The 144,179-nt window shown below is 34.1% G+C and overlaps 4 protein-coding genes, 2 long non-coding RNA genes and 4 pseudogenes across 10 annotated transcripts; 5 read left to right on the top strand and 5 right to left on the bottom strand.

Annotated features, from left to right (window-relative positions):
* Nucleotides 1-16,169: 16,169 nt before the first annotated feature.
* Nucleotides 16,170-21,815, top strand: LOC105803646 (autophagy protein 5). Its single transcript, XM_012635950.2, has 8 exons — nt 16,170-16,413; nt 16,496-16,620; nt 16,724-16,790; nt 17,226-17,315; nt 17,984-18,071; nt 20,026-20,160; nt 20,988-21,116; nt 21,339-21,815. Exons 1-8 carry the CDS (start codon nt 16,315-16,317, stop codon nt 21,674-21,676), a joined length of 1,071 nt encoding a protein of 356 aa, XP_012491404.1. The 5' UTR covers nt 16,170-16,314; the 3' UTR covers nt 21,677-21,815.
* A 17,110-nt stretch (nt 21,816-38,925) lies between these two features.
* On the top strand, nt 38,926-45,393 carry LOC105803647 (lariat debranching enzyme). The gene is made up of 13 exons (XM_052623365.1): nt 38,926-39,081; nt 39,411-39,507; nt 40,576-40,625; nt 40,961-41,044; nt 42,360-42,505; nt 42,625-42,785; nt 42,885-43,006; nt 43,174-43,367; nt 43,489-43,671; nt 43,768-43,886; nt 44,055-44,194; nt 44,528-44,638; nt 44,994-45,393. The coding sequence occupies exons 5-13, from the start codon at nt 42,383-42,385 to the stop codon at nt 45,074-45,076; spliced, it is 1,236 nt and encodes a 411-aa protein (XP_052479325.1). The 5' UTR covers nt 38,926-39,081; nt 39,411-39,507; nt 40,576-40,625; nt 40,961-41,044; nt 42,360-42,382; the 3' UTR covers nt 45,077-45,393.
* Nucleotides 44,527-50,808, bottom strand: LOC128034643 (uncharacterized). The gene is made up of 2 exons (XR_008190768.1): nt 50,668-50,808; nt 44,527-44,769 (listed from the first exon to the last, which is right to left on the bottom strand). It is a non-coding gene; the product is annotated as an uncharacterized LOC128034643 (long non-coding RNA).
* A 170-nt stretch (nt 50,809-50,978) lies between these two features.
* LOC128034642 (uncharacterized) lies at nt 50,979-53,705 on the top strand (annotated as a pseudogene).
* Nucleotides 53,644-55,452, top strand: LOC105803649 (uncharacterized; annotated as a pseudogene).
* A 7,262-nt stretch (nt 55,453-62,714) lies between these two features.
* On the top strand, nt 62,715-64,890 carry LOC128034817 (lariat debranching enzyme-like; annotated as a pseudogene).
* An 8,228-nt stretch (nt 64,891-73,118) lies between these two features.
* Nucleotides 73,119-75,297, bottom strand: LOC105801023 (lariat debranching enzyme-like; annotated as a pseudogene).
* A 22,313-nt stretch (nt 75,298-97,610) lies between these two features.
* Nucleotides 97,611-101,663, bottom strand: LOC105803653 (uncharacterized). 4 transcript variants are annotated; one of them, XR_008191202.1, is made up of 5 exons: nt 101,517-101,663; nt 101,312-101,417; nt 99,826-100,960; nt 98,314-98,640; nt 97,611-98,231 (listed from the first exon to the last, which is right to left on the bottom strand). It is a non-coding gene; the product is annotated as an uncharacterized LOC105803653 (long non-coding RNA). The 4 variants fall into 4 exon arrangements; XR_008191201.1 differs by having other exon boundaries at nt 97,611-98,640; nt 99,826-99,876; nt 100,014-100,960; XR_008191200.1 differs by having other exon boundaries at nt 97,611-98,640; nt 99,826-100,023; nt 100,833-100,960.
* A 5,585-nt stretch (nt 101,664-107,248) lies between these two features.
* Nucleotides 107,249-110,739, bottom strand: LOC105803652 (NAC domain-containing protein 54). Its single transcript, XM_012635991.2, has 7 exons — nt 110,671-110,739; nt 110,402-110,586; nt 109,342-109,622; nt 108,902-109,246; nt 108,408-108,824; nt 108,238-108,310; nt 107,249-108,162 (listed from the first exon to the last, which is right to left on the bottom strand). Exons 2-7 carry the CDS (start codon nt 110,556-110,558, stop codon nt 107,459-107,461), a joined length of 1,977 nt encoding a protein of 658 aa, XP_012491445.1. The 5' UTR covers nt 110,559-110,586; nt 110,671-110,739; the 3' UTR covers nt 107,249-107,458.
* A 15,892-nt stretch (nt 110,740-126,631) lies between these two features.
* Nucleotides 126,632-131,990, bottom strand: LOC105803654 (PH, RCC1 and FYVE domains-containing protein 1). Of its 2 annotated transcripts, none has more exons than XM_012635994.2 (9): nt 131,706-131,990; nt 131,503-131,589; nt 130,689-130,778; nt 130,495-130,584; nt 130,202-130,399; nt 128,033-130,111; nt 127,784-127,930; nt 127,235-127,707; nt 126,632-127,002 (listed from the first exon to the last, which is right to left on the bottom strand). In XM_012635994.2, the coding sequence occupies exons 1-9, from the start codon at nt 131,760-131,762 to the stop codon at nt 126,891-126,893; spliced, it is 3,333 nt and encodes a 1,110-aa protein (XP_012491448.1). In that variant the 5' UTR covers nt 131,763-131,990; the 3' UTR covers nt 126,632-126,890. The 2 variants fall into 2 exon arrangements, with proteins under 2 accessions (XP_012491448.1, XP_052480498.1); XM_052624538.1 differs by having other exon boundaries at nt 127,235-127,704; nt 131,706-131,987.
* Nucleotides 131,991-144,179: the final 12,189 nt, after the last annotated feature.

The following is a 144,179-nucleotide window of genomic DNA, read 5'->3' as shown; positions in this document are numbered from 1 at the left end:
TTAGGGTTTTGATGAAAAATTATATTTTAGGGATTCAATTGATTATTACTTTTCGATTAATAATTTAATTAATTGCACGACAAAAATTCAATTGATGTTTTAATTATTTTCAATTCTTTTTATATAAGCCTAGATTTAAACAAAACATTAGAATTAAACCTATATAACTTTTTATTTTATTGAAGAATGCCCACAAAAGTTGGATCTATGGTTCATTTAGAATTAGCTTAGCCTATTTGATTTTACTATCAATAAATATTGATGTTACTTTAAAAATAAATTGTAATATAGACAAATGGCACCAACTCATCAATTATTATTTGATTTTTTGATCAAAGCAAAAGGCAATCAAGCAGCAATAGTAAAAAAAAAAAAAAGCAGAAGAATTTAAGAAACATTGAATTTTCATACATCCAATCAAAGATAAGTTGTAATCAAATCCAATAATTGCTGTAGTAGTTCGTGTAACTGGATGTGGGATGAACCAAATCTTTGTAGCAAAGACCATAAAAAGAATGTCTAGGATCTTACATAAAGACATTAGCCACTAGTGTAGTCGATGAATAGGGGTGATCTTTCGATTGAATCGAATCGAATCGAATAAAATTTTTTTGAGTTAATCAAATTTTCGAATATCATTTTATTATCCTAACTTTATTTGAAGTTTTATTGAATCGAGTGAGATAAAATTCGAATCGAATCGAATATATTTGTTCGAGTTAAAGTTTAATAAAAAATTAGTGTTGTTTATTTTTATGTAATTTTCTAAAAAATAATTTTATTTAAAGTTTTTAAACATGATCATACAACAAAAATTGAAGTAAATAAGTGAATAAATAAAAGCAACACAACATCATCAACCCAAATAAACAATATGATTCCAAATAAACAACAAAAATAATACAAAAGATTATAATAAAAAACATAAGTAAAAGTCCAAGTAAATAGCATAAGTTGAAATAAACAACAACATTATAATAATAAATAAAAACATAAGCAAAAGTCCAAAATACAATAGAAACCTACACCAAAAGAACACAACAAAAGTCCAATTAACCAATAACAAACCAAACCAAACTAATAACAATAACACGTCAGTTCAAGAACTATTATATAAACGTTTAACCTTTTTCTTCTGCTTCAAACACCGTTGATAATCTTGAAACATCTAGTAAAAGTATTGAATGAGTTAGTTAAATAATAAAAAATTTTGCAAAAATAAATTAAATAAACATTTAACTTTATAAACTAATGCTAAGTATGTTACCTTCTTGATTTTCGGGTATTTTGGATAAGTCTAGCAAATTTAAAAACAAAAGTGTTAGTTAAATTATGGGAATGCTTACTAATATAAAGAATACAAAAGCTTATTTTATAAATTAAAATTTATATATTACCATATTCCATTGTTTGAAGTTCATCAAAATAATCTTCAAGATTGATGACACCATTAGATTTCCGAAGCCAATCTTGTGTGCAAACCAAAGCTTCGACCATGACAGGAGTTAGAGAACTTCTAACACTATCGAGAACACGTCCACCCGTGCTAAATGCACTTTCCGAGGCAACTGTTGAGATGGGAATAACAAGAATATCTCGAGCCATTTGTGCAAGAATAGGGAATCTAGGACTGTTCATTTTCCACCACAATAGTAAATCAAATGAACTTGAATCATTTACTTCTTCATCCTCATCCAAATATCTATCCAACTCAGATTTGCTTTCTAATCCAACTTGTTTCTTCTTCTTAAGGTATTTTTGTTTGGCCAAGCCCGTTTTCATTTCTGACTGATCTATTTCCATTGAATTGCAATGATTTGTCGAATAACTAGATCTAGCTTCAAACAATTCAATTCTTTCGGCATTAGAAGAATACTCATTGAACAAGCAATGCAAATCTTTATCAATCATTTTCATAATGTCATTAGCAACATTAGGAAAAAGCAAGTTGACCCCAAAGTCCAAAAAACTGATTTTACATCGCGGATCAAAGATGACCGCTAAGTAAACTAGCATGTTGATATTGTTTCCTTCACCCCAATACTTATTATATTTCTCTCTCATTTTGCAAGTCATAGAAATTATGTCTAGATCTCCACACTCTTGCCACCCATCAAAAAGACAATGCACATCCGTCAATACTTCAAAAAGTGAATGAGAGGTAACATGCAAAGATCCAGACACCTTCAATGTAAGATGATAAAAAGGCTCTAATACTTTTATAATTCTTCGAACAATTTCTCAATCATCAAATGTAGGAACTCTATCTCCAGCAGTAAGGTCAAGAAAAAAATTATGGTCATCACGTATGTATGATTCAAATGCATGCTCATATTTTTCGCCCACCTTTAACATCATATATGTTGAGTTCCATCTAATAGGCACATCTAAACACAATTGAGCCTTACTATCTATCATTTCTTCTTTTACCCATTGGTTGAATTTTTTCCAACCTCGATGGTGATGCTCTTATATACCTCATAGCACCTCTAACTCGATCCACAGACACAGAAGCATCCTTAATACCGTATTTCACAATGAGATTAAGAATGTGTGCAACACATCTCATATGAATAAATTTTTCATTTACAACAGAAGCATTTCGATGATTCAATTTCTTTCTCAAATATTCAATGGCAACACTATTGGCAGATGCATTATCAACTGTAATAGTGAAGACCCTCTCAATCCCCCAATCTCGAAGACATTTTTCAATGGTTTGACCTATGCTTTCACCTCTATGAGCGGATATTGGGCAAAAATTTATAATTTTTTTTTGCAACCTCCACTCATCATCCACCCAATGTGCTGTTAAAACCATATAAGATATCATTTGCAATGAAGTCCAAGTGTCTGTCGTCAAACAAACTCTACTTATATCTTTTTCAAAACAATTCTTCATCACGCTCTTCATGGAGTTAAATAAATCAAGACAATCCCTTCTAATTGTCCAATGAGATGGAAGACTAAACCGTGGGCATGCAATAGAAAGAAAGTATTTGAAACCCTCTCCCTCTACAATTTTAAAAGGTAGTTCATCCATAATTATCATACGAACCAATGCTTTTCTAACAGCATCTTTATCAAACACCCAAGTTGATAAATTTGTTGTTTCTTGGCTAACCTTCACAAATGTTAATTCTGATTGCTTCAGATTAGAAGTATTGCCTCGAGGTCTTTTCGGGCATGCTTTCAAATGGTTATTCAAATTCGTTGTAGAACCCGAACTTGATTCCATTGTGTAAGTAACATCACATGTATTGTACATTGCTCTCTTCTCCCCCTCTTCAGTCACAAATTTGGTAAAACGGTTCCAACAAGCTGCCCTTGGAATAATATTTTTTTGAACATTTTCCTTGATTGTTGTTTGATCATTTCTACTTGGGGAAGAATTTTGTGAACTTTGAGTTGAACCATCTCGCTTTGGATCACTCATCTACAAGTAAACATTTGTTGCAATCAGTAACCATGACCAAAAATTGGTTTAAAATCGAACTTAATAAATCAAACTTAAATTTTTTTAAGAGCATAATAATACAACAAAAGTATGGTAAGATAGGATGAGCATAAAAAACAACTTTATGGCATTGAAGGAGTTAAGGTACAGCAGCAACAACCAACAGATTAAAAAAAGTTGTAAAAAAATCACTTATTTTTAATAGAAAATCATTTATTAGTTTATATATAAATTAAAAAATCATAATGCCCAAGTGATTTAGATCCATAAAATATGGTGGTAAGCCATGTAACTTGACTTTAACGAATAGTAAAACTTTAAAAACAATTTAAATATTTTTATTAGTTATATCGATCCATAAAATAGGGATGGTCACTGGTCAATCATGTATGTAACTTAATTTGAAAGGAGAGTAGATTTTCTCTCTCTAAATTAGTTTAAGATATTCATAAATTTTAATGAAAATATTTTATTAATTCGGTTTACAAAATACGAAAATAAAAAAATATTTTATTAATTATGATACTATACCAGCAATAAATTGTGGACATTTATGTTGCATTTATATTATTTTATAAAATTAATTAGTATAATAGAACCCCAACCCCTTATTGAATTTTACAGCTATTATTTTGAAGAAAGATCAAGAAGTACAACCAAGCACCAGTGATTTTGAAGAATTAATACTATTGAAAAAGGGAAGTTTGAATGTTACCTGTACGGCTCAAATCAGTTGCTTTAGAAAGATACGCAGAGCTCAAATCAAGGTACTGCAACTGCAAGGAAGAAAGTCTAGAAAGGCAGAAACCCATTGAAGACCTTGACCGTAAATAAATACAGTGTAAGGAAAAGAATAAAAGTTAACATACCTTTGAAATTCCAAGGTAGAAGACGATGTAGAACAGTAGAAGCACCGCTCTAAGCCTCTAACATCTAATTCTGGAATTGGGTGAAGCCTTCAGCCGTAGAGGACCGGAGGTGGATTGGTAGTGGTGGTCCGGTGGAGGTGAAGATTTTCGAATTGGGATAAAAAGGGGGGAGGGAGGGCACGGGCTTAGTTAGGGATTTTGGAAGTGGTTTTATTTTAAATGTACTGTGTTTTAACTTTTAACTTTTAAAAATAAAAAATATATGTATTGTATTTTAAAAATAAAGAATATAGTTTATATTCGGTTTATTCGAATTATTCAAATTCGAAAATTCAACTCGAAATTCAAAAAAAAATTGAATTGATTCGATTAACTCGATTCGAATAATTCGAAATTCGAAATTTTTTTCAATTTTTTTGAATCGAATCGAATTTTGCTCACCCCTATCGATGAATAAAAATTATAGATCTCTCATTAATTGTATTATAAATTTCACCAGAGTTAAATTCAATTGATAATTATATATATCATAAGTTTATTGGGAGTAAAGTTTTATTTTTGGTTTTATATGTCCATGGCATAATTCTTATAAGTAATAAATTAACTCTTGATCAATGTCTCAAGAATGACTTTAAGATTAAAAATGCAAAAGATTTCCTATGTTTAGAATCTAATGTATGCTCAAGTTTATACATATATGAATATTGCGTGCATTGTTGGATGTTGTGCAGATATTTGAACAATTCATGTATGGATAATTAAAAAGTAGCAAAATAATTCATACGCTATTTTTAGAAAAATAAAATATTATATGCTCATATATCAAAAGTCTGATAGGTAAGAGATCATCAAGTATACATATTCTAGTTTTGATGGAATATTGATGCAAAATGTTGTTAATAAGGTGCAAATTATGACAATAAATGACAATCATTTATTTCAATAACAATAAGAGCACAGCAAAGTCAAAACACATATTTTAAATTCATGGTTGTTAAAGTAAGAGTTTAGAGTAGTCAGGTGTCTATAAAGCATATTAAAACAAACTCCATGAGTGTGGACTTGCTTACTAAAGGGCTATCACCCAATGGTTTTTTATGTGCACATTGCTTATATGAGTGTAATGTCATTTTAGGATATTCAATTTTTGTGGGAGTTTGTAATTTTAAATGTTTTTCTATTATAGACACTTTTTTAGTTATTTTAGTTCGAGGTTATTTTCTACAAAAATAAGATTTATTTGGTTTATTCACACTTTGACTTTGGTAAAATTTGATCTTACTAAGGATTAAAGAGGATCAATTGGAAGTAGACATGTTTAGATCACATTGTATGTAATTTTCACGCTACACATCCATACTTGATCTATGTTATTTGGTTATGTTAATACATCGATAAAAAGGATTTATTTATGACATATGTAACTAAATTAGCGTTGATTCTATGCCAATATAATTAATGGATGAGATTGTTTGAAATATATTTTAGTTATGATGGTAAAGTTTTGAGCTCATAAGCTTATATAATGGCATATAATTATAAAGTAATTAGTATTATATGAGTGGTCCAAGTGGTAGATTGTTGGATAATATGGGCATCGCATATATATAATAAGAAAATTACATGTTTTATTTACCATATTAAAATATTAGCCCAAATTAAAAGTGATCTAATAAGATTAAGGCTTGTTAGGCTTCAGTTATTGAATAAAGTATGAAACAAATATGTGTAGATACTCTATTAACTAATTTTTAATTGATGTAGATTGATTAGAAATTAAAGTTAATGTGCACAAATTATATATTAAGGTTATGGTCCTTGAATTATACATATGTAACTTTTCTAACATATCACATTCAAAAAAGAGAGAGCCATATTCTCTAAAACACTTGTGTGTTAATTTGGAAGATCAAAACCACAATATTTGAAGATTTCAAGATATCAAAAGATTCATATATGCTTTCACATTTTGTTCTTAATGATCTGACAAGAGAAATCTTGATTTATGGTTTTAAGTTTTATACTAAAGGTTTATGGTTCTAAAATCCTATACCTCCACAATAACCAATTCCAAAAATAGTATTCCATTGCACACCATGTAACACTCCTATACTTGACCCTAGTGCCAAGTCGAATATAGGAATGTCACATTTGGGTGCCAGAGTAATCCTAGCTAAATTCAATTATCTAAACCTTTTTTCAATCATATTTTAATCCTACGAACATGTTTTTAACATAATTTAAGTGTACAACTTAAAACTGAGTGAAAATTTTTAGTAAAAATTCATTTTGAATCATTTATATGTAAAACATGGCCCAAAGTGTTGATACTAGCACTCATGTATTGATACACGGGCTTAGGTATCAATATCTTTATGTTGTACTGATACTGTTTTGAGCTTCGAAGTTGAAAAATTCAAGAAAAAATACCCAATATATCGATACCCTGTCCAATGTATCGATACTTCCGTCAAAATGTCATTCGATGATTTATTTTATGCTAGGGTTAATTTACCACCTTAGTCATTCATATTTTACCCCTTTTTAGCCCCTGTTTACTTGTCGACTTTAACCATATTAATCAATATACCAAATTACCTCCAAACATCCTTTAATCCTAATTCCATGTACCATTTCATAAGCATATAGTTATCTCATATAATTTTAAGCAAATATCAAGTTTTACAATCAAGTCCCTTTTCCATTTCAACCTTAAAACATATCAACTTTATTATAAAAATTCATTACCCAACCACTTATTTCTTAAACATATGATGTTTTGTAATGAAACTTATGAACATGCTATTAATTTCAAATCTATAAATTTAACACAATTATCAACATTTAACAAATAAGTCCTTTAGAGAACTTACTCTGAAAATAGTTTATCCTCTCTACATGACATTATTATTAACATTCACCAATCAATTTGTCAATCGGTCTCCTTAATTCATTTTATATCGCTACTTATTTAGTATTTCAATAAAACATTTGCACTTCCTTTATGTATTAGCAAAAATCCTTTGTAGTAATTTCTTAATATTATAACTCTTCAATTATTTTCCTCCTCTCTAATCTACATCCTTAATGTTTTTCATATACATAAATCTTTGGCTCTTAACATATCATGCCTATGTGTAACATTAATTAATGATTCTTTAATCATACAAACATACTCTTATTGTTGGGGATAAACCCAATTAAACAACGAACAAATAAAATATCAAAGAAAATTGAAAAGATTGAACACAAATATTTACGTGGAAAAACCTTTCAGAATGGGATAAAAAATCACGGGCAAAGATAAATTTACTATAACAGAAAAAACAAAGAGTACAAAGATGGAGATAGAAAAACTAAACCTCGAAACTTGAAAATAAGAACCCACAAAACATAAATACAAAATTCTTTGAAAGCTTGTAAAAACTAATACCTAATATGTTATGGGTTATCTTTCTAGGGTTGTAAAAGGCCTATTTATAGGCTAATTTTATAGGTTAAATAATATTAAAATAATCTACACAAATTAGAGTTTGATTAAAACAAATAATCAGAGTTTAATTGGGAAAAGAAAATCGAGGAAATTTCATGACACGTTGCCACGTTGTGACATGGAATTTGTGTCGTCGGGATGAGGTGGCGTCACATTGTTGGGATAATGGTCTTCTTTTCGTCGTGATGTCGGCAACTCGTTGGGACGATGAGGTCTTCCTGGTTACGACATCACTCTCTAGTTGTGTCTTAATTTGACCAAAATGTGAGGCATACTCTACAAATTTCCACATTGACTCGTATTTTTACAATGCTTTCTTTTCCAAAGCCCGCTACGGGTTTATCTTGAATTTTGCAAGATATTAATTTATTTGAAATTGTGTTTTGAAGTTGGAAGACTTCTAGCCTTGAACTTTTGCACTGCCAAATAAAAACTAACCCAATTTTTATTTTCACGAATGTAGTGCATTATCTTTTCAAAACATGCACCCAAAATAGAATCTCTCTTATATGAAACGATCATACATTTTTCTATCTTATGACCAAGTTGCCTCCGCTTTAAACGAGTTAACTTCGACTCTTTAATAGACGAGGGACGTTCGATTTCACTGATCACCGTTGATCAATCTAGAACATAAATACTATCAATCTTTTTACATTTCTCATCAAAAGGAGATCCCTACAGGATACCTTAATGTTGTTTGACTCGATGTTAATTCTATAACCCTTCGAGCCCAAATTTCCCAAGGAGATAATATTTCTTTTTAAATTTAGTGCATACCTGACGTCTGACAGTGTCCTAATTGTCTCGTTCCGCATCCTGATCTGAACAATATCAATATCGATTACCTTACTGGGTGAACCATCCCCTATACACGTAATTCCACCTTCAATTGAATTGTATGTGGAGAACCAGTCTCTGTTGAGACATATACGGAAAGAACACCCGAAATTCAAGATCCACTCGGATGTAAGCTCAGAACTTTCAGTTATTGACACCAAGAAGAAATCATCACCCTTGTCACCGACCAAATTAGTACCAATTAAATCTTTCTCGTTGCTTTCAATAGCCCTTTTTATTTCACAGTTTGTAACAATCTATCTGGACGTGACCTAACTTCTTATAATAGCGACATCTCTTGTCTTACTTCCTTGATGCTACCAAAACTGATGCTTTCTTATATGAGTTGCTATCTGAACCAAGCTCATTGTTGAGTTTGTCTTTACTCAACAGATGTCCATTTATTTCCTCGAATGAGAGCCTATCTTTACCATAAATTAGGGTCTCTTTTAAAGACTTGTATGAAGAGGATAAAGAGCATAATAATAGCATAGTCTGATCTTCATCGTCAATCTAAACCTCAACATTCTTTAAATCATTCAAAAGAGTAATAAATTGAATGATGTGACCTCTAAGGTACTCACATTCGTTCATCCAAAACGTGTACAACCATTGTTTTAATACTAATCGGTTAGCTAGAGACTTTGTAGCATAAAGGGTTTCTAACCTTTTCCACTAAGTGTGTGTCGGTTTCTTCATTAACACCACCTGCAACACATTATTTGTTAGACATAATTGAATTAAGGATAGAGTCTTTTTATCTAACCTATCCCATTCTGATTTTCCCATGTCATAAGGTTTTTCTCTGCAAGGATTTTATCAAGGTTACTCTGGATCAAAATTACTGACATGCAAACTTGCCACAAATTAAGATTTGTGATGCCATTGAACTTTTCAAAGTCAAATCTTGTTTCTGCCATTTCTGAATAGGTTGAATGAAGAAATCAATCAAGCTCTGATACCATTTTGTTGGGTATAAACTCGATTAAGTAACGAATAAGTAAAATATTGAAGAAAATTAAAAAGATCAAACACAAATATTTATATGAAAAAAACCTTCTAAAGAGGATAAAGAACCACGAGCAAATATAACTTCACTATAACGAAAAAAACGAAGAGTAAAAATATAGAAATAAAAACTAAGTCCTAAAACCCAAAAATAAGAACCCTTAAAATGTAAACACAAAATTCTCTAAAAGCTTGTAAAAGCTAATACCTAAATGTGTTATAGGTTACCTTTCTAGGGCTGTAAAAGTCCTATTTATAAGTTAATTTCGTAGGTAAAATAATATTAAAACAATCTACACTAATTAGAGTTCGATTGAAACAAATAATAAGAGTTTAATTGGGAGAAGAAAATTGTGAAAACTGTATGATACGTGGCCACGTTATGATGTGGAATTCACATCATGGGGACGAGGTTGTGTAGCATCGTCGAGACGATGATCTTATTTTTGTCGTGATGTCAGCAACTCGTCGAGATGAGGAGCTCCTCTTTGTTGCGACGTCACTTTTTGATTGTATCTTAATTTGATCAAAATGCGAGGCATACTCCACACTTATCAAGGTTGTCCATTTGAGTGGCAATCACTAAAATATTTATATCTCGGCCTACAAGATTCAAAATTAAGATCAGCCTTTTGTTCTTGAAACTAGGCTCAATTAAATTTTTACCATAAAAATTTTGGAATTTTTACTTAAGCCAATTATTACAATTTATTCTTCAAATCTTCACTTATTTTGCTGCTGCCTCTGACCCTTCTTCACTAAAAATCTATCATCTTTCAGTAAAGTCTCGTATTAAGTTACCATTTATTTCCCTTGAAAATAGACTCATTAAGCTTTCGTCTATATAAATTTCATTTCCTAAACATTCTTTTAGAATTTACAATGAATTTTCAAAATTAGAACAGGGGAACTTGAAATCATTCTAACATTTTCTCACAAAAATTCATATATCTAATAATCTAATACTCCTTTACTTACACCGTTTCTTTTATGATAAACTAGACTCAACAAGCCTGTAATTTGATTTCTACAATTTTTGGTGAACTTTCAACTTAAGCTACTGTTATTGTCCAAAACTACTTTAGTAAATACACTTATTTTTCTCATGGAAACTTGATACTTTGTATAAATTTACTTACTTCCTGTAACACCTTAACTCGTATCTATCGCTGGAATAGGGTTACAGAGCATGACTAGAGTTTATAGATCAAATACACAAACATTTCAAACATTTCATATCATACAATATTCATGTTAGAAACCAGTCAATATTAGAGGTGATCATGGGCCGGGCTGGGCCGGGTTCGGACAAATTTTTTGGGTCGTTTTCTAGGTCCGGGCCAAGCTCGGCCTGAAATATGGGCCTAAAAAATTTGTCCAAGCCCGGCCCGAAAGAAAATTGTTAAGCAAAAACCCGGCTAGGCCCAGCCCATATTAAATTTTTTTAGCTTATTTCATTAAATAAAAAATTTTAAAACAAAAAACAAATAAAAAAATGAGATTAAAACAATTCTTAAAACAATACACAAATTGAAAATATAATAAAAAGTGGTTATATTAAAATTGAAACAAATTATAACTAAAATAATAACCAAATTAATAATAAAACAAAAATATATTTGATTAAAAATAAAAAAAATATTTAATATATAATTTGGGTCGGGCCAGGCTTGGGCCAAAAAGTTTTACCACAGGCCTGGCCCATTTTCTAAACGGGTCTCATTTTTTGCCCAAACCCATATTTCAGGCGGGCCGTCGGGCCAGGCCGGGTAGCCCAACCCATGATCACCTTTAGTCGAGATCAAACATATAGTCCCTTATACTAGCCCTCGAGGCCCAAAATATGCATTAGAAATAAGTCGGGACTAAATCGAATACTCAAAGAATTTTTTAAAAATGTTGAAATTTTTCAAAGCTTCAGGGGTCACACGGTCGTGTGGACATTCGAAATAGGGACATACGACCATGTTCCAGCTCGTGTCCGTGCCCATGTAACTCTCTGACTTGGGTCACACGGTCAAGTCATATGCCCGTGTGCTAAGCCGTGTGAGCATACTGACTTGCATTCTTAAGAAGATACAGGGAACACGTGGCCATGGCACACGCCCTTGTCTCAGCCCATGTGGAAGAAAATAAGCCAATTTCCAAGCCACATTTCTCACCCAATTTGACACCAACCTAACTTAACATTTTTGCACATCAACAAGCCATAACAAGGCATTCGAAACAAGCAAAAATCAAGTCTTAAACATGAAATATCACCACATACAACCAATATGCCCTTAGGCACATCAAATGACAACTTAAAAACATGTCAACCAAGTATCTCAAGTTACCTAAATGACCAAATACATATATGCATATTCAAACCATATTTTACTTCTATTCATTCTACCATATCAATCACACATCAAACATGATAAGGCCACATATATACACATTAAAATATACCAAAGACAAGCTATATAAATGGTTAATATCAACAAAACACTTATATGCCAACATTGACCAAATTAACCTATACATGCCATTATAATCGAATTGAAATATCCAAAAGTACCAAAAAAGTTGATGGATAGTGAGATATAGCTCCAACAAGCTTTCAAACTGAACAAGCTTCCGAATAACTATAAAACATAGAAAAATAACACAGAGTAAGCATTTAAGCTTAGTAAGTTCATATAACACGGAATTTAACTTACTATATATCCATAAAATAGGTAAGTAAATATAGCATATCTCAACCAATTTGGCCAAAAGTCTAAACACATGATCACCAACATTAGCCATGACAATCACATATAAGATCCAACACACATGGTTGAATTCATCAAATAATCACATTTAATGTATTTCATGTAAATACCAGTAATAGTTCATATCGAACTCATATAATCTTGTAATAGAACTGTGTCTGTTGAACTATTTAGAATAATGTTGGATACTCGGGTAGTACACACGAGGTGTACTGAACTGTAATACGTCAATTCATGTACATTTATGCTTATATGAGCTGTAAACGTTAAGCTCTTTCGAGCTGAATAACAATAAGCTCCTCCAATCTGAGTAACGGTAAGCTCATACGAGCTGAGTATCGGTAAGCTCATTAGAGCTGAAATTGGTAACCCTAATGATATGTCATTTGTATCCTACGGATTCCTAAGGTTCAAACAGGGCTCGGTAATTATCAAATATACAGTCAGTATTCATTTATGGCAATTATACAATTCACAAACAAATATTTAATGTAAAACATATAAATGTACAATTTAATTACATAAACTTACCTCGATAAGTGTACGTAGATACGAAGGCGATTAATCCTATATTTTCTCTTTACCTCGATCTAACTCTATACGAGGTCTGGCAAGATCTATACGAATAAATTTAACTCATTTAATTATAATTTTCATTCAATTTAATCCAACATAGAATTTTGGCAAAATTACTATTTTCCCTATACTTTTAATTCCTTTGCAATTTAGTCATTAGGCTCGAAAAATGAAATTCATACAATTTAATCATTACTCAAGCCTAGCCAATTTTTATATATATTAATAGCAGCCCATATATTTCACAAAATTCACAAAATTTACCATAAATTTATCACTTTTTCAATTTAACCCTATTTGATAATTTCATCAAAATTCTCTTTACAAAAGTTGTATATCTAACAACAACCATTCATTTTATATTATCAAACTTTAAAATCAAGCATATTCATCAATGAAAAAACCCTAATACTTTAACAGTTTTGCAAATTAATCCCCAAGCTATCTAAATTAAGTTACTACGATCTCGAAAACATATAAATCATAGAAAAACAGGACAAAATTTCATACTTAGTTGAGCAAAATAAGCTTGCCTAAATTTCCAGCTTCCATGGTTAGGTTTTCTCTTCTTCTTTTTTTGAACTTCGATGAAATATGATGAGAATGGATGATAGTAGTTTATTTAATTTAATTTATTATAACTTTAATCACTAATTTCCAAAATTAACCACTATTCATGCTTATCCACTAAAAACTTTAATGGATAATTACTATATAAGGACCTCCAAGTTAAAATTCTATAGCTATTTAATACCTTTAGCTATTAGAACTCAACTTTTGCACTTTACTTAATTTAGTCCCTTTTATCAAATTAAGTATGTAAATGGTAAAATTTCTTAACAAAATTTTTATACGGTATTTCTATCATACTGTATACCATAAAATAATAATAAAATATTTTTTTTTACTTCGGATTTGTGGTCCCAAAATCACTGTTCTGATTTTACTGAAAATAGGCTGTTACACTTGCTTTAGTATTTTATTTAAATTCATATAGTATGCACTCTGATCATAACACATTCAACTCAATTCTTTGAAGATAACATGAAAACTTACCTCTTTTACCAATGATTTTTTCACTTTCTGCTTTTTTTTCCATTCATTCTTTAATTCATGACCATCATTCTCTTTCTTTAAAAAATTTCTCCACTTCCATCAACTAATCCCTTGCTCTAAATTTATGTACATACTCTCTAGGATTTCTTCTTTATTTTTCTTCTTTGGTGCCTAGGACAATTTTTAAGAAGTTTGAGAGAAATGGTAAAATTTCATGACAAAAAACTAAGTTGCATAAAAAGCGAAACTTCCCCCTATTTATATTAGTGATGGACAGTGTTGATGAAGCATGAAGAATTTTCTTCATGTTTCCATAAAAAAACTCTTAATTTATTAATATTAAAATATTATAAAAAATCTATTAGTCATGATTTCAATCCAATTATCACAATTCTTCTTACTTTTCAATTTAATCTAGCAGTCCAAATTTGTCCATAACCAAAGATATTTTCCCATAATTATCTTATTTAAGAAATGACTATTTTACCCTTGTACTTTCTCTACAATTCCATCCTTTTATGACATCTTTTGGTAAAATTTACAATTTAATCCTTCTCATTTCTTCATTTATTCAATTTGGTCTTTCTAGACCCTTCCACCCTTAAGATATTTGCACTATTAGCCCTTCAAAATTTTTATTTTTGTACTTTAACTCCTCACATTTTAAATATTTATACTTGGATCACAAAATTTTTCATATTTCTACGATTTAGTCCCTAACTCAAATTAATATTTCACAACATACTTCTTTTTTTCTTTTTTCTCTAACATCCCTTATCCTTTACTTTCTTTATATATTATTTCACTAAAAATCTCTCATTATTTTTGACCAAGGGAGTTTTGGGAATGTTACACACCATTAATCAAGAGATGAGAAGCTTTAAGATTTAAGGTGTGTTTGGTTGGGTGGAAAAGTGGAAGGATGAGAAAAGGGAGTGGAAAAGTGGATTTTTTTTTGTATGTGCTTGGTTGGGAAGCAAGTGAAAGGAAAAAAAAATAGAGATAATCGTTTTCCGAATCGTTGCAATTGATGTTCGGTTTCGAAGAGTGGGAAGGGATCTTCAAAAAGTGAGTTTTTGTGATCCGATAAATAATCAAACCTATTTAAATGTCCCCGCCATTCTCTATTTCCTTGAAAAAAGAGCTCAACTCAGAGGAATTGTTCATCCCTTCCAAATTGGACAGATGAAAGGAGAGAAAATGAGAAAGATGCATGTTTGTTCAAAATGATATATTTTTAAATGCTTTATTTTTCAACTCTACCAAACAATGGATAATAAGCAAATTACTTTTTCTTTCCATTTTCCATCTATCTTACTAATTGTACCTATGAATTTTTTTTATACTTTTATATTTTTCATCCTTGTTGAAAATAAAACTTTACAAAAAATACAACTATGAAAATTGATATTAAACTCTAAAAAGAGGTGTGGTATGGATTCAAAAGAATAACTAAAAATGCACCTTACTATTGTTTATCCCTTCCCTAGTACAGAAAAAAAATAGTCAGTCTCTATATTTTGTGAAAGATTTAATTTATTCACTTAAAATGTTAAAAATATTTATTATTATTTTTCAAATTAAAAGTTTACTCATACCTTGATATCGTTAATAAATTTGATAGATATATAATGATGGCTTAATTGTACTTAATGAGTGTATAATTACTTGTTTTTGAGTTATCAATGACAACTTTTGATGAAAAATAATATGAGTAACGGTTCTTTTAATATAATATCTAAAACTAGTTATATTTATTTTTCAGCCCATAAATAGGAGAACACACGTTTCAACACACTTAAGTCCATATTTTTTTGCATTAACAATAATATTTATGACAATTAAACTAAAACTTAATCATCTTAAATATAACAAATTTAATTTTAAAAGGTTTTATGTATAAAGGTTGAAGGTAACCAAAAGCGACAATATATTTTATTTTAATTTATTTTAATAAATACAAATTTTTATATTATCAAATAAAACAGTGATGGTATAATTTGTATATTATTTAATAATAAAATATTATTTTATCCAATCATAATTATAAAAATATTTTACTGCTAATATAATATTATTATTTAATTGCAATAGAAAAACCAAAGGTTAGCATGTTTTTCACTCATCATATCATCATAGTATGGTTTCTTTCTTTCTCTGCCAAAACAGAGCCAATCTACTCTCAACCCTTCCCTAACGCTGACGCCGGCGTCGGTGGCGTTGCCGCTGCCATCCTCAAATCCGGTTTCAACAGCGGCAATGGAAGCGCCAAAGTTTGTATGGGAAGGGGCAATTCCTCTTCAAATCCATCTCCACGAATCCCAAGTCACCACTCTTCCTCCTCCTCCTCCTGCTCTGGTCAACTCTTATCTTTTGCCTTTCTCTCTCTCTTTCTTTTTTTTTTTTCTATATTTGCTTTGCTAATTCTAAACCATTTCAGATCTTAGCTCCACGGATCGGGTATCTGCCGCTGTTAGCGCCTTTGATTAAGCCCTATTTTAGCAGCACACTTCCTCCTGGTGTTGATACCATTTGGTTCGATTACAATGGCCTCCCTCTCAAATGGTCCTTCTTTCTCAAAGCTTACTTGCTTTTGAATTTTGCTTTTTATTGTTTAATTATTCAGATATATTTGAAACCTGAAATCCAAAAGCTGTTCTTGTTGCAGGTACATACCAACTGGAGTTCTTTTCGATCTTCTGTGCCCTGAGCCTGAAAGGCCTTGGAACATCACTGTAAGTTCCGTTTAACTATTGTTATTACTATCATACTGTAAGTTCCGTTTAACTATTGTTATTACTATCATTATTAAAATTAGTGACTGCTTTTGCATTCTAGGTTGCCTGTGAACATTTTGTCCTACTAGATCAATGCCGAATCATAGTTTCTGTACCTGATAAAATACAAGGATTATTGAACTACCCGTGTTTTTTGAACTTTGTTACATGATTTAAATCTACCCTAAAACTATCAACGCTAAGTAAGCGGGGGTTTTTTTTTTTTTTTTGGGGGGGGGGGCGGCGATTGAAGAGACGGAACCATTTTTATCTGTGGGTAATTTTTAGGAACAGAATGCTTTGCAAGATAGAGGTTCTTATGTGTAATTTATTTCTTTCATTCATCCCATTAACTAGTTATCAGGTTGAAGGTTTTAATCTGCCTGCTTACAGGTCCATTTTAGAGGATATCCCGGAAGTGTATTGATACCTTGTGAAGGTGAAGATTCTGTGAAGTGGAGCTTTATAAACTCATTGAAAGAGGTTAGCACTGGTGTCCTAGAAATTGATAGCACTGCTTTCATGGGAAATTCACTTCTACTTATGGTCAAAATGTTAACAATTCTTCAATATATTATACTGGTGTATGTGCACAATTTTTGTTTTCATTCATTGCTTTATATAGTTGAAAAATGAAACAAAAGAAAATTAAAATTATATTATTTTTTCATTATATCCTTTGTAAGCTGAGGTAAGAAAAATAAAATCTAAAAGATGGATTATTTTTTCTATAAGCTCCCTACCAAACAAAGCCTTGATGTTGTGAATGTTTTGCTAGCTGCCTACCTGATAGGATTATAGAAAAGGTCATTTTGGCATATTTTGAGATTTAGGAGTTTGACACTTTTTGTTATTTTTTAAGGTGCCTTTTTTGTTATTTTAAAGATACTTATTTGATTTTTTAATGTTAAAAACTACAGAACAAAGTAATTGAAAATCCCTTAAATGCTGGATGTTGATGCCTCTCACTATGCTTTCTTACATTTTCTTTTAATTTGGAACATTTTGATCATGTATTTGTATAGCTACATGGTTGTTTTTGTTTAATCCTCTCAGATTTGTCTCTATTCGAAACAATTTTTCATTTGAATTGGATAATTAAAAGATGTTTCATCACTGTTATCTGTAACAGTGTTCTGTTATGCCAACAGGCAGCATATATAATGAATGGAAATTGCAAGAATGTTATGAACATGTCTCAGTCTGATCAGCTGGAGCTTTGGCATTCTGTCATGAATGGTATGTATGTTCATTGATAAGGACTCAAGACTAGCTTTTGTTTGTTTTGGTCTTTTATTATTTTTAATAGGAAATTTCAGTTATATTAGTTGTAATATAAGGCAGTCCAGGGTTAAGGTGGCGTTAGTTATAAATATTTACCTACAGAAGGGATTTGTTTCTAAAGCAATCTTTAACCATTTTTGAGCCTTGATTTGGTGTGTCTTATATTAGTCTATGAGCTAGCATGGGTCAACTTAGTTTTATCATGAGTTAATATTTTCTTTTAGGATGCAAAAGAGCAGTTTGATGCTTTAGTTTAAGTAGCTTCATTGGGGCATGTTGAGGAATGCACTCAACTAAATTCTCTGCAGCTGGGTGACTTTGATTACTTTTAAGTAGCTTGTGCTGGCCTGTTGAGTCATGCTTAATCTACTTACGTTGGTCATTGCTCAATTATGATTAATGTAAGTGAAGTCCTGGGAGAATTGGATTTAAAACGATCATACTTCTAGTATTTTTCACAAATTATGGCTTTCAACACTCGAATGCATGTGTTCTTCTGTCAGCTTATGCCTTTTTTTTTTTGAATTGGCCTATTTCATTTTTCTTATAGCTCACAAATGCACCTACCCTTCCTATTTTATTCTTAGGCATAGTGTCAATTTTGTCAAAGGTTACACTTTAATGGTTAATATAAACTTATGCTTTGTTGAAGGCATATATATTATACATTTTAAGTATAATTTTCATTTTGCTTTTCCCGGTCATGGAGCTGGAAAACTTGTCTTTTTCCTGCCCCCTGGTTTATTACTTTTCTTTTGTTCCTCTGTTTTGTTGTTTGAATGAAGACACCTTATTGTCTCGACTTTCGTGAATGTCTACTTGGTCCCCTTCTCTATCCGGATCTGTTTTTTCTTTTGCATTGCTTCAGTCTTTGTTGATGTGGGAGAAAGAAATGAATGAATGTTTAGAGTACATTCAATTGTGTAAATAATGATTTGTTGAATAAATAAATAATCAAGGATTTCAGGTTTATGTTTCCCACATAAGCTATTCATTTCTTATGGGTTTCTGTAAAAGAAAGTTTTAAATAAGATTTAGGATCATTTTCTCCATGCAGGGAGCTAGAGAAAGGGATTTCAAAAGAAAAATGTATGGGGAGCTGATACTATAATTTGTAGGTCTTTTATGATTCAAGTATTATGAATTTATGATAGCTTGAACCAGAACAGTATCAAATATGGAATTAAAGTGTCCAGATTGAGAGCAGCATTCGAGAATAAGAAAGCTCATCCTGGTGGTCGGTCATCTGGTTTCTAAGGGAATACAATGGAATTTTTCTTAAAAATTATTGCCAAGGGCTGAACTGACTCATAAATAGGAGTTCTTGATGTAGCATATTGTGCCTAATAGGCATGACTATACAAATCTTATATTTGCTTGACATTCTGGCAAACATATTGGCAATTTCTTTCAGCCTTATTTTGCTGCTTACTGAGATTTCTCAACTCTTCTTGATTTGGATTGTTTTCCACTCATCTCTAGAGAAGTGAGTTTTTACTTCATGTCAAATGAAAATGGTATCTAGAGTTGGAAAATCATTCCAACTTATCTATAGAAATTAAAATTTTTTTTATACCATCACCATTCATATTCTTTAATGTGTGTCTGGCAAGCATTCTATTTGTTCAAATAAATAGAAATGGCATTGTTTTGGGATATCTGGCAAAAGAAATTTGGATGCTGAATTTGTAATGGAGGGAGTTAGATGTTTGATTAGTAATTGATATAAGATATGCCGTATTTTCCTCTGCCCTGCAAAACCTGGTAGAACCGATCATTCAGCAAGAATACAAATGTACATATCTAGCTTTTTCACTTGTCAGTTCTTTCTTCCTCCCTCTCCATTTCAACTACTTTTGAACAATTTCTTTATGATCGAAGCTTCAATTTTAAAATTGGGTTATGACAGGTAATTTGGAAGCCTACCAGCGGGTCTCATCTAAGCTTAAACTTGCAACGGTTGATGATGAGTATGCAAGTTTGTGCTTGCAAAAATCTCAACAATCCGTCATAGAAACAGATTTGCCTGCACAAGCAAAGACAGGTTTGCATATTTCTTATTATGCTTGAAGATCCGTGAATTGCATAAATTCAAGTTATGCGGTCCTCATATGTTTCATAACAATGTGGAATATTTTAATGCTTTGGGTTGTGTAATTCTAGAAAATCTGAGAATTACCAGAGTAATCTTAACAATTTAGGTAGTAGGAAAAGAGAAAATAAACGATATAAACTCTAACCTGAAGAATCTTATATCGAACTAATGACATCTAATTTAAAATCAGTTTTATATTTCTGAAAGTTCCATTATCTGCATAATTTATCTGCCTATTTCCTGTATCTATTCCACCTCTTATTGAATGTGGCCCGTTCTTGATGTATAATGATCATAAATCTTTGAATGGATCTACATTGACAGTCTGCTATCCTTACTAGTAAGAAGTCATAATTAGCAAAGTAGAAATCTCCTATCAAAACTATTAGAAAGGAGGTATGAATCAGATTTGATCATCTGTTAAGTTTGACTACAACTTATCATTCAGTTGTTGAACCGCACTGGGTGCTATTAAAATATTTTGAAGCAACTTCTTTTTATATAGTCCATCTGAAATAGATAATTGTTGTCAGTACCAATTATGTTTCATGATAATGCATATTGTGTACCTAGTTAAGTATGCATTAATGAATATAAGCACGTGCATCTCAACCAGTTGATATACATGGCTGCAATTTCTTTCTATATGCTTAAAGAAAAACAATTCAGGTTGCATTTACATATGGTTGGGATATTACTTCTAATATTTTAATATAAATCTTTTGTCATCCTTAAATTTATTTATTTTTATTTAATTGTTGCTGAACTCGTGTTAGGAAGAGTTCCAGTTAGATTATATGTTCTAAGCGTAAGCAAGGATTTTGATGATTTGGACGAGATTCCTCGAGTTGATAGTTGGGAGAAGATCTCTTACATAAATCGACCTGTTGAGATCCGCAAAGAAGGTAAGCAATGCTTCTTATGTAAGCAACAAACCTGTAACTGGCAGCTGTGCATGTGGAGAAATGAATTGGATGCTGACAGTCAACTTCTTTATTTCCCATGTAGTATACTTTGTAGTTCAAAACTGGACACTCTTAATTTGATTCTTTTTTTATTGCATCCCATTTTGAATTTTATAATTTTTATCTGCCTTTTGTGCTACATGCATTGCTCTTTCTTTGCAGATAAATGCTTCACTTTACATGATGCTTTGAAAATCCTTCTGCCGGAATTGTTTTTAGATGAATCCTTAATGAATGTAAAATTAGGCGGAGTAGATCTTGAGGATGCAGTTAGAAATTCGAATGAAGATGTGACCAGTGATAAGGTAGTGGAAGACCAGGGACAAAATGCATGTAAACGACCAGAGGCTTGCCGCATTTCCAGTAGTGCCGAAATCAAGCTTATCCGAATTCAGGGTATCGAACCGAAGTTAGAGATACCCTTTTCTTGGGTAGCAAACAATTTATTAAACCCGGACTATTTTCTTCACGTCTGTGTTTGTGTCAAAGTTGCACAATAAAATCCCACATGAAGGGGATGGATATGTGTGGATATGTTTCTCCTGTTGCGACAGGGAAGTTAGGGTCTCTTCTTTTTATTCATTTTACACTGTGAATATGTTGATTGCATCAATGTCTTACAAAAATTGAAAAGAAAAAGCCACTGTGATACTTAGAGGTAACAATGAACTGAGATAGGATAGGCTTGGCATGGGTTTATTCAGCCCAGTTTGGTCACTTGGTTATTTTTTTTAATAAATATGAACACTTTGATATTTTAAAATAAAGAAAAAAAAATAGATGATTTGTTCAGAAAATATGTTTTTATTGGGATGCTTTTTAGAGAAATTGAGTTCATTCGGTGTCAAACTTAACCCCCTATTTTAAATTTACATAAATTCTCAATAACTCGCTCTATGATCAACTTAGCATTTTCCGGGCTGTACCTGCATAAGCAATGGGTGCGAGTTCCTACAGTACTTCACGGTTTAATTAGGCAGAGAGCTTTCTTTATTAACCACACTCCAAGCTTGCTTAGCAAACAAGGCTTGATGGAAAGTTCTACACTTTTAGACACCCAGGCCACGCTTATTATTTGGCAACTGGTAAAGTTTACTCTCCTTTCCACCGGAAATTCCTGATTGCCTTGTCAATAGAGTTGCAGACATTTCAAGGAGTGTTGAAAAAGGAAAGATAGAAAATAGGGAGATTTGAGAGAGTGGAGTTTATTAAGGTCAATCTACCCCAGGTTCCAGTTCTGAAGTTTCCACCGAATTTTATCAAGAACAGGCTGGAGAATTTTCTACTTCCCTACCTTCTTCCCTCTCTTGACCCCCAAAATCTGCCTGAACATGTGCATGAAATTTGGAGGGCAACAAGGGCTAGCAGTGAGCTCTGATTTTCCAAATGGATACACTGGCCTGAGTACTTGCAGTATGAGTTGATGATTTCTTTCATGACCCTACACTTTTCAAGGTTTTCTCTAAAGAAAAAGCAGTTGTCCTCCGCAAAGAACCATGTACTTCCTTTGCTAAGCTTGATACTATGAATTTGATTCAAGTCCAGCCTTTTTCAAGGCCATAGAGAGAACATTGTGACAAAATAAAAAGATATGACAGATGGGATCTCCTTGTCGTAACCCACTAGAAAGAGTGAAACCCTCGGTAGTAGCACTTACAGTCACTTAGAAACTAAGAGTAAATAAGCATGTAATTATTCTCTCCACCCAAAAGGAGCCTATACAAAGGAAAAGGAGAACGCATGAACCTTTGATCATTTTAATAATATCAGCACCCACGTATCCTCAAATTTGTCGGAAAAAATAAGAGCACTATGATCAGAGTGGATGGTGGGAATCCTGAGTAAGGAAAAAAACAGAACCAGGCTGAATGATGGGAAGGCTTAGACAGTGCTGCATTCTATCAAAGCCCAACAGTGAAGACCAACCTCGTTAACCTTTTTGTTTGGGTTGGTTAATCAACTTCATATTGTTTACAAGAGTCAAATTTACAGAGTATATGGACTAATTAATTTTGGGTAAACTACATTCAAGGTCACTAAATTATTAGTAAGTTTACGTTTTGATCACTCAACTTCAAAATGTTATAAAATGGTAATTGAATTATTCGAAAGTTTTCATTTAAGTCACTGGACTATTAAAATAACCACTATATGGCCTTCTTCGTTTGCACTACTTGCACTAATCGAAAGTTCTCATTCATTCTCTTCTATAATTAAGTTTTTTTTTTCATGAAACACCTTTGAATATCAAGAATACGCAAACCAAAATTCGAATAGCTTTATTCTTTGATCTTCGATACTAACTGTTAGATTGACTTGCATCTAATATATGTTCTTTTACTCGAGGATAGGTATTAACCCACTATATCAATCATCTATTTGTCGCTTACAGCTTCCCAGTCATATTTTTTAAAAAAAAACTTAACAGTCTAATGACTTAAATAAAAACTTTTGAATGGTTAAATGATTATTTTGTAACTTTTTAAAGTTAGTAATCAAAATATAAACTTACTAATAATTTAGTGATTTTAGGTGTAATTCACACTTAATTTTTAATGTTAATTTTAAAATATTAAATTTCATTTCAGATTAAATTTGTGATTATTCTTAATTAATTTTCTTTCAACTTTAAGCCTCACAATATATGGTTTCATCTACATTTATTTTGATATAAGTCTAAATATATTCTGATTTTAATTTGATTGAACTTTATAATGATTGATTATTGTTTCTTTTTACAAAAAGAAAGAAACAAGGAAACTAAATTTGAATTACCCCCTCTCCACAAGCGTCGTTATGGAGTAAGGGTTTAATGCTCATTGGCGAAGTCTCAAGACAAACCAGACCTCTCTCAATGTTCTGAGCTAAATTCGCCAAGTGGCCCACGCAACTATTTCCTTCACAATGAATGTGTCTAACCTCGACCACCCATCATTCATTTATCAAGTTAAGGCAATCTTTAATCAAAGTACTTAAAGGATGATTATTCTCAAAAGGTTGTCGAAGGAACTGTACCACTAGTAGCACATCTAACTCCACCATGAGTAGACGAATCCCTAAGGATTTAACGAGACAAAGATCGACTTAAACCCCTCATAAATTTGCCTTTAGGTTGTCTGTTATCCCGATATTCACCATAAATCCTTTAATCCAATGAGCCTCACTAATTCAGATAAGACCCTCGATTGAAGCTAAACATCAACGAGATTTTATAGCCCTATATGTGTTGATTATGTAGCTTTCTTGAGACAGTTTTGTCTATTTAATCCAGCATGGTCCTCAAACTAACCTTGGCATAATAACACTCATGATAGCAAAGATGTTCGCAGCAAACTTCTAAGCATATTGCAACACTCGCAAACCTGTTGGATTTTTCCCTAGAAGACAAATTTATTTTTAGTTTTTCAAAGTCCCCATATAATGGGAATAAATAGAACGCCCCAAGGCAAATTAAACTTTACTTGGCACTTAATATGTTGTTTCGTTGCAACTAAACATAAAATGGAACAAAGAAGAAATCGGGCTACCAGGTAGTGACCTGAAGATCCATCCAAAGTTCTATTGTTGGTAAACATTCATGAACAATATGATCAAAAGATTCAGTATCATGCTCACATAGCAAACAAGTTGTTGCAACAACCATATTTTTAAACACACGAATTTAATTAGTATTAAGGTGATTCAAACAAGCTAACCAAATAAAGAAACGAAGTCGTTGTGGACATTGTAACCTCCAAATCCATGCAAAATTAGCATAAACAACAAAAGTAGAAGATGTCGAAACTAGTGTCACCTAGCTACATTTTTTGTCTCGCGATCCGTGCGACCTTAGGCGATCCGTTCGTCCAAACTCGCCTAAGGCAGCCTTTACTCAAGTGAGGATTCTTTAAAAACTTCTCCAAGGCACCAATTTGTAGAGCGAAAGCAAACTTATGCCAAAAGAAGCCTACAAAGAACAACAGAAAGAACGCACACAAGGTATTTGAGTAAATGCTGTTAATATTCTCTTATTCACAAATAATAATGAAACAATGAATGGAGTGACTACAAATGAGGAGGAGGCTCTCTATTTATAGTTGAGCTCCTCCAAAACCGACGGTCAAGATACGTTTACATCGACAGACGAGATTAACTATATCCCTTGATTTTAGGGATTTACAAGATATGCCATATCAAATGTAATCTAATCTTTACAAGATATGATTCTATCAATCTTTTAAGATTAGTTACCAAAATAGTCTAAGTTGTCAAATCTCTGTTATCGGGCCAACTAGGCTTCAATCTAACAAGCTTCTCCAACAGCTTACCGAATCGGACATGTTTTTACGGGCCAGATGATCCCCATTTACATAATAGACCTCCATCAAATGCATTTGGTGTGATGTTCACGGGTTTTGAATTGTGACCTATGACATTCTGCCCCACCCATTCTCGCAACGCCCTTATTGCGACTTCCAAATGGCATTGACTTGATTCGCCTTGGTCTCGTCTCGATGCATTAGCTTTTCCCTTCTTTCGAAACTTTTACCTCGACTTACGTTACTTCTTAACTTGAACTATCCTACCCGTTGCATTTAGTCTAGTCAATTTTCCCACTTGTATCACTTCTTTTCCCTTGAAGTCTGATGCATCACCCACCTCTTGCATAGGTGAAAGCCTTGTTGATGACTCTGCAAACTCCGACGCTTCATTCGAATTGAGCCTCGTTTGTCCCAGCTTTACTATTTTCATTGCAACTTTTTTCCTTAAGTTCGATGACAAATTCACCTCTTCCTAGGGTGGAAGCCTCTCCGATGACTCACCAAGCTTAGACATTTCCTTTCTTTTAACTACGGCTTACTTTGGACAGTTTCGCAACTTATGCGGACCACGGCGCAAGAAGCACTCTATTCGCTTCTTTGCTCCTCTTTGCCCTCTTGGCTTTGAATTTTCCTTTGCTCGAACTAAGCTTCTTAGGCTCCTTGTCTGCTCCATCGTCCCCTTCAATGACAGACTTCTTCGGACTCTTTCGTAACCTATACGGACCATGACATAAGAAGCACTCCACTAGCTTCTTCTCGCTTTCGACCTCTTTGGCTTCGACATCCCTTGCGCTCAAACCAAGTCCCAAGACCTTACTCATCGGCTTCTCTTTCTTAGAAAGCACAGATTTCTTCGGACATTTCTTCAATAAATGTGGAACGTCCCAGAGAAAGTATTTCAAATTGTCCCTTCTCTTGTTGGATTTCTTCTTTCCAACTCGTGGTTTCCCATTACCACCATTGTCGCCGTTGCCATTGCTATCAACAACATCTTCCTTGTGATTCTTTTCACATACGCCCCTTTCCTTGGACTTCAAATACTGAAGCTTGTCTTTCCCTAGACCAAGCTTGACCACGGATTCTGCTAGCGTCATGGCTTCCGATAGCTTTTGGACACCTCTTTGTTTTACCTCTTGTTTGACCCACAACTTTAATTCATTTTGAAAAGCAAGCAATGCTTATTTCTCGGTCATATTCGAAACTTGGAGCATGAGTTCCTTGAACTCTCGAATATACTCCCCCACTGTGCCTCATTGTGTTAACCCTTGCAACTTTACATGAGCTTCTTCCTTAATAAATTCTGGGTAAAACTGTCATTTCAACTCACATTGGAACTATTGCCATGTCCCAATCTCACATTGCCTTTTATCTGTGTTCCTGTCTCGCCACCATAAAAGCGCAATATCAATAAGAAACATTGAAGCAGTGTTTACTTTAACCGCATCATCCACGATGCCTTTGGCACGAAAATAATTTTCCATCCTCTACAAGAAATTGTCGACATCGCATGCAGACCTTATCCCCACAAACTCTTTTAGCTTCGGGACATCATAATAACTAAGTGTTGCACTTGACACTCCTTTCCCTACGACTGCTCTGTAACACCCCTATACCCGGTTCGACCAAAGGAACCTGATATAGGAATATTATATTTGGTGCCAAAGTAATGTTGGCTAATCACTAATATATTTGAACATTAAAAAAATAAATTATTATAACTTATATTTTAGTCCCTACTACTTGGAACATACTTGATCTTTCTAAACACATACCATTTTATTCAAAATTTTGAAACATACCCTATTGACATTTGTAGACGTGATGAGATGGATGCTCACAACCTCAATTACAACTCTTCAAAATCGCTGTACCTAATCTGTGCACGGAAAACAAAACTGTATGCTGAGTAAAAATTTAGTGGTATTTCTATAATCCGAACATTTAAAGACAAGAGACTAGAATAGACACAATTAAATTGTAAGGACATATTAATGTCTAGTATCATAACTATCATTTTTCATTTATTAACTAATATCCTAATTCACACAATTGCTATATAAATGGTTATTCACATATCAAACTATATTTATTCGTACAATGGCATCAGTTATGCAATACTCAATTCATGAATACATCATTCCATACCATACTCAATTCATGAGTATATAGCTCATATATTTCATGTATTGCCAACATATTTCACATTCTATTTTCAATTCACTACATTACTTCCTTTTCTCATACCATGCCATTTCAATATCAATTATAGAACTTTATTATTTATTTACGCCTATTAACACAACTCGAACTTGGACGGATACACGGATCCAACCAATACACCAATTTGGCACCTAGTGCCTTATCAGATATTTCGAAGTAATAATTTGACACCCAGTGTCTCATCGGCTAAATCGAAGTAAATTGGCACCCAATGCCTCATCGAATATATCCGAAGTAATAATTTGACACCCAGTGTCTCATCGACTTGAAGTCGAGGAAATCCTTGAACTCTTCCAATCTTATGGCATGTCATCTATATCCGGCTTAGCCCGATATAGTTAATGGGGTTCCAATTCACTTTTCAAATACAACCAATATTCATTTCAATTCAAATAATCAATATATTCAATATATATACCAATTCAATCAATATAAATTTAATAAATTCATCACATACTAAATCAATACATTTCAATTGCAAAACACAATCATTCTCACCTCAACACCTACCATATACATTAAATAAAAATTACAGCAATTAATAACTAGCTTCGGATTATAGAAATATAAACCGAAAATTCTGAGCTATTCCTCGTCGACTTTATCTTTTCCCTTTTTAGTCGAGGGTTTCGGTACGACTTTAGCTACAAAATTAAAACAATTAAAAACCATCAATATAATACAATTCAATTTCATATTGAACATTTCAATTTTTACTAAAATATTGCCTAAATTTTAATTTAGTCCCTAAATCGAGACTAATTTTATTTCTTTAAAGTTAATCTTATATTTTCATACAAATTCTACTTTAAACTAAATTTAACTCCCTATTTTCACTTAAATTCCTAAATTTCAAAAATTTCACAATTTAGTCCTTATTACTCAAAATTTACAATTTATTCTACAATTCAATCCTTTTTCATTTCTAACTTAAAAATCTATCAATTTAATCCCTAATACTAAAATTATTCAACATAGACAACACTTAAAAATTCAATAATTTCTAAAATTTTGATATGGGTTGGGTAGTATTTAATACTGGGATTTCGAAAAGATAAAAATTACGAGAAAGTGAACTAAATTGACTAACCAATTGAACTTGGAACTTTGAAACCCTAACATTTCTTTCTCTTTCTTTCCTTTCCTTTCTGTTTCTTTCTTTCTCGTTTGTTCTTTCTATTTCTTTTTATTTCTTTATTTGTTTTTATTATATAATATATAATATATATAATATATATACTTAATCATTAAGAATATATATTAATAATATATATAATAAACTTATAAATATCTATCTTATGTCGCCTCATATAAAAGCAATAGCATAATTGCTTCTTTGGTCCCTTTAATTTTTAATCTTTAATTTAACTTTTACCTATATACAATTTAGTCATTTTACCTAATTACTCTTAATTCAAGCAAATTCTCTTAACCAAGACCTAATTAACTACACAACTATCTTTGTAAATATTTATTAGTCTGATTTACGGGAATGAAGTCTAGGGAATACACTTTTCGATACCTCTGACTATCGGGTTGTTACATGCTCGGCACAAGGCCAGCTCTGCCTCGAGCTCCTCTATTCTTGTGCTCAAAGCTATCGTCGTGACCATTGTTTCCTCATTCAAAGCCATCACCATGGCTTCGAGAGCATAGTTCCTCTCTGACAGCTTATCCCTGTGTGAATTAAACAACTCATTTACCTTATCCATGGTGGAATCAAGAGACATATTTAAATAGTCTCTGGACTGCTTTTTCCAGTTGTCTATGCGATCCTCGACCCCATCGAGTGCCTCATTTACGTCCTCCATGGATCCCTTGAGTTTACCCACACGTTCCTCCACTGCCAACAACATCTCCCTCAAAGACTTTCTTGCCCACCTTTGTTCGAACTCTTCTTTTGACATCTCAACGGTGCATTCGAACCAATAGCTCGGATACCACTTGTCATGAGGCTAGATCTTTTGTCTCGCGATCCGTGCGGCCTTAGGTGATCCGCTCGTCCAAACTCGCCTAAGTCAGCCTTTCCTCAAGTGAAGATTCCTTAAGAACTCCTCCAAGGCACCAATTTGTAGAGCGGAAGTAAACTTATGCATAAAGAAGCCTACAAAGAACAACAGAAAGAACGCACACAAGATGTTTGAGTAAATACTCTCAATATTCTCTTATTCACAAAGAATAATGAAACAATAAATGGAGTGAGTACAAATGAGGAAGAGACTCTCTATTTATAGTTGAGCTCCCCCAAAATCGACGGTCAAGATACATTTACATCGACATACGAGTTTAACTATATCCTTTGATTTTACGGATTTACAAGATATGCCATATCAAATGTAATCTAATCCTTACAAGATATGATTCTATCAATATTTTAAGATTAGTTACCAAAATAGCCTAAGTTGCCAAATCTTTGTTCTCGGGCCAACCAGGCTTCAATCTGATAGGCTTGTCCAACAGCTTACTGAATTGGGCCAGTTCTTGCGGACCAAATGATCCCCATCTACACAAAAGACCTCTATCTGATACATTTGGTGTGATGGTCACAGGCTTTGAACTGCAGCCTGTGACACTAGCATGTTATAGGCAGAACCTACCTAGAATTGACCATTACTTTGAATGACCATCGATAAAGGAACAACAAAAATCTTTAATAAAGATGTTGAACCAATGCCACTTTCAACCGTAGATAAATCCCATTGTCTATTACTAACAATATACTCCAAGACCTTGTTTGTTTGATGTTCCCATTTATTATTTTAATATTGTCGCTACAAAGTAGCTTCGCTCACCCGCCAATCACTCAAAAAATAAACATGTTGACCATCTCCTATTTTCTATTTGTAACCAGATTTGATAACGGGTTACATTTTCCAAATCCCAAGCCAAGTAGAAGAAGCATTCAACTTTTGTTCCACCTTCATAAATGAACACCATGAAAATATTTCTTCTTGAAAACATCACACCACAAGGAATTCTACTTATTAAAGAGACTCCAACCAACCTTTGGTAACATGGTTAGATTATTTTGCCGTACTTGTCATAACCCTAAACACATTTCTCCTTTAAGCAACAAACTTGTGACCAATTCACCATATGATTCTTTGAAGTTTCAGTAGACTCTCTTAATAGCAAATTACTATTAATACGATCTAATTAATTACACATCGAGATAGGTAGGATAACCGATTACATTGTATAGAAGGGAATAACACTTATTGTAGATTGTATAAGTATTCCTCTTCCAGCAAACGAAAGAATTTTACCTTTCCAATCATCGAGTTTTTTCATACCCAATCAATAATGTAACAATACATCTCATTAGAAGCTCTTTTATGAATAAGGGGCACCCTTAGATATTTGTCCAAGTCATTAGTTAGAGGAATGCCACATACTTGACTTAAATGAAAATAGACTATTGAATGGATATTAGGTGAGATAAATATCTTAGACTTTTCCAAATTAACAATCAGACCCGATGCTAAGCTAAACTCTTGAAGACAATCTTTTACCACTCGCACTTGTTTTACCTTTGCAAAAAGTAGCAAGTCATTGATAAAGAATAGATGAGACACAGCCGGTCATTAACTAGAAATTTTGAAAGGTTGCCAAGAAAAACTGACTTTCTGTTTCACTATCATATGTGACAACTTTTCCATCTCAAGGATAAATAAATATGTCAAAAGGGGGTCTCACTGATACAAACCCCTCACATGTTGAAACTCATCTGGTCATTGACCATTCCAAATGGGTGTTATTTTGCTCGAGTAGACACAAAACACTATGAATTTTACAATAACCCTAGACACTTTGAAATCCAACAAAGTCTCTTGTACAAAATTCCAACTCACACTATCATATGCTTTGTGTAAATCAATTTTGAATATCATAGACCCTTGTTATCCTACAAACGCATCATCGAATGAACCTCTTCTTAAGTAATCAATATATTATCTAGAGTATTTTGTGCTGCCAAAAAACTATTATAAAAGGATCCAATAACACGTTGCAAAATAGGACGTAATCTGTTAACCAATACATTAGAAAACACATTATAAGAATTGTTAAACAGACTGATAGGGCGGAATAGAGTCATGTTATTAGCATTAATAGCCTTAGGGATAAAGATAAGAAATACGTTCAAAATGTTTTCATCGAACTTGCATATAGAAAAGGCCTCTCGTACAAATTGAAGGAGAGTATCTTTAACTGTATGCCCTTGTCACTGCAAAAAGATTGTATGGATGCCATTCAATTTTGGGGCTTTAAGGGCTTCCATGAAAAATAACACCGATTTAACTTCGTTCATACCAACTTCTGTAGTCAAATTCTCACACTTTTCGTGTAACACCCCTAACCTGTATTCGTCGCCGAATTAGGGTTACGAGGCATTACCAGACATATCACAATTCATACAGATAATCATTTCTTTTCACAACTCAAAATTCAACCACATCGATGCTCGTAACTTAATCAAATATCGAGTCTTAAAATCATAACAATCATAACATTTCATAATTAAAAAATATTCTAGAATATATCAAAACATATCATATATAGAACATATAGCAAAAAAACTATTCCATTAGTTGAATATCAACCTATTATTATAAAGCTTTTGCACATGTACAAATTAAACATCAAACAAACCATATTTCACTACTAAATTTTTCATTCATTTATGCGGCACTGGTGATATAAAAACATGACCAAACATGCTTTAAGTACCAATAATAAAACAAGTCATGCCTAGAAATTACTCTTTCAATCATCCAAAGAGCCATATAAAACCGAACCTATATGACCAAACGTTCAAGCGTAATATATGTGTATACTTGTCACTACAAACCGAATCAAAATCGCCAAACCACAAATGATCATATCATAAGTATAGCAAATTCACATGATCTATAACCAACCAAATAACATATGCTCAACCGATTCATTATTCATATATTCGGTCCACAAGATAAATCTCTTATGACCAAACCAAGCCATTAAAAAAAACATATGCATAACTTGCCATCACCAATTGCATCTAAATAGCCAATAAAAAATAACGACATAACCATCACTTAATTTATATTCAGTCATCTAAGATAACTTCAATACATAACATAAACCATATCACATACTCATTAATATGAGTCTAATACTTTAGCCGAATATACTTATACACATTATTCACCATTTCTAAACCATTTCACCAATGCAAGCATACCATTTCAAATTGACTCAAAGTAACCATATCAAGTTGTCAAATATCCATAGTATAGCATAGTCCACACATAACGAATACAACCAATTTCAATATTAACATATAACTAAACAATTAACTACATGATTAAATCACCATTACCGAGCCACAAATTAGATTAAAACTATCATCATATTTACAAATTAAGCTAATACATGACCGTAATTCACTATCATTAGCATCATTAACAATCCACAACCAAAACACATCCATCAATCATATATCAAACTTACCAAAGTTAACTAATCATAAACCATATATATATATTATTACTTAATACCGAAATCAAATACCAAACACACCACACACATATACCATGACTGAAAATGCATAAACATAAGCATCATCTTTAGCCATTTTCGCATGGCTTTATAAACAAATTCAAAATCAACCAAAACAAATACTAGCCTATACATGCCATAGGTTCATAATTCAAGCTTTTAAAAAACTGAAATAGCGATCGATAGTGTGACGAAATTCCTTGACGATCCCCGAGCTTGTAACTAGCTTCCAAAATCTATAAAACAACGAACGTACAAACACACAGTAAGCTTAAATCGCTTAGGAAGTCATAAGCAAATAGTTTATCAAAGAACATAGATGATTCATACAAGTATGCCGAATACTCCCAATCTTGAACACATATATATAATCACATTTAAACAATTAGTTCACATTATCATATCATACTACAATACTTACATTTACTTCCAAACTTCATATAACTCAAACATACCTGAATCATTTAATTCGAACTCACATTCGGTTTTGTCGTACCATTTCCTGTTGACCCATTCGGAATAAAAAAAGGATACTCAGATAACTCGAAAAGCTCGTACAATGCCAACGTCCCAGACGTGGTCTTACATGTAAACAAATAACGATGCCATTGTCCTAGACAATGTCTTACACAAAATCATATACGATGCCAATGTCCCAGGTATGGTCTTACACGTAAATCTCAAATCGATGCCAATGTCCCAGACGTAGTCTTACACGATATCACATATCAGAATCCTATGTAATGACATATGTATCCTAACTATTCCTATGGTTTGTACGGGCTTTCGGATGTCGTAATTCAATCGAATCAAGCTCGTAAACAAGTCTCTCATGCTTAAAACAATTCAAAATTTACACATATATTCATTAAAATTCAATTCAACATTTATAATACATATACATTCAAATTTGATGACATTTATTTACTTATGAACTTACCTCGTACGAAGACGAACGGACCAGAACTACTATTCGACAACTTTTGATTTCCCTCGATCCAAATATGTTTTCCTCTTTTCTTGATCTAAATTAATACAAATTTAACTCTTTTATTCACCAAAACATTCAATTAATCCAAATACTCATATTTAGGGCATTTTACAAATTAGCCCTTACATTTTCACATTTTGACATTTAAGTCTCTAATTCACAAAATTACAAAATACACATAATTTCATTTTACACATGCTAGGCCGAATGTTTATACACTTCATATATGTCCATATATTTAATTTATTTCATATTTTAACCCTTCTATTTCTCATTTTCGTATTTTAGCCCAAAATACTCAAATTTATCAAAATCCAAACACAAAATATATTAATCTCATACCAAGCTTTCATAATTCATTAATTAACATCATTAAACTCATAAAATCATCAATGACACAACTCAAAATTATTATCAAATTCTGAAATTGAGACATGGGCTTAAGAAAACACATTGCAACAATCACAAAAACGTAGAAATTATCAAAAATTGAAACAAAAACATACCTTGATTAAGCTTGAATAAGGCCGAATAGAAGAAAACTTTAAAACCCTTATTTTATTTCTAATTTTTGGTGGAAGAACACTTGAAAATGATGAACATTTTGGCCTTATTCACTTAATTCATTTTAATTGAATGAATTACTAATTTAACCTTAATGAAATATTAATATAAAACACTTGAATGATGGACATAAATGTCCACTAGCCTTATAATGACATATTAACCTTTTAAAGACTTCCCATGAATCAAATCATAACAAATTAACATATTAAAAATGAGAATGTCACTTTTACTTTTTATGTGATTTAGCCCTTTTTGCAAATTAAGCACACAAACGAATAAATTAAATCACGAAAATTTTCCACATGTCAATTTACATACTATAAGCACAAAAAATAATATTAAAATATTTTTTGACTCAGATTTGTGGTCCTGAAACCACTGTCTGACTAGGGTCTAAACCGGGTTGTTACAACTCTCCCCTCTTAGGGATTTTTGTCCCCAAAAATATTACCGGCAAAAAGGTTTGGGTAATGTTCTCTCATAGCATCCTCGAGCTCCCACATAGTTTTTTTTACCCCATTTCGATGCCATAAGATTTTCACTAAAGAAATTTTCTTATTCCTTAATTCTTTAACCTCGAGATCTAAAATTCGGATTGGTTCTTCTTCATATGTCATATTAGGCTTAATTTCAATCTCAGACGGTGAGATCACATGCGATGGATGAGATCGATATCGTCAAAGCATCGATACGTGAAACACGCTAAGAATCTTTTCTAACTCAGATGGCAACAACAATCTGTAAGCAACCAGCCGGATACGCTTAATAACTCATACGGCCCAGTTAGTCTCGGACTAAATTTGCCTTGACGACTGAATCAGAGTATTTTGTTTCATGGAGATACTTTCAAAAACACTTTATCCCCAATCTGAAACTCAATATCTTTTCATTTCAAGTCTGCATATAATTTTTGACGATCTGACGCTGTTTTCAGACTATCGCGAATCACTTTCACTTTCTGTTGACTTTTAGTGAATTTTAATGCATACGATGTCATGTAATGCAAAAGCATAAAATGAAGGCCTAAAGAGATGTTAATTTTGATTCAATTACGTTTAAAAAACTTTACTAGAAGACAAATTTCTTTACATACAGCGGATATATATATACGGCTTTGCCCTCATACTCCAGGCGAAGACATCTTCTCTTTCTTCATCCGGATGCTAAGATAAACCTTGCGAATTCTTCAAAAGAGACGTTTCTTCTATCTCCTTTTTGATTGATCCTGGTTGATCCATTGTTTGCCCATCCATGTAATGCTCCTCAGCTTCTTTAAGGAAGTTGGATTGTTAAAAACTCTTGAATAACCAGCTTGAATCCTCGAGCCATGAAGTAAAGTCATGAACTCTTCCATCACCCTTCTCGTGTTTCTCAGAATATATTCGGGCAATTGTGTTATCTTCCATTTTATCAAGAAATTCGTATTCCATGACGAGCTTTCTAATTTAGTAATCGAACTTGAATCAACATCTCTTTTCTAAGATGCAAATGCAATGCAATCATAATTAAAACAAAACAAAACGGGTTAGTACAAAACAAAAGCAAACAAAAGAATAAATAGAGTACCTACTCGGGTGACCTCTAGGGGTTTGGCATAGTTTTACCTAGGGTAAGTTCCTAAGGTTCACTATATGTGGTTTGGTTTCTAGGGAAAGGGTACCCGAACCAGTAGATTCCTTGATCCTCACCCATTATAGGCTCATATAGACCAAGTTCGATTCAGGGGAATACATTTCCCTATGACTATACGGAGATGAAAATCTCACGAAGGAATAGGTACGGATGTATCCTGAAAACGATCCACTATCCTATACGGAGGTGAAAACCTCACGAAGGACTAGTTTCTCGCTCCCACTTAGAGGGGTAAAATTGACCATGAAATGCAAAATGCAAATAAACTAACAGACTTAGACCAATTAAGCAAACATATCATGATGAAAACCAATGAATGCAAAATAGGAAATCGTGATTTAAAACAAATTTTAAATCTTTCTGACAAAAGGACAAAAACTAATCAATTTATGGCTTGACTCTCTAACCAGTCCCCAGCGGAGTCGCCATGCTGTCGAAACTATTTTTTTGAAAACAAAAATTTGTTGTCGACTTTAAAAACAAAAATTAGAGTCGCCATCGACCCTTTATTGAGGTGTGATCGGCTCACCTTAAAAATAATTTTTTTGGTCTACAAAATCCAGAAAACGGGTTCGGGAGTCGGTTACGTACGAGGAAGGAATAACACCCTCGTAACGCCCAAAATTAGTACCTGGTTGATTAATTAATGTCTTAAAGTCGAAAGTCAAAAATCCGTAAAGAATTTAAAAAATAATGCGATCCTCCCTTTTATTGATGTTAAATTTATAAACGATGCTTGGATAAATCGAGGTGAATGCTAAAGACCTTCTTGTCTCAGAGTAATAAAATGTCACATCCAGTACGTTAGGACACAACATTTTAAACCCTCGAGAACAAGCTTATCTTTTGATTTTCTAAACTCGTACATTTTAATTTCAAAAGGATATTCAATTATTTGGGTTAAAGAAGAAAAATCGAAACCCAAGAAGTCAGGGCACGATCACTCGAATTTCCCAAATACAGAATATTGCCTTTATTATTTTAAAAAAAATCCTCATTTTGAGGAAACAATGCATCATATCCAATGCGTTAGGATACAACGTATTGAATTCCTGATAATGAGCTTTTTATGTTTTTTGATTAAAGAGCATTCTCGATTATTTAGATTCAATGAAGAAAATTGAAACCCAATACATTAGGGCTCAATCCTCTCGAAGATCCCAAATATCGAGTATTGCCTTCGTTTAAAAAATTTCTCTTTTTTACGAATTTGGGTAAAAACTTATATATGACAGAATAACAATTATAATAATGTAAGTAAAAATAATACGAGCAACAAAAATAAAAATGAATGAATAAAAGGACAAATTAATAACATGCGAAATAACAAATACGTGAACAAATTAGATTAAAATATTCTTTTTAAATAAAAATAATAATAAAGACGTGAATAAATAATTAAAATGAATCATGAACAAAATTATAAAAATATAAATATGTATATATATGTACGTGGAATTTATAAAATTTAAAAAGCAAAACAATAAAGATATTCGTAAATATACCAATAAACATCAAGTAAAATAAAATAAATAAATAAATAAATAAATAAAACTATATATAAAAAATATGTGTATATATATATATTTCAAAATTATAAAATATAACAAAATATATGTATATATGAATTATAAAATATATGTACATATATATATTATAAAATGTATAGATGTATGCGTATATTTTAAGACTATAAAATATATAGAAAGAATATATGTATATATATATAGTTTTAAGTTATAAAAAATATGTAAAAATGCATGTACGTATGAATTATAAAGTATATATATGTGTATTATATTACATAGAAAACACGTAAGATGATTTATGAAGAAACTAAATATTAATATATGAAGAAACTTAATATAATAATACATAATAAATTTATAATGCTGATAATAATATATTATAATTTTAAAACAAAATAATAATAATAAGGTTAAAAGATATTTAAACTTTGATAAATAAATAAAATAGAAATATAATGACAATAATAATACACAAATTAATAGCATATTATAACAATATAATAGTAAGGAACAAATAAATAAACCGAATTAATCATTAAAATAACAAAATAACACAAAAACGGACTAATTTGGATACTAAGACAAAGATTTGGGGCGAAATTAAAATAAAATGAAAGGAAGGGACCAATATGAACACGCGCATAACATGGGGGACTGGAAGGGAATTTTACCTTCGCCTCAAAACAACATTGTTTCAGTGTGGGCCAAACTGAACTCGTAGAGAAATCTTGGGTAAAAATAAAAAATAAAAATCCTTGATTGGAAACATTAAAAAACGTAAGGGCTAAAAGTGAAATTATCCCATTCATTGAAAACACGCGGATTCTCCCCTGGAGCGGGTCGGGTCGCACGCGGGTTAGCCTTAAACGGCGCCGTTTTGGCCACTATAATCAAGGCTCAAAACGGCGCCGTTTTGATCCTTTATAAAACCATTTTTTTTTTGAAATTTTCATTTTCTGTTACTCTTTAAAAGCAAATCAACCCTAAGTCACTTTTTTTTTTTTTTTTCTGAAAACACAACAGCAGACTCAGCCCCTGCTCTACCCTGTCCGCCGCCTCGAAGGATTCAAAGCCCCTTCAACTCCGATCTGATCGGAGCAAATAAGGCTCCGTCTTCCTTCTCGCAGGTAAGTGTGTTTTCCTTTTATTATTTCTTTGATTTGTGAAGAGATGAACAAAAGAAAAATCAAAAAGGAGGCAAGAAATCAGAAAAATCACCTTCAAGATCCGCTGCTGTATTTTTATTTTTGCCTTTTTGTATTTCGTTTTACACTAATTTTTTCCCCTTTCTTGTTTTTTTTTTAAATTTAATTTTCGTAACCCCCCCCTTTACAAAAATCTCAATCGCTTTTTATAATCGAATCCTAGAGAAGAAAATCCAAATCAAAATCCCCTTTATTTTTGCTATATTTCCTGCTATCTCTACTTCTCACTTGCTGTTCGTGGTCCATTGTAGGTGCGACGTGCGCGAATGTGCGGGGAGAGTGACAACCACTGGCACACACGCACGGTGAGGGCCCGATGGTTGCGGCGCCGCTGAAACTGCTACTAGGGTTAGGTTTTTTCTGAAACTGTTCAAAATTTTGGGCTAGTGGGTTGGGGTTTGTAATGGGCTGTTAATTATTTGGTTTTTTAGCAAGGCCAAAATTGGCCTATTACAGTATTAGTTTGCATGAATTTGATTCTTTGAATAACCTTCTTGTGGTGTCTTGGGTTTAATTCAAAATTTTCCGAATTATTAATGGTTGATGTGGAAATTTGATTAGGACAATGTGAAAAAGTTATCCTCTAATTTTCTGAACTGTCAAGATATAGGTATGTTAGGGGAAGCCTACTGGTAAGTTTAATCTTGAGTGTTATATGAGGTGGATATCTTTAATCTACAGTTTATATACATTTAAGGTCAGGGAATAGCTGTTTCCAATTACTTGAACACTTGGCTGTTTTCATTTAATCTACAGTTAATATATATTTAAGGCCACTTTCCTTATACAAGTGTTGTTTGATTTTCGTTTTTAAAGGAAAAATACAGTTTGTATGCCGTTGTTGTGTGTTTTCAAATAGAATACAAAGTAAGAGACTTTGGGATCAATTAACATCAATTTTAACTAGAAGAACATGGTCATATTTGGAGTGAAAATTCTTGCATTTTATCTGGTGCTAAGGTGGTGCATATTAGTCTTTGGTTTTCTTTTCACACTGCTAGGTGCTTTCACTCATCAGTAAGGATCGGGGTAGGTTTCCTTTAAAATAGTTGAGTGGAGGTCATTGATGAACTTAGTTGGAACTGTTTGTGTGCTGGTGCTTATATGATTTGGAATTGGATTTTGATTGAAATATTCGGGTAATATCTAAATGCATGGCCTGGATGGAATTAGGGATGCAATTTAACTGAAAATGTTGTTTTATATTACAAAGTAGTTACAAGTGTTTATTGTGTTGCATTAGAAGATGTTAACTAGGTGTTGTTTTCTTTCTTATGAAGAACGCAGTATATTTGCCTTTTTTGATCTTACGATGAGAGTTTTCTTTCAAAGTTTCATATTTGAATCGTATTACTGATTTATTTTTCAAAAAATCCAAATTACTCATCTTTCGCTTTGGTATTGTTAATTATGTAGAAAACGAAGGTTTCTCTTTTGTGGACGTCGGCCATTCATATCAACCCAAGGTATCTCTCTACAATCTCATGGTTTTGTTTGCAGTAACATTGATGCGTTTGTTTTATTTGATTGTTGTTTTCTAAATTGTCAAAATTAAAGTAAATTTTCTTTGGATCGAATTTAATTTTCATTGGGCCTATGTGGCCATTGGTTTTTTGCGACTTGTGATAGTTGTCCTGTTTTTTTGGGCTGTTATAATGGTCATGGTTTTCGGGTTTCTGTTTAGTTCTTGTGGCTTGTGATACTGAGCATGTTTTCATAGTTTATTCTCTCCTCATTTTCCCTTTTATTCTGTCATTTATTATGTCTGTCTCATTTCAAATTTTACCTCTTATATTTTTAGGCCCGAAAGAATTCAAAGACACTATATTGTGATTCTCTCTACCGTTTCTGTTTTTGGGATTTTTGGACTCCCTTGCTTAATCAGGTATGAATCTTTTCTCCAACATTGTCTTTTCCGTTCTCCCTTTTAAGAACTATGCTTTTGTACTTGTATTTTTTGGTTTATTTTATGGCTTTTGGTATTCAGTTTTAGAAATCAACAATAAAAAAAAGTTTCTCAATTACTTAATGGGAAGCAAAAAATCTGAAATTGTATTGGAATTTTCTCTTTTCATTTTTTTCATAAATATTACAATAAATTAAACTAACCAGTTGGCAATAAATGACCAGCTTATTCCCATTTTCTGTCCTATTTTTCCTTTATTTCTAACGTTCCTTTCTCCTTTTTTAGCTACTCTTTTTCCCTTCTTTACAAATATTTTCCTTCTCTCTTGTTTTTTCTTCTCTCAGCCCATTTTCCTGTGTTTTTTTCAATCTATAGCTCTCCCATTTATTCGCCGTCTCTCTCTCTCTCTCTCAATATCCTTTCAATTTTTCCTCAAATTTTTTAACTTCAGGTAACCAAATTTCAGTTTTTTTTTTCTGTTTCTATTTTTTGTAATTTTTGAAACTCCCTACATCATCCGAAATTGATTTCAGGTATGAGCATAATTAAACTGTCTCTTTCCTCATTATCTCTGATTTTAGTTTCAGATATATGCTTATATTTACTAATATTTTCAATTTGTTTTTTTAGGGATTTCGGTATTTTAACAATAATAGTTTTTAACAATGTTAGTAAGTTTAGGTTTTATTATCTATTAAATATATATAAAACTAATTGACCCAACGTACATAAAACAAATCAATGTAGTCCGGTGTTCTGCCTTCCAAATAATGTAAAATTACTATGGGTGAATTTAAAATGATTTGGATTAATTTTTTGCAAATATGAATTAAGTAAAATTTTAAGATGAAATATATTAATATAATTGATGCATCAACATCTCTATTGCGCTTAAAGTCTATAAACCTAAAGAAAATTGGGAAAATTACGCAAAAGGAAAAATACTTTTTAACCTTTTTATAGAACACTGTATTAACCTGAAAAGATTGTGGGAAGAGCCACATGTAGCAAAAGGACCATTGCTCGCGAGCGCAGCGAACTGTATCCTCGTTTCCTGCCGCCATTGTTACCCATCTTCTTCAAGCTTATGGTATTGGAATTTTTGAAAACATTGGCTCATTCCATCTCATTGTTGTTAATCCTGCTGTCGCCCTTTTCATTCCTGTTTTAATTATATATGCTTCTTTTTACTTCTATTTTCAGTGTGTTTTTGTCATGGTTTTTTGTTTTCACCTTTAGAGAATAAAGTCATTAAGAAAAAACCTAAGGTTTTAAGTTTTTCTCAAACCCTCAGAGTATTGTGTCCAATTCAAAAGGATGAAGATAGCAGTGGAAGGGTGCATGCATGGAGATCTCGACAAGGTCTACGACACCATTAAATACATCGAAAACACTCGCAACATCAAAATCGACCTCCTCCTTTGTTGTGGTGATTTCCAGGTTCTTTCTCTTACACTCTCACTCTCTCCCTTCAATTTGTTGTTTTTATACGAAAATTTGTCACTTTCCAAATACCCATTTTTTATATTAACTTAATTTTTTTTTCTTTTGCAACTTAGGCAGTCAGGAATGAAAAAGATATGGATAGCCTTAATGTGCCCCCAAAATATAGGGAGATGAAATCATTCTGGAAATACTATTCGGGTCAGGAGGTTGCCCCAGTTCCCACCATTTTTATCGGTGGAAATCATGAAGCTTCCAATTATTTATGGAATTGTAAGTCACCCCTTTCCTTCATATGTTCTGGCTTGGGGATTTTGATTCTTTTATGAAAAGGCCTTGAATTTTACCTTCTGCAATTGAAATGTGTGAACTTTAGGTATTATGGGGGATGGGCAGCACCTAATATATACTTCTTGGGGTTTGCTGGCGTTGTGAAGTTTGGCAATATCCGTATCGGTGGACTTTCTGGAATTTACAATGCGCGTAATTATTGTTTAGGTTGGGTTTGAAGTTCTTTTACTTGTCTATTTTGTGTTTATTCTGGAGTTCTTTTAATGGTGATTGTTTATTTACTGCAAGCGTGTGTCAAATATGTTATATTGATTCTTATTTAGGGTGAGAGTCGAAGCTTTGAAACTGAAATGAATTAGCTTTTCCTTGAGCAGGACACCACGAAAGGCCACCTTATAATGACAATACAATCAGATCTGTGTATCATGTCCGGGAGTACGATGTTCACAAGCTCATGCACCTAGAGGAACCGATTGATATTTTCCTTTCACACGATTGGCCGCTCGGCATCACTGATTATGGGAACTGGCAACAACTTGTTCGCTACAAAAAACATTTCAAAGATGAGGTAATTATATTCGATTGGTGGAAATGCATATATGTTACAGAATGAAAATCTTCATATCAAGCGTATTCAGTTTTCTTGTTGACCATTCCTGCTTGCTTGTTGGTTGAAACATATTTCCTAGATCCAGCAAGGAACTCTTGGAAGCAAGCCTGCTGCACAGCTGCTCGAAAAACTCAAACCAGCGTATTGGTTTTCAGCTCACTTGCACTGCAAATTCACTGCTCTTGTTGAACATGAAGAGGGTGGTCGAGTGACAAAATTTCTTGCACTCGATAAATGCCTTCCAGGGCGCAAGTTCTTGCAGGTATCTATCATATGTTCTGACCATTTCATTTAGGTTCTTTCTTTTGGTCTTTGCTGGAAGCTAATAAATGAATTCTGGCTTTCTTTGATCTTTTAGATTGTTGATATTGAATCTGATCCAGGACCTTATGAGGTTCAGTACGATGAAGAATGGCTGGCAATAACACGGAAATTGAATTGTGTCTTTCCTTTGACCCTCCGACGTGGAGACTTTGGGTGTGTGTATATATGACATTTTTGTTTTGACCATGCCACTCATCGCTCTCTCTCTCTTTTGGGTGGGGTGGACTAATGTTTTATTTGAAAATGTGCAATTTTCTATTTTTGCAAGTACTATTTCTTTACAAGAACTAGTGAGCCGACAACTGCTGTTCTAATATGTAGGAGAACACAGCTCGACATGCAAGATTGTCGTCAATGGGTTAAGAGCAGGATGGAAGACAGAGGAGCCAAACCTTGTGAATTTTCTCAAACAGCTCCACCTCACAAACCCTCTGATTCAGTTTCAAACACTACTTTTTCTGGTAAATAATATGGTGATATTTTGATGCTTTTCCTTCTTTGAGGTGCTAAAAGTATCTCCATTAATGGTTCTATCTTTTGGATTGAAGAAACTCACCATATATGCTTGCATATTTATGCCACTTATCACTATCATGATTAGGCATCTCGATATTACTGTCACAATCATTACAAAACACTATCCTTCATTTTTTGTCTTCTTTTAGCTCAATTAATTGTTGGTTAGCGAATGCATTCTTTTTTATTTAGATTTGCAACTAGAATAATCATGACTTTTGCAATTTGTTTTTGCTCGATTTCCTTTTTAATTATTAAAATTTTCTCACCTTGTGTAGGTTCTTCCCGTAATTCTCAGACTCTATCTTTTTTGGAATTGCTAGATCTTCCTTATGTTCTTGATAATGCATTGGACTCCAGGGATACTCCTGTTTCATTGCCTCAAAAGGGTAAAGGGTTTTCTATTTACCTTGTCCCACTCAGTTTTGATGCATTGTCCCTTTATACGGTACTTAACGGCTTCTAGTTAATCTTCATTGTGATGCAGTCAAACCTAGAGTATACATGATTCTAGGAATACCTTTTGCTTCTCGTGTTTAATATGGTGCTGATGCTCTCTCGCATAGTTTAATGGGATAGATAATTGATCATTTGCTTTCAATCAAGGTAGAACATTGAATGTGCCTAATGTTTTGAGCTTTGTGCATATCATACATAATGCTATAACTTTGCCTCGTACACGTTTATTGAACTAAATCCATTAAATTTCTTAAGGTGACATCGTTTTTCCTGTTGGTTCATTAGATGATTACAGCGAAGACATTCCCATTGAAGACGAGGATGATCTAGAAGATGCAGAACCGAATAATGAAAACTGGTCCTCATGAATGTGAATAATGTTTTCTATCAACCAAGAGGTTTATTAGTGCAGAAAGATTGATGGCAATATCTTGCAATTCTGGTTCACAGATTTTAGTGCTCGGTTCGATAGTTTTATTGTCCAGTTTAGCTTTTTTACTTGTTTGAACCGGGCTACCTGCTGTACGTATTCCAGGCAGGGATATCCCATTCTACGGATACCCCGGCTGGGATATCCTGCATTACGGGTACACCGATTTGTGGCTGTTTTGCTTCGGATCTATCCCGATTTGGGTCTTTTAAAAAAAAATATTTATAAAAAATAATATAAAAAATTAATACGGAAGGCCGATGTTTTTTAGAATTTTAGGTCCATTTCTCCAAAAAAAAAGAAAGGACACCTTTTAAGGCCTCCTCATTTCCAAAAAAAGGACCCCACGATCATTAATGGATTAAATTTTATTTTCTATTCCTTCAAACTAGGCTAGCTATTTGATTTTCTTATTTGTCTTAATTCGTGAGGGATAGTGCTTTTTCAAACAAAATTTTAAGTAAGTTAAGTGTGAAAACAATTTATTTTAAAGGAAAACAAATTAATACAAGAGCATTTAAGTCTTTTAATAGTTTACATAAAAGCTTAAAAATACTTTAAAAATCAATAACAGAATTTAAAATCTAATTATTAAGGTGCCTCAATCAATATTAATCTGTCAATCCTTTTACTTGTATTATTCATGTAACATTAACTTCGAAAACGTTTAATGGTTTTTAATTTCTCAAAGTTAAAAGTAAATCTGAAGTTGAATCCCAAAATTGAAATTGAAGGCCTTTTAAAACTTTCTTGTTAGATGATTTCTATGATATAAAATGTAATCTTTTCATTAGTATGTTTTGCATGCGAAAATATGTTCCATGTCAAAAGAACTAAGCTCTGAATGTAACAAGAAATTTTGAATAAGTAACGGCAATTTTTAATGTTTTAGGCCTCGAATCATAGGTTTTAAAATTATATTTCAACTTTAAATTATTATTATTATTAAAATCACTAAATTTTTAAGAGTATAGAGTTTTGATAACTTAAAGTAAACCAAAATGTCATGAAAATTTTGAAATATAAAATACAATTTTTTTATTTTATTTTAATATTATTATTAGTCAAATTATGTTTATTATGGTAAACATAATATTAAATTAATTTTGAAAAGTTTTTGTTGAATTTTTATATTTATATATTATAAAAATTAAGCCATAGCCTCCGCTGCAAAAGGAGAAGGTATGTTGCCATGCATGGTTGTTTTCTAACATAACACAGAACCAAAACAATTTCTAATAAGGATAGCCGAGCAAGATTTGCTATTGTGTTTGCAATTGTTGGACAAAAACACATTAGCGAATATGTAATTAATTATAAATAAACACATAAAAAATAAAATATAAATAGAATGATATATAATTAATTTTTCAAAAACAAAAATCAAACAAAATTGTAATAAAAATTGAAATAAGAATAATAGAGATTTTACGAAACATTAAGACCTATGAAACACAATATCCTTAAGATAGATTCCGCGGCTCCTACGATACTTGGAGAAACATTGATAGAATGTCTCCCAAGATACAACAATAACAGTAATTTTGATATTTTCTTTACTAGTTTTTTAATTGATTGGTAATACATAACCTCTGGACTAGCAGTGTCTATAATGGTTGTGGTGTACCTTGAAATATTAAATATTATAATTTTTTAAAATATTATGATGATATTTTTTTATATATAAAATTAATAAAAAAACAAATAATAAGATTTTTAAAAGAATGACAAATCTCAGACTTTTTGTTTTCTTCTTTATAAATCTTTTATCTTTACTTGTTCATCTCTGTTTTTTATTTCAGATATATTTATTCATCACTTGAAGTAAAGCAAAAGGGAAAGTAGGAGGGTTTTGATGAGAGTGAAGTCATTTTGGAAATACTATTCGGGTCAGGAGATTGCCCCAGTTCTCACCATTTTTATCGGTGGAAATCATGAAGCTTCCAATTATTTATGGGAATTGTAAGTCAGCCCCCTTTTCTTCATATGTTCTAGCTTGGGGATTTTGATTCTTTTATGAAAAGGCCTTGAATTTTACCTTCTGCAATTGAAATGTGTGAACTTTAGGTATTATGGGGGATGGACAGCACCTAATATATACTTCTTGGGGTTTGCTGGGGTTGTGAAGTTTGGCAATATCCGTATCGGTGGACTTTCTGGAATTTAAAATGCACCTAATTATTGTTTAGGTTGGGGTTGAAGTTCTTTTACTTGTCTATTTTGTGTTTATTCTGGAGTTTTTTTGATGGTGATTGTTTATTTACTGCAAGCGAGTGCCAAATATGTTATATTGATTCTTATTTAGGGTGGAGAGTCGAAGCTTTGAAACTTAAATGAATTAGCTTTTCCTTGAGCAGGGCACCATGAAAGGTCATCTTATAATGACAATACTATGAGAACTGGCAAATTGACAGAAACCGATTGATATTCACAATACTATAAGGATATCATGTTCGGGAGTATGATGTTCACAAGCTCATGCACTTAGAGGAACCGATTGATATTTTCCTTTCACACGACTGGCCGCTCGGTATCACTGGGAACTTGCAACAACTTGTTTGCTACAAAAAAAAACAATTCAAAGATGAGGTAATTATATTCGATTGGTGAAAATGCATATATGTGACAGAATGAAAATCTTCATATCAAGCGTATTCAGTTTTCTTGTTGACCATTCCTGGTTGCTTGTTGGTTGAAGCATATTTCCTAGATCCAGCAAGGAACTCTTGGAAGCAAGCCTGCTGATGGGTGTCGAATCCACCAATATAAACCTACACCTAATTTTGCAAATTTAAGCAGTATAGGGAGTAGGGTTGATCCCTCAGAGACTGGGTTTACTGCAAATTGTTGCTCTCTTAACCAGATTTATGTCGGGGCAGTTGTCGTGCCCAAGATATTAGGAGGAGGATAAAATCAAAAACCTGGAACCTGAAATAAATAAATAAAATGCGTAAAAAGTAGAAGTTGAAAATGAAATAATAAAAAGTAGTTAAATAAATTTGAAGAAAAATTAGTTAGATTAAGCTGAGCTTTAGGCACGTGTTTTTCCTCGTCTTTGAACCGATCCTCAAAATTAGATGAACACCTCTTTTCCAATAAGCTAGTTATAGCTACCAAGGACGCATTGGACACCAACTCTCCATTGTGTAAATTAGTTATGGAACGTCCAATAACTAACCCTTACCGATCGAACAACCACGAAACGTTCGTGATTTAGATTTCCGGCAGCTTTGCGTTCTAGAAGAGCCTAGCTCGAACCAATGCCCTCAACCGCGTGGGACATTTAAATCCGGTTACTACTTCCCTTGACGGAACCAAACAACAATCTCCACTTGGCACGCCAATGTGTTCACAGAAAATCAATTAGAAACGTTCTTTTCGGAATTCCAACTGTACGTCTAACCACACTAAATCAAACGACGTCTTTTTTGACTTAATGTTGGTCTGACTTTGTGAGCTGACAAAATCATACTCTTAATCCGGAGAAATAATAAATACTGGAATTTAGAAGTTAATTTGCTCGGGTTCGTAACTCACTGGTTTTGACGAGGCTAATTTCGACCTAAAGCTGAAAATGGATTTAGTTGGCTAAGGTTTGGGACATGTTGGTATTGGATAAATTAAATAAGGTAAAATGGGTGAAAGGATGGGTGACGTGATTGAGTATGAGGGCTGGAAAAATATATTAAAGTGGGGTGGTTGACTATTGGAAATGAAAAGGGAATTTGAAAATGAAGTTGTAAATGGTAAGTGGTAACAAGCTGGAAATTTAGGAATTGAAAGTAAAAGAAACTAAAGACAATAAATAAATTCATGAATAGTTGAAAGTAAAGGTAAATGGGTGGTTGGCTACTGGAAATTAATAGATTGAAGGAAAAGAAACTAAAGACAACAAAATGCTACGTGAGAATTAAAGAAAAGATTGCTTTCAAAGATGAGAGCTTGATTTATAACTTGATGATTAAAATGAACAATGTAGCCTCTAATTATACTAGTGGCCTTGCTAAATTAAGAGCCAACTAGTATAGAAAATCAATGAAAAATATTCCATGATATAAAAAATATCCCAAAATAATCTCCCACTAAGTCAACAATTTCAGCTAATTATTCTTGGAAAAATTCTGCTTTGGCCCTCCTTCTTTGCTTCTTTCTTCAATCTAGCCCAATTGTTTCCTTTTTCTTCTATTTAGCCCTAAATTGCATTCCTGCACAAAATTCAATAAATATGGCAAAATTAGTGGTGCATTCTCATAAATTAACCAATTTAATCACCTGCTGCACAGTTGCTCGAAAAACTCAAACCATCGTATTGGTTTTCAGCTCACTTGCACTGCAAATTCACTGCTCTTGTTGAACATGAAGAGGGTGGTCGAGTGACAAAATTTCTTGCACTCGATAAATGCCTTCCGTATGCAAGTTCTTGCAGGTATCTATCATATGTTCGACCATTTCATTTAGGTTCTTTCTTTTGGTCTTTCTTTGGAAGCTAATAAATGAATTCGCTTTCTTTGATCTTTTAGATTGTTGATATTGAATCGATCCAGACCTTATGAGGTTCAAGACGATGAAGAATGGTCGGCAATAACACGGAAATTGAACAGTGTCTTTCCTTTGACCCTCCGACGTGGAGATTTTGGGTGTGTGTATATATGACATTTTTGTTTTGACCATGCCACTCATCGCTCTCTCTCTCTCTCTTTCTCTTGGGTGGGGTGGACTAATGTTTTATTTGAAAATGTGCAATTTTCTATTTTTGCAAGTACTATTTCTTTACAAGAACTAGTGAGCCAACAACTGTTGTTCTAATATGTAGGAGAACACAGCTCGACATGCAAGATTGTTGTCAATGGGTTAAGAGCAAGATGGAAGACAGAGGAGCCAAACCTTGTGAATTTTCTCAAACAGCTCCACCTCACAAACCCTTTGATTCAGTTTCAAACACTACTTTTTTCTGGTAAATAATATGGTGATATTTTGATGCTTTTCCTTCTTTGAGTTGCAAAAAGTATCTCCATTAATGGTTCTATCTTTTGGATTTAAGAAAATCACCATATATGTTTGCATGTTTATGCCACTTATCACTATCATGATTAGGCATCTCGATATTACTGTCACAGTCATTACAAAACACTATCCTTCATTTTTTGTCTTCTTTTAGCTCAATTAATTGTTGGTTAGCGAATGCATTCTTTTTTATTTAGATTTGCAACTAGATTAATCATGACTTTTGCAATTTGTTTTTGATCGATTTCCTTTTTAATTATTAAAATTTTCTCACCTTGTGTAGGTTCTCCCCGTAATCCTCAGACTGTATCTTTCTTGGAATTGCTAGATCTTCCTTATGTTCTTGATAATGCATCGGACTCCAGGGACACTCCTGCTTCATTGCCTCAAATGGGTAAAGAGTTTTCTATTTACCTTGTCCCACTCAGTTTTGATGCATTGTCCCTGTATACGGTACTTAGCGGCTTTTAGTTAATCTTCATTGTGATGCAGTCAAACCTAAAGAATACATGATTCCAGGAATACCTTTTGCTTCTCGTGTTTAATATGGTGCTGATGCTCTCTCATATAGTTTAATGGGATAGATAATTGATCATTTGCTTTCAACCAAGGTAGAACATTGAATGCGTCTAATGTTTTGAGCTTTGTGCATATCATACGTAATGCTATAACGTTGCCTCGTACATGTTGATTGAACTAAATCCATTAAATTTCTTAAGGTGGCATCGTTTTTCCTGTTGGTTCATTAGATGATTACAGCGAAGACATTCCCATTGAAGACGAGGATGATCTAGAAGATGATGCAGAACTGGATAATGAATACCAGTCCCCATGAATGTGAATGATGTTTTCTATCAACCAAGAGGCTTATTAGTGCAAAAAGATTGATGGCAATATCTTGCTATTCTATGAGGCTTTACTTATTTGTGAAGTTGGCAACTTGGTTGAATGGCCCACACTTTTCCAAGCTTTGTTGTGGTTTCATTCATTCTTTCTAAAATAATGTATAAACATCAAATATTATATCAATAGCTATTATCACAGTCAATCATTATAATAAATCAAAAGCCCTCGGGCCTTAGTACAGCCAAACTCTGTTAATAGCCTGCTTCCCCTAAATATTTAAACCGTGGAACAACAGAGAGAATTCATTAGCTTAATCAAATTGGGTATCTCTTACAACAACCTAAAATGAAGGTAAAAGTTGTGTGCAGGAAGCTGTATGACTATGTCCAATACGATCTCAAAGAAATAGCTTTCCCTTCTTCATTGCCTGATCCTCCCCACATCAAAAAGCGCCGCAAATTGACTTGGCACGAGCACTTCTTGGTATTTCTCTTTTCCTATTTCTCTTCCGCAGTAAGAGTTTTGTTTGCTTATTGATTTCTGGGTTTTAATGATGAATGCTGTTAGATTCTGGGTTCCCCCTTCCTTTATATAATTGTATTTTTTTTTTATGGTTTAAGTGATGGAGAAGCTATATTAGTACTGGATTGTAGTTTAGATATTATTGCCAGTTTAAAGAGCATGGCTCTTTCATTTCTCCATCATAGTAAAATAGTGAGCCTGGTTTGTAAATTGACCTCTCTCTTTCTTTTCTTTTTTTGTGTCGTTGCTATTGCTGTAAGCAAAACATTTTAGAATTCTGAAGCCTTTTTTTGGAAGAAAAAAATGCACGGTTTTTTACTTTAAATTAAGAACGTATGTTTGGAAGTACTTTACGTTTTAATTATTAGCAATTTCAACTCAAATATGATGATTTTGCTAGGTCCTTTATATATATATATATATATATATATATATATATATATTGCTTTTGTTCCATTTAACAAATTTTAAAGAAGCATAATGGAAATTTGAAATTTCACAGATGCTAGCTGGTGATCAGGGTGGAAATTAGATCATTGGGATATTGAAATGATTAAATGACTTTTATGTACCGTTCTGCTTACTTGATGGTTAAATTAACCACTTGAATGTCAAATAATGCTCAAGAACCTATTATTTGCCTATGCATTAGGGAATAAGAGGCATTTATTTTTAGTATGTAAGTAGTAAAAACCTGTCATCCTCCTTTAGGTCTTGAAGGAGGCCTCTAGGCTTTATGCTGCAAGTTGGGTAAGGGATATTGGTCCTGATCTTAGACCAAATGATTATAAGAAGGATGATGGAACTGAAGATAAAATGGAGATAAGAGTAGGAGTACAGAGACAGAACCTTTGACCTTGGAGGATATTGGTGAGGAACTTTACTTTGTGGTTTCTTATCTTGAAATGTTCTGATGTATAAGTTGTCTATAATGAATCAAGAAGTATATAGCATGACTTGCAAAATTTGCGGCATATTATATGTGCAATAAACCATTAGATTCGTGCTTGAGACATCTTATGGAGGTCAAGGAACAAAGTCCCGTAATGCTTGAGTTCAGTTAGGTTTTCATTTCAATTTCCCTTTTTAGTAGAACTTGTCTGGAGGTAGCATGGAATTTATTCTTTGATTTCTTTTTCCCCTTGCTGCTCAGAGTCATTCGTGACTGCATTTTGTCTTTTTATGTTGTTGGCACCTGTGTTCAAGTCTTATATTTTACGCTTCCATTGGCATATTTTTGGTGAATCCCTTCTTCACCAGGCTAAGGTTCAGTTTTTAAGGAAGATATTAAATTACAGTGACGATCATACCGTTAACTTATGCTACCTAGGTACCTTTTTTCTTCTTCTTTTTGGTATCACCCTGAAGAATGATAGCATGACGTGCCCTCTGCCAACATTCTATTTTCTGAACATCTTAATATATATTTCTTTAATTGATTTTAGAAAGAAAATTTTTAACTCATGATAATTTCCTACTTATTCTGTCATCATTTACCTTGTTGGTACACCTTCTCTTTTTCAACTAAAATTTTTTAGGCCAAATTTCTCTCGTCTCACCCTTTTTTCTCTTATTTTCCTGGTATTATAGTTTATCTTGTTGAATTTTACATTGCTTTGATGTTTTCTATGGAAATTATTTAATAGCGATTGCTGCAAGAGGAGGGATGGAGACTTTGAGGCCTGCTTTACAGAGGTTATACATGACAAGGGCTTCTGCATATAGAGATGCTCTTAAGAGTTTCATAGAAGGATATCAAGAAAGTATCTGGCGGGTCATGGAGGAAAAGGAAGATTCTACTAAAGTACAGCTAGAAGGCAGTACTGATAAAAATTCAACTTGATGGCTGATAAGTGCATAATCGGAGATGCATGTGAGTACTTCTCCAGCATACCTATTGTAGATACAAGTTTAGAGATTTGGTGGAGCTGGGTTGGCATGAAATCACAAGAATGATACATGTCCTGAGAATTTTCCTGTATTGAGAAAGTGACCTTTAGAAACTACAAATATAATGGGTATCTCCATTGACAATGGTGATGCTCTTTTCCTATTTATATATATATATATATTAATGAATTTTGGTCTTCCTGGTATTCTAGGTGATATTTTATTCTTAATAGAACTTTGGATATGTGGTAAATATTTTCGTTTTGTGGAGTAAATTTTGGTACAGAAATTGCATATTAGTCCAACATCATCTGTGTATTCAATTGAATGTGTTTTTCGTATTTTAAGGATATTTCTTATGGATTCCTCAATGAAGATATCTTTCAACCGCTGCATTAGAGATGGAGATTTGATTATTGTAAATGAGAGGCATGATACTATGAAAGCTGTTAAAGTGTGTGAGAATTCGGTTCTTCAAAATTGTGTCGGTGTATTTAAACATTCAGATTGGATCGGGAAGCCATTTGGTTCCATAATTTTTAGCAACAAAGGTGGATTCGTTTACCTATTGGCTCTGACACCGGAGTTATGAACTTTGGTTCTAAGTCATGGGACTCAGGTTCTTTATATTGCGGATATTAGCTTTGTGATTATGTACTTGGAAGTAGTTCCTCGTTGTTTGGTTCTTGAATCCGGGACCAGTAGTGGCTCCAACGGGACATGTGTATACCTTTGATTTCCATGGATAGAGGGCTGCCTCAGCTAGGTAAGCCTTAATGTTTATCGTTTGCAAAAGTGCATTGTGATTAAATATGATATAGTAACTGCTTAGGTTGAACTTTGAATTCTGGGTTATCTTGAGTTGATGTCTTCATAGATCTACATTTTGTTGCCGTGATACTTCATTGTCTCTAATTGTCTCGGTTTACAGATCTTTATTAGTTTCATTAGTGAGTGTATTGTTATGAAATTTTGGTTTCAAAGATAGTTATGAAATATGATTTTAGAAACTGCTTAGGTTGAGCTTGAATTCTAGGTAGATTTCAGAAGTCTGTTCAGGTAGATGTATTCTTCGATCGACATTCTGTTGCTGTCATGCTTCATGGTCTCCAAATTATCTCGGTTTTGTGGAACCTTGCGTAGGACTCATTTATGGTGCATATTTTACCCCATTATATGGTTTCTGTTTGTCTAATTGATAATAGACAGATCCAAGGATGGTTGTTTTTTTTTCTTTGATTCTTCTGTGTTGGTTCGCGAAAGAAGGAATGTTTTACGATTTTGCACTCCTTCAACAGAGAGGACTGGAATAAGCACTTTAGTCACCGTGGGAGTCCGAGATATTCAGGGTGAGGGATTTCCGATCAGTTTTCTGGGTTGGCTGACTCCGTATTTCTGGACCTACCGCAACCTTGGCTAGCCATTCCTTCAGCCTGAAACATGTTGAAACAAGATGGAACTCTGTGTTCCTTCTCACCGTGCATCAAACAAGTGCAACGTTCATGTGAAACTCTTAGATCTGACTTTACAGGTAACATATTAGAAACAAGTTATTCTATCTTGTTCAAGCAGTTTTTCTTTTAAAAGTATCATGAGCTTTGCTTGTAATATGCACAGATATATGGACCTTTGAAATGCTGCTCAACATGTATGAAATCCGTGAATGGAAAATGGATCACTCGAAGGTCAATGATGGGAATTCTACTACATGCCCTCCACGCAAGAGGAGGCAGAGCAAGTGTGGGGGACAATGCAAGTTCTCCGACAGTCATGGCTTGGCCATCTGCCGAAACTTGAGGGCATACCAGATATTTGACATTCGCAAGGAAGTGTTTCTTGAAAAAAAAAAAATCTTAACAAGTTGCAATCAGTTCAAACACTGAGTTTTCATCCTACTATTATGATTGATTCTTAGCTCACTCACTGACACATTCCCGAGTATTCACTTTACAAGTTTTCATCCTATTTTTGGCTTGGTTTTAATTCACTGTTGTGAGTTTATATATTGTTTTTTTCATAAAGATTACAATGAATGAAACTCTCTTAATGATATGTTTCTTTCTCTTTTATTCTCTCTTTTGAAAAAGAATAAATAATGACCGATCTGAAAAAATGTAAATATTAAAAAATGAAATTTATTATTACTAATATATTTTGATAGTTAATTTTATATTTTAACTATTCTTTACATTAAATGTTAAATCACGTCTGATCCAACTTAATATATATCATAATATTTTTATAAACATTGATTTCTAGTTGACATTTTAGATAAATTTTAAAGCTCTTGTAATACTAAATTAGCTTTTCCATATCTCGTATTCTCAAAACCACATACATTGATCATGTCATCTCCTCCAAGACTCCACAATTGTAGTTGAAAAGTTAAATGTGTAAATATATACACATTTAAGTAATAATTAAAATACTTTCTTTTACAAAGTAAATTATTTTATTATGATGACATTTTTATATATAAAATCAATAAAAAAAATAAATAATAAGATTTTTAAAAGAATGACAAATCTCAGACCTTTAATTTTCTTCTTTATAAATCCTTTGTCTTTACCTGTTCATCTCTGTTTTTTTGTTTCAGATATATTTATTCATCACTCGAAGCAAAGCAAAAGGGAAAGTAGGAGGGTTTTGAGGAGAGTGAAGTCATTTTGGAAATACTATTAGGGTCAGGAGGTTGCCGCAGTTCTTACCATTTTTATCGGTGGAAATCATGAAGCTTCCAATTATTTATGGGAATTGTAAGTCAGCCCCTTTTCTTCATATGTTCTAGCTTGGGGATTTTGATTCTTTTATGAAACGGCCTTGAATTTTACCTTCTGCAATTGAAATGTGTGAACTTTAGGTATTATGGGGGATGGGCAGCACCTAATATATACTTAGTGGGGTTTGCTGGGGTTGTGAAGTTTAGCAATATCGTATCGGTGGACTTTTCAGAATTTACAATACGCGTAATTATTGTTGAGGTTGGGGTTGAAGTTCTTTTACTTGTCTATTTTGTGTTTATTCTGGAGTTCTTTTAATGGTGATTGTTTATTTACTGTAAGCGTGTGTCAAATATGTTATATTGATTCTTACTTAGGGTGGAGAGTCAAAGCTTTGAAACTGAAATGAATTAGCTTTTCCTTGAGCAGGACACCATGAAAGGCCACCTTATAATGACAATACTATGGGAACTGGTAAATTGACAGAAACTGATTGATATTCACAATATTATAAAGACATCATGTCTGGAGTATGATGTTCACAAGCTCATGCACCTAGAGGAACCGATTGATATTTTCCTTTCACACGATCGGCCACTCGGTATCACTGGTTATGGGAACTGGCAACAACTTGTTCGATACAAAAAAATATTTCAAATATGAGGTAATTATATTCGATTGGTGGAAATGCATATATGTGACAGAATGAAAATCTTCATATCAAGCGTATTCAGTTTTCTTGTTGACCATTCCTAGTTGCTTGTTGGTTGAAACATATTTCCTAGATCCAGCAAGGAATTCTTGGAAGCAAGTCAGCTGCTCGAAAAACTCAAACCATCAAATTGGTTTTCAGCTCACTTGCACTGCAAATTCACTGCTCTTGTTGAACATGAAGAAGGTGGTCGAGTGACAAAATTTCTTGCACTCGATAATTGCCTTCCAGGGCGCAAGTTCTTGTAGGTATCTATCATATGTTCTGACCATTTCATTTAGGTTCTTTCTTTTGGTTTTTCCTGGAAGCTAATAAATGAATTCTGGTTTTCTTTAATCTTTTAGATTGTTGATATTGAATCTAATTCAGGACCTTATGAGGCTCAGTACGAAGAAGAATGGCTAGCAATAACACGGAAATTAAACTGTCTTTCCTTTGACCTTCAGACATGGAGACTTTGGGTGTGTGTATATATGACATTTTTGTTTTGATCATGCCACTCATCTCGCTCTCTCTCTTTTGGGTGGGGTGGACTAATGTTTTATTTAAAAATGTTCAATTTTCTATTTTTGCAAGTACTATTACTCTACAAGAACTAGTGAGCCGACAACTACTTTTCTAATATGTAGGAGAACACAGCTCGACATGCAAGTTTGTTGTCAATGGTTTAAGAGCAGGATGTAAGACAGAAGAGCCAAACCATGTACTTTTTCTGGTAGATAATATGGTGATGTTTTGATGCTTTTCCTTCTTTGAGGTGCTAAAAGTATCTCCACTAATGGTTCTATCTTTTTGATTTAAGAAACTCATCATATATGTTTGCATATTTATGCCACTTATCACTATCATGATTAGGCATCTTGGTATTACTATCACAGTCGTTACAAAACACTATCCTTCATTTTTTCTTCTTCTTTTAGCCTAATCAATTGTTGGTTAGCGAATGCATTCTTTTTTATTTAGATTTGCTACTAGAATAATCATAACTTTTGCAATTTGTTTTTGCTCGATTTCCTTTTTAATTATTAAAATTTTCTCACCTTGTGTAGGTTCTCCCCATAATCTTCAGACTGTATCTTTCTTGGAACTGCTAGATCTTCCTTATGTTCTTGATACTCCAGGGATACTCCTGCTTCATTGCCTCAAAAGGGTAAAGAGTTTTCTGTTTACCTTGTCCCTCTCAATTTTGATGATGTTACAGCGTTCGGCATGTGATAGGCCAGTTTAGGATTATTCCAGTTCAGGAAATGACCTTTTTAATCCGTTAAACTAATGAATGGAGAGCTTTAAAAAAAGCCAACAATTGTTTCGGGTTTACCTATTTATTTTAAATATATAATACAGAACACACTCAGATAAATATAATATATTATAAAGCTGATTTTGTCTTTTGCCTTTATGTGTTTATTTTCATTGAGTTTTTGTCAGATCTTTCTTTTTATTTCTTGCTCGGCAGAATATTGTTGGGGTGGGGGTTATTGGGCTTAGCTTGAAATCGTTACAAAAATTTTTTAATAGTCCTGTTGTATTTGGTTTTCCTTCTTATTCCGCTTGACGAATACCCTATCATGTCCCGGCTCGGTATAAGCTATTCTGGGGATATCCCCTTCAAATTCCGTCTCGGTTTAGGATTTTTACTGCCCGATTCAATTTATTATCGTCTGGTTTAGATTTTTCATGCGTCTGGACCGAGCTACCTGTCACACTTATTCCAAGTGGGAATATCCCATTCTTAGATATCCCAAATAGGGATATCCCATTCTAAGGATATTCCGCGTTGGTTTAGGGTTTTTTGTATGAAATAAAGTATTAGGATGTTATTAAAATGCAAAAACACATAAAACCATCAAGACTAAAAGACAGACCCAAAAACCAAATAGGCCAAAAGGAAAACAAAAGCCTAGAAAAACAGGCTCAATTTTATTTGGGTCTAAGCATATCATGATAGTAATATTTAAGAAATGATTGTATCTTCAATCCATAAAGATTGTATGCAACTTTTTCAAAGGCCAAACCTTGTTTTGCTCTTTCCAAGAAAGAAAAATGGCAGAGGGTTTCCTTAACAATTTTTTTGAACATATTCATTAACAAATAATAATAATAGTGTGCCCACTCTACTTTGAATTTCCAATTTATTGTTTTTATTTATGCAAAAGAATTAATCATTAACTATTTTCATTTTAATAGTTAAGAGTCTTAGCTTTTGCAAGAAAAATTTATTGAATTAGCTCCAATTTTATTTAATTAATATATATATAAATAGATTTCAAAGCTCGAGGTTAGGTCCAAGAAAATATCATCTATTTATCAAGTCGATTCAATTTAATATGTAGATAACTCTAATAATCAATCAAATAATACAATATAATTTAAAATTATAAATAATAAATTTAATTCACTTGTTTTAAATAGACAATTGTATCCACTTCTCTTTATAGTTCAAAACCATAAAATAAATATAATTGCTCCTATTCTGGATGTGTTGATATCAAAACAACCAAGCTTGAATCTAACTTTCACATCATCATCCATGAATTGTAACAAAATTGGAGCTTTTCCAGAAAAATGCTAGACCATAACACATTTGACGTAGAAATAAAAAATAATGTATGCACTTCGAAAGATACAAGTACCCAAAAAAACCTCTTTCTGATAAATAATTTCCATGCACTTCCATAAGTTTTTGCAAAGAGAAACCATGAAAATCAGCTCTCAAATTGAAGCATTTGCCAAACATGTGCGCTTGTATAGTGGAAAACAAGAGGAACAAAATCAAGAGGAAATAAGCAACTTGAACTTCATCCCCATTCTGAGATGATATGATTAATTTTATTATCTTATAATGTAATTTATATAGTATGAATACATTAACTATTAAATATAAATTAAATTAAAATATTCAATAGAAACCTGTGAAGTTTTTTCTTCAAAAAAGAAAAAAAACAGTAAAGTTAACATTTTAATTAATTGTTTTGCAGTCACTTTAAATTAGTTGTTATATTACATGATAAATCTGGTCTAACATTTAATTATCTGACCAAATAGGCTTTTTAATGAACAACACAAATCATTAAACTTAAATCAACCAAAAAATATGTGGCTCTCAAGTCGATTCATTTTTTGCCAGAAAATATGTGGCTCTAACTCGTACGCTGCATACGTATTAACGAAAAATAAGTTCTAGTAAGTCGATAACATCAAACATTACAACTTAGATTGAAAAGATAAGGTTATCATTTACCCATTGCCACGACTTATCTCTTCCAGTCTGCATTCTTGTAATCTTTATGGAAGTTTGACGCAATGTGACGAATGCAGTAAACAGATCTCCATGGCACACCGGAACGCCTAATAGCTGCAATTAAACCCTTCCCTCTATCGGAGATGATGCAAATGTTATCGTTCCTAATAACATACCTCAGCAGATTTGTGAGAAAGAATTCCCAAGACTCCATGTTCTCTTTATCTACGATAGCAAATGCTATCGGGAGCACGTTTCTGTTACCGTCTTGAGCAACTGCAAGAAGCAGTATCTGTGTATATTTCCCATCCACCTGCACAAGTGGCTTGCAGTGGGGAAATGCCCGCACACATGGATCGAACGTCCAGAACATCCGAAGGAAAATCCTTTTTGTCGGCTGTAACTGCTCATCCGGGCCGTAATATGGACTTGTCTGCAACTCAATCATAGTCCTCGGTACGTACTCCCGCATAGCAGCTATCCAACCTTGAAGCTCGTTATACGACGAATCATAATCCCCATACAGTTGCTCCATCACCATCTGTTTAGCTACCCATACCTTCCGATATGAGACTCGATACTGGAATCGTGCTTGCATTTTCGCAATGAGTACCGAAACTCTAATGGTCGGCATATCCTTCACCATTGGCATGATACACGTACAAATAGTTTTCGAATCAAGTTTTCCATGATCTTCTGTCATACGTGTTGATGTGCATATATGAGGACCAACAAATTTTCGTATCTCCCACATCTGAGAACTTCTAATGAATGCAGCTCGTACCCGCCAATTGCAGCCTTCCGCTGCCTTCCAACACTCCCTAACATATATTGTCGGAGTAGAGACGGAGACTTTATAATCCACCGATATCTTCATGTTGTACCGTTTAATGGCATATACGCACTCTTCTTTACAGCTGAATCTCTGGCCTATGAATAACTCATCATCATCAGATGTTACGGCCAGCCCGTGAGAATGAACTATTTCAGGGTACTCCGAAAACTCAGATACATACGCTGCGTCGGGTCTATGAGCGACATGTATGGCCCAGGATTATTGTGAATCACAATACGCTGCATCTGCTCCCCGACCGAAGAAACGTTAATGCCTTCATCGTTGTTGACATCTTCAGCATCAATATCATCAGGTACATCGTCCACATCGGGATCAGCGTCACTATCGACCTCTTCATCCCAATTATCACCACCACCTTCTTCTTTGCCGGCACCTTTTTCTTCACCACCAACCATGTCAACATCGGCTGTAATATTCAGGTTGATACCGATCCCACCCATAGTTGATTCACTATCAACGTATGATATTGGAGCCACCATCCGAGGTTCTTCAGCCCCGTCTTCTTCATTAGATGCATTTTGCTCCATACCGACTAACTCAGGAAATAAGTGAATCGGTGCATTCTTCTCACTCCCATTCCCACAGTAGAGATCGACCATTGTCTCCACGTCTTCGTCGTCTACAAGTTCCATTTCGACGAATTTGACCGGATTTGTCGAAACTGGAAACTTGTAGAAAATTTTTGATATCCTTCTCCCACAACGTCTATGGATTTTCGCATTAATCCTTGCCTTCATTTCATCGAACGATACATTTCTATTAAATCTCATTGCTATTTGTTGCCGACATTCAAATACACATCCAACACTTGTTGTCAATATGACTCCATCGAAATAAACGCATACAAGAAACTTAACATCCATCTTCAATATTTAATCTGTCAAATAAAAAAAAACAAAATCTCATAAAAAATCTCGAATAGTAACTGAATTACTTAAAAAAAATTATACTCAAAATAATACACAAAATAATACACACTAAAATTATTAATTTTATACTCAAAATAATATTAATAATTTTATACTCAAAATAATACACACTAAAATTATTAATTTTACTAAAATAATAACTAACTAACTAACTATAATAATAATACTAGTTTTTTACTAACTAGTTTATTTTAAGTAAATAAAAATAGTAAGTAACCATAATAATAATACTAGTTTTACGCTAACAATAATATTACTAAGTTACATCTTAATACATTAATAACATCTTAATACTAACAACAACAACAACAACAACAACAATAATAATAATAATACTAACTAATACTATTATTTTGAGTTTTATTAATCTTAATAACTAAACTAAAACAAAAATATTACAAAATATACAAAATAATAACAACAATATAATCAATTATTTTTAAAACAAAATATACAAAATAATAACAACAATATAATCAATTATTTTTAAAAAAATATCTCATTTTTCTCCTCTTTTTCTCTCTTTTTCTCTTCTTTTCCGCGCCAACTCTTCTTCTTCTTTTTTTCTTTTGATTTTTCTCTCTTCAGCTGGACAGAGGTCGTATTTATAATACGAGTGGTGCCGCCAATGACATTGGCACCATTGGTGCCGCCAATGGTTTTGGCACCTTTGGTGCCGCCAATTACATTGGCGTGACCAGTTAATTGTCACATCGATCTGATTTTTTTGCAGTTTTTTGCAGTTTTTTTGATATATTTTGGTAAATAAATTTTTTTATATATTTTGGTAAATAAAAAAGTTATAATATTTTGGTAAATTTTTATTTTTTATAATATTCTTGTAAAAACCCGTTAAATGTGTAAATATATACAAATTTAAGTAATGATTAAAATATTTTCTTCTACAAAGTAAATTATTTTATTATGATGATATTTTTATATATAAAATCAATAAAAAAACAAATAATAAGATTTTTAAAAGAATTACAAATCTCAGACTTTTAGTTTTCTTTTTTATAAATCATTTGTGTTTGCCTGTTCATCTCTGTTTTTTTTTTGTTTCAGATATATTTATTCATCACACGAAGCAAAGCAAAAGGGAAAGTAGAAGGGTTTTGAGGACAGTGAAGTCATTTTGGAAATACTATTCGGGTTACGAGGTTGCCGCAGTTCTTACCATTTTTATCGGTGGAAATCATGAAGCTTCCAATTATTTATGGGAATTGTAAGTCAGCCCCTTTTCTTCATATGTTCTAGCTTGGGGATTTTGATTCTTTTATGAAATGGCCTTGAATTTTACCCTCTGCAATTGAAATGTGTGAACTTTAGGTATTATGGGGGATGGGCAGCACCTAATATATACTTAGTGGGGTTTGCTGGGGTTGTGAAGTTTGGCAATATTTGTATCGATGGACTTTTCGAATTTACAATGCGTAATTATTGTTAAGGTTGGGGTTGAAGTTTTTTACTTGTCTATTTTGTGTTCTTTTAATGGTGATTGTTTATTTCATCGCAAGCGAGTGTCAAATATGTTATACTGATTCTTACTTAGGGTGAAGAGCCAAAGCTTTGAAACTGAAATGAATTAGCTTTTCCTTGAGCAAGACACCATGAAAGGCCACCTTATAATGACAATACTATGGGAACTGGTAAATTGACAGAAACCGATTGATATTCACAATACTATAAGGACATCATGTCTGGAGTATGATGTTCACAAGCTCATGTACCTAGAAGAACCGATTGATATTTTCCTTTCACACGATTGGCCGCTCGGTATCACTGGTTATAGGAACTAGCAACAACTTGTTCGCTACAAAAAAACCTTTCAAAGATGAGGTAATTATATTCGATTGGTAGAAATGCATATATGTGACAGAATGAAAATCTTCATATCAAGCGTATTCAGTTTTCTTGTTGACCATTCCTAGTTGCTTGTTGGTTGAAACATATTTCCTAGATCCAGCAAGGAATTCATGGAAGCAAGCCAGCTGCTCGAAAAACTCAAACCATCAAATCGATTTTCATCTCACTTGCACAGCAAATTCACCACTCTTGTTGAACATGAAGAGGGTGGTCGAGTGACAAAATTTCTTGCACTCGATAATTGCCTTCCAAGGCGCAAGTTCTTGTAGGTATCTATCATATGTTCTGACATTTCATTTAGGTTCTTTCTTTTGGTTTTTGCTGGAAGCTAATAAATGAATTCTGGCTTTCTCTGATCTTTTAGATTGTTGATATTGAATCTAATCCAGGACCTTATGAGGCTCAGTACGAAGAAGAATGGCTAGCAATAACACGTAAATTGAACTCTCTTTCCTTTGACCTTCAGACATGGAGACTTTGGGTGTATGTATATATGACATTTTTGTTTTGACCATGCCACTCATCTCGCTCTCTCTCTTTTGGGTGGGGTAGACTAATGTTTTATTTGAAAATGTTCAATTTTCTATTTTTTCAAGTACTATTACTCTACAAGAATTAGTGAGCCGACAACTAGTTTTCTAATATGTAGGAGAACACAGCTCGACATGCAAGTTTGTTGTCAATGGTTTAAGAGCAGGATGGAAGACTGAAGAGCCAAACCATGTACCTTTTTTTATTTAAGAAACTCACTATATATGTTTTCATATTCATGCCACTTATCACAATCATGATTAGGCATCTCGATATTACTATCACAGTCGTTACAAAACACTATCCTTCATTTTTTTTCTTCTTTTAGCCCAATCAATTGTTGGTTAGCGAATGCATTCTTTTTTATTTAGATTTGCTACTAGAATAATCATAACTTTTACAAATTTTTTTTGCTCAATTTCCTTTTTAATTATTAAAATTTCTCACCTTGTGTAGGTTCTCCTCATAATCTTCAGACTGTATCTTTCTTGGAACTGCTAGATCGTCCTTATGTTCTTGATACTCTTGGGATACTCCTGATTCATTGCCTCAAAAGGGTAAAGAGTTTTCTATTTACCTTGTCCCACTCAGTTTTGATGATGTTACAGCGTCTGGCATGTGATAGACATATTTAGGATTATTCCAGTTCAGGAAAAGCCCTTTTTAATCCGTTAAACTAATGAATGGGGGGCTTTAAACAAAGCCAACAATTGTTTTGGGTTTACCTATTTATTTTAAATATATAACACAGAACACACTCAGATAAATATAATATATTACAAAGCTGATTTTGTCTTTTGCCTTTATGCGTTTATTTTCAGTGAGTTTGTAACACCCCTTCCCCGTATTCGACACCAGGATAAGGTACGATGCATTACCAGAATACATACACTTGTAAACGATTTAACCGAAGTTATAAAATTTCATCTAAATTAAAACTTTCAAAATTATTAACATGCTTCTAAAACTTTTCACAATACATTCTCAAAATATTATAATCATAATAATTAGGGCCTACGAGACCCGATGCATACTCATACAATTCAATGCTTCATTTTCATTTCATTCAATGCGCAATTTCTCATGCTCTCAATTTAAATCATATCACTAGCACTTTCCATTTAATTCAAGTACAATTCAATGTCATTAAGTTCAACACTAATACGTATTTATCATTTAACTCAACGTTTATCGATTATACCATTCATTAACACATTACTAAGTTCTCCTGTCAACCACAATCATTGGTGGGTCCCCTTGTACAAACTCACTACCACTTATCCATTTACTATAATTCTTTTGGGCCAATTTGTCACTTACCATCCTTAATCAAATTAGGGAACGGTTACGAAAAATTGAGTACTTCACTTCCACTTTGCCATAGTATAACTATGGTCTTGCGTACGATCACTTATCACTTGTCCCTGATCAGATAAGTATAGCTAAGCTACCACTTATCACTTGCCATTTGTCACTGATCAGATAAGTGTAGCTGAAGCTATCACTTATCACTTGCCACTTGTCACTAATCAGATAAGTGTAGCTAGGCTACCACTTATCACTTGTCACTTGTCACTGATCAGATAAGTGTAGCTAAAGCTACCACTTATCACTTGTCACTTGTCACTGATCAGAAGTACTCAAATCCGGCGTTCCGCTCAATTTGATCATTTATTCGATTTTCGCATTTTTATTTTATTCTCATTTCAACAATAAATATATCTCAACATACATTATATAATTCATGAAATTAACATTTAATCATTAGATTTCAGCCATATGAACTTACTATTTCATTACCTTTCCACACCCGTTTCCTATGCATATTACAAACATATTTTCATTCAGGCACTTATTATTTCAATGCATAACTTTTAGGTTTAACGTGGCATAATCCAGCCACAACTTAGCCAAAGTCTAAGCATGTATACCCAATATCTTAGCCAAATAAACATATAGCATAAGCATTATAAGCATGGATGAACACAATATTTATTTTAAACTTAATAACATGTGTTAATTCAATACCCATTCATGACATTACTTCATGTCAAATTATATGCTAAATATACCATACACACGTACTATGAAACTTTATTTTCCCACATGAGCTCAAACCATGACCAATACTGCACAAAATATATGCATCATTTCTATTTCATCGTCTATCAATTATAATCGAGCGTATTACCAATTATACACAAATCATTCATATATTTTCCAATTTTTCCTCCTCCTCCTCTCCATTCCTCATCCTTAATGTGTATAACACACTTAAACAGCATTAACTATAATGTCACTATTCACTCACTTGTATATTCAAAGCTGTTTATTTGAGTCAGAGTCACTAAATTATTTTTATTCAGAGCTACAGAGCTCCAAATTAAGATCCGTTAATTTTTCCTGAAACTAGACTCATATATATTCTTGCCATAACATTTTTAGAATTTTTGGTTCAGCCAAATGGTACAGTTTATTCTTTAAAGTTTCCTCTGTTTCGTTGTCTGACAGTTCCGACCACTCTTCACTAAAAATGAATTATCTAATTGTACAGAATTCGGACGATATTTCCATTTGTTTCATTTGAAAATAGACTCATCAAGGATTCTAAGCATATAAATTCTAACTCATAATTATTTTTTTTACAATTTTTAATGATTTTCTAAATTCAGAACAGGGGAACTCGAAACTTAATTATATCTCATGATTTTCAATTCCATTACTTACACCATTTCTTCTATGAGAAACTAGACTCAATAAGCTTTAATTTTATATTTTATTCATCTTCTAATTCAAATCCCACAATTTTTGGTGATTTTTTAAAATTAGACCACTGCTGCTACCCAAAACTGTTTTTGTGTAAAATATTGATTACCAATTTGACCCTAAACTTTTAATAGATGACAATTTCATCCCTAGGCTTGGAAAATGAAATTCTTGTAATATAATCCTTGATTCAAGCCTAATAATTCTCATGCATATCAATAACAACCCATGGATTCCATGAAATTTCAGAAGTTTTCCACAATTTCAATACTTTTCAATTTAATCCCTAAAACATGAAATTTCAGGCTTTTTTTTCTTTCGTTGGGCCTGTTTTGTTTTTGAGTCTGTCTTTTAGTCAAGTTGATTTTATGTGTTTTTACATTTTAATAATAGCCTGGTACTTCTCTTCAAAAAAATCCTAAACCAACGTCAAGATATGTTAAGAATGGGATATACTCAATTTGGGATATCCATGGAATGGGATATCCCTATTAGAAATAATTGTGACAGGTAGCCCTGCCCAAACACATAAAAAATTGAACCGAGTAGTGATGATTTTGAACCAGCACGAGATATAAAAAGGATATCCGAGACAGGATATAACCAAGATATTTCGGGAGCAGAATAAGAACGAAAATCAAAAGGGGAAAACCCGGAATCTAACAACATTCATCATTAAAACCAAAAATCAATAGGCAAACAAAACTATTACTGCGAAAGAGAAATTGGAAAGAAACGTACCAAGCGCTCGTGCCAAGTCAATTTGCGGCGCTTTTTGATGTGGGGAGGAGCAGGCAATGAAGAGGGGAAAGCTATTTATCAAAAGATGATCATAAAATAAATAGCTAAAGATTTTGATTCATCACAGCCAGAAAACCTTGAGTTACTAAACTAAACTTAAGGAACGAAGTAAATGAAAAACTAAGTTAAAGAACTAAGAATTTATTGAGAAATCTCGGGAAACAAGCAAATCGGGAAAATCGAGAAGGATCAGAGGAAGATAGAAAAAGGAACCTTGATGATTCTTCGAGGGAGATTACTATTGGCAATTGGCAAGCTTCGATTGATGAATCAAAAAGGGAAATAAAAAATATATAATTAGGGTTTTGAGAATAGGGAGAGAGAGAAAATCCAGAATACAAAAAACAGAGGAAAGAAGAAATGACCCTTTCCCTTAACTTTGAGCCGATAATTTTTTTGGTTGATTTAAGTTTAATGATTTGTGTTGTTCATTAAAAAGCCTATTTGGTCAGATGATTAAATGTTAGACCAGATTTATCATGTAATATAACAACTAATTTAAAGTGACTGCAAAACAATTAATTAAAATGTTAACTTTACTGTTTTTTTTCTTTTTTGAAGAAAAAACTTCACAGGTTTCTATTGAATATTTTAATTTAATTTATATTTAATAGTTAATGTATTCATACTATATAAATTACATTATAAGATAATAAAATTAATCATATCATCTCAGAATGGGGATGAAGTTCAAGTTGCTTATTTCCTCTTGATTTTGTTCCTCTTGTTTTCCACTATACAAGCGCACATGTTTGGCAAATGCTTCAATTTGAGAGCTGATTTTCATGGTTTCTCTTTGCAAAAACTTATGGAAGTGCATGGAAATTATTTATCAGAAAGAGGTTTTTTTGGGTACTTGTATCTTTCGAAGTGCATACATTATTTTTTATTTCTACGTCAAATGTGTTATGGTCTAGCATTTTTCTGGAAAAGCTCCAATTTTGTTACAATTCATGGATGATGATGTGAAAGTTAGATTCAAGCTTGGTTGTTTTGATATCAACACATCCAGAATAGGAGCAATTATATTTATTTTTATGGTTTTGAACTATAAAGAGAAGTGGATACAATTGTCTATTTAAAAACAAGTGAATTAAATTTATTATTTATAATTTTTAAATTATATTGTATTATTTGATTGATTATTAGAGTTATCTACATATTAAATTGAATCAGACTTGATAAATAGATGATATTTTGTTGGACCTAACCTCGAGCTTTGAAATCTATTTATATATATATTAATTAAATAAAATTGGAGCTAATTCAATAAATTTTTCTTGCAAAAAGCTAAGACTCTTAACTATTAAAATGAAAATAGTTAACAGATTAATTCTTTTTGCATAAATAAAAACAATAAATTGGAAATTCAAAGTAGAGTGGGCACACTATTATTATTATTTGTTAATGAATATGTTCAAAAAAAATTGTTAAGGAAACCCCTCTGCCATTTTTCTTTCTTGGAAAGAGCAAAACAAGGTTTGGCCTTTGAAAAAGTTGCATACAATCTTTATGGATTGAAGATACAATCATTTCTTAAATATTACTATCATGATATGCTTAGACCCAAATAAAATTGAGCCTGTTTTTCTAGGCTTTTGTTTTCCTTTTGGCCTATTTGGTTTTTGGGTCTGTCTTTTAGTCTTGATGGTTTTATGTGTTTTTGCATTTTAATAACATCCTAATACTTTATTTCATACAAAAAACCCTAAACCAACGCGGAATATCCTTAGAATGGGATATCCCCAAACTGAGATATCCCTATTTGGGATATCTAAAATTGGGATATCCCTGAAATGGGATATTCCCACTTAGAATAAGTGTAACAGGTAGCCCGGTCCAGACGCATGAAAAATCTGAACCTGACAATAATAAACTGAATCGGGCAGTAAAAATGTTGAATCGGGACGAGATTTGAAGGGGATATCCCCAGAATAGCTTATACCGAGCCGGGACATGATAGGGATATTCGTCGAGCAGAATAAGAAGGAAAATAAAATAAAATAGGACAATTAAAAAAATCTGTAACGATTTCAAGCTAAGCCCAATAACCCCTTGCCCCAACAATATTCTGCCGAGCAAGAAATAAAAAGAAAGATCTGACAAAAACTCTGTAATAGCCCGATTTTCAGAAATGTCGAAAATAGTGGTACAAGATCACCAAATTCAGAAAATAAGCTCGTAAATTTTATTATTAATAATTACGAGCCAAATATGATTTTTAAGAGATTTTTGAATTAGTAATTTGTGTTTTATAAAAATTTATTAAGTCATGAAAATGAGGAAAAGAGGTATCGAGATCTCGATGTTATAAACTGAGCTGTAAATATTTTTATAAATATTTACGGAGTGTCAATATGGTAGTGTTAAATTCTCGTTAGAAAATTTTAATGTTTCGACAATTAATTAATTAAAAAGGACTAAACTGAAAAGATGCAAAACTTGCTAAAGTGATTAAATAGCTTAACAATTAAATAAGGAAGGACTAAAAGAGTAAATATACCAATTTATAAAAATCAAAGATTTTTATGTATTTAAGGACAAAATTGGAATTACAATAAAGTTTATGTGGCCAAATTTTATTTTAAGGATTTCAAGACCATTTCTTTTTGAAATTTCGGTGGGAAATAGCCATGGAGGAGGGTTTAGAGCTGGTCTTTCATATTTTAGCTTCAAGTAAGTTTAATTCTTGGTTTTTCCTTGAAATTTTTATATTTTTAGACTTTTACAATTAGGTCCAACTTAGTATTCTACTAGTTTCTCATTTTTTTGAAAGTTTTAGAAGATACCAATGACAAGGTCATATTATTTATGTTATTTTATAATGAAATTGAGATGTTAATGGATGTTTAAAGGAGTTTTATAAAGAATTTTGGATGAAAACATGTTTTAGGGATTAAATTGAAAAGTATTGAAATTGTGGAAAACTTCTGAAATTTCATGGAATCCATGGGTTGTTATTGATATGCATGAGAATTATTAGGCTTGAATCAAGGATTATATTACAAGAATTTCATTTTCCAAGCCTAGGGATGAAATTGTCATCTATTAAAAGTTTAGGGTCAAATTGGTAATCAATATTTTACACAAAAACAGTTTTGGGTAGCAGCAGTGGTCTAATTTTAAAAAATCACCAAAAATTGTGGGATTTGAATTAGAAGATGAATAAAATATAAAATTAAAGCTTATTGAGTCTAGTTTCTCATAGAAGAAATGGTGTAAGTAATGGAATTGAAAATCATGAGATATAATTAAGTTTTGAGTTCCCTGCTCAATTTAGAAAATCATTAAAATTGTAAAAAAATAATTATGAGTTAGAATTTATATGCTTAGAATCCTTGATGAGTCTATTTTCAAATGAAACAAATGGAAATATCGTCCAATTCGTACAATTAGATAATTCATTTTAGTGAAGAGTGGTCGAATGTCGGACAACGAAACAGAGGAAACTTTAAAGAATAAACTATACCATTTGGCTGAACCAAAATTCTAAAAATTTTATGGCAAGAATATATATGAGTCTAGTTTCAGGAAAAATTAACGGATCTTAATTTGGAGCTCTGTAGCTCTGAATAAAAATAATTTAGTGACTCTGACTCAAATAAACAGCTTTGAATATACAAGTGAGTGAATAGTGACATTATAGTTAATGCTGTTTAAGTGTGTTATACACATTAAGGATGAGGAATGGAGAGGAGGAGGAGGAAAAATTGGAAAATATATGAATGATTTGTGTATAATTGGTAATACGCTCGATTATAATTGATAGACGATGAAATAGAAATGATGCATATATTTTGTGCAAGATTGGTCATGGTTTGAGCTCATGTGGGAAAATAAAGTTTCATAGTACGTGTGTATGGTATATTTAGCATATAATTTGACATGAAGTAATGTCATGAATGGGTATTGAATTAACACATGTTATTAAGTTTAAAATAAATATTGTGTTCATCCATGCTTATAATGCTTATGCTATATGTTTATTTGGCTAAGATATTGGGTATACATGCTTAGACTTTGGCTAAGTTGTGGCTGGATTATGCCACGTTAAACCTAAAAGTTATGCATTGAAATAATAAGTGCCTGAATGAAAATATGTTTGTAATATGCATAGGAAACGGGTGTGGAAAGGTAATGAAATAGTAAGTTCATATGGCTGAAATCTAATGATTAAATGTTAATTTCATGAATTATATAATGTATGTTGAGATATATTTATTGTTGAAATGAGAATAAAATAAAAATACGAAAATCGAATAAATGATCAAATTGAGCGGAACGCCGGATTTGAGTACTTCTGATCAGTGACAAGTGACAAGTGATAAGTGGTAGCTTTAGCTACACTTATCGATCGATGACAAGTGACAAGTGATAAGTGGTAGCCTAGCTACACTTATCGATTAGTGACAAGTGGCAAGTGATAAGTGATAGCTTCAGCTACACTTATCTGATCAGTGACAAATGGCAAGTGATAAGTGGTAGCTTAGCTATACTTATCTGATCAGGGACAAGTGATAAGTGATCGTACGCAAGACCATAGTTATACTATGGCAAAGTGGAAGTGAAGTACTCAATTTTTCGTAACTGCTCCCTAATTTGATTAAGGATGGTAAGTGACAAATTGGCCCAAAAGAATTATAGTAAATGGATAAGTGGTAGTGAGTTTGTACAAGGGGACCCACCAATGATTGTGGTTGACGGAGAACTTAGTAATGTGTTAATGAATGGTATAATCGATAAACGTTGAGTTAAATGATAAATACGTATTAGTGTTGAACTTAATGACATTGAATTGTACTTGAATTAAATGGAAAGTGCTAGTGATATGATTTAAATTGAGAGCATGAGAAATTGCGCATTGAATGAAATGAAAATGAAGCATTGAATTGTATGAGTATGCATCGGGTCTCGTAGGCCCTAATTATTATGATTATAATATTTTGAGAATGTATTGTGAAAAGTTTTAGAAGCATGTTAATAATTTTGAAAGTTTTAATTTAGATGAAATTTTATAACTCGGTTAAATACGTTTACAAGTGTATGTATTCTGGTAATGCATCGTACCTTATTCTGGTGTCGAATACGGGGAAGGGGTGTTACAAACTCACTGAAAATAAACACATAAAGGCAAAAGACAAAATCAGCTTTGTAATATATTATATTTATCTGAGTGTGTTCTGTGTTATATATTTAAAATAAATAGGTAAACCCAAAACAATTGTTGGCTTTGTTTAAAGCCCCCCATTCATTAGTTTAACGGATTAAAAAGGGCTTTTCCTGAACTGGAATAATCCTAAATATGCCTATCACATGCCAGACGCTGTAACATCATCAAAACTGAGTGGGACAAGGTAAATAGAAAACTCTTTACCCTTTTGAGGCAATGAATCAGGAGTATCCCAAGAGTATCAAGAACATAAGGACGATCTAGCAGTTCCAAGAAAGATACAGTCTGAAGATTATGAGGAGAACCTACACAAGGTGAGAAATTTTAATAATTAAAAAGGAAATTGAGCAAAAAAAATTTGTAAAAGTTATGATTATTCTAGTAGCAAATCTAAATAAAAAAGAATGCATTCGCTAACCAACAATTGATTGGGCTAAAAGAAGAAAAAAAATGAAGGATAGTGTTTTGTAACGACTGTGATAGTAATATCGAGATGCCTAATCATGATTGTGATAAGTGGCATGAATATGCAAACATATATGGTGAGTTTCTTAAATAAAAAAAGGTACATGGTTTGGCTCTTCAGTCTTCCATCCTGCTCTTAAACCATTGACAACAAACTTGCATGTCGAGCTGTGTTCTCCTACATATTAGAAAACTAGTTGTCGGCTCACTAATTCTTGTAGAGTAATAGTACTTGAAAAAATAGAAAATTGAACATTTTCAAATAAAACATTAGTCCACCCCACCCAAAAGAGAGAGAGCGAGATGAGTGGCATGGTCAAAACAAAAATGTCATATATACATACACCCAAAGTCTCCATGTCTGAAGGTCAAAGGAAAGAGAGTTCAATTTACGTGTTATTGCTAGCCATTCTTCTTCGTACTGAGCCTCATAAGGTCCTGGATTAGATTCAATATCAACAATCTAAAAGATCAGAGAAAGCCAGAATTCATTTATTAGCTTCCAGCAAAAACCAAAAGAAAGAACCTAAATGAAATGTCAGAACATATGATAGATACCTACAAGAACTTGCGCCTTGGAAGGCAATTATCGAGTGCAAGAAATTTTGTCACTCGACCACCCTCTTCATGTTCAATAAGAGTGGTGAATTTGCTGTGCAAGTGAGATGAAAACCGATTTGATGGTTTGAGTTTTTCGAGCAGCTGGCTTGCTTCCATAAATTCCTTGCTGGATCTAGGAAATATGTTTCAACCAACAAGCAACTAGGAATGGTCAACAAGAAAACTGAATACGCTTGATATGAAGATTTTCATTCTGTCACATATATGCATTTCCACCAATCGAATATAATTACCTCATCTTTGAAAGGTTTTTTTGTAGCGAACAAGTTGTTGCCAGTTCCTATAACCAGTGATACCGAGCGGCCAATCGTGTGAAAGGAAAATATCAATCGGTTCTTCTAGGTGCATGAGCTTGTGAACATCATACTCCAGACATGATGTCCTTATAGTATTGTGAATATCAATCGGTTTCTGTCAATTTACCAGTTCCCATAGTATTGTCATTATAAGGTGGCCTTTCATGGTGTCTTGCTCAAGGAAAAGCTAATTCATTTCAGTTTCAAAGCTTTGGCTCTTCACCCTAAGTAAGAATCAGTATAACATATTTGACACTCGCTTGCAGTAAATAAACAATCACCATTAAAAGAACACAAAATAGACAAGTAAAAAAACTTCAACCCCAACCTCAACAATAATTACGCGCATTGTAAATTCTGAAAAGTCCACTGATACAAATATTGCCAAACTTCACAACCCCAGCAAACCCCACTAAGTATATATTAGGTGCTGCCCATCCCCCATAATACCTAAAGTTCACACATTTCAATTGCAGAGGGTAAAATTCAAGGCCATTTCATAAAAGAATCAAAATCCCCAAGCTAGAACATATGAAGAAAAGGGGCTGACTTACAATTCCCATAAATAATTGGAAGCTTCATGATTTCCACCGATAAAAATGGTAAGAATCGGCAACCTCAGAACTTAGAATAGTATTTCCAAAATGACTTCACTCTCCTCAAAACCCTTCTACTTTCCCTTTTGCTTTGCTTCGTGTGATGAATAAATATATCTGAAACAAAACAAAAACAGAGATGAACAGGCAAACACAAATGATTTATAAAGAAGAAAACTAAAAGTCTGAGATTTGTAATTCTTTTAAAAATCTTATTATTTGTTTTTTTATTGATTTTATATATAAAAATATCATCATAATAAAATAATTTACTTTGTAGAAGAAAATAATTTTAATTATTACTTAAATTTGTATATATTTACACATTTAACGGGTTTTTTACAAGAATATTATAAAAAAATAAAAATTTACCAAAATATTATAACTTTTTTTATTTACCAAAATATATAAAAAAATTTATTTACCAAAATATATCAAAAAAACTGCAAAAAACTGCAAAAAAATCAGATCGATGTGACAATTAACTGGTCACGCCAATATAATTGGCGGCACCAATGGTGCCAAAACCATTGGCGGCACCAATGGTGCCATACTAATTGGCGGCACCACTCGTATTATAAATACGACCTCTGTCCAGCTGAAGAGAGAAAAATCAAAAGAAAAAAAAGAAGAAGAAGAGTTGGCGCGGAAAAGAAGAGAAAAAGAGAGAAAAAGAGGAGAAAAAGGAGGTATTTTTTTAAAATAATTGATTATATTGTTGTCATTATTTTGTATATTTTGTAATATTTTTTGTTTTAGTTTAGTTATTAAGATTAATAAAACTCAAAATAATAGTATTAGTTAGTATTATTATTATTATTGTTGTTGTTGTTGTTGTTGTTGTTGTTAGTATTAAGATGTTATTAATGTATTAAGATGTAACTTAGTAATATTATTGTTAGCGAAAACTAGTATTATTATTATGGTTACTTACTATTTTATTTACTGAAAATAAACTAGTTAGTAAAAACTAGTATTATTATTATAGTTAGTTAGTTAGTTATTATTTTTAGTAAAATTAATAATTTTAGTGTGTATTATTTTGAGTATAAAATTATTAATATTATTTTGAGTATAAAATTAATAATTTTAGTGTGTATTATTTTGAGTATAAAATTATTAATATTATTTTGAGTATAAAATTAATAATTTTAGTGTGTATTATTTTGTGTATTATTTTGAGTATAATTTTTTTAAGTAATTGATTCTTGTTAGAGATTTTTATGAGATTTTGTTTTTTTTTATTTGACAGATTAAATATTAAAGATGGATGCTAAGTTTCTTGTATGTGTTTATTTCGATGGAGTCATATTGACAACAAGTATTGGATGTGTATTTGAATGTCGGCAACAAATAGCAATGAGATTTAATAGAAATGTACCGTTCGATGAAATGAAGGCAAGGATTAATGCGAAAATCCATAGACGTTGTGGGAGAAGGATATCAAAAATTTTCTACAAGTTTCCAGTTTCGACAAATCCGGTCAAATTCGTCGAAATGGAACTTGTAGACGACGAAGACGTGGAGACAATGGTCGATCTCTACTGTGGGAATGAGAGTGAGAAGAATGCACCGATTCACTTATTTCCTGAGTTAGTCGGTATGGAGCAAAATGCATCTGATGAAGAAGACGGGGCTGAAGAACCGCGGATGGTGGCTCCAATATCATACGTTGATAGTGAATCAACTATGGGTGGGATTGGTATCGACCTGAATATTACAGCCGATGTTGACATGGTTGGTGGTGAAGAAAAAGGTGCCGGCAAAGAAGAAGGTGGTGGTGATAATTGGGATGAAGAGGTTGATAGTGACGCTGATCTCGATGTGGACGATGTACCTGATGATATTGATGCTGAAGATGTCAACAACGATGAAGGCATTAACGTTTCTTCAGTCGGGGAGCGGATGGCGTGTTGATACACAATAATCTGGGCCATACATGTCGCTCATAGACCCGACGCACATGTATCGAGTTTCCGGAGTACCCTGAAATAGTTCATTCTCACGGGCTGGCCGTAACATCTGATGATGATGAGTTATTCATAGGCCAGAGATTCAGCTGTAAAGAAGAGTGCGTATATGCCATTAAACGGTACAACATGAAGATATCGGTGGATTATAAAGTCTCCGTCTCTACTCCGACAATATATGTTGGGGAGTGTTGGAAGGCAGCGGAAGGCTGCAATTGGCGGGTACGAGCTGCATTCATTAGAAGTTCTCAGATGTGGGAGGTACGAAAATTTGTTGGTCCTCATATATGCACATCAACACGTATGACAGAAGATCATGGAAAACTTGATTCGAAAACTATTTGTACGTGTATCATGCCAATGGTGAAGGATATGCCGACCATTAGAGTTTCGGTACTCATTGCGGAAATGCAAGCACGATTCCAGTATCGAGTCTCATATCGGATGGTATGGGTAGCTAAACAGATGGTGATGGAGCAACTGTATGGGGATTATGATTCGTCGTATAACGAGCTTCAAGGTTGGATAGCTGCTATTCGGGAGTACATACCGGGGACTGTGATTGAGTTGCAGACAAGTCCATATTACGGCCCGGATGAGCAGTTACAGCCGGCAAAAAAGATTTTCCTTCGGATGTTCTGGACGTTCGATCCATGTGTGCGGGCATTTCCCCACTGCAAGCCACTTGTGCAGGTGGATGGGACCTGATTGTATGGAAAATATACACAGATACTGCTTCTTGCAGTTGCTCAAGACGGTAACAGAAACGTGCTCCCGATAGCATTTGCTATCGTAGATAAAGAGAACATGGAGTCTTGGGAATTCTTTCTCACAAATCTGCTAAGGTATGTTATTAGGAACGATAACATTTGCATCATCTCCGATAGAGGGAAGGGTTTAATTGTAGCTATTAGGCGTTCCGGTGTGCCATGGAGATCCGTTTACTGCATTCGTCACATTGCGTCAAACTTCCATAAAGATTACAAGAATGCAGACTGGAAGAGACAAGTCGTGGCAATGGGTAAATGATAACCTTATCTTTTCAATCTAAGTTGTAATGTTTGATGTTATCGACTTACTAGAACTTATTTTTCGTTAATACGTATGCAGCGTACGAGTTAGAGCCACATATTTTCTGGCAAAAAATGAATCGACTTGAGAGTGACATGGAGGGGCAGACAAACACATCTTTCCGGCAATGGTTGCGCACAATGGAGCCGTTGCAGTGGGCTCAAAGTTTTGACGAGGGCTTTCGTTATGGCCACATGACCATAAACTTAGTCAAGGGGATCAACGCTGTCTTGTTGAAAACACGTCATCTTCCGATTGCATCGGTATTTTCTGCTACTTTCTACAGGTTGGCTACGTTGATGCCAAGAATGGGGGCAGCAAGTCGACCAGATTCAGGCGGGACATGTGTTAGGCGGGACATGTGAGGGATGCAATGGTCATAAACCGTCGGTTGGTGAGTAATGCGTGCCAAAAACGGCATCCGATAAAGCGCCCATGACTGTAGCAGTATGAGGCATCTGCCGATGTCTTTAACTTGCGGCTCTGTCGCTCGACAAAGTTCCTGGTACAGCGTCGCTAGAACGGCAGAACCCTAGCTGTACGATCTAGCAGTGGAGAAATCAGCTAGCAGGGGCAAGTATGAAAAATGCACACTGTCGCCGTTTGCATCAGGCATGAGTATCGCCTATCATATGCATGATGTACGCCGGCGGTATACATCATTTCGCCTTCACTGGCGATCGCTGATAATCCACATATTTTGGCTTTTAGCCATGTAAATTTTATGCCGGAAAAATATTTATCACCATCCTCTGGTGACTCTCCTAGGAGTTGATAGCAAACTGCAGCCGGATCGGTGAATGAAGATACTCCGTTCACGGACTCCGTCAATTGGGAGCCCAAGCTGCACTGCAACATCCTCCAAGGTCACCGTGCACTCCCCGCACGGAAAATGGAAAGTATGGGTCTTCGGACGCCACCGCTCCACTAGCGCAGATAATAAATCAAACCACAAGTCGGAGGACCGGATCAATGCTACTGACCCAAATCCGGCTAGCTCCAGGTACGGCATAAATCGTGCATCCGGAGCTATCTTTAAAGCACTGACACGGCCCCTTAATACTCGGAACGAGTCTTGATAGTGTAAAATTAGAGAAAAAATATTACGATAACATAATTTATTTGTATATACTGCGTATATCGTTTTTAAATAAATAGAACTCCTGATTAACAAATAATAAATCATACCGCGTTATTAGCCGCACCAGATATGTGTCTAATATCGGTTCGTATCAATCGAGCCATTGCGATGCTTGCAAGTTGAAAAAAAAAGTTAGTAAATAAATCTTACTTCGGCCATTTATTCGTATTTTTTTCTTCGCATGTTATTACTTTAAAAAATATTATAATTTCTAATTTTATAATTTTACATTATTTCAAAGGCATAATGTTTGAAATTTATTACTCTAGTGTGTTATTTAAATTAATTTGGTGTAAAAAATAACCCTTACCCTCGCCCTTTACTCGTATTATTTTCTCGATTTTATTACTTTAAATGAAATTATATTATTCTCATATTTTATTATTTTATATTATTTCAGTACATTTTCTTTGAAATATTTTGTATTAATTATTTTGAATTTTATAAAAGTTAGTAATACACTCTTACTTCGCCATTTGTTCGTATTTTTTCTCCGCATTTTATTACTTTAAAAATATTATAAACTTAGTCTTTTATAATTTTACATTATTTCAAAGCATCATGTTTGAAATTTATTAATTTAGTGTGTTAAAGGGAATAAAAGAAAATAATAAATATGCAGGATTAAAAGGTAATTAGCCACATATTTGTGCCGCCTTTTTTCCCTCCATCATCCTTTTTTTTCCTCTATTATTTTGGTAAATAAAGAAAAAGTTTATAAAATTTTGGTATTTTTTTTTGTAATATTTTCCTAAAAAGCCATAATAAACCCTTTCCCCTGCCCTTTGGTCGTATTATTATTTTTTCGATTTTTATTACTTTCAATAAAACTATATTATTTTCGTATTTTATAATTTTATATTATTTCAGTACATTTTGTTTCAATTATTTGTATAAATTATATTATTGATGTTTTTAAAAAAGTAATACACTCTTACTTGCCATTTCTTCGTATTTTTTATCCGTATTTTATTTTTTTAAAATATCATAATTTTTATTTTATAATTTTACATTAGTTCAATTTATTATGTTTGAAATCTATTACATGTGCATTTTCACATTTTTCCGCATTTTATTATTTTCGATAAATATACAATTTCCGTTTTTCTTTTCGTATTTTATGTTTTCTTAAACTTACTTCTTTGTCATTTTACTTTTAATGCTATTTTCCTAAAATTTTAATTTCAAATTCCTAAATAAATTTCATAAAAAAATCCTAATCAACATACAATGTACATACCATTATTTTTCTTTCTAAACATATTTCATAAAATATATATGCTAAATAAAATAATAAAATAACTATAATGAAATAACATAAATTTTAAATACACAAATATTACAAAAAAATTAAATTTATAAATAAAATTACCTTTTTTTCTTTTTTTCCTTCCTTCCCTCTTCTTCTTCTTTTTTTCTCTTCTCCTTTCCTTTTCTTTCCTTCTTTCTTTCTTTTTTCTTCTCTTTTCCTTCTCTTCTTCTTCTTTCTTTCTTTTTTTCTCTTCTCCTTTCCCTTTCTTTCCTTCTTTTTCTTTCTTCCCTCTCCTTTCTTCCTTTCTTTCTCTCTTTCTTTCTTTCTTTCCCTCTCCTTCTGCCCCCCCACCACCGACCCCCCCTATTACTAACTGGTGCCGCCAATGATATTGGCACCATTGGTGCCGCCAATGGTTTTGGCACCTTTGGTGCCGCCAATCCCATTGGCGTGACCAGTTAATTGTCACATCGATCTAATTTTTTTTGCAGGTTTTTTTTTGGTTTTTTTATATATTTTGGTAAATAAATTTTTTTATATATTTTGGTAAATAAAAAAAAGTTATAATATTTTGGTAAATTTTTATTTTTATTATAATATTCTTGTAAAAAACCCCACATTTAACTTTTCAACTAAAATTGTGGAGTCTTGGAGATGATGACATGATCAATGTATTTGGTTTTGAGAATACGAGATATGAAAAAGCTAATTTAGTATTACAAGAGCTTTAAAATTTATTTAAAATGTCAACTAGAAATCAATGTACTTGTACCACATTTACTTTGCTATGGAACATTGTGAATTTGAGGAATGAGTTGGATCAGAAAACAGGGATGCCTGAATGATTGAATGTAATCATGAATGCTTGTTCAGGCCATGGAAGAAACGGTGTTTTCTCCTCTTAGAATTTCTCCCAGAACCTTTTGAGACAACATAAGGTAAAAAAATGTACCTGCAATACACATCAGAACATCTCAGGAGGAGGAAATCTTCATGTTTATAATTTACATGTCGCCAGCTGGTAGACATTATAGCCCTAGTAATTGTAAATGAGAACCAAATTTCTAGATCAATTTTAAGTTGAGATTCCTCTTAACAATATTTATAAAAACCTACTCGGGATGATGGATTCCCATAATTCATTAGCATATGAATCTTGTTTAAGTTGATATTTGCAAGGTTAATGGATGTTAAGGCCCCAAGGTGAGATCATAAGCAGGAAACGAGCAATGAATGATCATAACAAAATAAAATAAAAAAACCATTTGCAGAAAAGTGAAGGGGCCAAATACAACACCTGAGAATTAGTTCGAACACCAAAATCGTGAAGTGCAGCGTCATCATCAATGAGCTTCTCATTATGGTCTGCTAGGCAGAAATTAGCCCAAACGTGCCTCCTATAACCACAAACAAAGTAAACATTAAAAGAAAAAAATTTAATCTTTAGTGAGCATAACCTTCGATCGGGGTATCCCTCTACCGGAATAACACCAAACCAGCAGGGGAACCAAACCGATTCAGACAACATAATTTCCTGGACAGTAATGTAAAACATCCTGAACCGGAGTCTAAAGTTAACCAAACCAGCCTATAACATTAGCCCAATTCGAGACCCAAACAAAAGCATAACATAAGCCGAAATCAATGCGTGACACAGACAAAAAATCAAGCCCTATCAATAACTTGCAATGCAAAAAATAAAAAAAAATTAATACAAGAAGTTAGACCCCAACATGATCCACATTTTCTCTAAAGCTGAAAACCGAAATTTCTGACAAAAATCCACTGCAAATTCAAGTAAAGGATAATAGATCAGAAACTAAAAAACAGAGATGAAAAAAAGAGACAAAGTTAGGGAATTTCAAAAAACACACAAAATAGAAACAGAAGAGAAAACTTAGAATTTCTCTACCTTGGGATAGTAGACGAGAAACAAACAGAAACCCCAACATTATTTTGCGAAGAAATAAAATAAAAAAATATAAAGCAAGATAGATACAATATCCGCAAAGCGAAACAGACAATTCAAAAACAAAAAACATATAGTTCCTGTTGACACCATTTTTTGTAAAAGGGGGTCGACTTGGCTTTTAAAGATGAAAACGAAAATGGAAGTCGTCACCAATCCTTTTTTGTTGATGAAGTGTGATCGGATCACCTCGAAAAGTGGTTGTTTTTAATAAACGATTTGATTTTATTAAAACAACAATTTTGGTCCACGAAATTTAGAAAAATAGGTTCGGGAGTTGGTTACGTACGAGGAAGGATCAGCATCCTCGCAACGCCCAAAATTGGTATCTAGTTGATTAATTAGCGTCTTAGTGTCTAAGATTGAAAACTTTGAAGAGTTTTTTTTTAAAAAAAATACAATCCTAAAGATTTTCGAATTAGATGGGTGGAAATTTAAGATTCTCTTGTTCCGAAAGAATATCACATCTAGCACGTTAGGATACGATACTTTAGACCCTCGAAACTAAGATCACCTTATGGTTTCCAAAAGCCGTACTTTGAAGTTTTAAGAGGATATTTGGCTATTTGGTCAAATGAGAAATCGAAACCCAGCACATTAGGGCACGCTTTCTCGAATTTCCAAATGCAAAATATTGCATTTATTATTTTTAGAGAAATCCTCATATCGAGAAAATAACGTGTCATATCCAATACGTTAGAACACAACGTATTGAATTCCCGATAATGAGCTTTTATTTATGTTTTTTTTGATTAAAGAGCATTCTCGATTATTTAGATTCAACGAAGAAAATTAAAACCCAATACGTTAGGGCTCAATCCTCTCGAAGATCCCAAATACTGAGTATTGCCTTTATTTTTCAAAATTTTCTCTTTTTTACGAATTTGGGTAAAAATTAATGTAATATTAAAACAATGTGTGAGTAAAGGGGTACATTGATGAATGACGACAATATGAAAATACGAGTAAACAAATCATAACTCGCATGATAGCAATAATCGCGCTATGTACGTTACTTCAATGCTAACTAATAATCAAAACGAATGAACTAAAATAACATAACAACAATTTTGAGTAAATAATAAAGATTTAAAATGAATAATGCGAAATATGCAAAATTAACAATGCACAATTTAACATAACTAAAACATATAATAGTTTGCAATAAACAATTTGAAACAATTTAAAACATTGCACAAAACAGTTTAAAGGAAATGATATAAAATCTAAAATAAATAATACATGTAAAACATTTAATAAAATAACATAGAAAGCAATTTAAATAAGTAACATATGCAACAACTTAAAGTAGCCAATATCAAACATTTTAATATGAATAATAAAATGAAACGAAATAAATAAAATATAAAAAGGGAATCATAAATATAAAAAATTAAATGAAGTAATATTTGTAAAAGGTTAGAATTAGAGGTTAAGGATTAAATAAGGTTAGAATTAGAGGTTAAGGATTAAATTAAAATCTGAATAAAATTCGGGGCTTTAAAATTGCAAATAAAGTGAAAAGCAGCTCAGGTTGGAATGAAACGCGCTCCATGAACGAGGGACCGGTCTTGCAATATTTCTCTGCCTCAAAACGCGGCGTTCAACGCGGATTAAAATGTAATCTAAAATAAAACATTGGGCCAAAATGAAAGAAACAAAATGACCGATTGCATCTCAGAGCAAAAGGGGAAGGACCCCTAGCGAAAATAACCCAATTAACGCGAAAACAAGCGGGTCTGTGGGTTGCTAGATCGGGTTGCGGGTCGGAGGTCCAAAAACGGTGCCGTTTTGGCGCTGGTGGCCCTAATCCGAAACAGTACCATTTTGTGCCCTTACTTAAGCAATTTTTTTTAAATAAAATCTCATTTCTGTGATTTTCTAAAAAAAAGAAAAAACAAACCCTCATTTCCTCTCAAACCCTTCCCCATGTCCGGCTACTTGAGCCGTCGTCCGCGTAGTCGTGGTCAACGACCGGCACCGCATGAGGGCGTCTCCGATCAACGCGTTAAAGCGCGTTCAAAGACCAAAACCATAGAAGAGGAAAACAAGGAGAGAAGAAGAAAAAACTTTGGGCCCCTCCCTAAACCCGCATCCGACAACGGCAGAGGACCGATAACGACGACGGATTCAAGGGCCGATCCAGGTGTATTTATTTCTCCTTTTCTTTTCTTTTATTAATGTTGTGTTTCCTTTTTTTAAATCAGATTTGTAAAGAAAATGCAAAAAAAAATATGATGAATAGATAGATCAAAAAAGAAAAAGGGCATTAACCTACTGTATTCTTTTATTTCTGATATGTTTTTAGTATCCAAACCTATACAAAGAAAAAGCTTTTGGCTTTTATAGCCAAATTACAAACGTTTAATCTCCATTTCATTTGTCGTTTCCTATTTGTTTTTCTGCTTTTGTCTTTTTGCATGTTGTTTTTTTCTATTTAGTCTTTTCTGTTGCTTGTTATTCTTTGTTTGCAGGTGTCAGGAGGCCGATGGTCAGTGATAGGTGAGTAACAACGTACGTGAGGAGTGGAAGAGGTGGTAGAATTTGCGGCGCTGGGCATTGGGCAGAGGCGTGCGACGCTTTAGGGTTTGCTTCTCCGCTGAATGTTTGTGGGCTTGTTTAGTTTTGGGCTTGTTGGTTTAGGGTTAATTTGTAATTGGGCTATAGAAAATTTGGGCTGTAATGGACTGTGGTCATTTATTTATTTTTGGGTTGGTTGCTGGGTATTGGGACTTAGAGTTTTGGGCCCCGGGTTTTAATTTGATTTGGTTTTGGTTATTTAGACCATATTGGGCCTCGGGCAAAATGAGCTTGTACCGCTGCCCCTCTTTTCTTGTTGTCATGTAACGAGAACAAAGCAAAGACTAAGAAAGACCAATTTTGCCCGGTCTCGCCGATGCTTGACTTGTTCTGGTACTTCTCTTCCTCAAGTAACCTAATTCCGGTCCGCTGTGTCTTGTTGTTTCAATCCACTCCACTGCACTTTAGAAATATATGACTTGTAGCTTCAATCCATTCTGCTGCAACTTTAGGGGGACGAAATTTATGGTTTTAGTCTGCTCCACTGCAACGTCAGAGAGATAAGACGTGTATCTTCAACCTGCTCCACTACAACTTTAGGAAGATAAGGTTTGATATGACAAGATCTAATTTGACCTACTGCAACTTCAGAGGTATATAATTCATCGTTTTAATCCGCTCCACTGCAACTTCAGGGAGATAGGATTAGTAGCTTCAGTCTGCTCCACTGCAACTTCAGGGAGATAAGACTCACTATCTTCAGTCTGCCCCACTGCAACTTCAGAAAGATGAGATCTGTTATGATAGATTTAATCTGTTCCATTGAAATTTCAGGGAAATAAGATTTGTTATCTTTAATCTGCTCCACTGCAACTTCAGGGAGATAGGATCCATCATTTTAATCCGCTCAACTGCAACTTCAGGGAGGTAGGATTAGTAACTTCAGTCTGCTCCACTACAACTTCAGGGAGATAAGACTTGTATCTTCAACTTGCCCCACTACAACTTCATGGGGATAAGGTTTGTTATTTCAACCTGCTCTATTGCAACTTCAGAGAGATAAAGTTTGATATGATCTGCTCTACTGCAACTTCAGAGAGACGAGATCTGTTATGGTAGATTTAATTTGTTCCACTGCAACTTCAGGGAAATACGATTTGCTATCTTTAATCTAATCCACTGCAACTTCAGGGAGATAGGATCCATCATTTTAATTCACTCCACTGCAACTTCAAGGAGGTAGGATTAGTATCTTCGATCTGCTTCGCTGTCGGTATAGCAAGATAATATCTGCTATCTTCAGTCTGCTCCACTACAAACTTAGGGAGGCGAGGCTGGTGTCTTTGATCTGCTTCGCTGTCAATATAGGAAGACAAGATCTACTATTTTCAGTTATTCCGCTGCAAACTCAGGGAGGTGAGGCTAGTGTCTTCGATCTGCTTCGCTGCTAATACAAGAAGACAAGATCTACTATCTTCAGTCTGTTCCGCTGTAAACTCAGAGAGGTGAGGCTGGTGTCTTCGATCTGCTTCGCTGTCGGTACAGAAAGACAAGATCTGCTATCTTCAGTCTGCTCTGCTGTAAACTCAGGGAGGCGAGGCGAGTGTTTTTGATCTGCTTCGCTGCTAATATAGGATGACAAGATCTTCTATCTTCAGTCTACTCCGCTGCAAACTTAGGGAGGCGAGGCTGGTGTCTTCGATCTGCTTCGCTGCTAATATAGGAAGACAAGGTCTGCTATCTTTAGTCTATTCCGCTGCAAACTCAAGGAGGTGAGGCTGGTGCCTTCGATCTACTTCGCTGCTAATACAGGAAGACAAGATCTGCTATCTTCAATCTGTTCTGCTGCAAAATTAGGGAGGCGAGGTTGGTGTCTTCGATCTGCTTCACTGCTAATACAGGAAGACAAGATCTGTTATCTTCAATCTGCTCCACTGTAAACTCAGGAAGGTAAGGCTGGTGTCTTCGATCTGCTTCGCTGTTAGTACAAGAAGGCAGGATCTGCTATCTTCAGTCTGCTCCACTGTCAGTACAGGAAGGCAAGGCTGGTGTCTTCGATCTACTTCGCTGTCGGTACAAAAAGGCAAAATATGCTATCTTTGATCTGCTTCACTGTCAGTACAAGAAGGCAAAATCTGCTATCTTCAGTCTGCTCCGCTACCAGTACAGGAAGGCAAGGCTGGATATGATGACTTCAATCCATCCCACTACAACTTCAGAGGTAAGGATAACTTCATTGATCTGTTCTCTGGGGAACATGACCTGCAAAATCCATTTCATGGACCTATTTATGCCTAGTGTTTAAGATGTCATGATTAGAATGAATCAAATGCTCCTAACTAGATGTGTATGTATGATATTTGTAGAATGTCATGAGAATGATCCTTTTTTAATGCTTAGGTTATCATTACTCAAAGTTTATTAAGGTTTTATCACTGACGTGCTACAACGCCTTCTTGCTTGGCTGACATATCCAAAGAAAAACTTAATCAGATTGCCCCCCACTGTGAACGTCAAAGTTCAATCCACTAGGACGCAAAATTTGTACCATCATTCTCCCACGGTAACCCAATGGTAGAAATATATGAATTTTTCTTAATCATCTCCTATCGCAATTCAAGGATACAGAATGTGAAGCTCTTTGGTCTTTTACCCCATTCCCAGGGTATCATACCAAATTCTCATGCACCAATGAATATTTTCTTCTCCTAGGAAATCTCTTCTTATTTCTTGGTGAACATCGTTTATTTATTCATTGAAGCTCTGGCATCTTGTCATTTTGTTCAATCAATGTTTTGACGACAAAATCCAAAAGGATGGTCTTAATTTAGACTTTTTCTTCTTAGATATTTCAACCTTTAAACTTGGTGTGTTCTAAATGATAGTCCTGTTTCAAGTTCCTATATTAGTTAGAAACTTCTAGAGTAATATGCAAAACTTCCCTTGTGAAATTGTTATTAGTCCATTAATCATTATTCCAATGTATCATGCTTGACAAAGATCATAATGATGGATAAAATAGGATTAATTTTGGAGCATGACTCGAAATGAATAAATTATCAAAGATAGTAAAGAAGGATAACAAAGAAATTGATTGGGAACACGCATCTTAGAAATAAATGAAGTATTCCAAGACAGCAAATTCAATATAAATAGTATGAAGACTAAGTGCCCCAGATATCGCAGCTTGAACTTCTCTGTACAAACTTTCTGAAGGACCATTTTGAGTTTAACATGTGTTTAGGAGATCTACAGGACTTTGTCAATGCCCCAAGATGTCGCCTACCCTTTCCTGTTGATTCAGGTATAACAAGATCACCTCATGATCAAAATTTGAATTGCTCCGATCACCCCATGTCCCATTCTGATCAAAATTTGAGCTGCCGTTTTTGGGTTTTCAACTCAAATCCACTTTGGTCTTAAGACGCCCTTTGCGGGTTTTCGCCTTGGTCTCTCCTTTTTCTTTTCCTTTTCTTCTTTTTCTTTTATTTTTTTGAAATATTTTTATTGACTCTAAACTCATAGGATTAGGCATGTCTTTGTTATCCCTTCCGATCCAAATTAACGCTTTTTCAGATAAGGCCTTCCACATAAGGTCCTTCCCAGTTTGGCATCCACTTTCTTATGAAGTTCTTTTTTGCATGGGAATAATCTTCTTCAATACTAGGTCCTTCTCGTGAAATCCTCTAGGGCGAACTCTTCTTCTTCTTTTTATGAGCTCGTATCATTTACTTTTTGCGCATTTGACCATGATAGATAACTTTGAGCATTCCTCTTCAATCGAGATTGGATCCAAAAACTCAGAGAGAAGAGAATCTTGACCTCAATAGGTGAAACCGTGATAAGAAAAAAAGGAAGGTGTTGCCCCGGCAGAGTTTTTTTTCTGCCATTTTTTTGGCCGATATGGCATTAATCGTGAACAGAGTGCAAACTTTTTATATTTTTCTATTGTTTAAATTTAGTGCGTTGTCAGATATGATCCTTTTTGGCATTCCATAACAACATATGGATTTTCAAGAATTTACTGACCGTTGACTTTGTGACATTGGCATATGAAGCGGCTTCTACCTATGAAGATAAATCGATGACCGCCAGAATCTTTTGGCGAGATCGACCTAATGACCTTAATGCCCCACATAGGGAGGAGTCGTGGATTCCAATGATTCTTTGTAGGGTAGGATATGTTTTCCATCTTTTTCTACCATCCTCAATAAGTCTGGAGATAGGCTACAATCTATGTCATCTTCAAAGTCATGAGATCCCTTTAAACACATATCTCGTTCAAAAGGAGATTTTGAGTCTGTAGCAGCGTCACTCATATCGTTGATATCCAGGGACCTATTATAGGTACAAAAGAATATACAAGGAATGTATGAATTTAAGAATAATTATCTGTACAGTGTGATTATGAATGAATGAAAGAATGATTTGGAAGAAAGAATGAAAGAATAATTATTCATAAAGAATGAAAGAATATTGGCTCAAAAATGATCGTAAAGATATATTTCATTAAAATAACGACGTTCAGACATGAGTCTATTTCATAAAGTTCCTATTGCCTCTAGGCTTAAAAGCAAAAAGTGTGTTCTAAATATTACTTTGAGTAAGCTCTAAATACTACAGGGTCTCTTTTGCTGTCCCATTATTTAGAACACTCCCAGGTTTATAAGGGAGAATATCTAATAAGATCTCTTCTTCAGCTGTTTCTTCGTATACGGTATTGATGTGAACGTTTCCCAACATTTCTTCATTCATCGCATTCCCCCATTATCCATATGATTGAGTAGCGGGTTTTCTGTACTGAGTGAATCCTCAAATTTGACAATGCCCATATTGATAAACCTTTCGACCAACTTTTTAAAGGCAGTGCAGTTTTTTATAGAATGCCCCGTAATTCCCGCATGATAGTCACATTGCGCATTTGTGTCATACCATTTAGGGTACGGAGGTTGTAAAGGCTTCAAGTAGAAAGGGGAGACAACATGTGCGTCAAATAAACTCTGATACAGCTTCCGGTATGACATTGGGATTGGTGCAAATTGGAACTTCTCAATGTTTTGCTTTGTGTCGAATTCTTATCTTGGGGGGATCTGATGGCCAGTAGTAACTGTCCTTGGCTGGCTTGCGGTAATCGGCTTTGAATAACCCTCGTTATAACTATCCGAATTATTCACCTCATTTTTCCTCTTTCTCGGGGCCTTCGAAGTATTGACTTGGGAATTCCACTTTTGCCTTTTTTTTGTAACGATCATCAAATTGCTTTGGGAACTCTACTCTCACCTGTTTTGTTTCCGCTAGATCATCAATGACCACAGGATTGGTTAGATTGTCCCCAAGGCTGGGATTTGAGTCTGTCGGGTAATTCATTGGTGTCAAGGTACCGGTCTGGTATTGGGGTCTGATGTTAACAGACATCTTTTGTGGATACCCATCTGGTCGTGCCTAGGTGATTGTAAGTGTAGAGCCTAAAAAATAAGCATGGTCTTCATTATCATTTCCAAAGTGGACCGCTGGGTTTTTTCCTTTTTCTAACCCCATATCCAATAACTGGGTTAACTGGCTCATCAGATTTCTTTGGACTTTTAGCATCTGATCCTTCATATCTTGTTGAAATTTGGTTAATTACTCTTGCATCTGTATTTGCCTTTGTTATAATCTCTCCAACCTTTGGTCCATTCCTTTAGTTTTTGTTCGGGTAACGCAAGGGTGTTGGTTTGGTAGGTTGGTTTCCATTGACTCTGAAATGATTTCGCTTAATTAGGGTCTTTTAGTGAAATTTGATGTATGCAATGAAATGTAATGCAGATGTGTGAATGAAAAAAAGACGTTGACTCCAATTCAATTCCATTTAGAAAGCTTTACTAAAAAATAAATTTCTTTAAATAAAATGGATGCATGTACGACATTGCCTTCATACTTCAAGAAACAACATCGATCCTTTTCTTTATCCGGATGTTAAAACGAATCTCGCGAAATGCCACTACTAACTCCTTCTTGCTTGATCCTGGTTGTGATCCATCGTCTACCCATCCTCGTAATGCTCATCAGCTTCTTTAAGGAAGTCAGAATGTCGATGACCCTCAAATAATTAGCTTGAATCTTCGGGCCATGAAGTAAAGTCATGTACTCTTCCATCACCCTTCTTTTACTGTGTTTCTTGGGATATATTCGAGTAGCCGTATTATCATCCACTTTATCAAGAAGCTCATTTTCTTATGACAAGCTCTCTATTTAGCAACTGAACGTGAATCAACACCTCTTTTTTTTATGATGAAAAATGCAATGCAATCATAACCAAAACAAAATGAAATAGGTTAGTACAAAGCAAAAGCAAGCAAGAATAAATAAAACACCTATTCGGGTGACCACTAGGGGCTTGCAGTGGTTCTACCTAGGGTAGGCTCTTAGGTTCACTACATGTGGTTTAGTTCTAAAGTAAAGGTACCCGAACCAGTAGATTCCTCGATCCTCACCCATTATAGGCTCATACGGACCGAGTTCGGTTCAGGGGAATACATTTCCCTATGGCCATGCGGAGATGAAAACCTCACGAAGACATAGGTACAGATGTATCCCAAAAGCGATTCACTATCCCATGCGGAGGTGAAAACTTCACGAAGGTGTAGTTTCTCACTCCCACTTAGACATGTATGACCGAGTGGTTATGCAATGCAATGCGCAGAAATATATCCAAACTTAAACTAACACATCGATTATAAATCACAATGATGAAGATCGTAATAAAGACGAATGAAAATGTAACGAAAGCATCGTATATTTAAACCAAGTTTTCAATTTTTTACAAAAAGATAAAAAAGTAATCAACTCGTGGCTTGACTCTCGTGTTTCTCCCCAGTGGAGTCGCCAAGCTGTTGACACCATTTTTTGTACAAAGGGGGTCGACTTAGATTTTAAAGATGAAAACGAAAATGGGAGTCGCCACTAATCCTTTTTTGATGAGGTGTGATCGGATCACCTCAAAAAGTAGTTGTTTTTAATAAACGATTTGATTTTACTAAAACAACGATTTTGGTCCACGAAATTCAAAAAAATAGGTTCGAAAGTCGATTACGTACGAGGAAGGATCAGCACCCTCGCAACTCCCAAAATTGATACCTAGTTGATTAATTAGCGTCTTAGTGTTGAAGATTGAAAACTTTGAAGATTTTTTTTAAAAACAAAATACAATCCTAAAGATTTTCGAATAAGATGAGTGGAAATTTAAGATTCTCTTGTTCCGAAAGAATATCACATCCAGCACGTTAGGATACAATACTTTAGACCCTCGAAACCAAGATCACCTTATGGTTTCCAAAAGCCGTACTTTGAAGTTTTAAGAGGATATTTGGCTATTTGGTCAAATGAGAAATCGAAACCCAGCACGTTAGGGCACGCTTTCTCGAATTTCTAAATGCAAAATATTGCATTTATTATTTTTTAGAGAAATCCTCATATCGAGAAAATAACGTGTCATATCCAATACGTTAGGACATAACGTATTGAATTCTCAATAATGAGCTTTTATTTATTTATTTTGATTAAAGAGCATTCTCGATTATTTAGATTCAACGAAGAAAATTGGAACCCAATACGTTAGGGCTCAATCCTCTCGAAGATCCCAAATACTGAGTATTGCCTTTATTTTTCAAAATTTTCTCTTTTTTACGAATTTGGGTAAAAATTAATGTAATATTAAAACAATGTGTGAGTAAAGGGGTACATTGATGAATGACGACAATATGAAAATACGAGTAAACAAATCATAACTCGCATGATAGCAATAATCGCGCTATGTACGTTACTTCAATGCTAACTAATAATCAAAACGAATGAACTAAAATAACATAACAACAATTTTGAGTAAATAATAAAGATTTAAAATGAATAATGCGAAATATGCAAAATTAACAATGCACAATTTAACATAACTACAACATATAATAGTTCGCAATAAACAATTTGAAACAATTTAAAACATTGCACAAAAGCAGTTTAAAGGAAATGATATAAAATCTAAAATAAATAATACATGTAAAAATTTAAAAAATAACATAGAAAGAAATTTAAATAAGTAATATATGAAACAACTTAAAGTAGCCAATATCAAACATTTTAATATGAATAATAAAAATGAAATGAAATAAATAAAATATAAAAAGGGAATCATAAATATAAAAAAAATTAAATGAAGTAATATTTGTAAAAGGTTGGAATTAGAGGTTAAGGATTAAATTAAAATTTGAATAAAATTTGGGGCTTTAAAATTGCAAATAAAGTGAAAAGCAGCTCGGGACTGAAATGAAACGCGCGCCATGAACGAGGGACCGGTCTCGCAATATTTCCCAGCCTCAAAACGCGGTGTTCAACGCGGATTAAAATGAAATCTGAAATAAATCATTGGGCCCAAATGAAAGAAACAAAAGGATCGATTGCATCTCAGCGCAAAAGGGGAAGGACCCCTAGCGAAAATAACTCAATTAATGCGAAAACACGCGGGTCTGTGGGCTGCTGGATCAGGTTGTGGGGTCGGAGGTCCAAAATCGGTGCCGTTTTGACGCGGGTGGCCCTAATCTGAAACAGCACCGTTTTTTGCCCTTACTTAAGCAATTTTTTTTAAAAAAAAATCTCATTTCAGTGCTTTTCTAAAAAAAAAACAAACCATCATTTCCTCTTAAACCCTTCCCCATGTCCGGCTACTTGAGCCGTCATCCGCGTAGTCGTGGTCAACGATCGGCATCGCACGAGGGCGTCTCCGATCAACGCGTTGAAGCACGTTTAAAGACCAAAACCATAGAAGAGGGAAACAAGGAGAGAAGAAGAAAAAACTTTGGGCCTCTCCCTAAACCCGCATCCGAAAACGGCGGAGGACAGATAACGACGACGGATTCAAGGGCCGATCCAGGTGTATTTCTTTCTCCTTTTCTTTTTTTTTTATTAATGGTGTGTTTCCTTTTCTTAAATCAGATTTGTAAAGAAAATACAAAAAAAATATGATGAATAGATAGATCAAAAAAGAAAAAGGGCATTAACCTACTGTATTCTTTTATTTTTGATTTTTTTTAGTATCCGAACCCATACAAATAAAAAGCTTGTGGCTTTTATAGTCAAATTACAAACGTTTAATCTCTGTTTCATTTGTTGTTTCCTATTTGTTTTTTTGCTTTTGTCTTTTAGCATGTTGTTTTTTTCTATTTGGTCTTTTCTGTTGCGTGTTATTCTTTGTTTGCAGGTGTCAGGAGGCTGACGGTCAGTGATAGGCGAGTAACGGCATGAGTGAGGAGTGGCAGAGGCGGCAGAACATGCGGCGCTAGGCATTGGGTAGAGGCATGCGGCGCTTTAGGGTTTGCTTCTCTGCTGAATGTTTGTGGGCTTGTTTAGTTTTGGGCTTGTTGGGTTAGGGTTAATTTGTAATTGGGCTATAGGAAATTTGGGCTGTAATGGACTGTGGTCTTTTATTTATTTTTGGGTTGGTTGCTAGGTATTGGGCTTTAGAGTTTTGGGCCCCGGGTTTTAATTTGATTTGGTTTTTCAATGAAACAATTCAAAAACGAAAAACAAAGTCCCGAAATCATTTACAATCTAAAAAATCTGAAAATTCCAAAATAGTTTAATAAAACATAAATTGTCTTATTTTTGTCCAGAATCTTAATCCAAGCTCCCCTCCGCTACCCAATCCTAAGATTGATGATTACTTGAAAGGATAAATAAAGGGTAAGCTAACAAGCTCAATGTGTAACTCAGCCCATACAAACATACTAGAATAGTTACAAATATTGATACAGATACGAATACTGATATTGATACGAATACAGATACAAATCCTACCTTCATCCGTTACATATTATCTTCATTCATCCCTACACATTAATTAGGGTAATAAATACTCATCTAACCTCACACGCCTATAAGTGAACATTTGTCACTTTTTAGAATAGTGTAGTCAAACTACTAAATATAATGCGGTAAACTGCCAAAATCACATAAGTGTGGTCAAGCCACCAGAACAAATATTTGCTTAAAATCACTAGATAAGACAGATCATTAAATTGCCAACACTTCCTCCATCACATAATTATCCCACCTTAATGCTCATGCACATTAATCAAATATCAGATGCACGTAAACCATACATGTTTTACACATCAGACACTGTTAACATGCTTTCAGAAGTAGCACATACAGAAACAAAATATCATATTTCATATTTAAAATTCATACATATCACATTACGGGCCCTATAAAGTGGCTAACCTCGAATTGCACTTTACCTACGGCCCTAACCCGAATTTACCAGAAATGGGCCCACACACCCGCGTGGCCCACACGGCTTGGCACACGGCCGTGTGGCGTCAACGGGACACTTTTTGACATTGCATCAGTTGCTATCTTTGGGGATTGAAGATACACACCTGGTCATTTTTCGATGCCAACACAACACCCGTAATTTCAGCAACTAAAAACGACATTCCACTTCACGAATTAGCAAACAAAATAAGAACCGATTAAGAGAAAACGACCTTTACTTGCTAAAATTTTAGCCAAAACAATAGGGCATTCAACCCTAACAACAAAACAACCCCTATTTTGGCATTCGATTACTTACCATTGTTAAAGTCAGCAACTTTAACTACACCTAGATCGCCGAAGAATTGCTCATTACCAAATTTTCACCTAAATTAAGGATTTCACATGGTTAAACCTATTTTCACACAACAGGAGATTATAACCCTAAAACGTGAAAATTCCAATAAAAAGTTACGAACTTAAATCAACAACCTTAGCACACATGACCCGCAGCGATACAGAAAAGAATGGTGATATGGAAAACTCAAAAGCAGAGAAGAAGGAAACTAAAAGGAAGGAAAATAATAGGATGAAATCTTGTGGCAAAAATTGAAAAAAAAAAACAAAGAAAACTTACATAAAGAAAAAAAACGTGAAAGTAAGGGGAAAGAGTAAGAAAGAATAGACAAGTGAGGGAGAGAATTTTGAGGAATATTGCAAAATATTTTTTAAAATAAAAGTATAATCTTATTTATTTTAATCCTATCAGATTTCCAAAATCACTATATAGGCAACATATGCAAAGAATAGCAAAAATATTTTCACTTTGCACGCACAGGATTCAAAAGTTGAGCGAAAATAATATTTAAACTCAATGTTCAAAAATAGAGGTTGTGACAAAAATTCAAAGGAAGGGATTTGAACACAAGACCTCAGCCAAATGATCAAAACACTCAACCATTGCACCAAATTAACTCACTTAACAATTTTGGATAATTCAGAAACAAGAATTTTGGGGCGTTACAGACAATTAAGCAAAGTGTAACAAGAGTATCAATTTTTATAAAGAACTTATGCAATAATTCTTTATGGAATAAGCTAAGAATAGTAAAAAAAATGGAGGAGAATCAAAAGAAACTTTTGTTTCTCAACTTTTGATGTGTTTTAGGTGTGTCACACAAATGAAATTCCACTCCTATTTATAGGAGTTCTTATGTCTCTTCATAGAGACATAATTACCCACATCTATTAAGAGTTAACATCTTTTAGCGATAAACATAATTATTAAATAAATTTCTATTAGGATAGCCACATCTATTAAGAGTTAACACAATTATTCATTACATATTACTTGAATAATCATAACTTTTATTAATAATAAAGTAACATAACTTCTAGTAAGAAAAGGCATAATCCATCACTATGAATAGTGACAAGTGTCACTCATAGTTAATAATCAAGTGGTATAGCTTGTGGATCACTTGTAACTTTTCATTTGTAACTATTGGAACATTATAAATATTTTGAAATCTTCCAACAATATGAAAATTTCAGTCATGACAACGGAGTAGCTCGTAAGTTAATTATTATTCGTTTCACTCTAAGGATGGAAATTCGTCTTAGAACCAACTCATGCGTGGTCTAGACTAAGGACATATCGATAGGCAAGATACTTCAGAAGAAGCTTATTAGCAGCATAAACCTATCATGGATGACATCAACACCTTATGGAAGATGCATCTGCACCTGAGATGGTGTAATTAGAACAATAAGGCATCAAAATGGGTAAACATGTTTTCAAAGAGTAACTTAGGTAGGTGAAAAACTTTTAGGTTATCTTACGTACTTCCATAATGATATTTATGCTGTTACTTTATTAATCTATTTTTTGCATCTCTTTTGTTGTTCTACCACCGAGAGTCAATTAGTGTCAAACTTGTGGTGGAATTGGTGTTGTCCTTGCCATGGAATGAGATGTTGATAATGTAGATACCACTAAAGACACTACACCAAAACAAGCTTTTAGCGGCGTTTTTTTATGCCTTTAAAGCGCCGCTAAAAGTATTTGTGGCGTTTTTGAAAGTGCCGCAAAAAACGCCGTTGTTGTCAACGCCACAAACGTTTGCGGTGTTTTTAAAAATAAACGCCGCTATAGACCATGACCTTTAGCGGCGCTTTTCCCACAAACGCCGCTATAGATCGAGACCTTTAGCAGCGGTTTTCCCACAAGCGCCGCTATAGAACAAACCTTTAGCGACGCTTCTCGCAAAAACGCCACTGAAAACATAACATTTAAAAAAATTATTTTAATCAAATAATATTTATTTTTATGATAAATATTATATTATGTTTAATTTTTTAAATTTGAACTTTAAATATACTTTCAAGGATAAATAAAAAAATATTATTTAAAATAATAAATTAATAACACAATTAAAATCCAAAAGCTAGAACTCAAGTTGTCGTAAATATTAAAGTAAAAATAAAAATTTAGAATCAAAACTAAAATAAATAATACATATGAGAAACAGACTGACTAGTTGAACCTGCCTATAACTATACACATTGTAATGTAATAAAAAATACAATGCAATCTGCTGCACCATCTTTGCTCTGCAAGTTTCATTGAAGGCATTCCAAACTATATCCTGCAATATAAACCTGCATTATTCATAAGAAAGATAAAAGGTACAAACCACACATGTAGGGAGAGGTGCATCATAGCTTCACATACACTGAAAGCAAGTGATGAAAATTTATTCACATACACTGCTGCATCACAGCTTCACAAGCTGGTCTAAGTTCAAAGGCATCAGAGGTGCATTAAAAATAATACGAATTATTGTATATATGTAAAATGCTAGGGTCATAATAATCCTCTTGCAACAAAATAAGGTCTGAAAAGGGCAGAGACACATTATACCTTCATATTTTACGAGATATTAGACAGTAGAATTCAAAATTCACAAGCAAATTGCTACAAATCCTGTTATACCTCCACCCCTTGGAGACAAATTTATGGCTAGTATTTCCTTCAACATCTGGTCCATCATCCTTCAAAAGAAAATTATTACTCTATATGTGATAAAGGCCTACCACAGAGGCGAATCTTAGGACCTTTTGAAAATTTAATTACATTTATCTGATTGCTAGCTGACGGAATGTAGTGGATCCAAAAGAAAACAACAGGGAGCCATTGCACTCATCCAAATTGTGGGAGAAAGAATTCTGGTCTTTTTCTTAAAAAAAATTTTGATCACATAAAATATTTTAAAAAATTCCAATAGTATTATATTAGTTTCTAAGTAATACAAACCTCTGCTTCTTCAATAGCATCCTCTCCCATGCCCCATGAGCTACCATCAAAAAGAGATGCTTCTGCTCTTGCTCGTCTAAGTGAAGCTTCCTAGTCTAACATCTCTTCTCGGATCTTAGCTTCTCTTATGACTTTCAAGTCTTTTTCCTAGAACACAAAAGCATGAAACAAATTACAGCAATCAAACACAAAAAGACAATTGTATATATGCCAATTTTAATGACTGAAACAATAAAACAATGCTGCATTTCTTTCTAGTTCTTCCAACATAAGAATACAATAGAACTAAATGTTAAAGCAGAAGTGAAGATCCTGATCCAGAACACAACCCAATAAAGTACTCTCTCATAACAATCCTTCGAAAGATGTCAAGTAATACAAGTATACTAACTGAAAAAGATACAACTAGATTCTAAATTTTAATTTGTTGGACTACTTCTTTCAACACTTGGTTTGTATTTTATTTTATTTTATTTTATTTTATTTTCAAATTTAAAAAGAAGTGTTCCACACAAAAATGTGGCAAGAAATTCATCAATGTACAGGAAGTTCAGAGGTTTACGAAAATTTAGCAAGCCATCCTAGCCACTGTGCTATAGTATTCAGAGAATATGAGATAAAAAAATATTGAGCTATTGGATGGTGCCTCATGATGTTTTAATTTCCCAGCACTCAAAAATTAGATGGAAATTTTAATAAAGAAAAGATCTGCAAGCAAAGAAAATAATTTAAGTGTAAAAAAAATCAAGGAAATCAATTTAAAGAAAACCCCATGCTTGTTCTTTGCATAGAAAAAGATTAACTTTTGAATTAATAGTTAAAGTTAAGATATTCCATTAACTTCGGAAACAAAGAATCAAAGAAACAGGTTAGCATAAATCATGAATAAAGGGATTTTAAAGTGAAAACAAGGAACAAAATGATCAAACACTGAAAAAATATAGCGGATCTAAGACTCAAAAGCAATCAAAAAGTTAAAACCAAGTAAACACAATAAAACAATGAGAAAACTGAAGATGTTTGAAGCAGAGATCGGAAGCTTAGAAATTTGATTTGCAAAGGAATCAAAAAATCAGATCAAGTAAGGCCAAAAGGCAACGAAGATATTTTTCTTTTCGTCTCCCGCGTTTCAAACATAAGAAGCTCAGCTGTAAAAAAGGTGCAAGAACAGAGTGTATTATTACAAATAATCATAAGGGTACTAAATGATACTTAATTTTTGTACACGACATCCTAAGCCAAAAAGGATTTGACTTGGGGACCAAAAGTCAAAATAAATACAACAATGAAGAAACTGCGGAGAGAAGGATAGAAAGAGAGCGCGTCACTCACATAGCCAAGCACTGCTGAGGTAACCAAGAACATAAATCCTGTAAGTGTTATCTTAAGAAACAAAAGCATACCAATTTAGTAATCAAATAAATCAGGTGTAATAGTAAACATGCATATACATGTATAAGCATGTCCGAGTTTGTATGTTAATAGAAAATCACAATTTAGAAGTAGTAAGCATTACATACCATGTTTGGTCTGCAAAAAAGAACAACCAGCCGAGTAGCAAACACATATAGAAACATAAATATGTTAGTGCCGGCAAATATCATTGAAAAACAGGAAAATACTTAAAGCTCAAATGAAGCATGATATAGCGTTTAAAACTTATACTTTCACACAAGGGCGTAACTAAGGGGAAAGGCAGGGGCCTTGGCCCCCCTTGATTAAATGGAGTAATAGCAACTTTAGTCCCATCCAGTTATAAAATATTCAATTTAAACCCTATTCAAATATAATGTTTACTTTCAACCCCCAAACTTTTAAAATTTTATTTTGACCCCCCAAAACCGAATTTCTAGCTTCGCCTCTGCTTTCACATTGATAATTCCATTCCCTTCTTCTAAGTTCAGCTCTATATCAAATATCACAATCCACTAGCAAAACTCAAATAGGTATAGATAGGAACCAGTGTTTCAAAACAAGTAAACAACACTAACAAAATGAAGCAGCAAATAAAAACTATGGTTATTCAAAGCATAAATAGAGATGACAAAATTACTTTCACACAAAGGGGGCCTTGGCTCCCCTTGATTAAATGGACTAATACCAACTTTAATCCCTTCTAGTTATAAAATATTCAATTTAAACCCTATTTAAATATAATATTACTTTCAACCCCCCCTTTTCTCAAGGTTCAGCTCTCTATCAATATCACAACTAACTAGCAACAGTCAAAACAAGTGTATATAGGAACCAGTGCTTCAAAATAGATAAACAACACTAACAAAATGAAAACTATGATTATTCAAAGCACTAAAATAATAATAAAAATCCAAAGAACTTACGGCATCCAAAGAGGGAAGAAGTTAACAAAACGGCTCCAAAAGGTTTGTAATACATATTTAGCAAGGTAAGAGTGATCCACACCACTGTATTTGTATCTTTTCAAAGCTTGTACACCATGTGATCCAAACTAATGGGTATTGATAAAAATGATTCAAATGTAAGAGAAAATGAAAAAAAAAATCAAGGAAATCAATTTAAAGAAATCCCCATGCTTGTTTTTTGCATAGAAAAAGATTAACTTTTGAACTAATAGTTAAAGTTAAGAGATTCCATTAACTTTGGAAACAGAGAATCAAAGAAATAGGTTAGCATAAATCATGAATAAAGGGATTTTAAAGTGAAAACAAGGAACAAAATGATTAAACACTGAAAAAATATAGCAGATCTAAGACTCAAAAGCAAGCAAAAAGTTAAAACCCAGTAAACACAATAAAACAATGAGAAAATTGAAGAAAAAAAGTTTTTTTTTCATGTATACCTGTTTGAAGCAGAGATCAAAAGCTTAGAAATTTGATTTGCAAAGGAATCAAAAAATCAGATCAAGTAAGGCCAAAAGGCAACGAAGATATTTTTCTTTTCGTCTCCTGCGTTTCAAACATAACAAGCTCAGCTGTAAAAAAGGTGCAAGAATAGAGTGTATTATTACAAATAATCATAATGGTACTAAATGATAATTTTTGTACCAAATTAAATATTAGTTAATTCACGACGAAGAAGGGAGTGAGAGGCTGTGGAGTGGCTTTTGGGGTCTCATCAGCCATGGGAGTGCAGAGTGTTTGTTGGAGAGTAGCAACTGAGAAAAGATTGTCCGCCATGGGAAATTAGGGATTTTACGGGGAAAAATTTGGGGTAAAATTAAATTATTTTTGTGGCGTTTTTTATAAAAACGCCGCTATTGCTTGTCTTTTGCGGCGTTTTTATGAAAAATGCTGCAAAAAAATTATTTTGTTTTGAACACAAATTATTTTATTTAAACTAATATTTAAATGTTTAAATATATTTTATTTAAACTTATTTATTAATTCTATTTAAACTAATATTTAAATGTTTAAATATATTTTATTTAAACTTATTTATTAATTCTATTTAACTTAATATTTAAATATATCAAATGGTTTAGATTAAATTTTTTAAATATAAAAGCATTAATTAATTGTATAAAATTTTATCATTTAACAAATCTTAAGTAAACCTTAACTTTAAACCCTAAATTAACCATTTAATACATATAAAGTCTATCTATTATATATCTCTTAAATAATTTAAACTATACTCATAATTTCAATATATATAAGAACATATTTAAAATATAAATTAAAAAAATAATTAATCTAAACCTAAAACCCTAGCTCGACCCCTGAATCCCTAAACCTAAAATCCCTAACTCTTAACCCCTAACATCTAACCCCTAAACCCCTAACCCTTAAACCATAATCCATAATCCATAATCCCTAAATCCATACTCTCTAAACCTTAAAATATAAACTCCTAAACCGGCCTTAAATCTTAAATTAATCATATACCCTAAACTAAAAACCATAAACAAAATTATAATGATCTCTTTTACATAAGAACATATTTAAAATATAAATTAAAAAATAATTAATATAAACCCTAACCCTAACCCGACCCCTAAATCTTTAAACCTTAAATCCCTAACGTCTAACGTCTAACCCCTAACCCCTAAACCTTAAATCCGAACAATTAAACCATAATCCATAATCCATAATCCCTAAATCCATACTCCCTAAACCTTAAAATAATAACTCCTAAATCGGCCTTAAATCTTAAATAAATCATATACTCTAAACCAAAAATCCTAAACTATAGTGATAATTAATTCAACATTTTAAAATTAATACTATCTCTTTTACGATTATATAAGAAATTTTTAATATATAAATTAAAAACAATCAAGAATCATGTACCCAAAAACTTTAAAATTATTTTAAATAATAATATTTTAATTTTTCCATGTGTTTTATTTCAAATTATTTCTACGTGTCATTTTTTTTGAAGATTTTAAATATTCAATTAGAAATAAATTTAATTTAATTTAATTTAATTAATATAAATAAACCAATTAAGATAAAAAGCTTTTAGCGGCGCTTTTTCAAAAACGCTGCTAAATCCTAGAGCATTAGCGGCGCTATTTCAAAAACGCCGCTAAATCCCAGAGCATTAGCGGCGCTATTTCAAAAACGCCGCTAAATCCCAGAGCATTAGCGGCGCTTTTTCAAAAACGCCGCTAAAGCCCCGAGCATTAGCGGCGCTTTTTCAAAAATGCCGCTAAAGCCCCAAAAGGTCAGAAGACGGCGTCGTTGGGCTTATGTTTAAAAAGCGCCGCTAATGCTTATTTTTAGCGGCGTTTTCCATAATGCACCGCTAATGCTAGATCTTTAGAGGCGCTTTTTGGAAAGTGCCGCTAATGCTCGATCTTTAGCGGCGTTTTTTATCCAAATGCCGCTAAAAGCCTATTTTGGTGTAGTGAGAATTGGTTGGTGTGGGCAACAATAGTGGGTTCTTTTGAACCAACACTATCAATTTCTTTGCCTCATTATTTACTTACTATAATCAAGATAATAAAATAGCCTCAAGCATTGTTGTGGGTCTAAAATCTAACACATTGTTTTTAATATCCATCTATAGCCTAGAAATGAAACATTACACCATGAATGTCTTTAATAAGATTGATGTGCGCAAAATCATCTTCTCAAAGCTTTTTTAATAGTTCATATTTGTAGAATCTTGGTCAATTGTCCCTCAAGTGATTCAATCTCACTAAGAGCACATCGTTTCCTTATGGCCTCTACTAAGTGGTTCCACTCGTCTAGTTGCCTTCTCCTCTTAATCCATTTGATCCAATTCATCGCCAACCCATCCATTATAAAACATGCCATCGTGACCCAATGATAATCCTGCATTCCCTAAAAATAGAAAAATCTTAAGCTATTGTAATCCACTCCACTAAATCTTTTCCATTCAAAATAGGCAAAGATGGTCCTTAATTCAACTATTGTTAATCAACACAACTGAATTGAAGGGAATTTAGCAATTGGTCGTGCCATGACTAAGACTCTTGGAATTGCTACATCATTTGTGTTTGTGATCGAATTGTTGGAAAATTGGGTTTAGAAAATACATAGGAATGCTTCAACCGAGTAGTCTTATTTGCTGTCCTCGAGTTCATGTTTACCAAGTATGAGCTCGCTTTGAATCAAAAAAATTTTCACAAAATTACCAGTGGGGAAATTTCACAATTTCTCTAAAATTCTAAGGTCAAGTTGTAAATAACAAGAAAATCTCCAGATATTTTTTAAAATAATTTCTTCAGAGAATTTTCTCTCAACAACTTTTCTTGAATTCAACTGTATGAAAATAATTAACCTTGCTCTCTTTATATAAGGAGAGTTTATAGAGATTTCAACTAGGATTAGAATTAATTACATTAATATTAAATGAATAAAATATTATATAGATAATATTAAATTTAATTTAATATACCATATTAATACTAAATTAATAAAATATTATCTAGATAAATATTAAATTTAATTTAATATTAAATTCATTAAAACAATATTATCTTTGAAAAAGTTAATTTGAAATCAAGTTACCCGGTAGAGTCCCACAAGGAGTGTAATTTTTTTACTGCTCTACCATTGAAAAATTGCCACTAACGACCATCTGTAGGTCGTTAGACTGCCGTTATTGCAACAGTTGTGCCCAGTGGTGCCATCTCCAACGCAATTCCTTGGCACCCCAAACCGTCATTGTTTTGCTAAATGGGCTTGGCCGGTTTGGCTACTACCAGTTCAGCCGGGCCATCACTGGCCTGACCGATCTAGCCTAGCCACTGATTGGATTGTCAGCCCAGTTTCATACACAGGGCCTGATTTAACCAGTTTTTGGGTTCTAGTCTCGGGTTCAATCATCGATCTCAGGTCTAATTTTTAAGTTTAGTTACCCATCGGGTCAATTGTCTAACTTGAAAATTAATTTCAAAAAATATCATATTTATTTTAATTAATTTGATTAATTTAATTTTACTTTATAAAATTTAATTTTCTCAAAAATCACTAAGATTTTCCAAGTTATTTCAAGAAAATTCTCTAATTAAACAATTCACATGACCACCTAATTTAATTCCACATCGGCTAAATCAACTCAATTAAATTATTTTCAAAGTCATAAAATTTTCTTTTGATTCAAATGCAGTCCAGTCGAACTTTTGTTAAGCAAGCGAAGGGACCAATCAGACATATAGAATTAGGCTCGAGCAATTACAGTTATGTCCAGAAGCATTGTTCTGATAATTTGCAAATTACTTAATCATGGAGCTAGTCCACAAGAAGTACCATGATTGAAAACTCCTTATTGTATACTCTTTACAAAAGTAATTCATCCAACTGCTCTGTCCAATGACTTTGCCATGTGTGTGTTACCCTCATATGATATCCTTGATTCCTTTAAGTTAAATTCGTTCACTCAATACAATTCTTTCTAACTCATTATCACAATTGTGTATTCTTAATGATTAATATGATCACTGTCAACTAATGAGTGTGATAAATTGCTCATTCAAGAACAAATAACTCATTATCACGTTCCATATTTATCAATCCACACAATGTCAATGAGAAGATATCATTAACTCCTTAATCGAGCTATGAATTCCATTGTTGCTAGTAAAGTCATGCCATACACAAGTCTTGTACCCAACATATCAACTATCGACTTGATCATCTTTAGAGCATAAGCCCTCCACTTATATCAAAACACATGAGTTTTATACGCATAGTCAATGGCTAACTTAAGATTTAGGTAAGCACACCATGAACATCACAAGTGAATTAATTCACAAACGGATTCAAAATTAATTCAACTTGGGTACAGTCCAATGTATCATTCTTCAAATGAGTACATTTATGCCTTTACCATGGAGTCAATTGCTCCGGTAGCCAAGACTAACTATCTCCATAATTGGAATTGTAAACGACATAATAATCCTTCTATGTATTTGAATCAAATGCTCACTTTAATTCTTGTAAGAGATTACGGACTCATTTATTTTCTTTACTAAAGTTATCTTTGTCGCAATGTAAATATTCTTACAGCGTCACTTATCATCAACTTGAACTTAGACAATCAATAAGCTAATATTTGCTTGTCACAATTTCGCTATGTATGCAAAACATAAAAGACAAACACGAAAGATATAATAGTGAAATGTGAAATTAGCTTTATTTATTTATCTATCGTTCAAATACAAAGAAAACAGTTGCATGTTTACTACAATAAGGGCACATTCATAACATGAATTTCATGGGCCACGTTTCTCAATGAAAGCACCAATGTCAAGTTGAACTTGCAATTTGAGCCAAGAAAAGGGAAAAAAAAGGTTAAATTCTACTATTAGTCTTTGTACTTTGCGAAAATTGTGAATTTAGTGTCTGTACTTTATTTGATCAATTTTAGTTCCTCTACTTTTCGAATTGGTCAATTTTAGTCCCTATACTTTTCAAAATTTAAAAATTTAATCCAGACCCAAACAATAGCAATTAAATATGATTTGTTAAATTTAATTGCTAGTCTTGTAATACTTTTCAGATTTTAAATTTCCAATCTTGACACAAATAATATTCACTAATCCATTAGCTAGATTTTCATAAGTAATATGTGAAAATAAAAGTTGACATAGCCTAACATATATGATATGTTTGGCGATCCAATTTTGAAAATAACAAAACTTTACTTAATGAATTTAATAGTTATTGTTTGGTGAGAACTGAAATTTTAAATTTTGAAAAGTATAAAGATTAAAAATGACAAAATAAAAGAATAGGGATTAAATTTATAACTTTTGAAAATATAAGGACTAATAGTAAAATTTAAATAAAAGAGAGAAAAAAATTAGGGAGGAAATGATTGTTCAATGACCAACTTAAAAGCATTCAACCACACCAATATATATACTCCAAATCAATATATTAGAAGTGCATGTAATCCTTTTGTTTCTTTGGCTCTTTCTTTCCCAAATGCCCTCCTAAGTTGAGCTAGAAGCTTAATGGCTTGCTCACTCACCCCATGTTCCTTTGATCGCTCTCCCTTTGCCAACATGCTCATAACATATCTCTATATGGAGATGGACTTCATAAGAGGCGAGGGAAAGTTTGGTAAAACAAAGTTAATGAGATGAAGGATATTTTATGTGTCTAAAAACTAAGTGCATATATACAAACTCGATTTTTTCCGGGATTGGTGTTTATATTTGTCTTTTTATGTATTCTATTATTTGTAATATTTATATTTAATGATTTTTTCTCTCTCGTCCATAAATGTAGACAATTAAGGTTAAATTATCGAATGTTAGTTCAACATATAAATACTAATAAATTGCTTTTATTGATCCATATAGATATCAATGATGGATAGTTGCTTTTATTAATCAATATAGATATCAATGATCGATAGTAAAACATTACAATTAAATATAGATATTAAAATGGATACGAAAGAGATAAGATAAAAAAATAAAACATTACAAATGTACTAATTAAATGAATTTGTCTTAGCTGATTCAACTGCAGAGAAGGCAGCTTCCTTATACCTTCCCAGTTTACAATTACAAAAAACTATGAATCAAAATGCTTGCTAACAATGTACACATAACCAAAGAAATGATGAGAAAAAATGCCAAGATTGTCATAAGCAAGCCAAAATCATTCCACCGGCCATTACTCTTAGCCAACGAATATCCGAAAACTGCAACACCCTTCTTCTCCTTCTTACTGTCCTTTGCATTCAATCCAATATCCACCAATCTCTCACTTATTGTGTCTTCTTCAAACTCAAGATAAAAGGTACGCATTAAGAGAAGCATCGCCATGCAAAGGAAACCACTTGCAGTGTCTTTACACCACTTCATGAAGCTGAGGCTTTCCGTACACTGCCCTTTGGTGAATGAATATAGCTTTCTGAAGAAAGATTTTTCTATGTTATATCTTGCTTCATCTGGCTCTGGTTTCCCCACCTGGAACTGCAGGTAGCTAGTCGCTGTAATTGGATTTTGGTGAACCTTAACTGTTTGAGAAGGCAGTGCCTGGTGAAAGCATGTGTTGGCTACTTGCCGAGTTGAAACCAACATTCCATGATTAAATTTAATGTCCTCGACAACCTCATAGCTTGGTGAGCTTCTTAGATCATCTATATTACCTTCGTCCAAAAAGTGATCGCCTTCGGTGAATCCATGCGAAATATCTTCGATTTCATTATCTTTGATCCCTGTGTCATTGATAGCAATGCTGTTGTAATCATGTCCACTTTCACCTGCATCAGAATTAAGGAATAGAGTTCAAAAACTGTATATGACTGAATTTATATTCAAGAACTGGAGATACGTACCTTGAACCCCAGTGTCTGTAAAACTCGAAATATGTTGTATTGGAACAACCTTGTTTTCTTGCATGAAACAATACTGTGGTCGAAAATAAACAAATAATGATATATTCTGCATTAAATAAACGAAGTTATCGCACAACTAAGTAGCTAAAAATGGTTTAAAGAAGAGTTACCTGCTCAAAATCTTTGCCCGACATTCCCACCCATCTCAAATTTTCAACCATTCGATCTCCCTGCACCATTGTCGACCTTGTACTCGATCCTTCTAATGATTGATTCGTGTACAGTGGACAATTCATCTGATCATTGATTTGATTTTGGTGTTGGTACATGGTATTCATAAAGGTAAAATCATGACCATTACTGGAACTGCTTCCGCCCCAAGCATCTTGATTTATCAGTTGCTGGGAAGCATGAGCAACGGAAAGAATTTCCTCTAATATGTCAGTTTCATGTTGGGTTTCACGCATTGGAGCAGTTCGCATCATCACTTTGTGATTGGCGACTCCAACTTGAGAGAAATCTTCAACTTCTAGTGGGGGCAATGACATCTGCTGCTGTAACCTCGCACACTCTAGTGCTACATCAACCTGGAAAACAGTGGATAATGAATGAATGCACCAGTAAAATTACTTGATGATGATGATGATCCTATAAAAAAGCTTACCTTAGATGGAGCATAGGGAATGGTTGCATAGGTCGAAAAGGAAGGATTAATTAATCCAAACGCGTCTTCAGAGAAGCATTGCATCCATTTAACATCTCTAGCATCACAAATGTCGTCAATGGAAGATGATGATCTATTGAGAATACTGGATGAACAAGCGTCCACGGGTTTCCCAAAATCGGAACTCTCTTCGCATCTACCCTCGGAATATAAATCAAGGCTAGAATTAGACTGCTCACTAGTAATCTGAATCTGATTATTCACAGTAGTTGAGTAATGCTCCCCAATCATCTTGGGGGTAGTCGTCGCACTTTTCTTAAACACGCGACAAAGAGCATAAGCGTCCTGCAGGAAGGAAGGAATATCAATCAATTATTCCAGAGAAAGTCAATAATGGAAGAAAATAAAAAAAAAAAAAGTTGTGGAAATGGTGAGCTGACATTGAAGCCGGTGGAAGCAGATTCACATTCTCGCTCGTCGAGACGGTATTCATGCATAACCCAGTCGGTTCGAGAACCATGGGGAGCTCTCCCTCGATAGTAAACCAAGGTTTTTTTCACTCCTACACCTCGCGTCTGGGAGTTCACTTTCCTATCTTTCCCTGTGGCTTTCCAATACCCAGATTTTGTTGCTCGATTGGTTCTTGATCCATTCGGATACTTGCGATCTCGAGGGCTAAAAAAATACCATTCCAGATCTTTGCTAGGTAACAATGATTTCCCTGTGTGTTAAGTTCCTTCAGTTCTATTTGTTCACTCATATGGAGTTAAATTAGTAAAGGAAAAAACAAACACAAAAAAGCAAGACTTGTATGAGCAGCAAAGGAACAAAAAGCATTGTTTTATATATATATATATATATATATATATATATATGTTGTAGAAGAAGCAATTCAATTGCATCCCTTTTTGGTTGATGCTTCTTTTAGGGTTCCTTTGCTTTCTCTTTCACATATTGTCTTATTAGTAACTTCAAGGTCTAGGGTTAGCAGCCAAATACCAGATTTTTCAACTAAAAGTGTAGGATGTTTGACCATAAAGCACGTTCGGTTCAAAACAAAAGTAAAAAAGTTCACTCGGTTTCAGCCATTATCAACTACTTCAAAAATGAAAGCGAATTATTCAAATCATTTTCTGGATTCCCCTTCACAAAAGTTATACTATATGTTTAAAACCCCTTTGTCTTTATTTATCATTTATTTAGTATAATACAACATATTGAGTTTAAATTTATTATGGCCACCCAGAAATTAGAGGAAGTAATTTACAATGAATATACATGCAATTCATGTTTAATTTCAAGCAAATTTTTAAAAAATAATAATAAGAATAACACTCTCTTTGGTTTTAGGTTTTTTTTAATTTGTTATTTTATTATGTGCAGGTTTATTATTCCTTTCTTAACCTGCTAATCAACTTTAATGCTGCTAGTACGTGTGAGCTCTACCCTATTTGGAAATATCAATGAAATATTAGTGGAAGAAAGTAAAATAGAGGAAACCTGGTAAGTCCCAAGGCTCGCACTTGTAAAGATCCACTTCAGGGATGATCTCTAAATCAATCTTGCGGCCATTAATCTTTCTCTTGAGATAATAAGAGACAAGCTCCTCGTCTGTTGGATGGAACCGAAAACCAGGTGGTAATGAAACAGGAGCCATCGTTGTCTTGCTTATATATGCCCTGAGACTATATAAGATATATAGAAAATTGTTATTAAGGAAAAATATAGTTTATAAAAACATGTTAATTAAGAGACAAAGAGAGAGAGACCTTGGAGAACTAAAGAAGAAGAAGAAGCAAGTTAGGAAGAAATAGAGAGAGTTGAGAAGGATATATATGAAGTAGAGAAAGACAAAAAGAAGAAATGAAAAAGTAAGGCTAAGAGAGTTGGCTTTATTATAATTTGAACTTTAGCTTTTGCTTTTGGTGTGAAAGATGAGATATATCATCCATCACGATCATCGAATGATTCCTGTGCAGTGCAATCAAATCGTTCCATTCAAGCTTTGGTGTTTGCTTTGTGTTACGGAATTATGAATTATCCCATTCTTCATACACTCTCCTTCCTCCGAATCTCGGCTTCCTCCACGTCACGTGGCTGCCCCTAAAACATATATACTATATACTAATATTATACGTTTTCCGCTCACTCAAGCCAGGTTTATCAATTTCGGTGCCTCCCATCCTATTCTCTCCTTTCACTTTTACTACTCTCTTTTTTTTTTTATATATTTACTATTAGTCCCTCTACTTATTCATATTTTGAGATTTAGTCCTAATACTTTAAAAGTTACTTTTTCAATTTATAAATTCTAGTCTAACCATTAATGTTGTTTGTAATTTTTATCAAAATTTGTCAACTTAATATGTTTGCTTTTTGTCAATCATAAGTAACTTCATATGAGGGCAAATCTAACTAACATGCCAAGTTGGTAATTTTGACGAAAAATATTGACATAGTTAATGAATATACTGAGATTTTAAATTAAAAAATAAAAAAAACTTCATTTTAACTTTTTAGTAGAAGAATTAAATTTGAAATTTTATCTAAATTCAATAACTACATATTTTAACAGTATAATATTTAATTCTCAACTTTTTCTTAGTTAAGCACCATCGCAAATGGATTGTTTTTATTTATAGAAAATCACAAATGGATTTTGTATAAATGAATTGTGTTTAAACGAATGAAGGGTTGACGTTGGATTTGTATTCCTTTAAAATTATATATGTTCTATTAAATAGATTTTAGTGAATATGATATTGAACAATTAAAATTGGCTTATAAATAAATACACATTTTCTTGTTAACCAAGACATGTAATTTATATTATAGGTCCCTTAATAAAATATGTAGTATGTATGGATAAATAATACATAGGAAATAAAATATGTTGTGTGGGTGCTTTTATATAATAATATTAAAATGCAAAAACAAAATTAAATTAAAGTTGTGATTTTATGTATGTTGATGTCATTGGTTAAAATCACATCTTTTGTATTTTGTTATTAGTTTTATTTTAAATATAGCAAAAATAGTCTTGTAAAATATAATTTATTTCAAATACGTAAGAGTGATTTAATAAATTTTTAACTAAATTGATGATCAAATAACTCGTAACATTAACTCAATTAAAATTTTAAAAATACTATACATTATACTCATCTCCTATTATTAACAAATTAGATGACTTATGCTAACACTATTAAGCCATTCAAATGAAAATTTAACTCAAACATGCATCCATAACCCAAATTTGATCATGTTTAAAAGTTAGTCATATACGCATGATGGGGCAACTTTTACATTAAAACTAGTATTAGTAACCTATTTTGTTAATTATAGCAATAATTTGATAAAATTAAAAATTGTTATTTATATGAAAATTGTTGTTTAACATCTAAATTGTTTAGAGATTTTGGTTGAATTGAAATTTTGGTTACCAAATAATAAAAAACTCTTATAAAAACATGTTTCATTCTTACATACAAAAATAATAAAATTAAATATTAACAATCATACTTAAAAACAAAATAAAAGCCTAATCCTTTAAGGAAAAAAACCAAATAGTAAAAATAATTCTGTTAAAATATATTTATACTTATTTTAGCCGTTTTACTAAATTTGTGTCACAAATCAATTAGATACCGGTTTAATTATAAAATTATGAAAATACTCTCTCATATATAAATTAAGTTATAATTTTATGAGGGTATTTTTTCTCTTTTATATAATAAATCAATAAAACTTAATTATAATGAGATTTGGACATGCAATAGTATAATAAAAAAAGAACTTCAAAGTAAACTACATTATTAGTGACTCAACTATGGGTAAGTTTTTATTTTGGTCACTTAAACTAAAAATGTTATAATTTAGTCACTAACATTTTGAAATTATTATTTTGGTCTCCCAATTGTTAAGTAGCACTTCTTTAGTTGGTATAACAATTTTAGTCCTCAAATTTTATATTTTTGTCAAGTTGACCCTAATTATGCATAAAAATTATTAAAAAACTCAAAGTTATTTAAAAATAGAAAATTCTATATAAAATTTCTAGAAAAATAAAATCTTAAATATGTTGTTGAAGAACTAATATGTAGAAATAAAAATATCATTAAATAGAATCCAATAACAAATTTTTTAAAAAATCAAAACAAAAAACAGATAATTACATGCTTTATCAATGTTTTACAAAATTAAATTAGTAATATCTTCAAATCGAGTTTCATGCCCTTAAAGAACATTCGAAGTAGTATTGAAAAGACTTGTGAAGACTCTAATGTCATTTTAATTGCTCAAATTATTTTTCAAAACTCAAATTGTAAAAAAACTATATTTTGAATTTTTCTTTTTTATAACGAAAAAGCTATGTCAAGAAATAAAAAAAGTCCAAAACAACGAACCAATAATTTTGCTTAATATTTTTATTTTTATGCATTTTTAAAGAATGGGTATGGGATATTTCAGAGAAAATTTAGAGGATTCATTTTTCTCACTTTATCTTTTTTTTGAAATTTTATCTACTTTATTTAATTTTTAGAATTTTCTAAATTTTAAAAAAGAATTTATTTTATTATTTTATATAATAAGGCCAAACTAACAAATAAAAATAAAAATTGAGGACTAAAATTATTATTATACAAATTAAAAAGTGCCACTTAATGATCAAATAACCAAAAAATAATTTCAAAAATATTAATAATCTAATTATAACATTTTAATTAAACAACCAAAACGAAAACTTACCTATAATTTATTCAATTAATTTATGAATTTTAATAAATACATCTTTTAGTAATCTCCTACTAAGGGAATGCAGTGAGGATTAAATTCAATACACTACTCGTAATAATAAATGAATTTTAAATCAACTTTAAATTAATTGAATGCCTTGGGTATGACTAAATAATAAAAGACAAGTATATTATAGTATTTTAATGACTTTTCTTTATAATAAGTATTTTAATGAATTTTAATTCATGTATTTTTATTAAAAATAAATTATAACAATGTACTCGTGACACGGGTCAAAGTGCAAAGCCCGTGACCGTTGCACAAGATGCGCCCCATGGAGGTCTATCGATTAGATGGGGAACATTTAGCCCACGAGAGCTGGCCCGACAAAGAACTATTGGATAAGCCTGTCAGATTGAAGCCTGGTTGGCCCGATAATAAAGACATGGCAACTTAGGCTAATATGGTAACTAATCTTAGAAGAGAAAGGGAATCATATCTTGTAAAGATTAGATTAGATTAGATATGACATATCTTGTAAATCCTTAAAATAAAGGGATATGGTTAATCTCGTCCGTCGATGTAAATGTATCTTGACCGTCGATTTTGGGAGAGCTCAACTATAAATAAAGAGCCTCCCCCTCATTTGTACGGCATTCCATTGTATTCTGAATTCTTAAGAGTAATAGAATTCTGAGAGCATTTACTCAAACACTTTGCAAGTGCTCTTTCTGTTGTTATTTGGTTAGCTTCTTTTGGCATAAATCGCTTCCGCTCTTCAATTTGGTGCCTTGGAGGATGTCTAAAAGAATCCTCACTTGAGTTAAGGCTGACTTAGGCGAGTTTAGACGAACGGATCACCTAAGGCTACATAGATTACGAGATGAAAGGTCTAGCCCCGTGACAATTGGTGTCAGAGCTTTTGGTTTGAAGGCACTGTTGGGATGTCGAAAGAAGTTGTTGGTTAGAGTCGTCTTTGGAGGGCCAGAAAAGCAAGTTGATCAAGGGACTTATTGTCAGCTTTGGAGGATCGAGTCGTCACTCTCAAGGAGTCCATGGGGGATGTCAAGGAGAGGATCAACGATGTCGATGATAGACACAATGATGGGTTGCAAACATTGCAAGAGCAGCTCAGGGAATTTGTGTGGGATACTATCAGTTCCTCGGAGAATAAGCTGGTTGGAAAGGACGATGCTTTCGAGGTTATGGTGACAGCTTTGAAGGAGGAGATCAATGAGCTTAAGGGGGAGCTCAAGATTTTCAAGGCTGTCGTAGGGAATGGAATGTTGGCTTCAAAGTCGAAGCCACAAGTGATGGATGTGCCCAAGTCGAAGGCGTTTAAAGGGGCAAGGTCCGCAAGTGAAGTGGACAACTTTCTTTGGGCCATGGAGCAATACTTCCGTGTGATGGACATCGAGGATGATGTCACAAAGGTAAATATTGTTGCTATGTATTTCACTGATGTTGCTTTGTTATGGTGGCGACATAGGTCCACTGATGTGAAATGTAGTGGGACTGAAATTGGGACTTGGAAGGAGTTTCAAAGTGAATTTAAAGCACAGTTTTACCCCGAATATGCCGATGATGAAGCTCGAGCAAAGTTGTGACGGCTAACGGAATGAGGCACGGTTAGGGAGTATATGCAGGAGTTCAGTGAACTCATGCTCCAAATCTTTGATTTGAGCGAGAAAGAAGTATTTTTCTACTTTATAGATGGGTTGAAACCATGGGCAAAGCAAAAATGGCAACGTTGAGGATTTCAGGAACTTACCAATGCCATGATGGTAGCGGAGTCCATAGTGGAACTTACTCCGAGAAGGGACAGGTTTGAATCTTCCAAGCCCAACAGGAGGGGTAATGGTGTGTACCATGATGAGGATGAAGATGGACAAAGCTATGATGACAATGGTAGTAGCAGTGATGGTGATGATAAGAAACCACGAAATGGGAAGTGGAGACCTAATAGCCCGAAAGAAGGGAGGGGAAAGTTACGGTGCTACTTTTGTAAGGGACCGCACATAAAGAGGGACTGCCCAAACGTATCTTCAGTTTCAGCTATCAAGAGAAATATGAGCCGGAAGAGGCGAAGCCTATTGAGGAAAGCCATCGAGGGTAAATTAGATGGTGCTCATTCCTAAGAAGAGGAATGATAAAGAAGGGTTGATGTTTGTAGACATCAACATTGCGGGTCAGAAGCGGACTGCTCTTATTGATACGGGAGCATCGGACTTGTTCATATCGGGAAAAGCTACAAGGAAGCTTGGTCTACCGATTAGGAAATCAAATAAGAAGATCAAGACAGTAAATTCTGAGGAGGCCCTAATTATAGGAGTAGTTCAGAATGTGGAGCTACAAATCGGCGAATGGAAGGGCAAGGAAGACTTTGAGGTAATCGAATTAGATGATTACGATTATGTACTTGGCTTAAAATTTCTTGACAAGATTTAAACAGTTCTGTATCCATGGGCCGATCAAATTCATATTATCACTGGTCCGTTAATAAAGATTATTGTGCCGGTGCATCGAGATATGAAAGTGGGGGCAAAAGTGTTGTCGTCAATCCAACTAGTCGAGGATGTTTTGTATGGGAGGAACATCGACTCGATAGAATGGGTAGTTACGAAAGCTCCTTCAAAAGTGTTAGTGGCACAAGAGTTCGATATGAAGCCTGCAGATTCGACTGTGGGGCTGACACCTTTGGGAAAGGTAGGTTGTGCATCGGGCTTCAAGAAAAAGGGAGCGATGCAAAAACAGTCGGGACGAGTAAATGCTGTGAGTAAGGTACATTGCAAACACTTTGATAGTATTTTGAATTCTGACTTGTTGGCTTCACAAGGTCGTAGGGGCCCTTTCAAAGTTCATGAGCAAGGAGGCCAAGGGACTGTGGGCAATACGAAGCCAAGATGTGAGAATCAAGATGATTCAAGAGAGAACAAGTCAAAGTTGAGGCAAGTTAGAGCGGAGACTTCTTGCCAACAAGATGTACCAATGAGTGCAACGGTTCAAGTGAAGACGCGACGGAAGCCGAGGCAAAGGTTCCAAAGGAAGGGACAGCCTAATCGCAAGGCAAGTCAGGAATACGCCAAGGCAACGAGAGGGTTCAAAGGTGAATCAAGTCAGTTTCATTCGAAAGTCGCAATGAGGGCATTGCGAAAATGAGTGGGGGAGAATGTCACGGGCCAAAGTGCAAAGCCTGTGACCGTTGCACAAGATGCGCCCCATGGAGATCTATCGATTAGATGGGGAACATTTAGCCCACGAGAGCTGGCCCGATTCAAAGAACTATTGGAGAAGCCTATCAAATTGAAGTCTGGTTAGCCCAATAATAAAGACATGGCAACTTAGGCTAATATGATAACTAATCTTAGAAGAGAAAGCGAATCATATCTTGTAAAGATTAGATTAGATTTGATATGGCATATCTTGTAAATCCCTAAAATAAAGGGATATGGTTAATCTCGTCCGTCGAAGTAAATGTATCTTGACCGTCGATTTTGGGGGAGCTCAACTATAAATAGAGAGCCTCCCCGTCATTTGTACGACATTCCATTGTATTCTGAATTCTTAAGAGTAATAGAATTCTGAGAGCATTTACTCAAACACTTTGCGAGTGCTCTTTCTGTTGTTCTTTGGTTAGCTTCTTTTGGCATAAATCGCTTCCGCTCTTCAATTTGGTACCTTGGAGGAGTTCTAAAAGAATCCTCACTTGAGTTAAGGCTGACTTAGGCGAGTTTAGATGAACGGATCGCCTAAGGCCGCACAAATTACGAGACAAAAGGTCTAGCCTCGTGACACTCAAGCCATAAGTGATCCTCTATCTTCAGGGAACTTGTGGTCAGCAAGAGCCTTACAGGTTTGAATAGTGGCATTGGCTGTGCGACTAAGAAGGTTAGGAGGAGGATGGAGGCACCACCGGACACAGATAGTCTGATAGTGGATGTGAACGGTCAGAAGGCTAAGGATGTGAGAGTTAATAAGATTTTGTATATGTTTATGTTGATGAGGACTACTCCAGATATCTTTTCACCGAATAAGATGGAGAAGTAATTTGATCTCTAGGATGGACATGTGGTCACGAAATTGGTTGAGGGAATTTTGTTGATCACCCTTTCTGATCGTATTCACCAACTCATTGAGAGTAAGATGGCAAGGACCATCACTATCAATCTCCTGGGCAGGAAGATTGGTTTCAATTCTCTTCTTAATAAGGTGACATCATTATGGAGTCCCAAAAGTCATATGCAACTTATGGACTTAGAAAATTATTACTATCTAGTTCGTTTCCAAGATAAGGGTGATTTTAATAAGGTATTGGTTGAGGGACCTTGGGTGATTTTTTGTCAGTATTTGACCATATGGTCATGGTCGCTGAATTTTTTAACATCAGATAATAAAATGGATATTCAAGGAGTGTGGATTTAGTTACCTGGTTTGTCGGAAAGCTACTACTCAAATTTCTTACTTCGTGCTATTAGCCAAGCCATAGGGCCAGTGGTCAAGCTTGATGTTCATACGAGTAGTAGAAGACGAGGACGTTTTGCTAGGTTTGCGGTGTTTATGGACTCAAGAAAACTACTTATGTCGAAAATTAAGATCATCACTCGTATTCAGAAAATCGAATATGAGTCATTTTTGGTTGTTTGCTATAATTGTGGGATTTATGAACATAATATAGATTTGTGCAAAGAAAAAAAAAGTAACTCACCGAAGAGTTGTATTGGCGGGGGAGAACTGGTGGTAAAAAAATAGGTTTTCAACAATGTGAGGAAGAGAATTTTTATGGGTCATGGATGCTTGTGGAGCTTTGGCAAAGAGGGAAAGTCGAAGCACAGGAACAGTGAGAACTGGCAGTGCTAGTAATGGATTAGAAGGCTTACGATTTTCAACTTTGGAGGTGAATCCAAGTGAACCTAATCCCAAAATTATTACCATGGATTGAGGAAGCTAGCTTGATCAAATCAAAGGTCGTGATCTAGGGAGGAACAATTTCGCTAAGGCTGGGAAATCTAGTCAAAAAGAGTATTTTTTGGGGGAAGAAAGGGATGGCTAAAACTCATGGGAAAGGGATTGTAATTGGTAGCAGGCCTATATCTGGTCTCAATGTATTACAACCCACTAATACCAATATTGGGTGAACTGCTAATAATGGGGAAATGGATTTTATGATGGTTCTGGAATGAGCCTGCTTGTCCCAAATGTTAAGGATAAATGTTTCAATTTTTTGCTTGTAAATTTCTAGTCGAAATTAGTCAGAAACAAACATGAGGTAGTTCGGGTGGTTGAGAGATATGATGCTTCAAAAAGGAAAGAAAATAATGTGTTTCACTTTGGAGAGTCAAGTATTGTGTGTTCAAACACAAATATGCAAGCTTTTAGGGATGGTAATGTTCAGCAAAAGAAACCGCCAGATTGCGAATTGGTAGGTTCAGCGAATCTCATTGTGGAGGTAACGACAATGGAAGGTATTGTGCGGGGCATTGAGCGAGGACCCGATGCTGATCTTATAGAAGATGTGTTGCTTTTGGTCATGGGAATTATGGATGATTATATTGCTAATTATGATATTAGCTGTTAAGTTTGCTTGTATAACTTGTGTTGGCTTGTTGGTTTTTTTATTGTTATCTGGTTTTTGGATTTAAAACTTTTTTTCTGGAATTGCTAAGGAACAAGGCATCCCAATTTCCATAATTTCATGGCTGAGTATAGGAGAATGTAATGTGCTTATTAGAGACATAGGTCGATGGTATTCGGGCGATGGAATTATTGCAAAACTTGGGTTCGCAAATTCGTTCAAAATTGAAGCGAGAGGGTTTTCTAGTGGGATTTGGATTCTCTGGAGTGACAGTGTCTTCATTGATATTCTAAATTTTCATCCGCAAGTGATTCTTATGAGGGTGAGAAACAGATAAGAACCCTTTAAGTTTTTGTGTTCAACAGTGTATGCTAGCCCAAAACTAAAAATGCAGCAGAAGCTATGAGAGCATTTGGATTCTCTTGCTAAAACTATTAGGGAACCATAGGTTCTAGTAAGAGATTTTAATTTGATTTTGGAGCCTTCGAAACGGGTAGGTGGATGTAATGGTTTTCAAAATTTCCTGTTTGATAATGGTCTTCATGACTTAGGTTTCTGCGAGCCTCGATTCACCTAGAGTAGAGGTAATCTTTCACAGTGTTTAGATAAGGCTATATGTAATTTGGGTTGGGATTCTTTTGCACCGAATTTCTTAGTAAAGAACCTGCATCCTCTAAAGTAATATCACCAGCCGATTTTAGTTTCCCTCAATCTATTGAAAAATAGAGGTCTAGACCTTTTCGTTGTTTGGCTAATTGGTTACTTCATGTGGAGTTTAAGGACCTTGATAGTAGTTGTTGGAAGAATGATATGGATGTGTTTACTAATTTGGAACATTTCTAGAAAGAGGCCTAAGAATGGAATAAGCGTGTGTTTGGAAATATTTTTGTCCATAAGTGGAAGTTGATTTCGAAACTTGAATGTATACAAGAAATTTTGGAATTTAGAGACTCAGAAAGACTTCGTGACCATGAGTTGAAATTACAGCAAGAAATTGATGACATATTAAAGTATGAAGAATTGTTATGGTTTCAAAAATAAAGAGCGTAATGGTTTACGAGTGGTGATAGAAATACAAGATATTTTCATAGTCGTACTAGGCAAAAAAAAATAGGTTGAAGGTCTTAAAGTTAATGATAATGAATGGTGCTTTGATGTAGAAGTCTTTTAACAACATGTGGTGCATTTTTAAGGATCTTTATTCTATGGGTTATTCAGTCAGTGGAGTCTATCCATGCTGTGGAAGGTTTCCTTCGATTTTGTCAATTGAGAAAGATAGTTTATTAGTGGGAATTGGTGATGAGAAAATTCACACAACAATTTTTGCAATCTCCCCGTGAAAAGCACCAGGAGTCGATGGTTTTCATGCCAGACTTTATCAGTCACAATGGGATATACATTGCGTATCAGTTCGTTGTATGGTAAGGCAAGTTTTAGAGGGTCATTAATTGAACTAGTGTATTAATAGAACTTTATTGGTGCTTTTTCCAAAAGTTCAAAGTCTGAAAAGAATTACGCAATTTTAGCCAATAAGCTTATGTATGGTATTATATAAGGTTATAACAAAGGTGTTAATAGATTAAGACCAATGATGGGAAATCTTGTTAAGTAGAATCAAGCAAGCTTTGTTCCTGGTAGAAGTATATCAAATAACATTGTAATTGCACAAGAGGTTGTTCATTCTATGTTGAATTTTAAAAGTAGAAAGATTTTTTAGAAACTTTGAAGATTGATTTAGAAAAAGCTTATGATAAGATCAAATAAGATTTTTTAAAGGACACATTGGTTGAAGCTAGGCTATCACGTTTGCTGATCACGGTGATCTTAAATTTTGTGTCATCATCATCCCTTCAGGTCTTCTGAAATGGCACAATTACAAATCATTTTTGGCTATCCCATGATATAATACGAGGGGATCTACTCTTGCCATATCTATTTTTGCTATGCATTGAGTGTTTGATACATCTTATCGGGGAAGCCATCGAACGGAAAAGTTGGAAACCTTTATTTTTATCAAGAAGGGGGCCAGCCATATCTCATCTTTTTTTCGTTGATGGCCTATTTTTCATTTGTGAGGTGGACAGAGAGCAAGTAGCTATGGTAAATAGTATTTTGAGTTCATTTTGTTACTTTTTGGGACAAAAAGTGAATAGGGATAAGTCCCAAGTGTTCTTTTTGCCTAATACTCCGGATGATTTAGCTAGAGAATTTACAGTGATGTGGGCTCATACGCGTGGAGGATTTTGGTATGTATCTTGGCATGCCTCTTTTCTACAAAAGGGTGAAACTGAACACGTCCAAATTTGTGGTTTCTAAAGTTCGAAACAAGCTTAATAGTTGTGACGCCAAAAAGCTGTTAATGGTCGGCAAAATAAGGTTGGTAAAATATGTGCTCTTAACTTTTCCTAACTATTTCATGTGAACGATGCGTATACTTATATTTGTGTGTAGGGAAGTTGAAAAAAATAGCATGCAACTTTATCTGGGTACTACCTCAGAGATGAGAAAATTGGCTTTATTATTTTGAGAGGTTTGTTGTCGCCCAACTGATAATAGAGGACTTGAACTGAGGAACCTAGCTGATCAAATTAAAATTTTCTTGCTAAAACTAGGTTTTTAGTTACTCACTAATACGGAGGCTTTGTGGGTTTAAATTTTGAGGAATAAGTATAATATTCAAGGAGTGATGCCAATCTCCATTAAAAGGAATAATTGCTCTTTTATTTGAAGGTCCTTAATGCAGGTTTCGCAAGAGGTAGTTGATAATGTCTTCCGGAAGTTAGGTGATGGATAACTGACGAATTTTCGGAATGATGTATGGCTTCGTTAAGTCAGCCCTCTTAGAGCTTTTTATAAGGGTGTGGCACAACCCTATGATGCTTTACTTATATGTAATGTAACAGATGATAATGGTGCATGGGATTTAACAAGATTAAGGACTTTAGTGCCGGATAACATTGTTGTACAGATAAAAGCTATGTTGCCACCATCCATGGATGTAGGATCGGATCTCCTAGCTTGGAAATGGATGTCTACAGATCTATTTTCCACTGCTGAAATGTATAGAAGTCTTTATCCTATTGTTAATGAGAGAAATTTTAATACTTGGAAACTGATTTGGAAGGCTAAGACTCCCCAAAGAGTTTGAATATTCCTTTAGTTGTTATGGAATAACATATTATTGACAAACGGGGAACGGGATAGACGACACATGGCTAATGAGAGTCATTTTCCAAAGTGTTGTCACACTGTGGATTATGGGATTCATGCAATTTGGGATTGTCCTTTCTCAAAGTCAATGTAGGTCTCTATGGTGTTGATGTTATCTCATGCTATTTTCTTTGCTATGTAGACTAGTGACTAGTTTCTGTGGAATATGCAGAATAAAGGGCATTATGGAAGTAATGATGTTGAATGACAAACTCTTTTTCCCATACTATGCCGGTTGCTCTGGAAAAATTGGAATAAATTTTTTTTCTAATAGTCATAATTTTGTACAGGAGGTTGTGGATACAAGTGTGGCGTGGGCAATGAGTTATATAAGATCGAACACTAATATACTGCATTCTATCCTAATGGTAATCGGCAGGTGTTGGTCTAGGCCAGATAGAGGATGGGTTAAGCTCAATACAGATGGGGCAAGTTCACTGAATATTTCTAATGCTTTTATTGGAAAGATGCTTAGGGACTCGAATGCAAATTAGTTATGTGGGTTTCTCGATAAGGATTGGTAAGGATTTAATTTTTAGAGTTGAAGCAAGAGTGACGTTAAAATGGCTACGCATAGCTTAGAGGAGGAATTTTAGACAAATAGATGTGGAGTGTGATAATGCACTTCTAGTGGAAACTTTTTTATCTAGTGGTGCCGCTAGTAATAAAATGATGGAATTGCGCCTAATTCATCAATTGCTAACTTAGAACTAGAAAGTTCGATTTCACCATATTCCGAGATCTCTAAACGAAGTTGCTGACCAAATGGTAAAATATACTCCTAATGTTATAGTCGGATTACTCTACTTTGAAAAACCTGCATGTTCGATTCATGATTTATTGTTGAGGGATAGAAATAATTCATCAGTACTTTAGTTTATATTCAATGTTGTAATCGCGCAATGTTGTTATTTCTACCAAAAAAATTAAATTATAACAATAGATAATAACATTTAATTTTGTGCTTGGGTTTGAAACTTAGGATCGAGTGTAAAAGTAGGCATGTCGGCTTAGTTTTAGTTTAGTTCTTGTTTTAGTTGGATTTTCTCTTTATGCTTGATTGATTTTTCTAATGAATATTTCTTTTCAAAAAAAAACTGTTGGGGATCGACCTGTGTAAACAATGAGAAAATAAAAGTAACAGTAGAGAAGATCGAACACACAAATATTTACGTGAAAAAATTCCTCCGAAGAAGAGGACAAAATACCACAAGCAAATGGGACTTCACTAAATGAGCAAAAACTAAAAAAGTACAAGATGAGGGTAATCTCAACAAATAAACCTTAAATCCTAAAAGAATAAAGTACTCTGGCTAAAACTCGAAATTCCCCAAAACTCACAAAATTCTCTCAATCTCAAAGATAATGAAGTGAATTATTCTAGGTCACAACAACCCCTTTTATAGGCTAAATTCGTAGATTAAATATGACTAAAATAATTTAGAGTAATAAGAGTTTAACTAGGAAACAGTAGTAGAGTTTAACTAAAAGAATAAAACCCAGTTGAATTGGGAAACACGTCGCAACATCACATGCTCCTTGTCAGGACGCCATTCTTTGCGTCGTCAGGAAATCATGGTTGCCTTGTCATAACTTCGACTCTTTCTTATCACAATGTCAGCTCGTAAATACGAGGCACACTCTACAAATCTCTACCTTGATTCATTTTTTTTCATATCTCCTTTTCCAGGCCCATCGCAAGCCTATCTAAACCTTTGCAGAATACTCACCAAGTTCAAGCCGACGTTTGAACTTGAAAACTGAAAAACTCTTAATTGTAGATCTATTGCCTAACCTGAAATAGTCAAATTTCTTAGACTGACATCAAGTCAACTCTGACTCCGTAATTGTTGAAGAAATTTTCGCTACACTAGTTACGGTTGAACCTTAAAGAACATATAGGCTACTAGTATTCTGACTTCTCATCAAAATGAGAGCTCCACAGGATACCTTAATATCGCTTGACTTGATAACGATTTTGCACTTTTTTGGGTCCTACATACTCAAGGAGATGAGGTTTTTCTCTAATTCAAGCACATGTCTGATGTCTGAATGTGTCATTATAATTTTGTCGTGCATCCTAATTTAAATGGTATCGATAACAGTTATTTTATAGAGTAATCCATTCCCCATACGCATAACTCTAACTTCAACTGAACTATATGTGGAGAACTAGTCCTTATTGGGATATATGTGGAAAGAACACTCAAAATCTAGAATCTATATTTGGACATAAATTTAGACCTTTCAGTCGTGGACATCAATAACAAGTCATCACCCTTGTCTTCGGTCGTATTAGCATAAGCTACTTCATCCTCGTTACTCTCAACAGCCCTCCTATTCTTATTTTAAAGTTTGTAACAATCTGCCTTAATGTAACCTTTCTTCTTGCAATAGCCACATACTTTATCTCGATTCCTCGACCTTGAACCAGTCCTGCTTCTTGCAACACATGTCGAGGGTTTCCAACCTAAAATGCTATCCTAACCAAACTCATTATCGAGTTGGGCTTTGCTCAACAAGTTCCCCTTCACTTCCTCAAATGAGAAATTATTTCTCCCATAAACTAGAGTTTCCCTGAAAGACTTCTATGAAGAGAGCAAAGAGTACAATAATAGCATAGTCTGATCTTCATCATCAATCTAAACCTCGATGTTTTTTTAGTCATTCAAGAGAGAAACAAACTCACTGATGTGAGTCCTAATGGAGTCATCTTCTTTCATATGAAATGTGTACAGTCATTACTTTAGCACTAAATGGTTTTCCAGAAACTGTCATATATATAAGGATTCTAACTTTCTCCATAAGCCTACTGTCGTTTTCTCTTAAAGTACCTCTTGCAACGCACCGTTCGTGAGGCACAACTGAATTACAGATAGGGCTTTCTCATCAAGCTCATCCCATTCTAATTGATCTAGGTTTTCTAGCTTTTTCCCGGTAACAGCCTTTTTAAAGTCATTTTGAACTAGAATTGTTGTCATCCAAACTTGCCAACTGAAATTTGTGTAGTCATTGAACTTCTTAATATTAAACCTCATTTCTATTTCTATTTTTGAACGTGCCTATTTGCAGAAGTCGAACTAGCTCTGATATCAACTTGTTAAGGATCAACCCATATAAACAATGAGAAAATAAAAGTAACAGTAGAGAATATCGAACACACAAATATTTATATGAAAAAATTCCCCCAAAGAATAGGATAAAAAAACCACAAGAAAAGAAACTTTACTAGATGAGCAAAAATCGAAAGAGTATAAGATAAAGATAATCTCAACAAATAAACCCTAAATCTCAAAAGAACAAAGTACTCTAAATAAAATCCAAAATTCCCCAAAATTCACAGAATTCCCTTAAGATAATCTCAACAAATAAATCTGAAATCTCGAAAGAACAAAGTACTCTAACTAAAACCCAAAATTCCCCAGAACTCACAAAATTCTCTTAATCTCATAGATGATGAAGTGAATTATTCTAGGTTACAATAGCCCATTTATAGGCTAAATTCGTAGATTAAATATGACTAAAATTACTTAAACTAATCAGAGTTAATTGGGAAACAATAACAAAGAATAACTAAGAGAAGAAAATCTGGTTAAATTGGGAAACATGTCGCCACGTAGCAACGTCGCATACTCCTCGTCAAGACGCCTTTCTTCGCGTCATCGAGACATGGCCATTCTTCTCGTCGGGACGTCGTGGTTGCCTTGTCACAACGTCGGCTCGTAAATACGAGGTACACTCCACATAAACTTTGTGAATAAATGTGAATACAATTTTTATTTTTTTGTACGGATATTTTTAAAAAAAGTGAACACCAACTAATAACTTGAGTTATTACACAATCTAATTTTTCCATCAATTAAAAAAAACTTTTATAATCTAATTTTCAATTATTTCTTAATTAAAATAAAATGCAACAAGTTTGAAACTACTGCTTGTCTTATAACCAAAAATAAACAAATAAACCATTGTCTTAAATCACATGCAGATGAAAAATGAAAATTTTATGTCATCCCAAGGCAAAATCATAATAATATACATTATTACTTTAAAAAATAAGATATACATTAAGTAAATTCATTAAAATTGAGTACAAGAAATAAAACGAAGGACTGAGGACCCAATTTTGCAAACTTTAGCTTTCTTATTTGCTCCAGACCTATATGCCTTATCCTTTATTAATTGATTCTTGAAATATATACACACACATATAAGTCGATGCTATTAATTTACTTAATTAAAATAAATACAAATTAAGGAAATTAATTTCTCTTACATTTTACAGTAAAACTAGTGGGCTAAGCTACTTAAAAATTCCTCAAAACTTGTAGTGATGAACATACACATATGCATATGTGCTTGCTTGCTTAAACTTAAACTCCCCCATCCATGCATCTTTAGTCAACTCACAACCCTAACAACTCTTTTCTGCTATTTTCACAAATGCTACAAGTTAAACTCTTTATTTTCCTATTGCTTTTGGTTTGAATGCGAGTATTCTTCAATTCCATATTTTTGATAAACCTTCAGCTGGTTCTCCTCCCACCATTGCTCTGCTCCCTTATCTGTGAATCGCTTCCGACTATATGCACCACCACATGAATTTCAATTTAATTAATAATGACCACTCATTTTAAGCCATACATACATACATACATACATATGCATGCATGCGTGCCAAATGATTTGGGCCTGTTTAGAGGCATGCATGCTTTTTTATATAATATGCACATACGTATATGTGTATACTTTTGACTTGCATATTCAAATGGATGAATAGTTAAAGTATAAACAAGAAATAAAAGAGTAATTACCTGAACCTTACTCGCTTTAGCCCCTTGTGGCCACTTGCCAAAGTAGTAAAGGTAACATACACCCCAGCTTCATATTGTTCTACCCATTCATTTACTTTGGAATCTTTATTACTTCTCCCTGCAGTTTGCTCCACCTCCATTTGTGTCACCGTCCCTTGCTTTTCTTGCATCACCCTGTCTCTGTCTCTGTCTCTGTCTCTGTCTCTCGCTTGCATTCGCATCGATCTCGATTTATTAGAGAACACGATAGGAGTTTCGCAGAGACTGTCTCCTTGTCCCTCCCCAGTTGCTGATTTAACTTCGCTCTCAGACTCCAACCGCAAACAAGGTAAATGTGGCTCACCCTCAACATTATTATGCCTCTCAGTGCTTACAGGCTCCTTTCTAGTTCTAGGAGAATGATATTGAACATCAATTCCTACAGATTTCTCTTCCCTTGCTGCAGGAAATTTCTCTGTTATTGAGTGAAGCTGCTGCAGCAAAAACATACTACTTATCCATCAAGTCCATCAAGTTTTATTAAGAAGAATATGATAAATCATTACCCACCCTTAATGCCAAAGATTTTATGAAATCCTTGGCTGCTTTACATTTTTCAGCTTCTTCCTTTGCCAAAGACCATGTGTGCTCGATTTTCTGTCGGCATTCTTCAATCTTTTGGCTTCCAATTTGGCATTGCATTTCAAGGTTTCTAGCCTTTGGCATCAAACACGTCTAATTACTTGAAAACAACAAAACCGAGCCAGAAAAGCATGTTTAACACAGATACATATATACATAATATATAATGGAACGTACCTCAGCTTTCAGCCTCTGAACTTCTTCATTAAGCATCTCATTTGATTCAGGTAAATCGTTCTCCACAACTACGGAATCAAGAATATTATATTTTGATCGCAAAGATGTCTTTTTCGAGCCTTCTGGGTCAATTAAAGGGGACTGATTCCGGGCCAGAGGAGAGCTAGCTGCTAATTTTTTACTCTGAGCCTGAGCTGCTTCAAAAGCAACAGGGCAAGATACTTGGCCCCATCGTGGTATTGTTGCTCCTGGAATATTACAAGCAAGTTCTGGATATTTGGTCTTTGAGGTCTTCCTTTCAATATCTTGGTTTTCATCATAACTTGATGAATGCTTAAGCGAAAGCAATCGGCTCTTTGAACCATCTTTCTCATCAATCAAACCTCTGTGAGACTGAGGTGTCGATACTTGACCTACCACTTGATTTTCCGGCTTTAAAACCTTGCTTGAGTTTGTGATCTTTTGTAGATGATTGAAGCATGTATTACAAACGCGACAAGGCTTGCTTTTATTTGGTGCTAACGATGTGTTCACAACCTTCTTGCTACTACATGCATGACAAAACAGGAGACCACAATTGTAACAGTTATGCTTCTTCCTTGCAAACCCGAACGCCATTTTGCATCCTCTACAAGCCGACTGATCACTAACGGTGATCGATTTATGTAAACAGATCGCTGCTGTTAAGTTTGAGCCACAAGCTATGCTTTCAACCTGCCGGTCTCTCAACGACTCAACTAAACTCGGTGTATGTCGATCTTCTGTATCGCCTAGTCCTAACTGTCCGTTACTACCTCTCCCCCATGTGTATACTCTTCCTCCTGATGTCAAGGCAGCAACATGATATGAACCTGAAGAGATCTCCTTCACGGATTCTTGTTTAAGCTTCCCTTCTACAACAGTAATGGATTTATCCTTGGCTTGTGGGTTCCCTAGTTGTCCATATACCGCACTTCCCATTGTGTAAACTGTGCCTTTACTAGTGAGTGCAACAGTCAGCATTCCCCCACAGCAAACTTGTACAAAATCATGATCCATAAGCTGCACAACACACGTTGGTAAAAGCTTTCGGTCCCTATCGGCATGCCCGAGCCTGCCTTTATCGCCATCTCCCCATGTGAATAATTTTCCACCATTAGCATTGAGCTTGTTTCGATCTGTCATGATTTCAGCAATGGCAGCTGTGTGCCATGGTCCGCAAGCAACGGATTTTACCCACAAACTCTTAAGAGACTCGACTTCTTTTGGCTGCAACAAACTTTGTGTGTTCCCATGCCCAAGAACTCCAAACGTTCCATCTCCGTATGTAAATAATTTCCCTGTAGTAGAGACAACTGCTGTATGCCACTCTCCACAGGAAACAGCAAGCACATTTACACTATCCAATGGACCGGAAATCTTGTGTGGCAACCATTGGCTTGTACACACTTCGCCACCCCAAGCATACAGTTCGCCGGATTGTGTCAAGGAACATGTTTGATACTCACCACAAGCAACACCTTGCACGGCAATCCCGTTGAGGGATTCAACAAGCTTTGGATGGCTGATATCAATGTTAATCTTGTTCCCGAGCCTTCCACCATTTGCATCACCCCAGCAAAAGACTTCCCCTTGTTTCGTAACTAAAGCAGCATGCCTTGCTCCTAGAGATATGCACTGCACATCCAGCATTGTTGCAGATTCTAACAATTTAGGCAACAAAGCATCCACATTCGACCCGCTTTGAATACCAAAACCATCCAACTGAACACCGCAAATGTTTCCTCCAACTACCTCTTCACCCCATATCATTACATCCTTCAGAACTTCATTCTTTTGTATTTGTGTAGAGTAATGAGTAGGTGTTGCAAACCTGTGAGAGGTATTCTCTCGAAATTCAGGAGCCGCATAATCGACTTCCCACTTCTTGGCACTGTCTGGTTGAACATATGGTGAAGTCGGCAATAAGGTATCCGTAACGTTTTGCATCTGTGACCAATTTGATTCCCAAGAATAGAAGCTATCGGAAGAGTATGACAAGCCATCAGAAAAACACCTCTCGGAAAGTGACAGTGAAGGACTTCCGCATAAGCTTCGCACCTTGATTTTAGCAAACAATTACAAGTCAAAAAGAAAGATCATCTCTTGTATCGAAGTAGTGATGTTAAGGCATATATATGTATATGAAACCTGAGAAAATTGATTCCGGTCCTCCACAAGTCCTAGATTGTGCTTTCTTCGAATAAAACCAGCAGGACTGCTTAGGCAACTTTGCGCCCCTCTACTACAGTTCCTCAAAGCAGTGACCGATCTGCAACTGTGAGATCTCGATATCGCCGCTCTCAGACCAACGAACCAAGCATCAGCCTGTGCTTTGTCCTTGCATATCTATGTAGCAAGCAAGAGATAGCCAAAAAGAATGAGCAGGCATTAAATAAGGGAAATTGGTGTGTAAACAATATGAAGTGAAAAGAAAAGATTACCAAATCCAGAGAGCGTTCACCATTAGCATAATAAATAAGGGAAAGTGATTGTTGCTCCCTGTGGGGTTGGTATTGCCTTCGGAAATTGACCTGCATTAACTTAAAACTCATGTTAATGAAAATTTTGAAATCCAGATTCCAGAAAATACATATTAGATTATATGTTATATTAAGAAGTAGTAACAATCACGTACAGTCTTCTGCCCAGACACAATCTTGATAACAGAGCTCAATCTCAATTGCCTTTCCTCTTGTCCTGAATACCAGATCAAATGTTTCTCATCCTGAAATACAAATCAAAATTTGGCTATTCATCCATGATTGTTCATGTTAAAAGCAGACTGGAGCAATTGTAATAGCAGAACAAGTGTGAGCAGATCAAGGTTCCATGGGCATAGGCCAAAGTTAAGCACTTGGAAAAACACACCTTGTAAAATGGATATTCATCATCATCATCATCGTGTGATATAATATGATGCATTGCATTACATTGCATGTTTCAAAAGAGTGAAGCATCCAATAACACCATGACTACTCAGATACTATCGTTACTACCGTGGGAAACTACATCCCTCTCTTACTGTTTTCCTCCATATCTTTGTTTTTTCCCTAAGGCTCAACTCAATAATCAATTGTAAACCTCCAAATGTTTTTATCAGATAAGCTAATAAGCTTCATTAATCATTACATGAAAAATGTAGCAGGTGAGCAAATATACTTTTCTTCCATTTTGTTTTGGGCTTTGTCAACTAGCGATAGTAGCAGACATGTCGTACAGCATTAAAAAAAGAAAGAAAGGCATGCAAATGACCACAACGACTCGAGATGCTTTCTAAAAGGAATGAAATTGAAAGCAAGAATATAGTGTAAGCAGAGACAGATAGAGAAAGATGCAACAAAAGCAAAAAAACTATGGTTGCAGAGGAATCAATGAAGCATGTATGAAAGGAAAATGGTAATGCAGAGGAAGTTTAGAGTTGAAAAAAAGAGAAAGCAAAGAAAGCCCACCGCGGAAAGCCTGAAGGGACAAAGTTTAGGCTTCCCTCTTCTTCCACACTTCAAAAGATGTGCTCCCTTCTTCATTGCCAAAACTGCCTGAAACATTCATCCATACATACATGTAAATCGACCAGGTTCGTCAACTAATCATTGAACATAAAGCTTTAGTTATTTTGGAGATTGAAAGTGGAACAAAGAGCGAAGAAGAAGACCTGTTCAACGTGTCTGTCAAAAGGAAGTAGTGATACTAAGGAATCCCCTTCACCCATTTTTAGAATATCATTTCATAGGGGAAACAGAAAGAGAAACAAAAAAAAAAAGACAGGAAGGAGCAGGGCAGAGAGCGAAGAAGAGGAGGAAGAAGAAGTGATGAAGGAAAACAAAAGAAAAAAGAAAAAAGAATGAGAGTTCAGTTGGTTGGTTTCCCCAAAAGTAAACCTTAACCAACAAACACCACTTTCACTTTCATTTTCACTTTGCGTGTTACTAACATATATAACACCCACAAATATAAATTTACCTGTGAACAGGGACGCGAAAGGCATTTATGATGAATTACATTTATAAATAAGGTGCATAAATAATGAAGTTTCCGTTTTTCATTTAGAATTCTAAAATTTCTTGATAATTTAAGAGAACATGCGACCGGATTTGATTTCAAAATAATTGAAACCGGATATGTTTTAGAGACAAGAGTAACAAAGAAAAAAATGGACAGAGCTAAGCGAATGGGATGTGTTGTGCTGTTTCCATTACCTTGCATTGATTTTAGGTGTAATGAGACAGGCACATTTTAGGCAACAAAACCAATCAAAAAAAACCCCACACGCCCTTTTGCACGTGTTCCCCCCAGCTTTTCTACTTTCTATTTCTTTCATTGTTTCACTGTAATCCCCCTGTTTTTACCCGCCCAATGCCCAATGCTCTTTTCGATCTATTCTGCTCACCCCATCTACTCCTTTTCATCATTTTGTTTTTTTTACCTTTTTTGACTTCTTTCCTCCAGTTTTATTTAGTAAACCCTTAACTCCTTTTTTTTCCCCTTATCGGTTATCATCAGTTTTTCTACCCAATACAAATTTCGGGCAATTTACCATTAAAAGCTTTTTTTTAAATTTATCGAAATGAGTCCGGTATTTTATTATTTACTGAAATGACCCATTTTTTCTTAAATCGCGTCTCGTCGGTAGCGATGTCGGGGACGGTCAAGAATCGTTGTCCGTCACGTGAACAAAGGCAACAGATCAAAAAATTGACCTTTGCCCCCCCAATGGTAAAAAAAAACTATAAATACCCCCACCTTTTTTTTCACAAACTAATCTTCTCTCAAATTTCATCTCATTTTCCTCTAAATTTCCTCTCAATTTACTCTCAAATTCCTTCCAAATTTCTCTCAAATCCATATTTAATCTCAATTTGCTCTTAAGTTCCTCTTAAATTTCTCTTAAATTCCTATTTTTAAATAATTTTAAAAAAATTTATTTTTTTAAATTTTTTTAAACTGTAAAAATTTGTACTATTTCAGCAATGGCTGGAGAATTGACTCGCCTTGATAAGCAGCACATATCGGTGGAACAAATGAAAATGGTAAGCGTTAAATTTAATTTTTAAATATTATTTAAGAATTTTTATTTATGCATTTTTAGATAATTATTAATTTATTATTTGTTATAAAATCAGAGATCGGATATTGGAATGCAATATCCGGAATATGCATGCTCCTCCATCACCGTTGGTAGTAACTGCGGGAAGCGGGTTTTTGGCACGTGGCGACGGTAGGCCGGGGATGCAAGGTGGATCCGAAACTAATCAGTGCGTTGATCGAGAGGTGGAGACCCGAGACGCACACATTCCATCTTCCATGTGGAGAGTGCACTATCACTTTGGAAGATGTCATCTAATTGGGATTGCTTGGTGGGCGGTACCAAATCACAGTTCCGCCTAATCTAGCGATTGGGGAGCGGTGTGCTACGAGCTTTTGGGCGCTATTCCGAAGAAAATGGACGGAGGTAAGATCGAGATGGGCTGGTTACAAGACACATTCTCGGATCCGAATGAAGATTCAACCGAAATAGAAAGAATCTGATATGCTCGGGCATACATTCCTCAGTTAATTGGAGGTTATCTGATGTCGGACTCGTCACGGAGCCGCGTAATCTAAGATGACTGCTGAAACTCGTTGATTTTAGAGCAGCTGGTGAATTGAGTTGGGGTTCTGCCGTCTTGGCAACGTTATATCGGGAGATGTGCGGGGTGACACGACCGAGGAAAGTAAAAATCAGAGGTTTCCTATCACTACTGCAGTCATGGGCACAGTTTCGCTTTCCATTTCTACGTCCTCGAGTGGACTAGCCATATACATTCTCACTCATAACGAGGTAAATTTTATATTAGATTTTACAATTATTATGTAGATTTTTAAAAATAAAAGTATGCTAAAAATTTATTTAATTAGGTGGAACCATCCGGCAAGTCATGCTCGATTACCTACCTCTCTTGAAGATATACGGCTTCTATTAGACCAAAAGTCGGAAGCACATGTAAGTATTAAATAAAATTGATATTTCCATCATTCGTTAGCCGATTGGTATTTAGTATTTAGTATTTAGTATTATGTATATAACTAATATTTCTATCATGTTCATATAGTTTCAATGGACACCATACGAGGATCCGGCAATTCTGGCAGTAATTCCGGATGAGTTCTTACAAAATCCAAACGCTTAGCACGCGAAAGTCGCGTTGATCAACTACGCTACCATGGAGATGCACCAGTCAGACAGGGTGTTACGGCAATTTGGATGTAGACAACCGATTCCCGTGAAACTTGAGGTGTTTGACGATCAGCACAAAATCGACCTTCGGCAATTGAATACGGATTGGCCGAGATTCTGGTCCGAGTACATCCAAATGTGGGAAGATCAGTATGATTATATACCTACTAGGGAACCAATCATCGTTCCGGAGTTAGCGTTCGTGCCAGAATACATGCCATGGTTTAGGATCCATGGCAAGCCGTATTTACTGTCGCCAGAGGAGAGACAGCGACAATTATGTGTCCAAAAGGAAAGAAGCGGGCCTATCCAAGAAGACGGGATGACGACGCTGGCCCCTCAACGAGTCCCAGACATTCACCCGGCCCAACGATAGCACCGCCACAGTCACTCAACCCAGCAGTTCAACCGATGATACCCACGCAACCGCCTTTTCAGATGATGCCTGGTGCGTTTCCTAGCCCTTTTATGTATCCTAACCCTTATCTGTTTCCTTTTTCGAGTCCTATGGCAGGTTGGAGCCAATGGCTCGGTTCAGCTCCATTTCCTATTACGCCGAGTGGACCGCCGATGTATTGGCCAGCGACGCACGAGGGATCGCCAGAGGGGCCGTCGGGGAGCTCTTCTTTTTACCAATCCCCACCACCGTATGGGTTTCAAACACCGTCCCCGTACGTGATGCAAACACCTCCACATTCACTATTCTATCAAGGTAGCTCATCGTCCCAAATCCGACAACCAGATGCCCTACCGAAAGAAGCAAAATCCTCACGAGAACTACAACCGCCAGAAAATTTGGACAAAGGAGGAATCCAAATACAGAACCATCGACGGCCGCCATGTGGCACTGAATCCGGCAGGCATAGACATTGATTTTTGTATTTAAATTTATTTGTACAAATATTTTGAATATTTTGATATTATTTGATGCAATAAAATACTCAATTTTACCGTTATTACTTAAAAACCGTAAACTAATTTATTAAAAATTTATAAATTTATAATTTATAATTAAATGCATAATTTAATTGACAAACCTTAAACCCTTAACCTAAAAACCCTAACCCTAACCCTAAACCCTTAACCTAAAAACCCTAACCCTTAACTTAAAAACCCTAAACCCTTAACCTAAAAACCATAAACCCTTAACCTAAAAACCCTAACCCTTAACTTAAAAACCCTAACCCTTAACCCTTAACTTAAAAACCATAAACCCTTAACCTAAAAACCCTAACCCTTAACTTAAAAACCATAAACCCTTAACTTAAAAACCATAAACCCTTAACCTAAAAACCCTAACCCTTAACTTAAAAACCATAAACCCTTAACTTAAAAACCATAAACCCTTAACTTAAAACCCCTAAATCCTTAACTTAAAAACCGTAACCCTTAAAATAAAAATCCTAAACCCTTAACTTTAAAACTGTAACATTTAAATAAAAAACCCTAACACTTAACTTAAAAACACTAACCTTTAACCTAAAAACCTTAACCCTTAACTTAAAAACCCTAAACCCTTAACTTAAAACCCTAAACCCTTAACCTAAAAACCCTTAACTTAAAAACCCTAACACTTAACTTAAAAACCCTAAACCCTTAACTTAAAAACCGTAACCCTTAAAATAAATACCCTAAACCCTTAACTTTAAAATAGTAACCCTTAAATAAAAAACCCTAACCCTTAACTTAAAAACCCTTAACCCTTAACTTAAAAATCATAAACCCTTAACTTAAAACCCTAAATCCTTAACTTAAAAACCCTAAATCCTTAACTTAACCTTAAACCCTTAACTTTAAAACCGTAACTCTTAAATAAAAAACCCTAACACTTAACTTAAAAACCTTAACCCTAAACTTAAATATAATTTGATAATTTTACTAACCATTAATACAATTATCGCTTAATAATTTTACATTCACGTAATGTTAGATTTGGAAAAATGTTTTGACTAGTACTAACAATTAATAATTTGATAACTTTATTAACAATTAATACAATTATCAATTAATAATTGAAAAAATATAATTAGCGGCAATTACATTCAACTATTGCGATTAGGGCATGATCGACTTGTATGGCATGGATTCTTACACCATCCGCACAACTTCTGTTGACTGGCTGTTTCTCGGATATCCATATTGTTACGTATTCTAGTCGAGCAAGGTCGAGCCTTTGGTTTGCGACGCAATTCTCTATCCGGTAATAGCTTAAAAGGAGCAAGAGATACGGACGACCACTTATGTTCATCTAAGACCGGTGGGAAAACGTGTCTCTAGACGTTGTATGTGTTTTCTAATTTGTACACTTCGTCCACATAGCTCATCGGATCCAGACGGAGATTCTGACAAGCTACAATAACATGAGCGCATGGATAACGAAGTGCATCAAACATCCCACAGTCGCAAGTCCTATTTCACAAGTGTACACGATATTGCCTGCCAACAACGCCTTGGTGCGGTCTGTCAAACTCTGTAACGCGAAACCATAAGTTGTCTTGATCGTGACAACACTATGTGCATGGTGTTTGCCCGCGACTTGGCCTTGTTAATTTCTTGAACTACCTTACTGCACCATACATGGCCTCCCTGCATCTGGCTTGCATAACTTACTACTCGCTTTGGAAATAGCGTCGCCAAACGAAAATATGTCTCTCGTACAACCGATGTTATCGGTAGATGACGCGTTCCTTTAAGAACAGAATTTATACATTCAGCCAGGTTTGATGTCATATGGCCATATCGTAGGCCGCCGTCGTATGCTTGTGCCTACTGTTCGAAACGTATGTTACAAAGGTAGTCCGCCCCTTCTCCGTTAATTGAACTTAAAATTGCCAACATCTCGTGAAAACGGTTTTTATTTATTTCATACCCTGTCAATATAAGTTCATAATGAATATTACATACCACTTCTACTAATAAAACTAATTCAAATTAACAAACGAAATAACACAGATATAGACTAAATGCCCATGTTGGTTACTTGTCGTCATTTGCTCTTAGATGGATATTGCCTGTAGTAGTTGGAAGCAACGTGTCTTAGGCAATATCGATGGTGTGTGCGCTGCCATAAGCTTCCCTGTCGATCAAATGCAGCTAGTATACCGGCGCCCCGATCTGAAATAACACAGATAGCAGGCTGGGAGCACACATGCCTCCTTAACCTAGAGAGAAAGGAATCCCGGTCATCAGATGACTCCCCTGGTGTTATTTCAAACGTAATTGGAAGAATTCTCCCACCGCCATCCTATGCCACTGTAAGCAATAGCCGATGAGTATACCTACCAAATATAAAGATCCCGTCAATTTGTACCAATGGCTTGCAGTATGGAAATGCGTCTCGACATTGCTTAAAGGTCCAAAACAGGCGTTTGAACACTTGGCATCCATGTAGCAATCGACCGTTGTAGTACGCATGTTCCGTTTCAAGGTCTGTGATGGCACCTGAGACGTATCTCTCTAGCACTTGACACCACTTCCATATTTCATTATATGAGGCGTCCCACCCACGATGCATCTTCTCCAACGCCTTTTGCTTAGCTATCCAAGCCTTGCGGTAAGAGGGTGTGTACCCCATTTGACTACAGATATTAGTAATTAACACTGGCACTGAAGTCTTGGGATTTTCTTTTATCGTGGGCAGTATTAAGCTAGCTAACATAGCTGAATCCATCTTGGGATGATCTTGTGAAACACATATAAACGAAGTACATTAAATAATGCAACATTACATAATAAAAGTATTATTCAAAAATCGTCAATACTGTACTTGCAGCACATGTATGTGGACCTTTGTACTTTTTAATCTCCCACAACCCTGTCCTTTCCCTTAACGAGGCGTAGATTTTCCATGAACATGTGCTGTCTTGCACCGCACACTTCGCCTCAAACTTATCAGATTTAGATTTAACGACGTGGTAGTTAACGTCGTTTTTGATGCTATGTTGTTTCAAAGCACCAATAAAACTATCATTGTTGGTAAACTGATTACCAACTTCAAATTCACCCGAATCTAGCCCCGAACTTGTACGATCACGCAATCGGTGTGGTAGATCTGGAAACTCTAACGCATCATCTGCAGACAGATCGACATTATGCATGTGGGCTGGAGGTGAGTATGCTCTGAATCGTAGATTTTCTTCTTCATCTGAACTCCTTTCAGCATCTTCAGGTTCTGTTGGAATAGGCTCCAATTCAGAAAATAAGCCAACTTTTGCACCATCGGGCCCGGGCTCTCGAGGTGGATCCACATCGGAGTCATCTTCTAACCCACAATCATCTACAACGTACGAGGTCCCCTCACCGGTTGACGTCCTAGGGAGTACATCATCCCTTCTTCTAGGCATTTTATAACGTCCCCAATTGGATGTAGATTGCCAACCATTAGAACTTGATGACATTCCTCAGTACGTATTTCCAGCATCAAACATTGAGCCACCGATGTATATGTCTCATCCACCGATAGAGTGTCTTGCGGGGGATGTGCATTCAATACCGCTACCAAAGATGGGCTGTTTCGTGTTTTGTAACCCGCTAACCGAATGTCAGCCAAGGGTCGTGTATACATCTCGAACACTGGTCGCAAGTACATCATTTGGCGATGTTAACTCAATATAAGGTGCTCCACTAGCAATATGAGTCTGCACCATTGCCTCCAAGCTACGAGCATCTTTTATGTCGAACGAGTCATATGTCACCGGATCAACAGAAGAACAAAATCGATACGTAATAGACAAAACTTTCATTGGTGTCGTTCTGAAAATTTTACGCCTAATTCTTTTACGAAGTTCTGTCAAATCTATGTTCTGGTTGAAAACCAGTCGCACCGTATTTTTTGACAAAAAAATAACACCATTCTTGGTGTGGCAAACCTCACCATCATAGTAAATAAAAGCACTAATACGTTCACTGATATTTGATACTCTAACCTTCTTAGCCTCTCTAAATTGCTTCTGCTGTGACTTATTCATTCTGAGAACATTTTTGGCCTCATTTATAGCCTCAGCCCAAACATGCTACTGTAGCAAAAGCGCATCCACGTGGGCGCGATTTCACAAATTATTCTCATAAAACATCCTGCTAGAAGCGATTTTATACCATTTGCTTAGAAACGTCAGGTCGAAATTATTTTTCCAGGACCTACTGTAGCAAAAGCGCGTCCACGAGGGCGCGATTTCACAAATTCTTCTCAAATAGCATCCTACTTGCAGCATTGTTTTATACTATTGGCTCAGAAACGTCAACTCAAAATTATTTTTTCAGGACCTACTGTAACAAATGCGCGTTCACGTGGGTGCGATTTCACAAATTCTTCTCAAATAGCATCCTGCTTGCAGCGCTTTTTTATACTATTTGCTCAGAAACGTCAACTCGAAATTATTATTTCAGAACCTACTGTAGCAAAAGCGCGTACACGTGGGCACGACTTCAAAAATCCTTCTGATAAATCATCCTACTTTGATTTTATCTTAAAAACCCATAAACACGAAACGTAATCCAATTTTGAATAAATTTTAATTAATTTAATTACGAAACCCTAAACCCTAATCCCTTATTTGTTTATTTTTTCTCCAAAAACCCTAAAAATCCTAAAAATCTTAAAAAACCTAACGTGGGAAACACGGCGAAATCGCATCCACATGGGCGCGCTACGTGTCAGCAAATCGCGTCCATGTTAGCGTGCTTTGCTGACGTGGACGCGATTTTCTGCCACGTCAACAAAACGCGTTGACGTGGACGCGATTTGCTGACACGTCCCCTGACATCGCGCTGACGTAGACGCGATTTAGGGGAAAAGGGTCCATTCCAATAAATAATAAAATATCGGGCCCATTTCGGTAAATTTTAAAAAAATTGGGCTTTTTTTGATATTTTGCCCACAAATTTCAAGTTATGAAAAGAAATATTTTTCTTTTTTCTTTTTATAATCATAAACAACAAAAAGTACAGGTATATTAATTAAACTTGTTATTTATAATTTTTAAGAAAATCAAATTTAACTATTAACCTTTCGAGAAATAGTTGAATTGATTTTCTTTCATGAAAATACTAATTAAAATATTAAATTTTTAAATACGATTACAATTATTTTAAATATTTAACAACTTCTTTTAATTTTATTTGAATTTTTATTTTATAATTTTAAATTATTTATTGATACAGTATAAAAGATAAATAATGCTGTCACCCCAATTTCGTTAAAATAACATTTTTAATCAATATTTTTATTAAAATTAAATTAATATTGATATTATTATGCCTAAAAAACTACCGGTTATTGTGGTCAGCACCAAGCAGAAGTCGTACAGATGGTCAAATATAGTAACATTACCATATGTAGCATAGCTTAGCTAAGTCTACATTTTTCACGTAATAAATACTTGAAATAATACACAAATAAATGCATTTAAAGGAGCCCTCTTAACTGCGGCGTGAGCAGGCAAGTTTACAAATCTTAAATTGATTCCAATTAATTTTAAATTTTTAGTAATGTCAAAATAAATATTTTATATTTAAAATAATTAATAAATTTATATAAAAATTATTTTTAAATATTATATAACATTTATTTATTTATTTAAATATTATATGCATGTATTATTTTAATTTGATTTTATTAGACACTCATTTGTTTCTTCTCTGGAAAGTAAATCAATAAAAAAATTACAATTTGAGCCACTGGGTCTTTCCTTCCATGCACATTCATTGTATAGAAAACAAAAATATAAAAGAATAAATAACCTTTAAAATAATAATGGTAGAATATTAAAATAAAAATGTAGACATGATATTTGTATATACGTTCTAAATTTACTTGAATCTTTTGAAAATTAATCATTTCAAAAAAATGCAATCTGTGCGGAGAAAATATCATTTATTTTTTAAAATTAATATTTGTCACCCTAATTGTTGTTTTAAATCTCTCAATTTAACAAAAATTTTCAAATTTCTTTATCTTATGTTGGGATAACTGTTGCCGCAAAATTAGGTTTCCTTATCAATTTTCTGAATTTAAATTAATTATGAAAATATGATAAAATTAAAAGAGAGAGAGAGAGCGCGTCACTTTGCGCAAATATAATATATCTACTTTGTTGTATTAAATATCTATGATATATATTAAAAACAGAGAATGAGGACAGTTACACAAAAAAATACAAATAATTTTAGATTTTTCTCTCTCTTATATTACAAATGGAATCTTCTTACTTCCCCGTCGAAGTTCAAATTTGATATTTCTATAAAATGTTAACCTATCACTTTAGGAAAATGATTTACCTTTTGACGACATAAAAGTTTCACTTATTAACTCAAGACAAGATTTATCTTTTCTTAATATTTTCCTAAATATTTTAGAAATAATTCTTTCTTATTCGATGCACGGACCAGTTAACACTTAACATAATTAAATCATGAAAGGTCATTTATCGTAATTTTTTTAACAAAAAAATCGACTTCTATTAATTAAAAGCATAGAAAGCTGGTGACGATTTAATACACCAACCCACTAAACCACAAGACAAATGAAGAATCCTTGGGCCCTTCAATACATTGCCCGAGATTTGGAAAGGCAACCAACAGATAAGGGAAGGTTACCATCTAAAAACACACACACACACACACACAAAGCTCTTTCCTTGCTTTCCTCCTAAACCAATGATAACCAGTTGAAAAACTCTCTCTGATCCAAGCTCCAAAACGCTAGTGCATGAACAAACCTTTGATATCAAAAGAGAGAGATAAGAGCTTTGGAAAACAGTTGGACGTAAAAGATTAAAAAATATCCAACATCCAAAGCAGTCAGATGCAGATTAATTATTATGAAACCATAGTTGCAAGTCTCTTTCGGCCGCCCGTTCGACCATCAATGGCGCTTCCTCAATCCAATATGATAGGACCGAGAATCGACAACCTTCTCTAGCTAGTACGTGAGCTGCGGTGTTGGCTTATCTTTCAACAAAACAAAAGGTGACTCTTGCAAATATCCCCAATTTTTCCTTAATATCTCGAACAATCGAGCTAAGGATAGACTTGTCTGGTGTAGAAGAAATCAATTTCTTAATGACAGTAAGTGAATTGCCCTCCACCTATACTGATCGAAATCCTAGCTCAGCTGCAAAGATGATGGCATGCTTAAACTCCTATACTTCGACAATGAAGGCATCAACAACACCATGGCGGGGGTTAAATACATGCAGCCATAATAAGACCTGAAGAATTTCTAGCCAATACTCTTGAGATAGAAAATTCTGTAGTAGGGCTAAAAGATACATCAAAATCAAGTTTAATATTGTTAGAACCTAGTGGTACCCATTTCTCCTGTTTAGGCAAAAAAATTGATGGATTTAGTTTATCTAGAGCCTTTAACTCTGATAGGTGCGCCTTAGTAAACAATATTAAATCCCACACTGATTGTCTAACACCCTCATGGCCAAGCTTATTTTGTGCATACCAAATTGTCTAGTAAGAAATCACTAATAGCTTTTTTAATCTTGTGTTAGATTGCATGAAAAACTCTACTAACCATGTTTTATAATATGAGTTCTGTGAGGTAGGGATAGTTGCAACATTCTATGAGTCTAGTGTCATGGGTTACGCATGGGAGCACGCAACCATGACAAACTTGTGCCATCCATCGTATTTAAGGGAGGTCATTTGGCCCAATCAAACTGGTCCATTGTTTGGAGAGATTAAAAGCCCATCTCTAGAGCCCGATAAATATGGAAGATAATATTCAAAGATATAAGAAGATAAGATTATGTAGTCTTAGAGTTTTGATTGTATACATCTTTTAATTGTAGCCATTGATGTACTTTAATTTACACCGTTGATTTTAGGGAGGCTCAACTATAAATAGAGACTTTACTCATTGTAATTCATTCAGTTGTAAATAAGAATTTTGAGAGTATTCGCTCAAACTTTTCTCTCAAGTGTTCTTGCTTTTCTGTGGCTTTTGTTCATCTTTCAAAGTTCGTTCTTACTTCGTTCTTCTATTGTTCTTCATGAGTGCCTTGAGGGAATTCTATTGAATCTTTTATCATTGCGAGTTAGGCTGACTTAGGCATTTTTGAGCAAAAAACTGCCTAATATCGCAAGGATTGCGTTGGAAAACTCTAAGTCCGTGACAGTTGGTATCAGAGCTAAGGTTCGAAGCCACCGTTGAAAGATGTCGAAAGAAGTTGCTGAGAATGTTGAGGGAATAGAGACCCGTGGGAGGGTTAGAAAAGCTAGCCGCTCGAGGGACATATTGTCAGCTTTAGAGGATCGTGTCGTCACTCTCGAGAATTTCGTGATGGATATCAAAGAGAGGATTGATGATGTCGATGATAGGCTCCATGAGGGATTGCAGTCCATGCAGGAGCAGCTCAAAGTGTATGTGTTGGATAATGTGGAACAGTTGACTAGTAGAGATGATGCCATTGAGGCTATGGTGACGGCCTTGAAAGGGGAGATTGCGGAGCTCAAAGGTGAACTCACAATCTACAAGGTTGCTTTGGGCAATGGTGGGTTAGCTGTTGTCGCACCTAAGCCCAATATTGATGTTTCCAAGCCCAAGGAGTTCAAGGGAACAAGGTCCGCAAGAGATGTGGACAACTTTCTGTGAGGAATCGAGTAATACTTTTGTGTCAAATGTATCACAGAGGATGTCACTAAGGTAACTACTGCTGCGATGTATTTATCTGACGTTGCTTTGTTGTGGTGGCGTCGTAGGTCCACTGATGTGAGACATGGTGGGACCGAAATCGAAACTTGGGAGGAGTTTCAATGTTAATTCAAAATATAGTTTTACCCAGAGTATGCTGAGGATGAAGCTCGGGCAAAGTTACGTTGGCTTGTGCAACAAGGCACTGTGAGGGAGTATGTGCAAGAGTTTAGCGAACTTATGCTCCAAATCTCAAATATGGGGGAAAAAGA

Source organism: Gossypium raimondii, chromosome 11 (genome assembly GCF_025698545.1).
Source record: "Gossypium raimondii isolate GPD5lz chromosome 11, ASM2569854v1, whole genome shotgun sequence".
NCBI classification, from domain to species: Eukaryota; Viridiplantae; Streptophyta; class Magnoliopsida; order Malvales; family Malvaceae; genus Gossypium; species Gossypium raimondii.
The sequence above is the reverse complement of the archived record's forward strand: the minus strand, read 5'-3'. Positions and strand labels throughout refer to the sequence as shown.

Excerpts from the sequence above, each read along its gene's own strand:
- LOC105803654 (XM_012635994.2), bottom strand. The coding sequence starts at position 131,762 with ATGGGTGAAGGGGATTCCTTAGTATCACTACTTCCTTTTGACAGACAC. Across the intron at positions 130,400-130,494 it reads GTGAACGCTCTCTGGATTTG|ATATGCAAGGACAAAGCACA; the intron begins GTAATCTTTTCT and ends CTTGCTACATAG. Across the intron at positions 127,931-128,032 it reads TTCAGAGGCTGAAAGCTGAG|GCTAGAAACCTTGAAATGCA; the intron begins GTACGTTCCATT and ends TTGATGCCAAAG.
- LOC105803652 (XM_012635991.2), bottom strand. The coding sequence starts at position 110,558 with ATGGCTCCTGTTTCATTACCACCTGGTTTTCGGTTCCATCCAACAGAC. Across the intron at positions 108,311-108,407 it reads CGGGCAAAGATTTTGAGCAG|TATTGTTTCATGCAAGAAAA; the intron begins GTAACTCTTCTT and ends TTTCGACCACAG. Across the intron at positions 108,163-108,237 it reads TACAGACACTGGGGTTCAAG|GTGAAAGTGGACATGATTAC; the intron begins GTACGTATCTCC and ends ATTCTGATGCAG.
- LOC105803646 (XM_012635950.2), top strand. The coding sequence starts at position 16,315 with ATGGAAGCGCCAAAGTTTGTATGGGAAGGGGCAATTCCTCTTCAAATC. Across the intron at positions 18,072-20,025 it reads TTGGCATTCTGTCATGAATG|GTAATTTGGAAGCCTACCAG; the intron begins GTATGTATGTTC and ends GGGTTATGACAG. Across the intron at positions 20,161-20,987 it reads GCCTGCACAAGCAAAGACAG|GAAGAGTTCCAGTTAGATTA; the intron begins GTTTGCATATTT and ends AACTCGTGTTAG.
- LOC105803647 (XM_052623365.1), top strand. The coding sequence starts at position 42,383 with ATGAAGATAGCAGTGGAAGGGTGCATGCATGGAGATCTCGACAAGGTC. Across the intron at positions 43,368-43,488 it reads AAAAACATTTCAAAGATGAG|ATCCAGCAAGGAACTCTTGG; the intron begins GTAATTATATTC and ends CATATTTCCTAG. Across the intron at positions 43,672-43,767 it reads CAGGGCGCAAGTTCTTGCAG|ATTGTTGATATTGAATCTGA; the intron begins GTATCTATCATA and ends TTGATCTTTTAG.